Below are 106,842 nucleotides of genomic sequence, written 5' to 3' on the forward strand. Positions count from 1 at the left end.
TGAGCCCAGAAGGTTGAGGCTGCAGTGAACCATGATTGTGTCGCTGCACTCCAGCCTGGGTGACAGAGTGAAACTCTGTATCAAAAAAAAACAAAAACAAAAACAAAAAACAACAATAAAACTATATTGATTATGTATTAGGATAATATTTTAGATATATTTGGTGAAATAAAATATATTAATAACATTAATTTTATCAGTTTTTAAATTTCTTAATGTGGCTACTAGAAAATTTTAAATTATATGTGTGGCTCTCATTACATTCCTACGGAATGGCACTGTTACAGATTATAAGAACTGAGGAATCTCTAAGGCCTTGTACTCAATAAATATGCATTAAGTGAATAAATAAATTGTAATCAGCCAGGGCACATTCAATTTCTGACTACAGATATACATTAATGATATCTTTTCACGTCAATGTTGCTATTTTCATAAAACAGAATGTACTTTCTGTACCAACTAGACTCAAACATTCGCCAAAATCTGGCCAAAAATTTTAGAATACTTCCACAATTTATCTACAAATGTCTCTACAGGGATATTTGTCTTCTTATAGATGTGGTTCACTTTAGGCTAAGTTACTTGCTCTAGGAATGAAATGGCATAGATATAGCATGATAACTGAGAACCTTTTTTTTTTTTTTTTTTTTTTTTTTTTGAGACGGAGTCTCGCTCTGTCGCCCAGGCTGGAGTGCAGTGGCGCGATCTCGGCTCACTGCAAGCTCCACCTCCCGGGTTCACGCCATTCTCCCGCCTCAGCCTCCGAGTAGCTGGGACTACAGGCGCCCGCCACCTCGCCCGGCTAGTTTTTTGTATTTTTAGTAGAGACGGGGTTTCACCATGTTAGCCAGGATGGTCTCGATCTCCTGACCTCGTGATCCACCCGCCTCGGCCTCCCAAAGTGCTGGGATTACAGGCTTGAGCCACCGCGCCCGGCCTTTTTTTTTGCCCCCAGGCTGGAGTGCAGTGGCACCATCTCCGCTCACTGCAAGCTCCGCCTCCCGGGTTCACGCCATTCTCCTGTCTCAGCCTCCCAAGTAGCTGGGACTACAGGAGCCCGCCGCCACGCCCGGCTAATTTTTTGCATTTTTAGTAGAGAAGGGGTTTCACCGTGTTAGCCAGGATGGTCTTGATCTCCTGACCTCGTGATCCGCCCACCTCGGCCTCCCAAAGTGCTGGGATTACAGGCGTGAGCCACTGCGCTCGGTGAGAACCATCTTAAGGTGTGCATTTTAAAAGCAATAGCTAAAGCGTGAAACAATACCTACACATCAAAATCAGTGGAGCTCTTCCAAAATTGTGACTTCATTTTCACCAAATAGTTCAGCACCTTGTCAACGTCTGTGCTTCTATTGAGCTCAGGGTGGGTAAGCAAAAGGAAATGAGTCCAGTGCCTGGCTGACTCAGTTGTCACGGCCAGTTCTCATCTCAAGACCTGCATGTCTTAGAATGCATCAGCACTGCTCTTGTATTACTCCCCTGCAGCTTTACATATACTGTGCTCAGCTATCACATCATATCAGTAAGCAAGTACACTCTTATGAGTCAGTAGGGGTCTGGCATGTTGTATCTCTCAGAACCCTGTTAATTAATTCTCTGAAGTCTTCAGTCTAAGGAAACAGCTCAGTAAATCTCTTCAACAAGTTTCCACCATTTAGCCGTCTGACGGCATTAAAATAAACTAGATCTCCATGTTCTGCTTCAGCCTTTTCCAAGCATACTAAAAACTGAATATGGCCCAGGGCAGACACACAAGAAACCCAGTCTCAATGCCTCCATCAAATCATGTGATTTGCAGAGCTTCCAGCACACATTTTCCTAATGAATGATGTAATGGAAGCTGGGGCCCCCTAATCGCTTTTGACGTGAATAACTTGAATAACATGTAGAAATCTTTCTTCCCGTGATCTGTGTCAAATGAGCTTAGCTTTTCCATACTTGGACAAACTTTTCAAGTTCCATCTTGACAAGAGGTTAGGTCCTACTAGCTAATTAGGCACACTTTTTCCCCTGAAAATTTTAAGTGATCCACAATCCAAGGTCAAGGGAGCCTGCATCTGGTAAAAGGGCTGCAGGAGGGACACTTCCACACAAAGCTTCACTGATGAAATGAAATCACTGCGCCGGAGTCCCCATCCTGGTCTTTTCTCTGTGTATACTACAGTATGGGACGTGGCACCTTCATTCATTCAACTAATATTTCTTAGTGTTCACCATGTGCAAAGCCCTTTGGAAGATATCAAGATAAATAATACTAACAGCTATCATTTAATGAGCCTCTTACATCCTAAATCCTTTTAAATGCACAACACCAAAAGGAGATTAACTCCCTTTCACTGAAGAATAAAACGGGGTCCCTATATTTAAGGAGTTTATATTGACAAAGATTTCTGGTATATAGCACGGTACAGACTATATGTATATGAAATCCTAACTGCCGTTTGTAATGAAATTAACAAGTACATCAGATTGTTTAATTTGTTGTACTCAACAGCATTCTGAGCTAAGCACTTCCCAAATGTTTGTTGACAGGGCCAACTAGGAGACAGCGAGAGGTTGTTTTCTATCTACGCTAAGAACACAGCAAAAAAATACTTAAAATGCAAGTTCAATAAGGCAAAATTTCCAAAATCTTAATAAAGAGAAGCTCGTAAATTACTTTCCACTGACATTTTTAAATAATATGAATTAAACCTGGGCTGAGCTAAGTATAATTTTACCCACTTGAAGCAGGGACATGTATTAGAATGAAATAAAACGACTCCAAGTCATCACCTACAGAAATGTTCATCACTCATCAGGGTGATGTCTTGGGGAGTAGGCCTCCATTTGGCAAAATTACCAGCACACCAAAATCTTATTCTGGAGTCAAGTGAGACCAGAAGCCAGAGCCTGGGAGCCTGATCTTGGGCCCTGTTAAAATGTTATTTACATCTAAACTGATTTGAGAGAGAAAAAGGAAGTAGGAAAAACTATATTTTAAACATCACTAAATATTTTTATTATCATTAAATATTATTAAATATATATAAAATAATATCATTAAATATTATCATTAAATATTAACATCATTAAATATTTTTCCCTCCAGGTCACTTCATTTTCTGCACTCCTACTATGGCTCCCTTAACTCCGTCTGAGGCCAAGAGATCATGATGACAAAGAGAAATGGTCAATAAGAAAAGGCGGCTCCTGAAAACCCAAGCCCACTCGAGGGTTCAGGAGACCTCGAATCCCACCCTACAGAGCCTCGCCTCTCCCTCCCGGGTTGCCGGCGGCAGCAGAGGAGCGCAGGGCGGACACTGCCCTTTTCTGGTCCGGTGCTCTTCACCCTCGCTTCCCAGTGCCTCCTGCCGCCCCGCGGCCTCCACACCGACGCGCCGCGGGCCCCGGTGCGTTCGCGGCTTCAGCTGTCCCTTCCCGGTATACCCACCCACCCGCACGTCCAACGCCCTTTTTCCTGAAAAGTTTCTAGACGGTAGGGACTATTTTCTTCTAATGTAACCTTCCACCAAACTGGAGGGAAAAGTTACCCAAGGCCAGAGAAGGGCTGGGGACGTGGGAGGGACCCAGGAGAGCCCTGGTTCTAAAAACAGAGGTCTCTTTCCTTGAAAATTAGTAACTGGGCCCCCAAGCCAGAGTTTTGTTTGTTGGATTAATTGGTCAAGGTGCACGTTGAAGCTAAATATCTTAAATGGAGATTTTTAAAAAACTGGATATAAAATAGACTCCACTAGACAAATGGTGCTTGTCTTCAGACCTTGCAGTTCTTTCTATTGATTCTCATGTTATCTATCCCTCCCTACCCCGGGCTCCCACGTCATGAGGTGCACGTGTAGGGAAATCCAGGTCACCTGAGAATGACTTCATAAACCCTAGAGGCAGAAGTCAAATCTAGAAACTGCTCTTTGAGGCAGTTTGCTGAATTCTATTCTGTATTCTGGAAAGGTAAGCTAACCCACAGAAATAGTTAATGATTGGGATAATCCACTAGACCTTCTTTTTCAAATCGTGGGTGGCAAAATCAGTTTGACAAGCAGTATTAGGAAAGAAGGAGAGGACGGAATGAAGGAAGGAAGGACTGGGCACAGTGGCCCAAGCTGTAATCCCTGCACTTTGGGAGGCCGAGGCAAGGGGATCACTTGAGGCCCCAGGTTGGAGACCAGACTGGGCAACATAGGGAGATTCCGTCTCTACAAATAAAACTAAAATTAGCCGGGTGTTGTGGTGCACTTCTGTGGTCCCAGAGCTACTCCAGAGGCTGAGGCAGGAGGATTGCTTGAGGAGTTCGAGGCTGCAATGAGCCATGTTTTAAGCCACTGCACTCCAGCCTGGGCAGTGGAGCAAGACACTGTCTCAAAAAAAAAAAAAAAAAAAGGTGTAATAAAATAAAAAGCTATCACATAGTGAGTATCAGTAGTCTTTCATGAAATCTGAATCATGAAAAAGTACTGTGTGTTTGTGTGTAACCAGTCAAGATGTAGAATATACTTTTTACTGTGGGTGGCTGTCAAAAAATGTTTAAAAACCACTGTGCTAGATAGTGGAAATTTTTAAGGCTGCTTAGATTGGAAAGGTTGAAAAGTCATTTAATTTATTCATCTGTACTTAGTATTTCATTTTAAAAATAGTACAGAGTTTAATTACCTTTCTTACTTATCATCTTCCCATCTCAACATTTCCTACTAATAATTTGTGAATAATTTGTCTCTTTCAAAGCTATTGTTTCAGTTAGGAAAGCTATAACTTAAAATACAAAGGCAATTCTGCCAAGTTCCCCTTGTTTTCTATGGCTCTTGTTCTATCCTGTCCCCTGGGCAGTGGACATATTACAAATGTGCCTGAAAGATCTGCCTCCAGTGCAGTCCCGGAGAAATCTGAGTTGCTGGAATATCATGTCATCAGATACCCCCATGGATCTATTTTACTTAATTTTAAAATTTGAATTTTTATTTATCTTTTTTCCCTTATTATTTATTTCTAAAATTTTATTCTCCCCTACAGGTTATATGAAAGCCTGAAGCCTTTGTTTTTTTTTTTTTTTTTTTGAGATGGAGTCTTGCTCTGTCGTCTAGGCTGGAGTGCAGTGGCGCAATCTCAGCCCACTGCAACCTCTGCCTCCCGGGTTCAAGCAATTCTCCTGTCTCAGACTCTTTAGTAGCTGGGATTACAGGCACACGCCACCACACCTGGCTAATTTTTGTATTTTCAGTAGAGACAGGGTTTCACCATATTGGTCAAGCTGGTCTCAAACTCCTGACCTCAGGTGATCCACCCGCCTTGGCCTCCCAAAGTGCTGAGATTACAGGCATGAGCCACCACATCCAGCCAGAAAGCCCAAAGGTCTTGAATTGACTTTGTCCCTTCTCAAGTAGAGGAGCTCTCCGTCGTGCTAACAAGGACTCCAGTTTGTTACTGAAACTTTCTATCTTTACACCCATTCCTTCCCCCCATTACACACACTCCAAGCCAGCCATTTTCATTAGCTTAACATTTGGATTAAAAGGCCCAAATTGGGCCGTTTGCAGTGGCTCATGCCGGTAATCCCAGCACTTTGGGAGGCCGAGGCAGGTGGATCACTTGATGTCAGGAGTTCAAGACCAGCCTGGCCAACATGGCGAAAGGGGTTTAATAGAGATGGGGTCTCTATTAAAAATACAGAAGTTAGCTGGATGTGATGGCGGGCACTTGTAATCCCAGCTGCTGGGTACTCCGGAGGCTGAGGCAGGAGAATCACTTGAACCCGTGAGGCAGAGGTTGCAGTGAGCCAAGAAGGTGCCACTGCACTCCAGCCTGGGTAACAAGAGCGAAACTCCATCTCAAAAAAAAAAAAAAAAAAGAAAGCCTAAGTGTATGTGTGGGTAAGAGTGTTGATGGTTGGGAAACACTCCCCATTGTCAATAGTGACCCACTTGCTCACTCAGGATATTAATAACAACAATAAAAATGATAAAACAATAATAGGCCGGGCGCGGTGGCTCAAGCCTGTAATCCCAGCACTTTGGGAGGCCGAGATGGGCGGATCATGAGGTCAGGAGATCGAGACCATCCTGGCTAATACGGTGAAACCCCGTCTCTACTAAAAAATACAAAAAACTAGCCGGGCGAAGTGGCGGGTGCCTGTAGTCCCAGCTACTCGGGAGGCTGAGGCAGGAGAATGGCGTGAACCCGAGAGGAGGAGCTTGCAGTGAGCTGAGATCCGGCCACTGCACTCCAGCCTGGGTGACAGAGCGAGACTCTGTCTCAAAAAAAAACAAAAAAAACAAAAAACAAACAAACAAACAAAAAAACAATAATAATAATATAACAAAAATAATAATTATTGACAGTTTTTAGTTTTTTGTTTTCTGTTTTTTTGAGACAGAGTTTTGCTCTTGTTGCCCAGGCTGGAGTGCAATGGCGCGATCTCGGCTAACCACAACCTCCACCTCTGTCTTCAAGCAATTCTCCTGCCTCAGCCTCCCGAGTAGCTGGGATTACAGGCATGCGCCACCACGTCAGGCATGCCTTGTACCCTCCTGTGGTGCGGCACATCAGATAAAAGTGTGAGTGAACTACAGTATGGCAGAAGGGGACCCTGAAGTCCCGCTTTCCTGGGGTGCTGTGAGGGAGAGCCACAGTGGCTGAGAAGTTTGCTGAAGGAGGCAGCCTTAGTGGGGCAAGGTGACACTGCAGTGAGGACTGCGGAGTGAACCACTCCAAGTTCAGAACCAAAGGGGCCCCTCAGACAAACTTAGAGGGACCTGTAGAGCCAAAGAGTTGAAAGGAGGTTGAGAGAGAGCCACGAGGCCTGGGCAACCTGAGTGGGGACCCCTCACAAGTTGTATCCACATGGTCTTGAACCACAAATTTCAACCGTGAACACCAGTGGGGCAAGCGGTAGGCAGATGGAGAAGGGGCATTGTCCCAGATGCCAGAAGAGTCAAAGAACATTCCACTTGGGGTCTCTGGATTCTTCTTCTTTGTTTCTTTATTTTTATTTATTTATTTATTTTGAGACGGAATTTCACTCCGTCTCAAATTTCACTCTTGTTGCCCATGCTGGAGTGCAATAGCGGGATCTGGGCTCACTGCAACCTCCACCTCCCAGGTTCAAGCGATTCTCCTGCCTCAGCCTCCCAAATAGCTGGGACTACAGGCACACTCCACCATGCCCAGCTAATTTTGTATTTTGGGTAGAGACGGGGTTTCACCATGTTGGACAGGCTGGTCTCGAACTCCTGACCTCATATGATCCACTGCCTCAACCTCCCAAAGTGCTGGGATTACAGACGTGAGCCACCACACTCGGCCCTCTGGATTCTTCTTTATCATAATGTTGCACAAGCCATGCTTGTCCCCAATACAACTGGACACCACATTGGAGAAAAGCTGGAGAAAAGGATGAATGTCTGAGGATGTTGAGAAAACCAGGTGTTATTTTCCTAATGAGAATAAGCATTACATAAAGAGATTGTTTAAATTATTTGATGAGACTTAACTCTTTTTTTTTTTGCTAATCTTTAAATTATTTTAAAAAGATGATTATGAAATATTTAAAACCACAAGAAAAATTAAGAAGTAATATAAAGAATCTATAAACCTACCACTCAGTATAAAAAATGAAACATGGCCGGGCGCGGTGGCTCAAGCCTGTAATCCCAGCACTTTGGGAGGCCGAGATGGGCGGATCACGAGGTCAGGAGATCAAGACCATCCTGGCTAACATGGTGAAACCCCAACTCTACTAAAAAGTACAAAAAACTAGCCGGGCGAGGTGGCGGGCGCCTGTAGTCCCAGCTACTCGGGAGGCTGAGGCAGGAGAATGGCCTAAACCCGGGAGGCGGAGCTTGCAGTGAGCTGAGATCCGGCCACTGCACTCCAGCCTGGGCGACAGAGCGAGACTCTCTCAAAAAAAAAAAAAAAGAAAAAGAAACATGACCTATACAGTTGAAACTTCCAGAGTATCGTTCCGCAAATGCTGCTTTTATTAGGTCAAATGATATGAAACTGCTGATATTAGATTGTTTTTGACCCACAAAAAAGCCCAGTAATTTTACATGATTCAACCTAACGTTTTAGGTTTTTTGTTTTTGTTTTTGTTTTTTCGGTTTTTTATTTTTATTTTATTTTATTTATTTTTTTTTTTGAGACGGAGTCTCCCTTTGTCGCCCAGGCTGGAGTGCAGTGGCCGGATCTCAGCTCACTGCAAGCTCCGCCTCCCGGGTTTACGCCATTCTCCTGCCTCAGCCTCCCGAGTAGCTGGGACTACAGGCGCCCACCACCTCGCCCGGCTAGTTTTTTGTATTTTTAGTAGAGACGGGGTTTCACCATATTAGCCAGGATGGTCTCGATCTCCTGACCTCGTGATCCGCCCGTCTCGGCCTCCCAGAGTGCTGGGATTACAGGCTTGAGCCACCGCGCCCGGCCTTTATTTTTTTTTGAGACAGAGTCTCTTTCTGTTGTCTAGGCTGGAGTGCAGTGGTACAATCTCGGCTCACTGCATCCTCTGCCTCCCAGGTTCAAGCAATTCTCCTCCCTCAGCCTCCCGAGTAGCTGGGATAACAGATGCACGCCGCTATGCCCAGCTAATTTTTGTATTTTTAGTAGAAACAGGGTTTCACCATGTTGGCCAGGCTGGTCTCTAACTCCTGACCTCGTGATCCGCCCACCTCAGCCTCCCAAAGTGCTGGGATTACAGGCATGAGCCACCACGCCTGGCCTCTTTGTGGGTTTTGATAGTAACTTTACCAATCTGCTGTCCACCTGGAATGCCTTTCTTCTTTTCCCCCATTTATCTACATCCTGCCCCTTCTTTAAGACAAGGTTTGAGTCCACTCCTTTCAAGAATTTTTCCCCGAAGACTTGAGCCTGCACAGATCTTTCCTATCTCTTCCCTGAAGGTACTGTCTGTCTCGTACACTTAACATCATTTTATATGTCATATTCTTTAATTGCCTGGGCCACACAAATTAACACATGGCAATATTACATTACCTATTATGATATTTTGTTAATTAACATGTGGAAGAAATAGTAAGGTTTTACTAAATGCTTGACTGATTAAGAACAATAACTACGTATTTCTTGGAAGTTATTACTTCAAGCAATTTTATAAAAGATGCTCGAGCCCAAGACCCAAAGTATTTAGAAGAGATACCTTAAGGTAAGAAATCTCGGGAAGAATCAGAATAGGGAGCCTGTCATCCATGAGTATAGTCAAATTTTATCATGTCCCATAAAATATTTATATCTTAAGAATTATTAGTAAAAACTACCATTTATGGAGTAACTACTGTAAAGTATTGGCCTAGGCATTTTATATATTATATCTCTAATATAACAACCCTGGAATGTAACTAATATCAGGCTTTATCCAGTTCACCACGTTGTCTCTCATTCTTTCTTGTTGTGTTTTGTTTTGTTTAGAGACAGGTCTCATACTGCCACGCAGGCTGGAGTGCAGTGGCACAATCGTAGCTCACTGCAGCCTCAAAATCCTGGGCTCAAGCAGTCTTCCCACCTCAGCCTCTCCAGTGGCTGGGACTACAGGCATGCACCACGGCACCCAACTAACTTTTTACTTTTTGTACAGATAGGGTTTCATTATGTTGTCCAGGCTGCTTTTGAACTTCTGGACTCAAACAATCCTCCCTCCTTGGCCTCCCAAAGTTCTGGGATTACAGGCATGAGCTAGTGCACCTGGCCTTGTCTCACATTCTTAACCATAAAAGTGTCCTGGGAACTTCGTATTTTTTCAGTCCAACCTTTATACCCATTTATTAGTCAGTATAATTAGGCTATCCTACATTAACTAATTAATCCTGGAATCTCAGAGATTTAGCACAATAAAATTTTTTTGTTGTTATTCTGGTAAAGTCTGCTGTATTCCGGGCAACTCACTAGTTCAACTCTATGGGATGCCTCAGGAATCTAGGATGCTTCCACACTGTGGTTCTACCATCTCATTTCATGGGAAAAGAGAAGGCATATCAACCTTTAAATTGAAGGGCAATTTGTGGATTACCTCTGGCCCAGAACATTCTTGAGGTCAGGAGTTCGAGACCAGCCTGGCCAATATGGCAAAACCCCATCTCTACTAAAAAATACAAAAAAAAAAGGTTAAGAGATCATGAGGTCAGGAGATCGAGACCATCCTGGCTAACATGGTGAAACTCTGTCTCTACTAAAATTACAAAAAAGTAGCCAGGCGTGGTGGCAGGCGCCTGTAGTCCCAGCTACTTGGGAGGCTGAAGCAGGAGAATGGTGTGAACCTGGGAGGCAGAGCTTGCAGTGAGCTGAGATCACACCACTGCACTCCAGCCTGGGGGACAGAGAGAGACTCCGTCACACACACACACACACACACACACACACAGAGGTTAAGATTCACTTTCTAGGCTAAGAATAACATTCTGGGCCAGAAGTAATCCATCAATTGCACTTACATTCCCATTTACAAGGACTCAATCATCTTGGGGCCCTGATACAGCTACAAGAGAGGCTGGGAAATGAGAGTACATGAATATTCAGTGAGCCACAGTCAATGTAGTAAAGGCAGGCATCCCAGGAGAGCCACTATTCTTGCAAGGTTGGAGAATCAAAATAACCTCCTTAATGCCAATTATATCAACTTTACTGGCTGAAGTAGCTAGACTATCTGATCATCTTTGGGGTTCTAGAGGTTCCCGGACTTTCCTAGATGTCGAAGAACATCTTGGGCAAAGATAAAGGAAGAAAAATAATAATAGTAATAGCCAGGTACAGTGGCTCACGCCTGTAATCCCAGCACTTTGGGAGGCTGAGGTGGGTGGATCACAAGGTCAGGGGTTCGAGACCAGCCTGGCCAATATGGTGAAACCCCATCTCTCCTAAAAATACAAAAATTAGCCAGGTGTGGTGGCACGCACCTGTAGTCCCAGCTACTCGGGAGGCTGAGGCAGAAGAATTGCCTGGACCCGGGAGGCAGAGGTTGCAGTGAGCTGAGATCACACCACTGCACTCCAGCTCTGGGTGACGCAGTGAGTCTCCATCTCAATAATAATAATAATAGTAATATAGTAATAGTAATATAATAATAATAAGCCACATGTTAAGAGTGAGAAGAAACTCTAGTTCTTTGGGCACATATGTTCATATAGGATTATTGAGAAATGTATCATTTCTCTAGGAAGACAGGGAATGAAGCATCTCTTTTTTTTTTTTTTTTCTCAAGACAGAGCCTTGCTCTGTCACCCAGGGAGGAATGCAGTGGCACAATCTCAGTTCACTGCAACCTCCGCCTCCCATGCTTCAGCCTCAGGAGTAGCTGGAATTACAGGCTTGAACCCCCATGCCTGGCTAATTTTTGTATTTTTAGTAGAGACGGGATTTCACCATATTGGCCATGCTAGTCTCGAACTTCTGACCTCAAGTGATCCACCCACCTCGGCCTCCCAAAGTGCTGGAATTACAGGTGTGATCCACTGTGCCTGGCCAGAAGCATCTTATCCAATGGGGTTCATGAACACACCCAGAAACAGGATTCAAGTCTGAAAGTGCTTGCAAAATGTTGTGTGTATGTACAAATGTGCATTTTTCTGGGGGAGATAATTCATAGCTTTTATAGAGATTTCTGAGGGGGTCATGATGCAGAAAAGGTTAAGATTCACTTTTCTTTTCTTTTCTTTTTTTTTTTTTTTGTTTGAGACGGAGTCTCACTCTGTCGCCCAGGCTAGAGTATAGTGGCGTAATCTCAGCTCACTGCAAGCTCCGCCTCCTGGGTTCATGCCATTCTCCTGCCTCAGCCTCCTGAGTAGCTGGGACTACAGAGGCCCGCCACCACACCCGGCTAATTTCTTTGTATATTTAGTAGAGATGGGGTTTCACTGTGTTAACCAGGATGGTCTTGATCTATTGACCTCGTGATCCACCCACCTCAGCCTCCCAAAGTGCTGGGATTACAGGCGTGAGCCACCGCGCCTGGCAAGATTCACTTTTCTAGGCTAGGAATAAGATCTCTGAATAGGAGAAACAGAGATCAGAGCCTGCCAGGAAGCAAGGTACATAGGAAAGAGAAAACTCATATTCACACCTGATGTACAGCACTTATACACACAGCTACATTTACGTGAAAACTGAGAAATGAGAATTATTTCCTGGATGAACAAAAGTTAAATCATTATCCTCGTATAAAATGTTTTTAAACTGGTGAATCGTAGCACTCTCACATTGTCAGATTTTATTACCTTTATGTTTCAGGTAACAGAAAAGGCATTAAAAATGGATCTTTTGCTGTCATGGGAGATGGCCCCTTTGCCACCTCTAACTCCTATTGTACATATTCAGTAATAAGAGAAGACCCAAATAGACATGACCACTTATCTACACCAGAAACCTTTAAAAAAAATTTAATCCTGGCCAACATGGTGAAACCCCATCTCTACTAAAAATACAAAAATTAGCTGAGCGTGGTGGCAGGCACCTGTAATCCCAGGCTAAGGCAGGAGAATCACTTGAACTGGGGACGTGGAGGCTGCAGTGAGCCGAGATCATGCCACTGCACTCCAGCCTGGGCAACAAAGCAAGACTCAGTCTCAAAAAAAAAAAAAAAAATTAATTCTGAATGATATCTCAGTCTTCTCATCTGTAAAACAACATTAATCATCATATCCTTCAAAAAAATGAATTGGAAAGCTATTTACTATCCACAGTTGCATTCTGAAAATTATCCATGACTACAATAAAATATAAACACTGCTAAATTTAAAAAGAATGTATGCTAGAGGAAAAGGAACTTTTTATTACATTTTACTCTGTAATTCATTATCAGGAATAAGTCATATATCAAGCATGTCTATAAAATAGTCCAATTTATTTTGCCATGAAGCTTTATGGAGTCAATTTAATTACTTGATAACCATACCTGGTCAACTCCGTAGCAACAACCTAGATTAGACAAGTATAGCTTTGCTTCTGGGTATCTCTTTAAAATATTAATCTAATTCAAAGTTAAACTAAATCATTACCTCCTATGAAACCATGCAGCAATTCACAGTGAGGTCTTGATGATGATAACATTGCTGCTCATGCATTTCTTATGAAATATATTTTGAAGACAGAGATCTTAATTGCTTCTTACTGAAAGCTAATGAAGAATTCTTCCTTTAGAAACCCAGTCTGAGAACTTCCTCAGGCGTTTTCTCACCTCCTGTGTCTCTAGGAAAGTCCCCAACTCTTCTAAACATAAGAAGGTAGCAAATAATATTCCTAAATAAAATCTGGCCATAGCTGTTAACTTCCCCATTTTTTATTTGACATTGGTCAAATGTAGATCTCCACTTGCCCTTTATTTCATGGCAATTTGCCTGTCAAGTTAAGCACCTCAGTGTTTTCCTTTCCACCACACATGCTGACTTACACACATGCTGAATCCCAGGCTCAGTGCAATCAGCTATCCATCTTTTCCATCTGGGAGCTGCTCAGATGGTAAAAATGTCTACTGTTTTTCTCTTACGTTTTCCGAAATGAGTAGTTCTCTTTGAGTTCCCAGCTTTGACAACCCTAAGTGTACATTATAGAGAGTGGGATACCCATTTCTTTTCTTTTCTTTTTTTTTTTTTTGAGACAGAGTCTCACGCTGCGGCCCAGGATGCTATGCAGTGGCGTGATCTCAGCTTGCTGCAACCTTCCCCTCCCAGGTTCAAGCAATTCTCCTGTCTCAGCCTCCCAGGTAGCTGGGATTACAGGTGTGCGCCACCACACCCGGCTAATTTTTTGTATTTTTAGTCGGGATGTGGTTTTACTATTTTGGTCAGACTGGACTCGAACTCCTGACCTTCTAATCCGCTCGCCTTGGGCTCCCAAAGTGTTGGGATTACAGGCGTGAGCCATCGTGTTTGGCTGTTACCCATTTCTTAAAGAAATCTGGCATTATCTCCCACAAAGCTTATTCCTGCCTGGACTAACCTCACCATCTGAGCTTCCCTACTCCCCACCCCAACACATACCAGTCAACCTCACACTGAACCTGAACGATAAGTGATTAGATCTGCATATTAGCAAAATGATGCCACAGAGGGCATCCATGACTCATGCTTTTGAAGACATGCTGAAATCATTTGTCTCTCTTCTTTGATATTCTCCAAGCTACAGGTGGTTCCAGTTTTCTTTTGTGTGTTTTGTTGTTGTTGTTGTTTTGGGTTTTTTGGTTTTTTTGTTTGTTTGTTTTGAGATGGAGTTTCACTCTTCTTGCCCAGGCTGGAGTGCAATGGTGCAATCCTGGCTCACTGCAACCTCCACCTCCTGGGTTCAAGTGATTCTCCTGCCTCAGCCTCTCAAGTAGCTGGGATTACAGGTGTGTGCCACCACACCTGGCTAATTTTTTTTTTATTCTTAGTAGAGATGGGGTTTCACTATCTCCACTAAAGACCTTTGGCCAGGCTAGTCTTGAACTCCTGACCTCAGGTGATCTGCCTGCCTCGGCCTCCCAAAGTGCTGGGATTATAGGCATGAGCCACTGCGCCCAGCCCCAATTTTCAACTCATGGCAGAAACCATAAGCCAAGGAAGCAAATAAGTATTTCCATAAACTGTAGAAAAGAAACACTCTCCAGCTATCTAACTGTGAAAAGCTCAGCTTGGGACATCCATTAACCTTTGACTTCCTTTCTTAGAAAAAGTTTCTAAGTTGGCTACTGAAGACTGGGATAATTTTTAGGAGTACCACTATTAGGATCCAATTTCTTCAACGCATCAGATTGGATTGGCTTTCAGACTCCTCCCCAGTATGTTATAGAGGCACATATGAGTCGATTTCTAAGGATCTGATTCAGGTTATTTGTCCTACTACTTGGGTTTCCCATCAACATCAAGATGGTTCAAGCCATTATCCAGATGGTCCAAAAGAGAGACCAAAGCTATCAGTTCTGTTACTTCACTCCAGAAACCTGTGTTTTAGCTGAAGACAGCAAAATGTTCCAACACTGTCCAAACTAATGTGGGCATTCCCTCTTTAGCACAGGGAATACGTTTCTGGAAATAGAAGTGTTAACTGTATAGTCTCTTTTGAAGTGCTGCACCAGTGTTGTAAGGTGGCAGAGTTTTCTTGAAATCCTCTGAAGGTGTAAAATGTCTTTGCTCATCATTTCCTTTTTTTTTTTTTTTGAGACGGAGTCTCACTCTGTCGCCCAGGCTGAAGTGCAGTGGCATGATCTCGGCTCACTGCAACCTCTGCCTCCCGGGTTCAAGCGATTCTCCTGCCTCAGCCCCCCGAGTAGCTGGGACTACAGGCATGTGCCACCACGCCTGGACAATTTTTGTATTTTTAGTAGAGATGGGGTTTTACTGTGTTGGCCAGGCTGGTCTCAAACTCCTGACTTTGTGATCCACCAGCCTCGGCCTCCCAAAGTGCTGGGATTACAGGCATGAGCCACTACACCCAGTCAGGATACCTTTAACAACGTCAAAAGACACTCCATTCCCTAATTGCCTATTGATCTTTACCCTCTGTTTCCTCACCCATTTCCTCAAAGGTGCCTCCAGATCCTGCAGAACTCCCACTTTTACATTCAGCAGGATAGTCTTTCTCTATTTCTTGGTAGCAGGCATAGCACCATCACTCATTTTGTTGGACATTATGGGTCAAAACTGTCTCCCAGGACACAAACTAAATGACAGAAAAACAGGTTACAGAGGAGTAAATAACACACCACAGAACTCAACCACCTGAAGCAGCAGCTTCACAACTCCCATCCTGGTCCAAGCTACCATCATCTCTCGCATGGATTATTGTAATAGCCTTCTATCTGGTCTCCCTGCATCTGCCCTTGCCTCGACTAGTTATTCTTCACAAGCAGCCACAGTGATCCTTTAAAAACGTGAGTCAGGCCGTGTCACTACTTGGTTTACGATCCTCCAGCAGCTTCATTTTCACTACAGGTAAAACCTAAACTTTGCTTCACTTTCTTCAGGTCTTTGCCCAAATGTCACCTTAATGAGGACTTCTCCAACCACCCCACATAAAATAGCAACTTCTCCACCCCCATGTCTGCACCACACGCCTAATTCCCCTATCCTGCCCTTTACCCTTCATAGCAACTATTACCATTTCATATATTACATATTTATTTACATAATATATAGCAGATTGCATTTTCCAAGATGGCCACAAGATTTCCCTTTCCACACACTTTCTTACAATGTGACAGTTCCACTATTCCCACTGAGAGATGGGGATCTATGCTCTCCATCCTGTAATTGTAATAGAAGTGATATTATATGACCTCTGAGACTAGGTCACCATCTCTGTCTGGTCCTTTTGGGGCACTCAGTCTTGGAACTCAGCCACTATGATATAAAGAAGCCCAGGCTACACGGAGAAGCCACTTGTAAAGGTTCTGCCAACAACCCCAGCTGCAGTCCAAGCCAACAGTCAACCTCAACTTCCAGACATGTAAGGAAGCTTTTGAGATTACTTCAGCCCTAGCCACTGCATAGGAGACTCCAAGTGAGAACTGTTTAGCTGAGCCTAATTACCTCCCAGAACCATGAGAGATAATGAAATTGTTGTTTTAAGCCACTCAGTTTGGGGTCATTTGTTATTTAACAATAGATAATAGAACAATTTGTTTTGTTTATGTGTATATTTTATGTCTCTTTCCCTCTAGAGTGTATATCCCACAAATTAAGGGATTTGTTGTTGTTGCTGCTGCTGTATTCCCAGCACTTAAAACAGTGCCTAGCACATGTACTCAGTAATTTTTTTTTTTTTTTTTTGAGACAGGATCTTGCTCTGTCCCTCCCAGGATGGAGTGCAGTAGTGTCATCATAGCTCACTGCAGTCTCAAACTCCTGGCCTCAAGTGATCCTCCCAAGTCTTCCAAGTATCTAGGAATACCACAACCAGCTAATTAAAATAAAATTTTGAGCTGGGCACAGTGGCTCACGCCTCTAGTTCCAGTGCTTTGGGAGGCCGAGGCGGGCGGATCACGAAGTCAGGAGTTCGAGACCAGCCTGCATGATGAAACCCTATCTCTACTAAAAATACAAAAAATTAGCCAGGCATCGTGGCACACACCTGTAGTCCCAGCTACTTGGGAGGCTAAGGCAGGAGAATTGCTTGAACCCAGCAGCAGAGGTTGCAGTGAGCCGAGATCTCACCACCGCACTCCAGCCTGGGCGACAGAGCAAGACTCTGTTTCAAAACAAAAAATTTTTTTTGTAGAGATGGGATGTTGCAAAGTTGCCCAGGCTGGCCTCAGACTGCTGTGATCCTCCTCCCTTGGCCTTCCAAAGTGTTGGGATTACAGGTGTGAGCCACCATGCCCAGCTCCCAATAAATATTTATTGAATGAATGAATGGATGCATGATCCATTTTCTTTTTTTTTCTTTTTTTGTTTTTGAGACGGCGTCTCGCTCTGTCCCCCAGGCTGGAGTGCAGTGGCCGGATCTCAGCTCACTGCAAGTTCCACCTCCCGGGTTTACGCCATTCTCCTGCCTCAGCCTCCCAAGTAGCTGGGACTACAGGCGCCCGCCACCTCGCCCGGCTAGTTTTTTGTATTTTTTTAGTAGAGACGGGGTTTCACCGTGTTAGCCAGGATGTTCTCGATCTCCTGACCTCGTGATCCGCCCGTCTCGGCCTCCCAAAGTGCTGGGATTACAGGCTTGAGCCACCGCGCCCGGCCTGATCCACTTTCAATAAAGCATGCTAATGGTTATTGGTCAACGGTATATGGCATAGTCTGTGCTAGATCTCATTGGCTGAGAGAATAAATTGACAGAGCATGGGAAAATATGTTGGAATTTTTCAAAGGTTAATAATACGTAATGTAATATACATAATGTAGATATATATAATGAATTAAAGTAATTACACGACAGCATAAAATAGGATTTGAGTTTCATATAGTCTTTTGGTGATTGATCCTATAATCTTAACATGGGCTTGCTTCTCCAGATCAGGTCTGGTAAGTCTCCAGAAGTATTTTCAGAAGGATAGGGATTCTTCTCAGTCAAATAATGAAGTCCTTCCTAAGCATCCCACACTAGTGGAAATCACTCACATGGTTTTGGTATGAAATGTAATGAAGCTAGGTGGTGGCAGCGTGTGTATGTGTGTGTGCACAGTGTGTGTATGTGTGTGTGCACGGGCAGGTGCATACAATTTGGAATGCCTACTTCCACTGCCTATTTTCACAGTCTGGTGGTTCGAATGGAGTGTGTATATAAAGAGAACGAATAAACATAATTCTGGATTTCCCCTTTCTGCACCAAGTACTTGGTTTGAAGCAAACATTTGTGTATTGCTTAAATAGCAAACATTTTCAAATATTCAAGGAAAATATTACATTTTTATAATCTCAGAAAGCAACAAAGGACAAAATTTCTCAGCTACCTGAGAAGAGGTAGTTTTTGTTTGGGGAAGAATAAACAGGTGGATGGTCGTTTGAGTGGACCAAACAATTTCTTTGAGCCAACCCATCTCAGCCTTGATTGCAGCAAAAAGCATAAGGATGTGGAGTGTGTGTGGTTTCTTAGAACTGGGGATCTCTGCTGAATCTAGTCACAATGGAGGCAAAGCAGTTTCCATCACAATAATCGCTTTAACAATCGTGTGCCACTTCTTTCCAGGATCCAGAAGGGCATGAGGATCAAAATGGCTTTTAAAAGTTCTTCACTTAAACAAGGCCACAGCCACAAGGCTACTTGGCCGAGTGTCTCTTGAGAAAGAGTGAGTGCCATTTTGTTCTTTGTTCCAATGACAGTTGTTGGTGCCACTGGGCCTCACCACCTGGCCTGTATCATGAAGTCCTCCTCTTGACTGGGTCTAAGCCTTGAGTGGAAAGTGGGGGAGCCTCCCAACACTTCCTTGGAAACTCTAGGCAAGTAAATTGGGGAATATTTTCTTTGGGAGTCTCATTTTTCTCACCAAAATTTAGATACAGCTTCTGAAACTAATTATTCTTTTTTCATTATAAAAAATATTTTCCTTTATTTATTTATTTGCAGGCCCAGCCAAACTTGACTAGAAAAGAAGCCCGGGCAGGGGTTTGGATGAGCCCATGACGTGCAGCACGCTCCGACCAATTGGGAGGCCGTGAAAAAGGGGAGGGCGGAAGTGACGAGCCGTATCCCTCCGCGGGGCGAGAGGGTCGGTGGGGGGAGTCGGCGTCTCTCTCCCCCGCGCCAGCTCCCGTACACGGAGCCGCATTCCTTGGCCCCCCCACCCCCCTCCCTCGGGGCCCCCCCCGCCCCCCTCGGGAAAAAAATCCACCCCAAATCACTCGAACCCGAGGGAGGCTTCCTTTCACCCTTGGGGAGACGAGCTTTCAACGGTTACCTCTTCTTCGTCTCCCCCCAAGCCCCTGTCCCCTCCCTGCTCCCACCCCCTTCTGGCGCCGGGTGTAAGGTCCCTTTAAGGCGACGGCGCCTTTCTCGGGTCAGACTACCGGCGGCGACGACCACGGGAGGTGAGTGAGCGAGCGAGCCTTCTCTCTCCCCACCCCCTGCTCCCGGGGGTTCCGTTATCTTTTCGCTCGGCGAGGCGTTCCGAGGCGAGACAATGAGAGGGGGATGGGGCCGGTACGCGCGGGGGTGGGGGCGGGGGGCCGGCGGCGCGCGCCCCCGCCCACCGCGAGTGGCGGCGCGGCCCGCGGCAGGGGCGGCCGCAGGGCGCGGTGCGCGAGCGCGAGTGTGTGTGCGTGCGCCCCGGGCCGCGGGAGCTGCGCGAAGGGCCGGCGGCGGAGGCCCCTGCCTGCCGGCTGGCCGGCCACCCCCGCCCCCTGGAGCCCGTCGCGGCGCGCGCGCGCGCACTCGCGCCCCACGGCCCTGCACACAGCCCGACGTCCACACGCATGCCCGGCGCGAGGCGTCTCGGAGGAGTGGGCGGCGCGGGCGCGGGCGGTGGCCCGCTGGGGAAGGGGCGGGGGCGCGGGCGGCGGCGAGACGGCGGAGCGCGGCGGGAGGGGCCGGCGAGGGGGCGAGGCCGGGCGGCGGCGGCGGCGGGGGCGGGCGGCGGCGGAGCGGCCCCTGGGGGTGGGGGTGCGCGGCCCTCCCCGCCCCGTCCCCGCTCGGAGAAGGAGTGGGGCGCTCGTTTTGAGCGGGAGGAGGAAAATGAGTGATTGCTGAGCCGATGCCTTGTTATGTAATCTCTCCTTGGTCTAATAGTACATCCTAAGCCTTAGTGCACTGCAGCTAGTTTACGAACTCTCCTCTCTCGGCCCCCAAATTTCTTTAGGGATGGCGCCGTGATTTATCAAATGGGATGGGGCGGAGAATCTCTATTTTCTGGTGATTATGTCCTGCCGCGGTGGGCGCCATGTTTATCCCGGGGACTATTTTCTTTAGATTTTTGGCAGCTTTTGCAAAGGAGTACTGTCATTAATCTACTTGCTTTCCCTCTTTCTGCGTGTTCTGATTTCCTTCTTCTCCAGATGTGGGATTCTCTCAAACTGCTAGTAGCACTTGTCTTGGACATTCTTAGTTCAGAAAAAGGTAGTGCTGATGAGTCCTCAGAGTCATTTGGTGGCCAGTCTCATTTTCAAAATGGAAATTAAGATGCAGTTGGACTATCTCAGAGCAGCCGCTGTCTTGATGCAGGCGGTGTAGCCCGTCCCTCCAAGCCCGTGGACACCTCTCACCGCAGCTCAAGACTCCACAGAAATGGGGTTTTACTTTTTTTTTTTTTTTTTTGAGACTAAGTTTCACTCTTGTCGTCCAGGCTGGTGTGCAAGTGGCACGATCTCTGCACACTGCAACCACCGCCTCCCGGGTTCAAGTGATTCTCCTGCCTTAGCCTTCCTAGTAGCTGGGATTACAGGCATGTGCCACCACGCCCGGCTAATTTTTGTATTTTTAGTAGAGACGGGTTTTACCACGTTGACCAGGCCGCTCTTGAACGCCTGACCTCAGGTGCTCCGCCCGCCTTGACCTCCCAAAGTGCTGGGATTACAGGCGTGAGCCACCGCTCCCGGCCGGGGTTTTACTTTTGTAGGCATTTACCCAACTAGAGGAAAGGGAAACGGAGGGGGCAGGGAGGGCTGCTCCTTGGCAAACGATTAATTTCGAGACACCATTGCTCAGGGTCTGAGAGCTTAAACTCTGAATTCGAACTGTTAGTACAATCATTCTCAACTTCGGGGTGCATAAAAAGTAACTCGAAGATTGTTAAACGTACAATTTGGGGGAGCCTCATCCCCCAAATTTATTCGAATGGAGCCGAGGGGAGTTGTCATCCCTACAGTTTTAAATGAGCAGTCCTGCGGCTGAGGCTGATTAATGTGACCACTACGTTGAAAATTACTGGTCTAACATAAAAGTGTTCAAGATGTTGAAACAAATGACACCTTGTGCCCTTGATTTCCTTCCCTTTTCCAGAGCTGTGTTGGTGTATCTCAAACTAAGGAGGTACATGGACTCTTGGGACGAACGTGATTTAGAGTTTCCACTCCCATCTTGAACTAGTGGTATAATATAGGAAAGCGGTTCTCGAAGTGTGGGCGGATGACCTGTGGGGATCTGCTCTTACCCTTTCAGGGGAGCCTCAAGGTCATAATTATTTTCAAAATAATAGTAAGATGCTATTTATTGTTTTCACTGATACGCTGATGGTTCAAAAGCAATGCTGGGTAAAACTACTGACGGTACCTTAGCACAAAGCAAGTCAGTGGCACCAAACTGCTTACTTGAGAATGCCCTTGAAGCAGTAAAATTTATTATTGTATTTTTATCTTTTTGAGACGGAGTTTTGCTCTGTCGCCCAGGGTGGAGTGCAGTGGCACTATCTCGGCTCACTGCAATCTCTGCCTCCCGGGTTGTATTTTTAGTAGAGATGGTGTTTCGCCATTTTGGCCAGGCTGGTCTCGAACTCGATGGCAGGCGATCCACCCACGGAGGCCTCCGGAAGTGCTGGGATTACAGGCTTGAGCCACCGTGCCCCGCCTGTTGTTATTAAATCTTAGCTTTTGACTACTTGTCTTTTTAATTTTTAAGAATTTGTGATGAAATAAACATGGATAAAGCATTTATGCTGCCTACGGAGGTGTGATTGTTGTCATGAGGGAAAAGCATTTGTGGGATTGGGTTGTGAGTGGCTTATTTCATGGAGTACCATGCGACTGGCAAACTGTGGTTTTTCACATTTAGTATTTGGCAGGTATTTCTTGAATATGAAGTGAGCTTGTCACTTTTAGGAAAACAATTGACAGTATTTATTACCAGTGATAAAATTTGGGTGAAAATTAGAATTTTTAAAAAGTTGACAGCTGGAGTTTGACAGCTTCCTAGTACTTAAAAAACTTCCTGTATGATATCAGTGGTTAAGGACTGTAATATTTAAAAATGTTGTATAATATGTCATTTGGAAGATGGGCATAACTTAGTAAATCTGTATTTTGCAGATGACCAATGCATGATGTTGCAAAATCAAGCAAAAGTAAAAGAGCCTTTGAAAATACCAGATATAGCAATGGATTTTAACAGTAAAAAAGTGGATTGATGTGGTTTCAGATTCCAAAATGTTGCTATCCTTTAAGAAACTACTATCTGGCCTAGCATGGTGGCTCACTCCTGTAATCCCAGCACTTTGGAAGGCCCAGGTGGAAGGATAGTTTGAGTTGAGCCTAGTTCAACATAGTGAGACCCTGTCTCTATTTATTTAAGAAAAAAAAAAAAAGAAACTACCATTTGTTGAGTTTTAGTGTTTACCAATATCTACAGTTATCTGAAAAGGTTATTAAAATACTTCTCCCTTTTCTGACTAGATTTTCATTATATACTTAACCAAAATGACATATAGCAACAGACTGAATGCAGAAGTAACTGTGAGAATCCAACCATCTTTTATTAAGTTAGACATAAAAGAGATTTGCAAAACGCAAAAAAAACAGTGTTACTTTTCTCACTTTTTGGAGGGAAAGTAATTTTTGTTGAAATGTTATTTATGTTAACTTGTAATGGGCTCGTTTTAAAATATATTAATAAATATTTTAACATTTTGAATGTGGTAAATGTGGAAAGATAAAATTCACATGAAAGATCTTTGGCGTCTTCAATAATTTCAAGAGTCAAAAAAATGAGAATCATTCGGTCAGTCCTGTGTTTCTGCTCTTTAAATCATTCAAATCTAACTCCCTTGGGGAATTTTGGGAGAATTTATAAATAGTTGAAGTTGATGGAAGAGACAGTGACCTGGGGAAGAGTTCTAAAGCAAAAAAAGCTTACTTTGAATACGAACTGGGATATTTACAAACTGTAGCCTTGAGGAAGTTATTTAGTCTCTCTAAACCACTATTTTGACCTTATCTATAAAATACAAACTTTAGAGCTGGTTGATCACAAATCCTAGAGCTGGTTAATGCCTTTGTCATGATACTAATATGGTAACATTCTGATAGATTCCTTGGTATTCTTGTTGGTGATAAGAAGCCATATCCACAGAACTTTTCTTTTCTTTTTTTTTTTGTTTCTTTGAGATGGAGTCTTGCTCCATTACCCAGGCTGGAGTGTAATGGCGCAATCTCGGCTCAGTGCACCCTGCGCCTCCCCGGTTCAAGCGATTCTCCTTCAGCTTCCTGAGTAGCTGGGATTACAGGAGGCACACACCATCACACCCGGGTAATTTTTTTGTATTTTTCCAGAGATGGGGTTTCACCATGTTGGCCAGGCTGGTCTCAAACTCCTGACCTCTTGATCCACCCGCTTTGACTTCCCAAAGTGCTAGGATTACAGGCGTAAAACACCGTGCCCAACTGAAAAACATACTTTTATATGTAACGAAGGGGAGGAAAGCGGAAGAGAGACACTAACCTATTGCTAGGTTTTAGCAGAATTAAAAGAAATTGAAAGCATAGAAATGGAATTTAGGTAACACACAACTGTCATCGAAGAAAAGCTTTCCATCATACTAGATATTTTTCTTGGGAAAGGGACTCCTGAATATTGACCCCTTTAGAAAAGAGAACTCGTTGCTTACTTTACTTGTTTTAGTAAAGAGCACAGAACTAAATATTTGGATATTTCTTGATACAGGATTGGCTACCAGACAAGAGGAAAGTATTTTGAGTTTGGAAATTTTAGGTTATTAAGACTACTTAAAACCCATATGATTCTTATATGTGAGGTACTACAACAGTTAGATGTTGTGAGGGACAAAATGGGCTGTGCAAAAGACAGGATAAATAAAAGCTTATTACATGTTTAACTATAATTAGTTTTATACACATATTAAGTATTCAGCCCTATAGGTTTTCTGGTATTAGTCCTTTATAGAACGAAAAATTGAGGTAACTTGAAAACACAATTACCAGTTATGTTGAGGATTATCATCGTTTATTTTTCACCCTGAAACAAGAAAGTGGTGTTCTTAAAAATGTTTGTTTTCTATAAAATATTTTTCCTGTTCCAAATGTTCTTTTTACGTTGATTTTTGGGCAGGTATGTACTGGCAGTAAATTGAAAATGTTAGATAACCAAATTCTTCATTTCTGGATTCTTCATTCTTCATTTCTGGACTTTACAGCTATGAAAGAACAACACAAAGGAATTCAGAGCTTCAAGAACCAAGTATATCAGGAGAGTTGTAGAAAACAGATCTTTTTCTAATTTTCTTTGAGATGAAGATAGGCAACAGTTGCTGCCCCTTAAATACCTTAAAAGTAGGCAGGTGTATCTGCAGGATTCTGTTTGCTGCTTTTAAATAGTACATTGTTTTAAAAGGTCTGTTTGTAGCTTGCCTTTACAATTATATAGACTATTGACTAGCTCATTATATAGGGCCTTAGTATAAGGTAGACTACCATATTCGCCAGCATTTAAGAAATAATCCCCTTCCCCCCCACCGAGGGTATTTATTGGGTACTCCCATATTATGGATTGAAGGATGAGACAAGAGACTGAGTATTGCTAATGGTTCTGTGTGAGCCTGCAGTGTTAAGTAAAACCTATTGAGTGCACAAAAATCATGTTACAATTACTACAAAATAGAGAAACCACCTAGGTTACCAAGATGTCAAATAATGGATTAATAGAAGAAAGTAATGTACCTCCTTGGTAGCCTACATAATCCACCTTAATTAGTTATTTCTTATTTAACTATTTTTCTGTGTCTTAAGAAACGTATATTAAGTGAAAATGCCTGCATAAAAATAAAAAAAGAGAAATGTATATATACAAGTTATGTGAAAATTGATCGTAGGAATAAATCAAGAAATTCAGCCAACAAGGCTACCAGTTATTTAGTAGATACCAAGGAGATATGGCAGAATGTAGCAGTACAAAATACCACAGCTAAGATATGAGTAGGTAGTTCCACCCCCTCCTACCCCACCTCAGTTTTTATTAAGAAAATTTCACGCATGTGAAAAGGGGAAAGAGGCTGGGCATGGTGACTCGCAACTGTAATCGAAGCACTTTGGGAATCCAAGGCCGGTGGATCGCGAGGTCAGGAGTTGAAGACCAGCCTGACCAACATGGTGGCTGGGTGTCAATGTTAGCACCCAGCTGAACATCGACATTTTTGAGGATATATTAGTTTTATAGAATGTTCCATATTCTGCATTCGATTATTTCCTTCTAGAATGTCCCGCCTTCTGGATTTATCTCATTATTTGTTTGTGGTGATACTTAATTTGTTCTTTTATTGCTGTATTTCTTGTAAATGGAAAGTTAAATTTAAATAATGGATTTGAGCTGGGTGTGGTGCCTCACACCTGTAATCCCAGCACTTTGGGAGGCTGAGGCAGGTGGATCACCTGAGGTCAGGAGTTCAAGACCAGCCCAACCAACATGATGAAACCCCATCTCTACTAAAAATACATAACAAACCAGGCATGGTGACACATGCCTGTAATTACAGTTCCTTGGGAGGCTGAGGCAAGAGAATCGCTTGAACCCAGGAGGTGAAGGTTGCAGTGAGCTGAGATCACCATTGCACTCTAGCCTGGGCAACAAGAGTGAAACTCCTTCTCAAAAAATTTAAAAAATAAAATTAATTAGAATAAATAAATCATTGATTTGATTGAGGTTAAATATTATTGTCAGTAATACTTCATACATTGTTTTTGGCTTTTCTTGTTTATTTGCTTGCCAAAAGATGTCATAAACAAAACAACTGATAACTAATGTGAATTATTAGTCAGTAGTTTGTTGGCTAATGTTTTTCTTTTGTTTCCTTTGAGACAGAGTCTCGCTCTGTTGCCCAGGTTGGAGTACAGTGGTGCGATCTTGGCTCACCACAACCTCCACCTCCAGGTTCAAGTGACTCTCCTGCCTCAGTCTCCCGAGTAGCTGGGATTACAGGCATGTGCCACCACACCTGGCTAATTTTTTTTTTTTTTTAATAGAGATGGGGTTTCACCATGTTGGCCAGGCTGGTTTCGAACTCCTGACCTCAAGTGATCCACCCACCTCGGCCTCCCAAAGTGCTGGGATTATAGGCATGAGCCACTGCACCAGGCTTGGCTGATGTTTTTCTATTTAAACATATTAGGATCATAACCTCTGGCTTTTGAGATACAGAGCTACTGTAACTTTTAAGTTCAACCATACATAAGATTTTTAAGGAAGAACATAGAAATAGGTTTCCATTTTGTCACTTTGATTCACTGCTCTCTGCAAAAATGATTTGGAAGTTGAAGAAGCAAGAAGAGTTTATATGTAGCAAAAGTAACCTGTAGAGGAATTGTTAAGGGGCCACAACTCGAAAAAATTTAGAACTGGGAAGGCTGGGCGCGATTGCTCATGCCTGTAAAACCCAGCACTTTGGGAGGCCAAGACAAGCAGATCCCTTGAGTCCAGAAGTTCAAGAGCAGCCTGGGCAATATGACAAAACTCTATAGAAAATACAAAAATTAACCAGGCATGGTAGCACATTCCTGTAGTCCCAGCTACTTGGGAGGCCGAGACAGGAGGATTGCTTGAGCCCAGGAGGTCAAGGCTGCAGTGAGTTGAGATCGCGCCACTGCACTACAGCCCAGGCAACAAAGATCCTGTTTCAAAAAAAAAAAAAAAGTTTAAACTTAAAACTGGGAATTAGACAAAAGAACCTGAAAATTATTTTCACAAAAATTATTCACCAGCCAATATGGATAGTGGCAAACAACCATAAAACCATAATTTTACAGGGTGAACATCATGATGCTCTTGTTTTATTAGGAGAAAATATGTACTTGAGTAAGAACAAGAGTGGCCTAAAAGTTGTCAGATGAATATGAAGATAAAATCAAGTTTCTGGCTGAGTGCAGTGGCTCATGCCTGTAATCCCAGCACTTTGGGGAGGCCGAGGCGTGTGGATCACCTGAGGTCAGGAGTTCGAGACCAGCCTGGCCAATATGGTGAAAACCCGTCTCTACTAAAAATACAAAAACTAGCCAGCCCTGGTGGCAGGCACCTGTAGTCCCAGCTACTTGGGAGGCTGAAACAGGAGAATTACTTGTACCCGTTAGACGGAGGTTGCAGTGAATCGAGATCATGCCACTGCACTCCAACCTGGGCAACAGAGCAAGACTCCATCTCAAAAAAAAAAAAATCAAGTTTCACAGGTAGGTAATTATAGGATGAAGCAGACTAGGTATATATGGGTTTTATTAAAAATTTTTAACATATATAACCATTTGAATAATTCATAAGAACCTTGTTCTGCTCTGTTGCAGAGTTTTTGAGATGGAGTCTCGCACTGTTGCCCGGGCTGGAGTGCAGTGGCGCAATCTGCAAGCTCCACTTCCCAGGTTCACGCCGTTGTCCTGCCTCAGCCTCCCGATTAGGGGGGATTACAGGCGCCCGCCACCATGCCTGGCTAATTTTTTGTATTTTTAATAGAGATGGGGTTTCCCTGTGTTGGCCAGGATGGTCTTGATCTCCTGACCTCGTGATCTGCCCACCTCGGCCTACCAAAGTGCTGGGATTACAGGCGTGAGCCACCATGCCTGGCCTGAGAGGACAAATATTTTTAAAAAGAAATGATAGTTCTTTATGTATAGAATGTGGGATGATTTTTCTTTAAATTGCCCTCATTTTCAGAATATGTATTCAGTTTGATCAGTGATTTTCAGTCTTGGCATTATTGACATTTAGGGACAGATACTCTCCAGGCTATCCTGTACATTGTAGGATGTTTTGTAGCACTCCTGGCCACTACCCACTGGATAGGTCAGTAACACCTCTCCTCACCCCCACCCTGATTGTGACTACCAAAAATGTCTAGACATTGCCAAATGCCCTCTGGGGGGCAAACTTGACCTCTGATAAAATTCACTGTCACCTATGAGGAGTCCTTAATTATTTATTTATGTCTTTTGTGAACTAGGTTTCCCTTTAAGCTAGGTACAGCTGTTGAATGAATCCCTTCTGCAGATGTAGTGCGTAGCTTGGGCTGTGCCTGATATATGTTGGAGAACGCTGGAATATGATGAACTCTTTCAGCACTACTGGGAATTTTATTGAAGGTTAGAAATGAGCTCTTGTTTTGAAAGTAAAGGTGTAGGCTTTCTGCTGTATCTAAATCTCTGTTTTCCCTGTCTGCTGCCCCCTGCATTCATTTGCTTGAAAAAGATCTCTGTTAGCTTAGGAATAGTTGAGAATTTTGTGTGAAATGTTTGACATGATCTGTCTATATCCTTTGTTCAAGGAAAGATAATTTTGTTTGTTTGCTTGTGTGTTTTGTTTGCTTGTCTGTTTTTGAGAACAGGGTCTTGCTCTGTTGCCCAGGTTGGAGTGCAGTGGCTCAAACACAGCTCACTTCAGTCTCCACCTCCCGGACTCAAGAGATTCTCCCACCTCAGCCTGTTGAGTAGCTGGGACTACAGAGGTGCATGCCACCAACACCCTGCTAGTTTTTCTATTTTTTGTAAAGATGGGATTTCACCAAGTTGCCCAGGCTAGTCTCGAACCTCTGGGCTCAAACAATTAGGGCTTGAGCAGTTCTCCCACCTCAGACTCCTGAAGTGGTGGGATTATAGGCAAAGAAAAGATTGTCTTGAAAAGTTACTTGCTAAAAGGCTTGATTAAACTAAATGTGTCCTCTTTGTTAATCTTTGATCATTTGATTATATTCTTCTTAAAATTTATCTTTTTAAAATAAGTTTTTTAAAATTTTAATAGAGACAAGATGTCTCTATGTTGCGCAGGCCTGTCTCAAACTCCTGAACTCAGGTGATCCTCTCGCCCCGGCCTCCCAGAGTGCTGGGATTACAGGTGTGAGCCCCCACACCCGGCCAGAATTTCTTAACTACATATAAATTCTCCCAATGATCTAAGTATCTTGTTCAGGGAATACATAGTCAGGATAGCATAAGAGGGGAAATAATAAGTAGTTTAATAAATATAAGACTGAAACATTTCAAGTAAAAATTTCAGGAGAAAGAATTTTTTTTAAGTTTTTTTTTTTTTTTTTTTTTTTTGAGACGGAGTCTCGCTCTGTCACCCAGGCTGGAGTGCAGTGACCAGATCTCAGCTCACTGCAAGCTCCGCCTCCCGGGTTCACGCCATTCTCCGGCCTCAGCCTCCCGAGTAGCTGGGACTACAGGCCCCCGCCACTGCGCCCGGCTAATTTTTTTCTATTTTTAGTAGAGACGGGGTTTCACCATGGTCTCGATCTCCTGACCTTGTGATCCGCCCGCCTCGGCCTTCCAAAGTGCTGGGATTACAGGCGTGAGCCACCGCGCCCGGCCCTGAATTTTTTTTTTTTAAGTTTCTAAGAAATGTATTTGTGGATGTGAAATTTTTCCATCAGATGATATAAGAGCAAAGTTGAAGATAGCTAATAGTTGGGGATTCATATGGAGGTAATTTTTTATTTAAAATGAGCAAGAAGGACCCTAGCCTTTTATTGTGGTCTTGGAAACTCATTCCCCACCAGTATAATTCCTTGAAGAAATGGCTGGTTCTAGGTCTGAGACAGGAAATGTATGAGATGAGCTGAAACATCTTGACTATCAGCAAAGATTTTATCAAACGATACTAGGGTGTGTCAGAAGGACTCAGCAGCCAACTGAAGACGTTCCCACTGGCCAAAATAGGACACAATGAGTATCTGTAAAGGTAACTGCATGGTTCAAAACACATCAAAGGCTGGGCACAGTGGCTTATCCCTGTAATCCCAGCACTTTGGGAATCTGAGGCAGGTGGGTTGCTTGAGTCTAGGAGTTTGAGACCAGCCTGGGCAACATGGTAAGACCCCCTCTCTACAAAAAAATACAAAAAATTAGCCAGACATGGTGGCTCTTGGCTATCCCAAAAGTTAGTTAGCTCTGTGTCCCTAGAGCTACTCAAGAGGTTGAGGTGGGAGGATTGCTTGAGCCTGGGAGGCGGAGGTTGCAGTGAGCTGAGATCGTGCCACTGTACTCCAGCCTGGATGAGACCGCATCTCACAAAAAAAAAAAAAGAAAAAAGAAATTTGGATGGTGACTAGATATTTGATATTAAGGGATTATCAATTTTTTAGGCATGTAATGGTAATACAGTATTTTTGTTTTTAAGATGGAGTCTTGCTCTGCTGTTCAAGCTGGAGTGCAGTGGCGCAATCTCGGTTCACTGCAACCTCCGCCTCCTGGGTTCAAGCAGTTCTCCTGTCTCAGCCTCCTGAGTAGCTGGGATTACAGACCTGGCTAATTTTTATATTTTTAGTAGAGACAGGGTTTCACTGTGTTAGCCTGGCTGATCTCAAATTCCTTGCCTCATGTGATCCACCTCTCTTAGGCTCCCAAAGTGCTGGGATTACAGGCTTGAGCCACCACACCCGGCCATACAATTTTTCTAAACTGTAATCTTTTAAAGTCCTTATCTTTCAGAGCTACATACCAAAATATTTGTGAATATGATATTTTAGAGATTTGCTTCAAAATAATATGGAGAAGTGGGGGCATAAATGAAGGAATCCATTTTGAGTTGATAGTTTTTGAAACTGAGTGACAGATACGTATCTGAGTAAACTTTTGTATTCAATTAAAATTTGTATCTCATTAAAAATAGCAGAAAAGGAACCACTACAATATTGATTCGGAGACTCATAGTTGTAGTATGAAAATTTGCCTCTTCACTTGGTTGCAGTATGAGTCCCAAATTTACTGCCCATCCAAGTTTTCCTTTTTTTTTTTTTTGAGATGGAGTCTCGCTCTGTCGCCCAGGCTAGAGTGCAGTGGCACAATCTCAGCTCTCTGCAACCTCCTCCTCACAGGTTCAAGCGATTCTCCTACCTCAGCCTCCTGAGTAGCTGGGATTACAGGCTTGTGCCACCACACCTGGCTAATTTTTGTATTTTTAGTAGAGATAGGGTTTCACTGTGTTGGCCAGGCTAGTCTCGAACTCTTGACCTCAGGTGATGCCCCTGCCTCGGCCTCCCAAAGTGTTGGAATTACAGGCATGAGCCACTGCGCCTGGCCGCTTTCTTCTTGATGTAGCACTGTATTCACCATGGGCTGGCCTTTAATACCTGAAATTCGCATTTCTATTTGGTAGTTTTGAAATAAAAAACGAGCAATTAAACTGCCCCTTAATTAAGGATTACATTTCAGTGTAATTTTTTTTTAGTGTGGTAAGTATCCAGTCCTTCATAGCAAGAAATTAGGGAAGAGGAGGAATAAATGCATTGTGTTTTGTTTTGTTTTGTTTTGTTTTGTTTTTTCCTTTATGGGAAAGATTTGGTATAGAAAGAGGTTAAATGTGTGGAATAATAGTTTGGGAAGATACATTTTTTTTTGGTGGGGGGCCCATTTTCAGAATCTGGATGTACATTGTTAACACTGCATATTTAGTAATTCCTGTCTTCTTTGTTCAAAACTAGTTGAAAGGCTGTCCTTGCCCTGATCGGGGCTTTAAAAAAAAAAAAAAATGTTGAAAGGAGATTGTATGCCATGGATCACTTGAAAGACCACAGAGAATGGTGGTGTTCCCTGAGAATCTTGGTAGAAATATTAAATACTGCATTTTATTATGTTAGTAAAGGTTTCCTTTTAATAACTAGAAAACTAGAAGAAGGATCTAAATTTGCGTTTTCTATTTTTGGTTTGCTAAGTATTTACATTAGGTTGCTATGTCTCTGTTGTATCATGTTTTTGACCCTGAGTTATAGATGTTGAAAGTGAAAGGAATTGATCACATCCTGAGATACCAGAGTATAGGTCAGAATCAAGGACAGTTTTGAAAAACTTGGCTTCAGTGTCTTCAGAGATGCTTTGTACATTTGTGAAATATGTTCAGTCAGCAGACCTAATATTTTCTGAGTTGACAAACCTTATTAACTAACTCCATCTTCTGTGTTGTTAAAAAAAAAAACATGAAAAATATTTCCCCATAAGTTGGATTTCCTTTTTTTCTTTTCTTTTTTTTTTTTTTGAGACGGAGTCTGGCTTCTGTCACCCAGGCTTGAGTGCAGTGGCGCGATCTTGGCTCACTGCAACCTCTGCCTCCTGGGTTCAAGCGATTCTCCTGCCTCAGCTTCCCAAGTTGCTGGGATTACAGGCATGTGCCACCATGTCCGGCTACTTTTTGTATTTTTAGTAGAGGTGGGGTTTCAGTTCACCATGTTGGCCAGGCTGGTCTGGAACTCCTGACATCAAATGATGCACGCTTCTCAGCATCCCAAATTGTTGAGATTACATGTGTGAGCCACCGTGTCCGGCCAAGTTGGATTTTCTTTTCATTTTGAGTCTTTTAATTTACATTGGATATCTTGGCAGTACTCATACCTAAGGAGAAGAGATATTTTTCTCACTTGATTAAAAAGTAGTTAGGACATAAACATCTTTGCCATCTTTTCAGATCTACCCTTTTTGGTTATTCCATTTATTTTTCATTTTTTTATTTTGTAGGGATGGGGTATTGCTCTCCAGCTCTCCAGCCTAGGCTGGAGTACAATGGCACCACTGCAGTTACTGTAACCTTGAGCTCACTGTAACCTCGAACTCCTGGCCTCGAGCGATCCTCCTACCTTGTCCTCCCAAGTAGCTGGGACCACTGGTGTGTGCCGCACACCTGGCTAATTTTTAAAAAAATTTTGTAGAGATGGAGTCTTGCTATGTTACCCAAGCTGGAGTTCTTTCCATTTCTCTCAAGGTCAAATGGAAGAAATTTCAATATTCTTATTGTAATTCATTGCTTTATAAAATAAAGAACTGAAACTCTTAAGGTATTATGAATACTTAAGATAAAAGTACACCCTTTTGGATATGCTACTAAAATAACCACAGGCATGACATTGAAAACCACAATTTGTATTCTGATAGCTCTTCATATTCCAAAACAAAGTTTTTCATATGTGTGGAGAGTTTGCTTGTAACTGGTCAGGACAAAAGTAGGTCCTTGAAAAACATCGGCAGAGGTTATTATCCACAGTTTATATTCATTCTGCTGGGTGTTGGATATTTGTGCATTAATTATCTGTTGACTCTAAGCTGTCAGAAGGTTACACAGCAAAGAACAATGGAATAAAAGTAAGTATTTAAGGAAAAAATTGTTTAAAATATATTTTGTAGTGGAATTAGACTGGAAAACAAAGGCATGTGTTGTCTTTGTCTCAAAGAATACCTATGATATGGATTTGATTTCTTTTTAATTTAGTTTCTGGCTAGTATTGTCTTCATATAATTAAGCCTGAAAATAAGAGAATTTAAGTTGATCTCTTAGATCTTTTTCTTTCCTCACCCGCTTCATGGTTAGAAAGACAGAAATAATTAAAATAGAAGATGAAAGACCAGTTAGAATCCAGTTAAACACTCTACTCATTAAAACTCAAACTCCCCCTGGCTATAGCTAAATCACTGGGGCATTGCAAGATATTTTTAATTTTCAAGGGAAACAATGCCATCTGTTGGGCATTTTGCAAACTGCTACTGTCAAGTTGTATGGCCCTAACCAGTAAACAGAATGGTTAGGTTGGTTGGTTGGTTTTGGTTTTCGCTTATGGATGTAGCAGCAGAATTACTAAGACTCTAAGGACACTTAGAGCTTTTGCAGTAAAGGCTGTGTTTGAACTTTGAACAGCAATAGTATTCGCGTTCCAGCACAAGGAAACTGACCCTTAGTAAACTGTTACTGGAGGGTCGAATAGCAATAACTCTTTGTTTGCATTGCAGAGATACAGACTTTATTTATTTATTTATTTTTATTTTTTTTTTGAGATGGAGTTTCGCTCTTGTTGCCCAGGCTGGAGTGCTATGGCATGAATTGTGGCTCATTGCAACCTCCACTTCCCATGTTCAAGCGATTCTCTAACCTCAGCATCCTGAGTAGCTGGGATTACAGGCATGTGCCACCATTCCCGGCTAATTTTGTATTTTTAGTAGAGGCAGGGTTTCTCCATGATGGTCAGACTGGTCTCAAACTCCGAACCTCAGGTGATCCGCCCACCTCGGCCTCCCAAAGTGCTGGAATTACAGGCTTGAGCGACTGCACCCGGCTCAGACTTTAATTTTTTAAAGGAACATGTAATTTAGGCAGTGTTTTCAAATTAAGGATTGACTCCAAAATCACAGTGGAATATAGCCTCCAGAATTTCCTAGACTAGATGTACAAGGTAGTAGTAGGACTGGGACTAGAGTATGACAAGTGAGGTTCTCATCTTAGGTGCAAAATTTAAAGGAGTACAGAGAGGTTCAGTAATCATAATAAATGCATTTTAATGCATCATTTTTAAAAGATCAGTGTTAATGCAGAACAGTCCATACTGAACAAAATATCTATTTTAAATAAAGACTGAATCCGATCCTGCACTTGCTTGACTCACCTCACTGTCCTCATCCTGACCCTGGCCCTGGGTGTTACACATTAAACTTTTTGTCGTTGTTGTTGTTGTTGTTGTTTTTGAGACGGAGTCTCTATTGCCCAGGCTGGAGTGCAGTGGTGCGATCTTGGCTCATTGCAACTTCTGCCGCCCAGGGTTCAAGCAGTTCTCCTGCCTCAGCCTCCCAAGTAGCTGGGATTACAGGCGACTGCCAGCACGCCCGGCTAATTTTTATATTTTTAGTCGAGATGGGGCTTCACCATCTTGGCCAGGCTGGTCTTGAACTCCTGACCCCGTGATCCACCCGCCTCAGCCTCCCAAGATGCTGGGATTACAAGCATGAGCCACTGTGCCTGGCCTAAACTTTTATAATCCTAATTTTTTTTTTTTTTTTTTTTTTTTTTTGAGATAGAGTCTCACTCCATCCCCCAGGCTGGAGTGCAGTGCTGTGATCTCGACTCCCTGCAACGTCCGCCTCCTGGATTCAAACGATTCTCATGCCTCAGCCTCCCAAGTAGCTGGAATTACAGGCGCGCACTGCCACACCTGGCTAATTTTTGTATTTTGAATAGAGACAGGGTTTTGCCATGTTGGCCAGACTGGTTCTGTAACTCCTAGCCTCAGGTGATCCACCTGCCTCGGCTTCCCAAAGTGCTGGGATTACAGGCAGAGCCACTATGCCTGGCCTGTAGCCCTAATTATTAAATAATTTGCTGTGCAATGGATTCTAATATTCAAGAATAAAAGTTGTAATTCTGAACCCTTGGAAATGGAGAAAGGCTAGAGCAGCGTATGATAAAGCAGCCCAAGGAGGTAGGTTGCCAATGGAGTCAAAGTTCTGATTTCATATTTGGTATAAAGCAGTATCTCCTATTCTTAGGCCCATATCTTATTTGAATATTTTTCTTGTAGCATGGCAGACACCGACCTGTTCATGGAATGTGAGGAGGAGGAGTTGGAGCCATGGCAGAAAATCAGTGATGTCATTGAGGACTCTGTAGTTGAAGATTATAATTCAGTGGATAAAACTACCACAGGTAACAAAAGCTCTTCTGATCTTAGATGATTTAAATTAATTAAATTGAATGGTATTTTGGTTAACAAAGTGTGAGATGAAAAAGGACTTTTAAGAATCCAGGGAGACCTCATTGTGGCACTCACTGGTGCTACCTTTTTTCCCATGCTGTAGTCTGTGAAAACCTCAGTTTCCTCATCCATATAGCTAGAAATTATATATTTATTTCATCAAAAACATTGGAAGGTTGGATTAACCAGTGTTTATCAAATATCTAGCAGTCTTCTTACTAAAAGATGTATGAACAAGAATTCAAAGTGGTGGTGTGTGTGTGTCAGTGCTCATTTATGTACCCAGTCAAAAATAGGTTCCCATAGTCTTTTTTGTTTTGTTTTGTTTTACTTGAACTTGGTTTCCTTTGTGAGCAGAGTAGAAATTGCCTTGTGTCTGCCTTCATGGACAGTTTACAAATTTAGGCTTGTTAGCTTTTCTTTCATAAAGGTGATACTGCTGAGTCAAATTCTAGATTGCCCTGAATTCAGAAAATGGGTGGTAGTTCTTTTGCTCCCCTAAATTGTACCAGTTGCTCTTTATTTTTATCTTTCCTGTCTTGAGACCTGAAGATGGCATTGGTTTAGGCTGAAATAGGGCACAGTTCAAGGTCTTTTTGGATGGCTTAATGTGCATGGTTATGAATACCACTAGTGGTAATAATAAACCTTTGAGTCGTAGAGGTTTGCTAGTGTTATGTAAGCAAAGTATTAAAATCCCAGTTCAGTGGGCTCAGTGATGTAACTTAATTAACCAGGAGATGTGAGACAAAGAAGAAGGGATTGTGTTTAAATGGTGGACTAAGGGTTAAGTAGGAGGAGAAATCACATGAACAGTTGGATTTATGAAACAGGAAACTTTTTGGCTATAGAGATCCACAACAAGATGGAAAGGGAAGATTAGAGCAGTATCCTTTAGTGTCATCTGTCCCTGTCTCCAAGTGACTGTGCCTCCCCTTCCCCACAGTTTCTGTGAGCCAGCAGCCAGTCTCGGCTCCAGTGCCCATCGCTGCCCATGCTTCTGTTGCTGGGCACCTCTCTACATCCACCACCGTTAGTAGCAGCGGGGCACAGAACAGCGACAGTACAAAGAAGACTCTTGTCACACTAATTGCCAACAACAATGGTAAGTGGGATTATTGGGAAATAATAATCCTGGGCTAGAGGGGTGAAAGAATAAAAAAGGTCTCAGGGGCAGCCATACCTGTTTAGTTAGGTATAGATGTGGTTCTACTAGTTGGAAAATGAATTTAGTAATGATTCTCTGATATGGAAGTGATTTCTGTAGATGGTGCTATTCCTTCTAAGTTAGTGCTGACTCGATACTGGTGTTTCAAGTGAGAGAGCAGTAGATTCTTGCTACTGATAATTTCTAGGAGAGAAAATGTCAACCCAAAATTCCTAACTGTTAAAGAGATCTGGGGCTTTTTTTGTTTGTTTGGTTGGTTGTTTTTGTTTCTTTAATTACAAAAATTCCATTAGTTTGGTAAGAATTTTCCCAGGGCAGCTCTGTATTTTCTCTGGCAGATTCATTTGCTTATTGGTTCCTGAGTGTGGAAGATAGGATAGGGTTGTTGTCTACATGAAAGAAATGGTGAAAGACTAGCGTTTTTAGTGTTTTGTTTTTGTTTTTTTACTAGAAAGGCTATATAGTACTCGTTTCTATTTAATTTCTGATGTCTGTTTCTACACTCCGAAGATGAGTTGACCAGTTATATCTCAAGATTCATAACTGAAGTAGGCACTTTCATAGAGTCATTGCATTGCTGCAAAGGACTTTATTTTTTAATTATTTTATTTCCTTTAAAACCGAAACAGCTTTAGTACTACAGAAATAATATATGCTTTGTAGAAAAACTATAAAGTAAAAAAAAATTCAAAAGGAAGAAAAAAAATGTTTAACCATAATCCCACCACCTGGAGATAACTGGTGGTTACTTTTATTCTGTACAATATTTATTTTTATATACATCTGTATGTTATATGTGGTGATTTTCTTTTTACAAAAAAAGATTATACAAGTTGTACATTACTCTGCCTGCCTTTTCCCCTTAATAGTATCTTATTTTAATAAATAGTCATCTATAACATTTTTGATGACTGTATTTCCCATTATTTGATTAACTTATTAACAATGGGTTGTAAGAGGGTATATTGCCATTTTAAGGAGCTTCAGTGAGCATTCCTATCTCTGCATCTTTTCTCGCATCGTTAATTAGTTCTGCAAATATATTTCTGAAACAAACTGTTGGCTCAAAGGTCATCACAGTTTTTAAGAATTGTGATCAGTATTATTCCTGGATTGGCCATCTAGAAATGTTTTATCAGTTTATATTGCTGTTACAAGAGTGTATGGTTTTTAATTTGGGGATATAACCATTTATATATGCATTCCCCTATTGTGGAACATTTGTTAGGGTCGCCATCCTTTGTGATTACAAATGATGCTGTGGTGAACGTTCTCAGGCATGTGTCTTTGCCCGCTGTGTAAAACATATCTGCGATGTAAATAAAGTCTTAGAGGTGAGATTTGCTGGATCAGGTGTTTATAATTTGATAGATGTTGTCAAGTTACCCTAATAGGTTGCTCTAAATAAGTGCCCACCAATAGCTCTTTCCCCATGTTGTTACCAACTTTAGGTATTATCAAACTTTAAAACCTCCATGATTTCCAAAGACTTTCAGTATTTAGGTACTGAAAATATGATTATTTTATGGGAAATCTTTAGACTTCTAAAAACCTTATAAATGGGGACCGTTGTGTATATAAAGATGGGAACCATTTATGTAAAGATTTCTATTATTTTATAGATGTGGAAACTGAGGCCTAGAGCATCTAAATAATTTGCTTTAGTTATAAGTATTAACTTAATGGTTGCTAAGTAACTAAACTGGATTTGAATTCTCTGGACTTCAAAGCTTTTGGGATTTCTACTGTATTATATTGCTTTCCTGTGTATTTCTTTTTTTTTTTTTAAGCCAGTCAAATTTAGCAGTGGGGGAGTTGTATACCAGCTTTAGTGACACTAATGTTTGTAAGTTCTGATAACCCACAGGACTAGTCCTGTGTGTCTCTTAAACTGTTAAAGTTCTGTTAGCAACCAGCTTACCTAACCTTTTCTTTGATCCCAGGGTTCCAAGGCCCATACTGAGATGGCTGTGTATCTTTTTCTCACCACCCCCCCCGAAACGGGATCTTGCTTTGTCACCCAGGCTGGAGTGCAGTGGCATGAACACAGCTCACTGCAGCCTCAGCCTCCCTGGCTCAGCAATCCTCCCACCTCAGCCCTGCAAGTAGCTAGGACTACAGGCACATGCCACTATGCCTGGCTAACTTTTATAATTTTTGTAGAGACAGGGTTTCACCATGTTGCCTGGGCTGGTCTCAAACTCCCAAGCTCAAGCGGTCCTCCCTCCTCGGCCTCCCAAAGTGCTGGGATTACAGGTGTGAGTGAGCCACCGTGCCAGGCCAGCTGAGCATCGTATGACATGCTGAGATGACCTGGTCTCCTTGACTCCTTGAATGTACCCTTGATTCTTGAGCCTGCCTATGGCCAGTGTACTAATTTTTTTTAAAAAATATAAATTGACTTTATTTACTTTAAAAGCCTCTAATGTTTATATTAAAATGTTAACCCATAACCCATGTTCATGAAAAAAAGAAGACAGTGGGTATAGACTGGTAACCACAGTCTTGTATATTCCAAAAAAAATTCATCCATAGATAAGCCTAAATTAATTGCAGTTGTCTAATTTATCTCACTTTATATATCTATATAAAAAATACATACAGTTCTGTAACTTTTTTCATCAGATACTCTTGTTTTTTGTTTTCTTGAGACGGAGTCTCCCTTTGTCACTCAGGCTGGAGTACAGTGGCATGATCTCGGCCCACTGCAACCTCCACTTCCTGGGTTCAAGTAATTCTCTTGCCTCAGCCTCCTGAATAGCTGTGATTACAGGCATGCGCCACCATGCCTAGCTAAGTTTTTTGTGTTTTTAGTAGAGATGGGATTTCACAGTGTTGACCAGGCTGATCTCGAACTCCTGACCTCAGGTAATTTGCCCACCTCGGCCTTCCAAAGTGCTGGGATTACAGGCGTGAGCCACCGCGCCCAGCCTAGGAACTATTGAAATGCTAGTCCAACTTTAAGGATATGGCTTCAGAATAAAGCGAATGAGAAATATTGCCTCTTACAACCCAGTTTCCCTTTAAGCCTTCAGTTTAATTGTATTGGTGTATTATCTGCTTACTACATTAGTAACATAGCAAATAAGAATAACATTTGTTTTTTTTGAGACAGAGTCTCACTCCATCACCCAGGCTAGAGTACAGTGGCACAATCTCGACTCACTGCAACCGCCGTCTTCCAGGTTCAAGCCATTCTCATGCCTCACCCACCCTAGTAGCTGGGATTATAGGCATGCGCCACCATGCTCGGCTAATTTCTGTATTTTTAGTAGAGACAGGGTTTCACTATGTTGGCTAGGCTTGTCTCTAATTTCCTGACCTCAAGTGATCCACCCACCATGGCTTCCCAAAGTTTTGGAATTACAGGCGTGAGACACTGCTCCCAGCCAGCAAATGAGAATAACTTTTAAACAATTCAGTATTGTTTCACTTAGTGTGCTTTAGAAAGTTTAGAAATTTAAAATAAAATAAAAAATGTGTGATCTCAGAAGAGAGAAAGATTTCTTAAACCGAATACAAAAACAGAGCTAACCATAAAGGGTAAAATTGATAAATAGAACTACATTAAAGATGTGATTAAAAAAGCCGGGCGCGGTGGCTCACGCCTGTAATCCCAGCACTTTGGGAGGCCGAGGCGGGCGGATCACAAGGTCAGGAGATCGAGACCATCCTGGCTAACACGGTGAAACCCTGTCTCTACTAAAAATACAAAAAAATTAGCCGGGCGCGATGGCGGGCGCCTGTAGTCCCAGCTACTCAGGAGGCTGAGGCAGGAGAATGGCGGGATCCCAGGAGGCGGAGCTTGCAGTGAGCCGAGATCGTGCCATTGCACTCCAGCCTGGGGGACACAGCGAGACTCCGTCTCAAAAAAAAAAAAAAAAAAAAAAAAAATGTGATTAAAAAAAAAAAAACCCTGAGAAGACAAACCACAAACTGGAAGGTGTTTGTGGCATGTATTTTTTTTTTTTTGAGACGGAGTCTGCACACCAGCCTGCTTTGTTGTTACCCAGGCTGGAGTACAGTGGCGCGATCTCAGCTCACTGCAGCCTCTGCCTCCCAAGTTGAAACGATTCTCATGCCTCAGTCTCCGGAGTAGCTGGGACTACAGGTGCCTGCCACCACACCCGGCTAACTTTTGTATTTTTAGCAGAGACAGTATGTCACCATGTTGGCTAGGCTGGTCTCAAACTCCTGACCTCAAGTAATCTGCCTGTCTTGGCCTCCCAAAGTGCTAAGATTACAGATATGAGCCACCTCACTTGGCCCTCGAAAAGTTACACATAGAGTTACCATGTGACCCAGCAGTTCTACTCCTAGCTGTATACCCAAGAGAATGGAAAATGTATGTTCACATAAAAACTTGTGCACTAATATTCATAGCAGTATCATTTGTTATAGCTAAAAGTAAAAACAACCTGTGTCCATCAATTAATGGATAAACAAAATGTATATATACACAATGGAATATTATTGGCTCATAAAAAGGAATGAAATACTGATACATTCTATAACATAGATGAACCTTGAAAACATAATGCTGAGAAAGAAGCTAGACATACAAAATTAGCCAGGTGTGGTGGCACATGCCTGCAATCCCAGCTATTAGGGAAGCTAAGGCAGGAGAATCCTTTGAACCTGGGAGGCAGAGGTTGCAGGGAGCTGAGATTGCACCATTCCAGCCTGGGTGACAGAGCAAAACTCCTTGTGAAGAAAAAAAAAAAAAATGAAGGAAAAAAATCAAGAGAGAGCAAACTTAGAGAAAGTTAGTTGCATAATTCTTTGATTTTTTTTTTTTTTTTAAATTAATAATGTGCAAGGCAGGCAGATCACAAGGTCAGGAGATTGAGACCATCCTGGCCAACATGGTGAAACCCCATCTCTACTAAAATACAAAAAGTTAGCTGGGCCTGTAGTCCCAGCTACTCGGGAGGCTGAGGCAGGGGAATCGTTTGAACCCGGGAGATGGAGCTTACAGTGAGCTGAGATCGCGCCACTGCACTCCAGCCTGGTGACAGAGTGAGACTCCCATCTCAAAAAATAATGTGCTTGATACCATATGACGTCTGAAGTACAGAAGAAAACTCTTGGAATTCATTGTCAGCGAGGTGGATTGTTTTGTTTCATTTGTTTGTTAGGTTTTCTTTGTTTTGTTCGAGATAGGGTCTCACTTTGTCACCCAGGCTAGAGTACAGTAGTGGCACGAACATGGCTGGCTCATTGCACCCTCCAACTCCCAGTATCAAACGATCCTCCCACCTCGGCCCCCCAAGTAGCTGGGACTACAGGTGCACACCACCACGCCTGGCTATTTTTCATTTTTTATTTTTGAGACTGAGACTCACACTGTTGCCCAGATTGGAGTGCAATGGCACAATCTTGGCTCACTGAAGCCTCCACCGCCTGGGTTCAAGCAATTGCCATGCCTCAGTCACTCAAGTAGCTGGGATTACAGGCATGTGCCACCATGCCCAACTAACTTTTGTATTTTTAGTAGAGATGGGGTTTCACCATGATGGCCAGGCTGGTCACAAACTCTTGACCTCAAGTGATCCGCCTGCCTTGGCCTCCCGAAGTGCTGACATTGTAGGTGTGAGCCACCACGCCTGGCCTTGTTTTGTTTTTGAGATGGGAGTCTCACTGTGTTGTCCAGGCCGGACTCAAAACTCCTGGGCTCAAGTGTTCCACCTGCTTCAGTCTCTCGAATAGCTGGACTACAGGTGCTTACCACTGCTCTAGGCTGGATAATCCTTTTAAAGGCTTTTTTTTTTTTTTTTTTTTTTAAAGCACCAGAATTCTGATAGCCTGTTTCATCCTCTGGAAATACAACCTTGTAAGACACTTGAATTGGCAGAATTCCTTTGAGCAAAGATTTAATAAGATTGCAGAAATCATTAAAATGCTTCTAAATAAGTATAATTTACCCAGTGTGACTTTCCATAGACTGGCTTTTGCTTTCCATTGTATTGTGAATCTAATCTGGTCTTAGAAAACCACTTTTTCGTTGTACCATATTTTTGGAAAATTTCTTTTTTTTTTTTTTTTTTTTTGAGATGGAGTTTCACTCTTATTGCTCAGACTGGAGTGCAGTGGCACAATCTCGGCTCAACGCAACCTCTGCCTGCAAGGTTCAAGCAATTCTCCTGCCTCAGCCTCCTGAGTAGCTGGGATTACAGGCATGCGCCACTACTCCTGGCTAATTTTGTTATTTTTAGTAGAGACAGGGTTTCTCCATGTTGGTCAGGCTGGTCTCAAACTCCTGACCTCAGGTGATCCACCCACCTCATCCTCCCAAAGTGCTGGGATTACAGGCGTGAGCCACCTTGCCCGGCCTTTTTGGAAAAATTCTAACAATCCACCAAAATTTAAACTTGACTCTGATACAAGAGAAAATATTTGCAGAAAATGCTGTTAAAATCCTTTATAATGGTATTTACAGGTTTGGTAGAAACCTCATCTGTCTTTAAGAGACTTGCTAATGCTGATTGATTTCACAGAAATGAAAAAAACCTCCATCTTTCCCTTCTTGTATTTAATTGGGATGTTCAGCTAGTAATTACCTTGAGAATTTAGAATTAGGATAAATAAGAGATAATTTATTTTCTTTTGTCCTAGCAGTTAAAATAATGACTAGAAAATATAGACTTTTGCTTAGTCAGTATTTTTCAACCATAAATTTCAAAAGGATAGAAACAGATGGTTGGGGAACCTGTAGATTAAAAGACTTGACTTATGTTCATCAGTTGCACTTTGCAAACATTTTGTAACTGGATTCAGACAAATTCTTTAAAAAATACAAACAAGTAAATTTGAATTTTGACTGGGTATTTGATATTGAATAATTATTATAATGTTCAGGAGTTATGTTAGTATGATTCTTTTATCTTTTTTTGAAGTTCTTATGTAGGAGGTACATTTTGAAATACTTAGAGATGATATGATCTAGAACTTGTTTTAAAGTGATATGGGAACTATTAAGTATGTAGAAGGTATAGAAGAAATAAGACTTGCCATACATTGATAATTATTGAAGCAGGGTGGTGGTTACGTCGGTGTTCACTGTAGTGTTCTCTTTTTATGTATGTTTTGACTTCTCCATAATAAAACATTTAAAAAATTAACCCACCATCGATAACTTGCCAGTATAGTTTAACATGGATAGAACTTGCTGGAATTTTCTGTTTTATTTATCTATCTGCCTCTACAATCACTAGTCTTCTGGCTCAGTAACTGAGGGTCTAGTCTACTGATGAGCTCTCAGTTTCTGAGAGAGTATGAGATAAGCCACTGTTGGCCCATTAGTAGCCACCTACATGCCTATTCCTTTGGTGGTCTAGCTTTGTAGTTAACTGTGGTGATATAACCTGCCAGGTAGAACATACATTTCAGAGGGGCCCATACCATTCTGGTGATTTTGGGTAAAAAGTTGAGGCCATATTTTGCTTGACTCTTTTGTTTTTTGTTTCTTGTTGTTGTTGTTGTTTTGAAACAAAGCCTTGCTCTGTCGCCCAGGCTGGAGTGCAGTGGCACTATGTTGGCTCACTGCAACCTCCGCCTCCCTGGTTCAAGCAATTCTCCTGCCTCAGCTTCCCAAGTAGATGGAATTACAGGTATATGCCACCATGCCTGGCTAATTTTTAGTAGAGACGGAGTTTTGCCATGTTGGCCAGGCTGGTCTTGAGCTCCTGACCTCAAGTGATTGCCTGCCTTGGCCTCCCAAAGTGCTGAGATTACAGGCGTGAGCCACCATGCCTGGCCTGCTTGACTCTTTAGCTTAGGTATATTGGTGCTCTGAAATTTTCTATCTGGTTTTGAGTATTCTTTGTAAATCAGGAAACTTAGTATTGGCTTTTTCACCAAATGTCATGCAATAGGGGACTTAAAAATATTTATAAAATTGTCTCGCAAATGAAAGGAATTTAAGATATTTCAATAATAAATAGCCCAGTTTATTAATATTTATTCATGAATGAATCATTATCTTCTGAAATCATGTCATTTTTACTTGGTGTGGGTTAGTTTTTGTCCAGGTCTTCTGTTTATCAGCCCTGATAACATAAAGAGAAAGGCTACAGTAGGTAGCCTGTCAGTCTCTGGGTTCCCAGTGGTTGCTTAAAGAATCTTGCATTTCTCAGATTTAACTCACTAGGAAGAGAAACCATTCTTTAGATTCTGTGTACTTGCTGAATTAATGTTTGTTGATGAATATTCTTTTTTAAAAATTAAGGGGGATTAGCTAACAAATTATATTCTAATAAAACAGGCTTTACCTAGTTAAAATATGGAAAAAAGACTTAACATATTTTATTCTGCTGCTTTGGTGGAGGAGATTATATGTGGTCACTTAAATCATGAGAGTCAGGGTACTAGCCACATAGAACTCTAATGTGTCTTTCATCCCCAGTTAAGACATATGGGTAAAGTGTTAGTGAACCTCCCCTACCCATCTGTTTTTCTGTTAGTTGTAGATTTGGGTGAAGCTTAATTTTTTGGTGAATTTGGTCACATTAAACCTGAGATGAGTGGCAGTCTTGAATATTTTGGCATATAGGACACCATTTCTGTTTCTAATAAAATATGGATTTGTACTTGGGAGGTTGAAGTGGAAGAATCGCCTGAGCCCAGGAAGTTGAGGCTGCAGTGAGCCATGACTGTGCCACTGCACTCCAGCGTGGGTGACAGAGTGAGACCCTGTATCAGATAAAATAAAATAAAGTAAATCAGATAAAATAAAATAAAGTGGGTTTAACATTGTTTCTAACGTTCCTTTTTTTTTTTTTTCTTCCTTTGCCCTTTAGCTGGCAATCCTTTGGTCCAGCAAGGTGGACAGCCACTCATCCTGACCCAGAATCCAGCCCCAGGTCTGGGCACAATGGTTACTCAACCGGTATTGAGGCCTGTTCAGGTCATGCAGAATGCCAATCATGTGACTAGTTCCCCTGTGGCCTCACAACCAATATTTATCACTACACAGGTGAGTAGGACTCTGAATTCCAAGGTTGCTAGAGGAGAGAAAGACTATGAACCTCTGAAAGCTCTGACTTAGGGTCTTTGGCATCATTAGAAGTGTTTAAGTCTTGTCTCTTGACCTGGCTTTCTCATTTACTGTTCTGCAATTTGATGTTGATTGTGGAAAGCCCAGCTTAGATAGCATGGCTGGGTAATATCTTCTTTAAACCCCTTAGAAGTTTATTAAGTGATTTGATTAAAATCTAGAGAGAAATTAGTGGGAAAGCTTGGATTAGGAAGCCTTAATGCTTGGCTCTTGCGGCTTTTCACCCTTTGCTTGGACTGCTCCTCTTCCCATGGGATGAGTTAGTTAACTTTTGAGATGTATATATGTAATTGGTGGAGTTCATGGAGACCTTTGGGAGACAAGGAAGATGACTTATTTGATATATAATGTGTTGAATTGAAGTTGAAAGCCTAATTCTGAAAGCCTGATTCTAAAGGCAAATGCTTCTCTGCCTGTGGCTTCCTGAGTTGTAAATTCTTATGAATTTGCCAAAGGTTTGTGGCCTTTGAAGTAGACTTTGGGAACAATTTCTTAGGATTGTTGGTATGTTGAATCACTCCAGTGAACATTGCTCTTCCCCCCGCTCCCCCACCCCCGCTTCTCTTCATTTAGCACTTCAGGGAGCCAATGTGTTGTTGAGGTTTTTTAAACCGATGCTCTCTTAAGTCAGGGAATAGGTTTTCATTTTTGCTCATGTGTACCAAAGCTTGTTCTCTAGTTTTGATATTTTGTTACTCAAAAGTTTGCCAGAATTTCCTAAACTTTTCCATCTCAGTCGTTTAAAAGCTATAATTCTAGAGAGAGAACCATTAAGTAAGAGTATGGGAATTTTTTTGGATATAGGTCATACTGCAATGTTTGTTAGTGTTAGTTGGTCTCCATGTTAAAGATCATTTTGCTTTTTAATACAGGGATTTCCTGTAAGGAATGTCCGGCCTGTACAAAATGCAATGAATCAGGTTGGGATTGTGCTGAACGTACAGCAAGGCCAAACGGTTAGACCAATTACACTAGTTCCAGGTAAGGAAAAATGTCTATCCATTTGGAGTAAACCGGCATCCAGAAGATTTGTTTTTGTTGTTCTACATATCCTAAGTCATTTAGTAAGTATATTTAAAGAAAATATAAAAATCTTAATGATTTAAGCCCAATTTTTTAAAATCTGTTTGGCCAGGGTGGTGGTTTTATTTATTTCTGTTTAGCTTTTCACCACCCTTCATGAAGTAGTAAAACAGAGTTTATAGTCATTTTTCTGTAACTGGTATTTAGTCAGCTATTAAGTTTGTTATCCTGGAGAAATGTTATTAATGCAAACTCACAAATTCATTCCTTACACATCTCCTCATTTGCACGGTGGGATTATAAACTTTGTTTTAATTTTATAGCATGGATTTTAGATATAAACAAATGACCATTCCCTTTATGGATAAATACTGTCAATGACTAGATAGTTTTTTTGTGTTTTTTTTTAAGATTCTGCTAGATAGTTTTTTTGTTTTTTAAGATTCTGAGAAGGATAATTTTTTAAAATCTTAGAATTTTCCATTGCTCTATTTAGCATGTATAAGTTTACTACAATTCAGACCAAAAAAGAATATCTTAATTTAGCTATTTGTAAGGGTACCTCTGTAGCTTGTCTCCCTAAGGTTTTATTTTTTGTTCTCATAGCCCACAGGGGTTTTTAGCCCTCAGTTTGACCAGCTTACCCTGATATTTCTTTATTTTTCTCAGTGGAATCGTCTACAGTTGAGCCAGTAGACATTCTCCTTTGGGACATCCTAGTAGAATGACATAGTCTGTCTTCTGAGTTGATAGGAAAGGATGGAAGACTCCTTTAGTACTCTGAGAAAGACTGATTTCTTTTTTCAGGACCAGGTTTGCCATTTGGCCTATACACACCCATATTGCCAGTACCGAGGTCGAGCTACTAATTGTATTCTTAGAATTAATAAAAAGGCAGTGTGGTAAGGTGTTTCAGGAGGAGTTGATGGGAGTCTTAACTAAATGTTTTTAGGCTACCCAGGCTAATTTATTTTGTCAATATGGACACCTTGTGCTTTCTTAGTCTTTAGAATCTATACTACTCTTGGAAACTTCTGATGATCATCCATCAGTTTGGGGAAATAATCTTTCCAGTAAAGGCAGGGAGAATGTTTTATAGGTGAGCTCACTGACCAAGATCTGGTACTTTATCTCTCTTTTAAAGCCCCAGGTACCCAGTTTGTTAAGCCGACAGTTGGAGTTCCACAAGTGTTCTCCCAGATGACCCCTGTGAGGCCAGGCTCCACAATGCCTGTGAGGCCCACCACCAACACCTTCACCACCGTCATCCCGGCCACTCTTACCATTCGAAGCACCGTCCCACAGTCCCAGTCCCAGCAGACCAAGTCCACTCCCAGCACTTCCACCACTCCCACTGCCACACAGCCAACCTCACTGGGGCAACTAGCTGTTCAGTCTCCTGGCCAGTCAAACCAGACCACGAATCCCAAGCTAGGTAAGGCTTGGGAAGAGGAGATGGCAGAGCTAGGATGGGATGGTGGGTGGAGAACAGATGATTATCACTTGGTCACCGTAGCTCCCTCCTTCCCCTCTCCACCTGCAGTGAGCATTGCCAGCTTTGTCACTGTGAAGCGACCTGGCGTTACAGGTGAAAATAGCAATGAAGTGGCCAAATTGGTGAATACCCTTAACACAATCCCTTCCCTGGGCCAGAGTGCTGGGCCAGTGGTGGTGTCCAACAACAGCTCTGCTCATGGCTCTCAAAGAACCAGCGGACCTGAGTCATCAATGAAAGGTACAATAACCTGAAAGACCCTGAGCAGCCAGTCATTCAAAAACATTAATAAAGTGTTTGTTGTATCAGAGTTCTATACTCAGAAATACAGAAATAAAATAAAATATAGCTGCTGTAGTTTGTTCTTACAGAAACTTTAGTAAGGAGAAAGTCACTTATAAAAAGTGTAACTGAATCAGCTCTAAGAAATTCTATGTGTAATTGTGCTTTGGGGATTAGTGAAATTGATCAAGAGATTGGTGAGATAATGAAAGATAACTTCATGGAAGAGATGGATTTCTAAACAAGGTTTTGAAGTTGGGATTTGGTAGAGAGATCTTCAGGTTGAGAATATGAGCATGAGGGTTTTCGATGGTCTAGAGCAGGGGTCGGCAAATGTTTTCTGTAAAGGGTCTAGTAGTAAATTTGGAGGCTTTGTGCACGATATGTAGCCTCTGTTGCAGCTGTTAGCTGTGCTGTTGTGGTGTGGAAGCAGCCACAGGTACATAAACGAATGAGCATGGCTGTGCTCCACTAAAAACTATTTATGGACTGAAATTTAAGTTTCATAAAATTTTCATGTGTCGAAAAATTTTATTCTTTTATTTCAACCTTTTAAAAATAAAAGCCGCAAGATGCAGTGGCTCACATCTAATCCCAGCATTATGGGAGGCCAAGGCGGGAGGATCACTTGAGCCTAGGAGTTTGAGACCAGCCTGGGCAACATGGTGAGATCCCTTCTCTACAAAAAAAAGAGAAAAATTAGCCAGGTGTGGTGGTGTATGTCTGCAGTCCTCGCTACTCAGGAGTCTGAGGTGAGAGGATGGCTTGAACCCAGAAGGTTGAGCCTGCAGTGAGCCGTGATCATGCCACTGCAACAGAATGAGACCCTGTCTCAAAAAAAGGTAAAAACCTTTAAAAAAAAAAGTTGTTGGGAAAACTAGATATCCGTGTCCAAAAAAATGAAGTTGAACCTTACCTTACTCTTAATACAAAAATTAACTCAAAATGGATCAAAGACCTAAATGAACTAAAACTATAAGACTCTTAGAAAAATCATAGGACAAAAAGCTTCATGATACTGGATTTGACAATGATTACTATTTCTTGGATATGACACCAAAAGCATAGGCAAGAAAAGAAAAAAATGGGTAAATTAAATTATATCAAAATTTAAAGCTTTTGCGCATCAAAGGACATTATCAACGCAGTGAAAAGGGAAGCCACAGAATGGGAGAAAATATTTGCGAATTATGTATCTAATAAGGGGTTAACATCCAGAATATATAGAGAATTCCTACAGTTCAGTATCAAAAAAACTCCCAAACAACCTTTTTTAAAAATAGGCAAAGGAGGCCGGGCGCTGTGGCTCACGCCTGTAATCCCAGCACTTTGGGAGGCCAAGGTGGGCAGATCGCGAGGTTAGGAGATCGAGACCATCCCGGTGAAACCCCAGCTCTACTAAAAATACAAAAAAATGGCCGGGCGCGGTGGCTCAAGCCTGTAATCCCAGCACTTTGGGAGGCCGAGACGGGCAGATCATGAGGTCAGGAGATCGAGACCATCCTGGCTAACACAGTGAAACCCCGCCTCTACTAAAAATACAAAAACTTAGCCGGGCGAGGTGGCAGGCGCCTGTAGTCCCAGCTACTCGGGAGGCTGAGGCAGGAGAATGGCGTGAACCCGGGAGGCGGAGCTTGCAGTGAGCTGAGATCCGGTCACTGCACTCCAGCCTGGGTGACAGAGCGAGACTCTGTCTCAAAAAAAAAAAAAAAAAAAAAAAATACAAAAAAATAGCCGGGCGTGGTGGCGGGCGCCTGTGGTCCCAGCTACTCGGAAGGCTGAGGCAGGAGAATGGCATGAACCCAGGAGGTGGAGCTTGCAGTGAGCCGAGATGGCGCCACTGCACTCCAGCCTGGGTGAGAGCGAGACTCCGTCTCAAAAAAACAAACAAACAAAATAGGCAAAGGATTGGCTGGGCGCAGTGGTTTATGCCTGTAATCCCAGCACTTTGAGAGGCCGAGGCAAGTGGATCACGAGGTCAGGAGTTCAAGACCAGCCTGACCAATATGGTGAAACCCTGTCTCTACTAAAAATACAAAAATTAGCCAGGCACAGTGTTGTGTGCCTGTATTCCCAGCTACTCAGGAGGCTGAAATGGGAGAATTGCTTGAACCTGGAAGACAGAGGTTGTGGTGAGCGAGATCGTGCCACTGCACTGCAGCCTGGGCGACAGAGCAAGACCCCATCTCAAAAAAAAAAAAAAAAAAAAGGTAGGCAAAGGACTGAACAGAGCTTTCTCCAAAGAAAGTTATAGCTAATAAGCTCATGAAAAGGTGCTCGGCGTTATTAATCATTACGGAAATGCAAATCAAAACCACAATGAGGTACCGTCTCACCCCCATTAGGATGGCTATTAGCAAAGAACCGGAAAATAACAAATATTGTTGAGGATGTGGAGAAAGCAGAACCCTTACGCACTGTTGGTGGAAATGTAAAATGATACAGCCACTTTGGAAACAGTGTGATGATTCCTCAAAAAGTTAAAAATGATAGAATTGTATGCTCCAGGAATTCCACTTCTGGTTCTATACCCAAAAGAATTGAAAGCAGGGTTTAGAACAGGTATTTGTACGCCTATGCTCATTGCAACATTATTCACAATAGCTGAAAGGTGAAAGCAACACAGAGGTCCATCAACTGATAAAGGCATGAATAAAATGTGGTATTCACATACAATGGTATATTGTTCAGGCTTAAGAAAGGAAATTCTGAGGCCAGGCGGGGTGGCTCAAGCCTGTAATCCCAGCACTTTGGGAGGCCGAGACGGGCGGATCGTGAGGTCAGGAGATCGAGACCATCCTGGCTAACACGATGAAACCCCAACTCTACTAAAAAATACGAAAAAAAAACTAGCCGGGTGAGGTGGCGGGCCCCTGTAGTCCCAGCTACTCGGGAGGCTGAGGCAGGAGAATGGCGTAAATCCGGGAGGCGGAGCTTGCAGTGAGCCAAGATCACGCCACTGCACTCCAGCCTGGGCGACAGAGTGAGACTCCCTCTAAAAAAAAAAAAAAAAAAAAAAAAAAAAAAAAAAACACAAAAAAACACAAAAATTAGCCGAGCGTGGTGGCACGTGCCTGTAATCCCAGCTACTCGGGAAGTTGAGGCAGGAGAATCACTTGAACCCGAGAGTTGCAGGTTGCAGTGAACCGAGATCGTGCCACTGCACTCCAGCCTGGGCAACAAAGCGAGAATCCCTCTCAAAAAAAAAAAAAAAAAAGGAAATTCTGCTACAACAGTGCTACAACATGGTTGAACCTTGAAGACATTATACTAAAGTGAAATAGGCTAGTCACAAAAGGACAATTACTATATGATTCCACTTACTTGAGGTACCTAGAGTAGTCAGATTCATAGAGACAAAGTTGAATGGTGGTTGCCGGGTTGGAGGCGAGGGGAGAGTTTTTTATTGGGTATAACTTCAGTTCTGCAAGATTGAAAAAACAAAAACAAAAACCTTAACAAAAAAATCACATACAAATTATTCTTAGGTTATGGGCCAAACAGAAACTGGCAGCTGGGCTGGATTTGATCTGCGAGCTGTGGTTTGCTGACCCCTGGCCTAGAGTTAGAACAGTAAAAGGAACGTGCCTCAAACATAGTGATCTTGAGCCCAGGGAGGTCAAGGCTGCAGTGAGCTGTGGTCGTGCCACTGCACTCCAGCCTGGGCAGCAGACTGAGAGACCCTGTCTCAAAAAAAAAAAAAAAACAAACAAAAAACCATAGTGATCTCTCATGCTTGCTTATCGTTTTATATATTTCTCAGGGAGTGTTTGACCTTTTCCCAAAAGGTTAGTAATCTTTTTCCGGTGTCATTGTATTAATCTTACCAATTCTTCTCACTTCTTTCAGTGACCTCTTCCATCCCAGTATTTGACCTCCAGGATGGTGGACGGAAAATATGTCCACGGTGTAATGCTCAATTTCGTGTTACTGAAGCTTTGAGAGGTCACATGTGTGTAAGTGATATCACCTGTGATCCAGCTTAAGTGGCTTCTGCCATTTACCTTCATTAATATTGGAAGCTTGTGAAGTAGGGGCTCTAAAATGACTGAAGCTTTTTAGAGGGTTACTGTTTCTCTTGGTCTGTTTTTAAAAGAGCTATGTACTTTGGAATGTGATGGGATACATTTAAAGACCCTCAAATAGATCAGAACATATGTGATCTTTCTTAGCATGGTAGATTTTGAAACCACACAGAAGAACAGGTTTATAGGTAATAAGGACTCAAACCATATTGGCCTCAGTTCATTTTCTGTTAATTGTATCATTGGATGAATCAGGAGCTCTTATTTCTATTTTTTAGCTTTTCATTTTTTGGTATTAGTCCAGACAAAAAGGTTGGAAAATGTTTTTTGCCAGGGAGCTCAGAGCCGAGTTACACTAATGATTAAGGGACCTAAGACAGGCAGGAGGGAGAAGTACAAAGTATGGTGTTTGGGTGGCGTACGGCTGTGGATATACTCTAGAAAAGGAGTGAAACTTGGAAACACTAAAAGACTGAAGGGTGAAAGCTGAATGAGAATACCTGAAACCAAACCGTTAACAAGGAATGGTAGTGAAGTTAAGGAGTTAGCACATTCTAGCCCCCAGGATAACCAGAATGATCAGATGTCTTTCTTTATAGTACTGTTGCCCAGAAATGGTTGAATACCAGAAGAAAGGAAAGTCCCTGGATTCAGAACCCAGTGTCCCATCAGCAGCAAAGCCCCCATCCCCTGAGAAAACAGCTCCTGTTGCTTCCACACCTTCTTCTACACCTATTCCTGCTCTGTCACCACCTACCAAAGTACCAGAGCCAAATGAGAACGTGGGTGATGCCGTCCAGACCAAACTCATTATGCTTGTAGATGACTTCTACTATGGACGGGATGGTGGCAAAGTAGCCCAGCTCACAAATTTCCCTAAGGTCGCCACATCTTTCCGATGCCCACATTGTACCAAAAGACTAAAAAACAATATTCGGTAAGTGTTGAAGAGCCTTGGAGGTTACTTTGGACAAGAGAAGACTTACATTTTCTTATATATTTTAAGTCTTTCTCTTTGGAGAATGGACCTAACTACTATACAATCTTGCTGGGGTTATCTTTAAATCAGTAACTAGGACTATAGAAGGAGATATTGTGGTATTAAACAAAAGGTCACTGGATCGAGTAAAGGAAACCAGTACATCTCCTTTCACAGAACTCTCTTAGTTTCAAGAACTCACTATTTTTCTGGGCTCAGAAAAGGATATCCCAAACAGGAAGTTTGGGGAATGGAGGGGAGTAGATAATGTTTGTTCTGTGATTTTACCATTATATTTCTAAAAGGCTACTGATTTTTTATGTTTTCTGTACTTTCTCTTTGTACTTTATTACAGATTCATGAACCATATGAAACACCATGTAGAACTTGATCAGCAGAACGGTGAGGTAGATGGTCATACTATCTGTCAGCACTGTTACCGCCAGTTTTCCACTCCCTTCCAGCTTCAGTGCCACTTGGAAAATGTTCATAGTCCCTATGAATCTACTAGTAAGTTTGGAAACTCTTAAACTCTAGGGGAATATACCTTGCCGTTCACTCATTGAATGGCGCTGGGGGGAGCCCATTATATTTATTTACATGTGGGTAACAGTGTAGAGGAAGTACTTTTCATATTTGTGGCCAGTTCTTTTTTTTTTTTTTTTTTTTTTTTTTTTCAGACAGAGTCTGGCTCTGTCGCCCAGGCTGGAGTGCAGTGGCCGCATCTCAGCTCACTGCAAGCTCCGCCTCCCGGGTCTACGCCATTCTCCTGCCTCAGCCTCCCGAGTAGCTGGGACTATAGGCGCCCGCCACCTCACCCGGCTAGTTTTTTGTATTTTTTTAGTAGAGACGGGGTTTCACCGTATTAGCCAGGCTGGTCTCGATCTCCTGACCTTGTGATCCGCCCGTCTCGGCCTCCCAAAGTGCTGGGACTACAGGCTTGAGCCACCGCGCCCGGCCTTGTGGCCAGTTCTTTACTTCATTCACCTTGTTTTTTTTTTACAAGCCTGACTTTTATTTTGTTCGAGCATGGATAGAGTTCAGTCTTAGATCCTGAATTATTAGGGGCCTTGATTCAGAACCACTGTAGAAAAACAAACGTAATGAATTTATTTCTTAGGTCTCTTTATAGAAGGAACAGTCATCTATTTGCTCATCCACTTTAGTTAATACCCTGATAGGTTTTATGTAGGATAGAAGATAATATTATGAAGTACTTTATCATGAAGACATTGCTTTCAATGAAATATAAGATGAGCTGTAGTGTTTTTACACTGTACATTTTATAGATGTAGGCTGGACATAAGCTCAAAGAAATTAAGTAGGATAAAAGATAATATGGGCCGGGCGCAGTGGCTCACGCCTGTAATCCCAACACTTTGGGAGGCCGAGGCAGGCGGATAACGAGGACAGGAGATCGAGACCATCCTGACTAACACGGTGAAACCCCGTCTCTACTAAAAATGTAAAAAATTAGCCGGGCATGGCGGCAGGCACCTGTAGTCCCAGCTACTTGGGAGGCTGAGGCAGGAGAATGGCATGAACCCGGGAGGCGGAGCTTGCAGTGAGCTGAGATTGCGCCACTGCTTTCTAGCCTGGGCGACTGAGCAAGACTCCATCTCAAAAAAAAAAAAAAAGAAAAAAAGAAATATGTCCAGGCACGGTGGCTAACACCTGTAATCCCAACACTTCGGTAGGCTGAGGTGGGCGGATCACCTGAGGTCAGGAATTCAGCCCAGCCAACATGGCGAAACCCCATCTCTACTAAAAATATAAAAATTAGCTGGGCATGGTGGTGGGCGCTTCTGTAATCCCAGCTCCTCGGGAAGCAGAGGCAGGAGAATCGCTTGAACCCAGGAGGCAGAGGTTGCAGAGAGCTGAGATCATGCCATTGCACTCCAGTCTGGGCAACGAGCAAAACTCCATCTCCCAAAAAAAAAAAAAAAAAAAAAAAAAAAGATTAATATTATTAAGTACTTTATCATTAAGACAGTACTTTCAAAAAAAAAAAGAAAAAAAAAAAAGACAGTGCTTTCAATGAAATATAAGTTGAGCTGGAATGTTTTCTACACTGTACATTTTATAGATAGATGTAGGCTGAACATAAGCTCAAAGAAATTAAGTCACTTGCTTATGAGCACACACCTCTAAATACACCTCTACTAAGGAGACATTGTGAGGATTTAAGCCCAGTGTTGAGAATACTTCTGATGTCCTTTACGAGATTTCCAGTTTTGTTGTAAAGACAAAAATTATGTAAATATAGGAAAATGTGAGAACAAGTTAGTATATTATAAACATAGACATTTTTAAGATATCATTGATAGGCAAAATAGTTCAGAGAAGGGAGAAAATCCTTGTGGTTAGGTTCCAAGAAAGTTGTGCTTAAATTTAAGAAAGGTTTAGACGGATGGAAAGTAGTAAGAAAAGCTTTTAGGTGATTGAAAACAGCATGATCAAAAGCATAAAAGACATATGCATATTATCTGGAAGCATTTGCTGCAAATGAAAATCCTTAACTAAAAATGAATTAAACAACAAAGACTGGGTGTGGTGGCCCACACCTGTAATCCCAGCACTTTGGGAGGATTAGGTGGGTGGATCAGTTGAGGCCAGGGGAGACCAGCATGGCCAACATGGCAAAAGCCCATCTCTACTAAAAATACAAAAATTCGCTGGGTGTGGTGGTGCACGCCGATAATCCCAACTACTCAGGAGGCTGAGGCACGAGAATCACTTGATCCCAGGAGATGGAGGTTGCAGTGAGCTGAGATTACACCACTGCACTCCATCCTGGATGAAAGAGCGAGTCTCTATCTCAAAACAAAAGAAAATAATTAGAATATATTTTGTATCATTTAACTGAGAGATACAGAAACGGTTGCTTCAGCCTAGAACTTGACTGCTCTGCTGTTTTTCACTAATTCTCTTGTCTCTGGCTCATAGCAGGGTGACTGTGTAAGTGTCAGGCACTACGTCCAGACAAAAAATTGTTAGACAAAGAAGAGACCTTATCTTTGCATCTTTCTTTCTTGAATCTGTTTTCTTATGAATGAGAATTGCTTTCCTTCTATATCTCTTTGACTATTTATTGGCAAGGGAAATGGAATTGACATTAATGGCTTACACTAACACTAGGCAGTAGAAATATGCAAGCTTCATGGGTAATTTTAATTTTTTTCACTTTAAATACAGTAGTGCTCCCTTATCCTCAATTTTAGTTAGTCTCAGTCAATCACAGTCCAGAACTAGGTGAGTGCAGTACAGTAAGATTATTGAGAGACTACGTTCACATAACTTTTATTACAGTGTATTGTTATAATTGTCCTTTTATATATAATATATTTTTTATTGTTAATCTCTTTGCCTAATTTATAAATTAAACTTTATCATAGGTGTGTATATATATATGTATATATGAAAAAACGTGGTATGTATAGGGTTCACTACTATCTGAGGTTTCGTGTATGCACTGGAGGTCTTGGAACATATATTTCCCATTGGCAAAGGGGGTCTACTGTAAAGTTTAAAAAAATAGGCAAAATTAATTTTAACAGCATATTTTATTCAGTATATTAAAAATATTTCAACATGAACTCAAAATTTAAAATTAATGAGATATTTGTCATTCTTTTTTCAAATACAAATCTAAATTGGATTCGAGCTTACCACGTTAAGTGTTCACTAGATACATGTTGCTGGTGCCACCATATTAGACAGTGGAACTTTGGACTAATCATTTGGGAGTAGAATGTATATTAGAATCAACCGGGCCAGGTGCAGTGGTTCAGGCCTGTAATCTCAGCGCTTTGAGAGGCCGAGGCAGGCAGATTGAGCTTAGGAGTTCAAAACTAGCCTGGGCAGCATGGAGAAACCCCGGTTCTACAAAAAAAAAAAAAAAATACAAAACTTAGCTGGGTGTGGTGGCGCATGCCTGTGGTCCTAGCTACTCAGGAGGTAGAGGTGGGAGGATTGCTTGAACCCAGTAGGTCAAGGCTAGAGTGAGCCATGATCATGCCACTGCACTCCACCTTGGATAACAGAGCAAGACTGTCTCAAAAAAAAAAAGAATCAGTGGTGATACTGCAGTGTAGTGCCAGGGTAGCCAGCTTGGTCTAGAATAGGACTCAAGATTCTTCACTGTCAGTTGTGTGAAGCCAGAGTAACTCATCCATACCTCTCAGCGAAAACACCAGTTTTTTGAGACAATAGGGTTTTGCTCTGCCACCCAGGCTGGGGTGCAGTGATGCAATCATAGCTCACTGCAGCCTCAAACCCCTGGACTCAAGCAATCCTCCCACCTCAGCCTCCTTAGTAGCTGGGACTGTAGGTGTGTGCCCCCACACCCAGCTAATTTATTCCTTTTCTTGGAGGTAGAGACAGGGTCTTGCTGTGTTACCCAGGCTGGGTACCTAACTCATTTTTACGCATATTATGGTGGGTGGGTTTTGTTACTCCGAAATTCCACAAATAATAAAATTCCACAGAGGGAAGATAAGCTTTTCCTTCTGGAAAAGAAACAATGTAGACCCTCATTGATCTTTTTTCTGTTGGTTTCCGTGACTAAATTTTTGAGTCTCTTATGACAAAATTTTATACTTAGCAAAATCACCTTTCCTTAGTGATTTCAATTTTATTATTGCAGTCTTTTGTCACTTCCTTTTTTGCACCCTTGACAGATCTGGCATGAAAGTAGTTTTTTTGTTTGTTTGTTTGTTTGTTTTTTGAGACAGGGTCTCACTCTGTTAGCCAAGCTGGAGTGCAGTGGCACAGTCTTGGCTCACTGCAACCTCCACTTCCCAGGCTAAGATGATCCTCCCAACTCAGCCTCCTCAATAGCTGGTACTACAGGCACATGCCACCATGCCCAGCTAATTTTGGGGTTTTTTTGGGGGGGCGGTGAGGGGGGTTGTAGAGATGGAGTTTTGCCATGCTGCCCAGGCTGGTCTCAATTTATTGAGCTCAAGCTCGGCCTCTCAAAGCTGTCATTACTGGCGTGAGCCACCGAGCCCAGCCTTTTTGTTTTTTTGTTTGTTTGTCTTTTGTTTTTTGAGACAGTTGCTCTGTCACCTAGGCTGGAGTGCAGTGGTGCGATCTTGGCTCACTGTAACCTGCACCTTCCAGATTCAAGCAATTATTGTGCCTCACTCTCCCAAGTTTCTGGGATTACATGCATGTGACACCATGCCCAGTTAATTTTTTTTTTGTTTATTTTTAGTAGAAATGGGGTTTTGCCATGTTGTTCAGGCTGGTCTCAAACTCCTAGACTTAAATAATATACCTGCGTCAGCCTCCCAAAGTGCTGGGATTTTGTATTTTTAGTAGAGACGGGGTTTTACCATGTTGGCCAGGCTGGTCTCAAACTCCTGACCTCGTGATCCACCCGCCTCAGCCTCCCAAAGTGCTGGGATTACAGGCATGAGCCACCGTGCCCAGCCCAAAAGTAGCTTTAAAAAAAGAAAAAATTTGATGCATAATTAGGTGTACATGGTTTAGGGATGCATGTGATAATCTAATACATTCATATAATCTGTAAAAATTAAATCTATGTACTTGGAATATTTATCATTCTAAATATGTGTTTCTTTATGCTGGAAACATTCAAATTATTCTCTTCTAGCTATTTTGAAATGTACAACAGGTTATCGTAAACTATAGTCACCCTACTGATCTGTCTAGCCCTAAGTCTTATTTCTTCTTTCAGACCATGTATTTGTACCCATTGGTCAGCTTCTCTTCAACTCCCTGCTCCCCTGCTCTTCCCAGCCTCTGGAACCACCATTCTACTCTCTCTTCATGAGATCTCCTTTCTTTTATCTCCCACATATGAGTGGGAACATGTGATATTTGTCTTTTTATGCTTGGCTTACTTCACTTAACGTTAATGATCTCCAGTTCTAACCATGTTCCTGCATGACAGAATTTCTTTCTTTCTTACGTCTATAATATTCCACTGAGTATATATACCACACCCTTTTTTTTTTTTTTTTTTGAGAAGGAGTCTTGCTGTGTTGCCCAGGCTGAAGGTTGGTGGCGCAATCTCAGCTCACCACAACCTCCGCCTCCCGGGTTAAAGAGATTCTTCTGCCTCAGCCTCCCGAGTAGCTGGGATTACAGGCACGCGCCACCACGCCCGGTTAATTTTTTTGTATTTTTTAGTAGAGACGGGGTTTCACCATGTTGGTCAGGCTGGTCTCAAACTCCTGACCTCATGAGCCACTGTGCCGAGCCACCACATCTTCTTTATTCATTAATCTGTTGATGGTCACTTACATTGATTCCATGTTTTGCCTATTGTGTACTGTGCAGCAATAAACATGGGAGTGCAGATACCTTATCAAAAAGGAGCTTATTTTTACATGCTAATATTTTGGGGGATTTTTTTCCTTTTATTTTCTGAATTGTTTATTAATTGTAGACATCATGATATTTTTCCCCTAAATATTTTAATGTATAGCTCTAAAAAATAAGACTTTTTTTTTTTTTTTTTTTTAATGGCCATAGTACCTTTGTTAAGATCTAATAGGCCAGGTGCAGTGGCTCACGCCTGTAATCCCAGCACATTGGGAGACTGAGGTGGGCGGATCACCTAAGGTCAGGAGTTCAAGACCAGCCTGGCCAATGTGGTGAAACCCTGTCTCTACTAAAAATACAAAAAATTAGTCGGTCATGGTTGTGCGGACTTGTAATCCCAGCTACTTGGGAGGCTGAGGCAGGAGAATCACTTGAACCTGGGAGGCGGAGGTTGCAGTGAGCTGAGATAGCACCATTGCAGTCCAGCTTGGGCAGCAAGAATGAAACAGTGTCTCAAAAAAAAAAAAAAAAGAGGGACGGGCGCAGTGCCACACGCCTGTAAATCCCAGCACTTTGGGAGGCCGAGGTGGGTGGATCACGAGGTCAGGAGTTTGAGACCATCCCAGACAACATGGTGAAACCCCGTCTCTACTAAAATACAAAAAGTTAGCCAGGTGTGGTGGTACACGCCTATAATCCCAGCTACTTGGGAGGCTTAGGCAGGAGAATTACTTGAACCTGAGAGACGGAGGTTGCAGTGAGCTGAGATCCCACCATTGTACTCCACCCTGGTGAGAGAGCAAGACTCCATCTCGGGAGGGGGGCGGGGGGACTAACAATTAATTAGAAATCCTTAATATCATTCAATACCTAGTTTATTTTAAAATTTTCTGAGTTGTCCCCAGAATATCAGTGGATCATTATATTTAATTGTGGTAACAGTATCATCTTAACAACATTACAGGCCAAGGCATGGTGACTCATGCCACTAATCCTAGCACTTTGGGAGGCCAAGGCATGAGGATTGCTTGAGCCCAGGAGTTTGAGAACAGCCTGGGGAACATAGTGAGACCCTATCTCTATCTCTGTTTGTTTGTTTGTTTGTTTTTAATTAGCCAGGTGCGGTGGCATGTGCCTGTAGCCCCAGCTGCTCAGGAGGCTGAGGTGGGATTTGAGCCCAGCAAGTCAAGCCTGCAGTGAGATATGATCACACCACTGGTTTCTAGTGTGGTTGATAGAGTGAGACCCTATCTCAAAAAAAAAAAAAAAATAGCGTTACATTTTTATTCACACTTGTTTCAGAGCAGTGCAGTGACTTGAAGGAGCTTGTATGGCCCTAGGGTTCTTTTCATAAGTTTGTCTAATGCTGATTCATAGTCTTTTTTTTTTTTGAGACTGAGTCTCACTCTGTCACCCAGGCTGGAATGCAGTGACACAATCACAGCTCACTGCAACTTCTACCTCCCGGGTTCGGGCAGTTCTCCTGCCTCATCCTTCCAAGTAGCTGGGACTACAGGCGTACGCCATCCCACCCAGATAATTTTTGTATTTTTAGTAGAGACTTGAGTTTCACCACGTTGGCCAGGCTGGTCTTGAACTCCTAGCCTCAAGTGATCCACCCACTTTGGCCTCCCAGAGTGCTGGGATTACAGGTGTGAGCCTCCCACACTCTGTCTGATTCATAGTCTTTTTTTTCTTTTTTTTTTTGCGATGGAATTTCGCTCTTGTCACCCAGGCTGGAGTGCAGTGGCGTGATCTCAGCTCACTGCAACCTCCACCTCCCAGATTCAAGCAATTCTGCTGCCTCAGCCTCCTGAGTAGCCGGGATTACAGGCGTGCACCACCACACCCAGCTAATTTTTGTATTTTTAGTAGAAATAGGGTTTCACCATGTTGTCCAGGCTGGTCTTGAACTCCTGACTTCAGATGATCCACCCGCCTCTGCCTCCCAAAGCGCTCAGATTACAGGTGTGAGCCATTGCACCTGGCCCTGATTAATAGTCTTTTAATATTTATGTCTAATACAGAAATATTAACCTGCTTGGTGGTGAGGTGTCCTGTGAACCCCTTGAAATTACGTGGAAACCTTTCCTGTGTGTGTGCATTTTTCAGGAGAGAGGCTGCATACCTTTTGTTACTCTCAGATTTGGGACTAAAAAATGGTTAAGACTATTAGTTTTTATTCCTGTTTTCCATAGTGGCTATCTTAAGGTACATTTCTTCAAATGTTCCTTTTTTTTTCTTTTTAATTTTTTTTTTTTTTTTGAGACAGAGTCTCGATCTTTCGCCCAGCCTGGAGTTCAGTGGCGTGATCTCAGCTCACTGCAAACTCCGCCTCCTGGGTTCACACTATTCTCCTGCCTTCAGCCTCCTGAGTAGCTGGGACTACAGGCGCCCGCCACCACTCCCGGCTAATTTTTTTGCATTTTTAGTAGAGATGGGGTTTCACCATGTTAGCCAGGATAGAATGGTCTTGATCTCCCGACCTCATGATCCACCCACCTCGGCCTCCCAAAGTGCTGGGATTACAGGTATGAGCCACCACGCCCATTTCTTCAAATGTTCTAACATTTTTCCTCCTGGCATCGTTACCTCCACCTCCTGAGCATCTCATTAAAGGTAACAGATGTAGGTTATTCTAATCTTTCAAAAAATCTTGCATTAGCGGAAAGGAGAAATAATAGACTGAGGAAGAAGTAGGATTGAGGGAAGGATGCTTTAGGGAGCTTAACCATGTTTGGGAGTTGGAAACTGTCGGGGGTGGGGAAGATTCAAGACAGGGAAAACAAATTGACAGAATCTTGGAATACATGGCATGATGAGGTTGGATGAGCCTTAGGAAGATATAAGAGATCTATCCTTCCATAGTTTGCAAAACAAGCAGCAAAAGTTATAGTTATTCATGCCTAAATCCTCAAAGTAGGAGACTGTGTTAAGTGTTAAGGAGGGAATGAGGGTGATGGTGCTCAGAGGGACAGTGTTAGGATAGCCACTATGGAGAATCAATTCATTCTCTCTCTTGAATCTTTTTCTGTATTAGCGCCTTCTCCTGTAGAACTGATGTGTCAAAGGTTACCAGAGATCTCCTAAATCCACTTATATTTGAGTTCCTACCTCATTAGTTTTCTTGAGATAACACATGTAAATCTTTTTTTTTTTTTTCTTTTTTTTGAGGGAGTTTTGCTCTTGTTGCCCAGGCTGGAGTGCAGTGGTGCCATCTTGGCTCACTGCAGCCTCTGCCTCCCGGGGTTCAAGCGATTCTCTTGCCTCAGCCTCCCAAGTAGCTGGGACTATAGGCATGCATTACCATTCCCGGCTAATTTTGTATTTTTAGTAGAGACGGAGTTTCTCCATGTTGGTCAGGCTGGTCTTGAACTCCCAACTTCAGGTGATCTGCCTGTCTCGGTCCCCCAAAGTGTTGGGATTACAGGCGTGAGCCACTGTGCCCAGCCAACACATGTAAATCTTAACATGATGCTTGTACATTAGAAATTGCTTAATAAGTGTTTTTATTATTGATGTTGCGTGACAGCTGTGAAAATAGAGCTGATAAATAGGTTATAGGAGAAAGATTGAATGAGATTGCCCAGGGAAAACAGAGTAAGAAAGGCCTGGACAAAAGATTGCTTAAAGGTGTTCTGGAAGAGAAAAAAAAACTGAAAGAGGTAAACAAATCAGGGGGTGGGTGGAAAAGAGATAATATTGTCATGTTGCTAGTTAACTGTTTCCCAAACATGTGGTTAACTTTCATACCTACTTGCCTTTCCTCCTGCTTTTCTCTTGGTCCTCTCTCTGGGTGGCTGAGCCCCATTCTTCTTTGACAATTCAGCTTTTTATGTTATTATAGCTTTTTCTCATTCCTTTATGCAGAATTTCTTATTTATCCATGTCCTCATAGCACCTAATGTACCTCTATACAGTGTTTCTAAGTGGAGTTGCAGACCCCTTTGAGAAAAAATATGAAATGTGTGAATCCTCTTCCTAAAAAAATCTACATTTTAGTCTTTTGCAAATAATTTCAGAGAATACCTGGGTTCCTAGAGGCCTGTTCCATAGACCCCAGATTAAGAACCCCTGGCTTTTGTTTGTTTGTTTTACTTTTAAAAAGTACCTGGCTAGGCACAGTGGCTCATACCTGTAATTCTGGCACTTTGGGAGGCTGAGATGGGAGGATTGCTTGAGCTTGGGAGGTCAGGGTTGCAGTGAGCCATGATTGAGCCACTACAGTCTAGCCTGGGAGACAGAACGAGACTCTGTCTCAAAACAAAAACAAAAATCCAGGGTGCTAGGTAGTTAAAAAAAAAAAAAAAAAAAAAAAAAGATTTCAACTCTTTTCATATTTCTTTGGCTGGGGTGTAGGGAGCTGGCAGGGGGAGGTTAGACATTGTCCAGTAAATGCCCAAGGCTTTAAGCTTCCAGTTTTCTTATTTGCAAAAATTTGAAACTAATTCCAATTAAAGTGAGAAAAATGTAAATAATATCTTTTTGCTATACTGTATAATTCAAAATATGTAGCAGTTAAAAATCTTACCAAAATTGACTGGTATACTGGCTCACACCTGTAATTCTAGCACTTTGGGAAGCTGAAGTGGATTGACAGAAGGATTGCTTGAGGCCAGGAGTTTCAGACCAGCCTGGGCAACATGGCAAGACCCTGTACCTAAAAAAAAAAAAAATGTTTTAATTAGTCGGGCATGGTGGTGCACCAGTGTAGTCCTAGCTACTTGGGAGGCTGATACAGGAGGCTCACTTGAGCTCAAAGGATAGTCCTAGCTACTCAGGAGGCTGCGGTGAGCTGTGATCATGCTCCAGCCTGGGCAACAGAGTGAGGTTCTGTCTCTTAAAAAAAAAAAAAAAAAAAAAAATGGGGAGTGCCAAGCACAGTGGCTCACACTTGTAATCCCAGGACTTTGGGAGGCTGAGACAGGTTGATCACCTGAGATCAGGAGTTCGAGACCAGCCTGGCCAACATGAAATTACTCTGATAAGTTGACAAAATTGTTAATTTGTGTCATAAAATTTTGTCAAAATTTTTTCTCATAAGCTTGACAAAATGGACAATTTCAAAGAGAGTAGGAAGTATTGGAGGCCAGCGGATTAGCAGTGGGAAATCATATGAGCCACTACCAAGTTTTTGCCTATAAGAATAGAGAAGTGACAGCTCCTACATGCAGTTTGAAATAATGGTGACAGAATACAGGGTTTGAAGTCCGAGATAGTGCCTAAATTTTGAGCTCAGGAAGAAATGGGGAAAAGAAAAAGGGAAACACTGGTAAGCCAGAAGGATGCTGAATTAGGTTAGAGTTGATGATAGAATAACCAATTTAAAATGTCTTCTAGATAAAATCTAGAACGAAGCTTTGGTAAGAAGTCTGAGCTACATACATAAGATTATCAGCAACACAAATGTTAAGGTGGAGCCATTTAAAGAAAGAACAGAAGGGACCTGTGATTTACTGATTGTTGAAAATGAAAATAAAGGAGTCAGAAAATAAAGATTGTGAGTCAGCAGGACTTTTGTCTTATTTTCAAGTGGATTTATTGATTACTTTTCTTCTTACAGCCAAGTGCAAGATCTGTGAGTGGGCGTTTGAAAGTGAGCCACTATTTCTCCAGCATATGAAGGATACTCATAAGCCTGGAGAGATGCCTTATGTTTGCCAGGTATTGCCTTTTTCTCCAGGGAGTTTTAGCAGTTTTGCTCTCAGGCAGAACACAAAGAATCTGCTAATGAATATTGCTGAATACCTACTGCATACACTCAGTTTAGGAACTCTGAGTAGGTACAGAAGAAATAGTAAACACAGTTTATCTTCAGGGTTTCCACGCAGGAGGAAAACATAAAAGAACATGTCCACAAGTAGACTAGCCAGGGAACATGTGCATATTCTAAGGGATTGTCTGTCTCCTGAACGTGCCCTTTGGAAATTAACAGAAAAGGCTTTATTTTTCTTAGTTACAGAACATGGATTGTTCTTAGACTTTCCTGTCCCTTCCTGTTTTTAAAGTAATAGCTAAATCTATCACAGACATAGCCCAGCATTACAAAGTCAGAAAAATAATTCGATTTCTATGCATTTGGGAAAACTTTTTTTTTTTATTTAAAAGTTTTTATTGCTACCTTTTTTTTTTTTTTTTAAGGCCTCTCAGTTGTTCACTTCATTCTTAGCCTTATTTTCCCTCTTATGTGACTCAGGTGTGTCAATATCGCTCCTCACTCTACTCTGAGGTAGATGTCCATTTTCGGATGATCCATGAGGATACCCGGCATCTGCTCTGCCCTTATTGCCTGAAGGTCTTCAAAAATGGCAATGCATTCCAACAGCATTACATGAGGCACCAGGTACTAGGCACCAAGCAATTCCCATATTCTCTTTATTTTTTTTTTTTAAACATGGATACTGGGGCCAGGGCTGAGCTAGGCAAATAATTTGGGCAGAGATTATAATATGCATATGTTTGCAGAAATTGATTGAATTCATTTATGTGCCATGTACCAGTCTAGATGCTAGAGATTTAGTGGTAAACAAGGCAAACAATACAATAAAGCATGAAGAGTACTGCGTTGGGGAAAGTATAGGATATAGAAAATCACATAGCTATTCTGGGTGCCTAGTAAGGCTTCCAGAAAGAAGTGTTGTTCAATACCTGAGGGATGAATAAGATTGAGCCAGATGAAATAAGATGAAGAACAGTGTGTCCAAGGCACAAAGCAAGATTATGGAGGTTCAAGAAATTGAGAGAGATTCAGTGTAGGATGTAAGAGACAGAGGAGTTGGAAGTTAGGCAGGGACAGATCATGGAGGGTCTTTTAAGCCATGAAAAGAAGTCATTGCGAAGCCATTAAAGGGGTTTTAAGCCCTGGAGTGATGTGTTCAGATTTAGTTAAGATTTTATACTGCTTGCACTGCAGAGAATGGATTAAAGGAGATTGAGACTACAGTTAGGGAAACTAGGTAGAAGGCTTTTTTCAGTAGTTCAGGTGAGAGATGATACTGGCTATTGGCTTTTGAAATGAAGAAAAAGAGGGTAGAGTTGAGAGATATTCAGAAGATTTGTGATATTCGTGATGTAGAGATGGATTAGGTGAAGGTAGCAATGCAGTAGTTAAGAATAGTGCCTAAGATTCTGTCTTGGGCAACTGGGTGAATGAGGGAACTATTTGCTGAGATAGAAACAATAAAGAAAGTATATTTGTGAGGGGGGAGATCATGAGTTTGGATATTGTAAGTTAGCAGTATCTGTGGATGTCAAGTGTAGCTGTTGGATAATAGATCTGAAGCCTGGGAGAGAACTCTGGGTTGCAGAAAAGATATTTAGGAATCAGCGTTAAATAAATCCTGTAGATTTTAAACTTAAATGCCATGGGCCCCCCAACCCTGTTGAGAATAAGAGAAGGCTTAGGATATTTGAAGTCTCTTATCTGTAGAGCAACCACCATAGTACTAGGAAGAAAGCCAGAAGAGTCTTGACATTAAGGAAACTGGGGAGAAGAAAGTATTTTAAAGAAAAGGGTGTGATCAAAATGTCGTATGTTACAGGAAGGTGTCAAGCAACGTAAGGACTTAGAAACAGGCCTTTAATTTAGCAACATTGATGAGAGCCATTTTGTTGGTTGGTAGGGTGGAAGTTAGATTTCAGCAGAACAAATGAATGAGAGGTAAGGAAATGAAGATGATGTATTTAAAGATGTTTATTTATAAAAAGGGAGGACCCCCAGGGTAGGTAAATCCAGAGGAAGAAGTGGCAAAGAAGAATTTCTTGTTGCTTTTGTCTTTATAAGATGAAAAGCTATGACTTCGTTTTAAAATACTACAAGAAGAGAGCCACTAGAGGAGAGTGAAAGGTATATAAGAGAGGATTCAAAATGGAGAATGTGTGCTTAATAGTCACATACATATGCACACAAACACATGCACCCTATTACGCTCGTAGTCTCCTTTGCACAGTAGTGACTGCTGATCATCTACCACAACTGTATTTCCAAATAGGGGGGTGGAAATTGTCTCTCAGCCTAAACTTGTTACCCTGCTAAAGAAAATCATAGACATGGGTTCTATTTTTGAAGGACTTCAATACTAAGCAGACTGAATCCTCAAAATGGTCTCACCAGGAGACGTATCTGTATATACTGATGTGTTAAGTGGGAAAACAGCAAGATAAGTGCTATCATTTGTATTAAAAGGAGAAAAAGAAGAGGGCTGAGGTGGGAGGATCACTTGAGCCCAGGAGGTGGAGTCCAGCCTGGGCAACATGGTGAGACAACATTTCTACAAAAAGGAAAGGGAAAAAAGTGGGGGCCAGGCACAGTGGTGCACGCCTATAATCCCAACACTTTGGGAGGCCAAGGCGGGTAGATCACTTGAGCCCAAGAGTTGAAGACCAGCCTGGGCAACATGGTGACACCCAGTCTCTACAAAAAATACAAAAAGTAGCCGGGCATGGTGGCGCGTGCCTGTAGTCCCAGCTACTTGGGACGTGCAGTGAGCTGTGAACATGCCACTGCATTCCAGCCTGGGCAACAGAGACCCTGTCTCAAAAAAAGGGGAGTGGGGCAGGTGATGATTGGATATGAATGTGTTTGTGATACAGTTACATGTGTAGACTGTCCACGAAAGCATACTCAGGAAACTGGTAATAAGTCGTTTGTATGGAAGGGAACTGAGTGTTGGAGTTGAAAGCAAAGTTAGAAGAGTACAGAAAAAAAAGTATGGCTTTTCTTTACTATGTACATTGTCCTTTTTAAAAAAAAATGTCCAGGAGAATGTCCAGTTGTCAGCAATGTAAAGATACAATACAAATAAAGGTTACATCACTCATTCAAATTGTTAAACAAGTCAGGAACGGATGATTTGAGAACTTAGTCATCCTGGACTAGAATCTACCATCTTTCTTTGAGATCATGGGAAGTGATGATTCTCAATGGTAGGTTTTGTGGTCATGTCGCATATTTCTTTCTTACTCTCTTAAATTATCAACAGAAAGGTGGGAAGAATGATATGGTTGACATTGATCTGCTTTCTCCTCAAAGAAGAAAATTTATTAGGAACCTTTAAGGGATTTTGTCTCTTTTTTTCCCTCCCCCACTTCAGAAGAGAAATGTTTATCACTGCAACAAATGCCGGCTACAGTTTCTCTTTGCCAAGGACAAAATTGAACACAAGCTTCAACACCATAAAACCTTCCGTAAACCCAAGCAGCTGGAGGGCTTGAAACCAGGCACCAAGGTAAAGAGTTTGCCAGTGTCTTATAGGCTCAGGGAGGGAGGAATAGAGATTTTCAGTATTCTGAAATTCAGCGTGGGTTATGTCTCATTGTTACTTCCCTTGTTTCTCAGGTGACAATCCGGGCTTCCCGAGGGCAGCCACGAACTGTTCCTGTATCCTCTAATGATACACCTCCCAGCGCCTTGCAGGAGGCAGCACCGCTGACCTCCTCCATGGACCCTCTGCCTGTCTTCCTTTATCCCCCTGTCCAGCGCAGCATCCAGAAGAGAGCTGTTAGGAAAATGTCAGCACCTTCTTCTAAGTGCTGGGCGGGTGGGGACTGGGTGGGCAGGATTATTCCTGATACACAGTGCGATCTGGTAGCTTTTTAGCAGGGTTTGTTGTCTGAAAATCCTACATTTTGGGGACCCCTGAGGCAGTAATGAGAATTCTTTCTTTTTTCCCACAGGAGTGTCATGGGCCGGCAGACATGCCTGGAGTGCAGCTTCGAGATCCCAGACTTCCCTAATCATTTCCCTACTTACGTACACTGCTCTCTGTGTCGCTATAGCACCTGCTGCTCTCGAGCTTATGCCAACCACATGATCAAGTAAGTTGTTTTTTAACCAGTATTTTAGCTTGAGAGTTCAGATTCTTTCTTTTTTTTTTGGAGACAGGGTCTTGCTCTGTCCTCCAGGCTGGAGTACAATGGCACAATCTTGGCTCACTGCAACCTCTGCCTCCTGGGTTCAAGTGATTCTCCTGTCTCAGCCTCCCAAGTAGCTGGGATTACAGGTGTGCACCACCACACCTGGCTAATTTTTTTGTATTTTTAGTGGAGATGGGGCTTCACCATGTTAGCCAGGCTGGTCTCAAACTCCTGAGCTCAGGTGATTCACCCGCCTCGGCCTCGTAAAGTGCTGGGATTATGGGCGTGAGCCACTGCACCTGGTCCCAGCCAGATTCTTGAGCAATCATTTCATTTTCTCCCCTGCTCCTAATATGTTTCCTCCTTCAACTCTTAGAGCTATTTGTTCTTCTCTCCTAGCAGAGTGAGAGGCTTTGTTTTTTCAGTTTTGATGGTCTGTGCTACTAGGGCCAAGTAGCAGTAGTATTAGGAGGGAGGTGGTTAGAAATGCTGGCTCTCAGCCCCACCCTAGGCCTCCTGAATCAGAATGTGAATTTTAATAGATCCTCAGGGGACTCGTATGCATATTAAAGTTTAAGAAGCATGGTGACAGGAAAACTGGCTTAGGTTGAGATTAGGATGCACTGAAGAAGCGTCTCTTTTGTTGGGGGATTGTCACTGGCTGGTGATCTGTAGCTTAGCCAGCAGAACTCCATAACTCATACCACTTCTTTGTCTTTCTCAGCAATCATGTTCCACGGAAGAGCCCCAAGTATTTGGCTTTGTTTAAAAATTCTGTGAGGTAAGAAAAAACTTACTGGCAGCATCTTAATTTTTCAGGTTTTTACATTAATTTTCAGGTTTTTCATTATTTGGAGAGGTGGTTATGTGAATTAATTTCGGAGAAAGTGGGAGGGCATTCCTTTTCTTTCTTAAGCCTCAAAGCTTAATGGTCTCAAGTGTCACTGCTGTATTTCTCTTAGATATTCTCGATTCTCTTTTTTAGTGGAATCAAGCTGGCCTGCACTTCATGTACCTTTGTTACCTCTGTGGGAGATGCTATGGCCAAGCATTTGGTATTCAACCCCTCTCACAGATCCAGCAGCATCCTGCCACGGGGTAAGTAGGAGAGATGGGGATTAGTTGAGCAAGGGGAGGAAAAAAGATCCAGGTTCGTACTGTATGCATCAGGAGCATGCCCACCTGGCCTCACTCATTCACCGTTGAGATGTACTGTACCAAATTAGAAACCTTCCGACCTAAAGTTTATAGAAAACTGGGAAAGCTGGTCACTGTGAACAGCGTATTTTTATGTAGTAAGTTGAAATCCCAGGGCACTGTCTTTGGAGGGCTTATTTCTTCACTGAGCTAACTTTTTTTATTGTTTCATTTTCCATAGGACTCACTTGGATAGCTCACTCAAGGTAACAACTCACTCACCTCACAATTTAATTTTTGATTTGCAGTGTGTTTATTCTTTATTATTATTAATTATCTTATTATTTCAATTTTCTAGTTGAACTGAGATTTTTCCTCCTCTCTTTGCTCCTCACCCCTGTAGGCATGGCCAGACTCGTGACCGAGTGCATGACCGGAACGTGAAGAATATGTACCCTCCTCCTTCCTTCCCCACTAACAAAGCTGCCACTGTGAAATCTGCGGGGGCCACCCCAGCTGAGCCTGAAGAGCTACCAACTCCCTTAGCCCCAGCACTCCCATCACCAGCCTCAACTGCAACCCCACCACCAACCCCCACTCACCCACAGCCTTTAGCCCTTCCACCATTGGCTACGGAGGGAGCTGAATGTCTGAATGTTGATGATCAGGATGAAGGGAGCCCGGTCACCCAGGAACCTGAGCCAGCATCAGGTGGTGGTGGTAGTGGGGTTGGCAAAAAGGAGCAGCTGTCTGTGAAGAAGCTTCGAGTAGTACTGTTTGCTCTATGCTGCAATACAGAACAGGCAGCTGAACACTTCCGAAATCCCCAGCGACGTATTCGGCGTTGGCTTCGACGTTTCCAGGCCTCCCAGGGGGAGAATCTAGAGGGCAAATATCTAAGCTTTGAGGCAGAAGAGAAACTGGCTGAGTGGGTGCTAACCCAGCGTGAACAACAGCTACCTGTAAATGAGGAGACCTTGTTCCAGAAGGCCACCAAAATAGGACGTTCTTTGGAAGGGGGATTTAAGATCTCCTATGAGTGGGCTGTGCGTTTCATGCTGCGGCACCACCTGACTCCCCATGCCCGGCGAGCTGTGGCCCACACCCTACCTAAGGATGTGGCAGAGAATGCAGGACTCTTCATTGAATTTGTACAACGGCAGATTCACAACCAGGACTTACCCTTGTCTATGATTGTGGCTATTGACGAGATATCCTTGTTCCTGGATACAGAGGTGCTGAGCAGTGATGACCGAAAGGAGAATGCCCTGCAGACAGTGGGCACAGGGGAACCTTGGTGTGATGTAGTCCTGGCCATTCTGGCAGATGGCACTGTCCTTCCCACCCTGGTTTTCTACAGAGGGCAGATGGATCAGCCTGCTAACATGCCAGATTCCATATTGCTAGAGGCAAAGGAGAGTGGCTACAGTGATGATGAGATAATGGAGCTGTGGTCAACTCGAGTGTGGCAGAAGCACACAGCTTGCCAGCGCAGCAAAGGTATGCTTGTGATGGACTGTCATCGCACTCACTTGTCAGAAGAGGTACTGGCTATGCTTAGTGCCTCTAGCACTTTGCCTGCAGTGGTCCCAGCAGGCTGTAGCTCCAAAATTCAGCCATTAGATGTATGCATCAAAAGAACTGTCAAGAACTTCCTGCATAAAAAGTGGAAGGAACAGGCTCGGGAAATGGCAGATACTGCATGTGATTCTGATGTCCTCCTTCAGCTGGTGCTTGTCTGGCTGGGTGAAGTGCTAGGTGTCATTGGGGACTGTCCAGAGCTAGTTCAGCGCTCCTTCCTGGTGGCTAGTGTTCTGCCTGGCCCTGATGGCAACATTAACTCACCTACAAGAAATGCTGACATGCAGGAGGAGCTAATTGCCTCCCTAGAGGAGCAACTGAAGCTGAGTGGGGAACATTCTGAGTCTTCCACTCCACGACCCAGATCATCTCCTGAAGAGACAATTGAGCCTGAAAGCCTTCACCAGCTATTTGAGGGTGAAAGTGAGACCGAGTCTTTCTATGGCTTTGAAGAAGCTGACCTAGATCTGATGGAGATTTGAGTGGGGTCATGAGGGGGTGTGGAGTGGGGGTGGGAACATGTGAGGGAGGGTAAAGGGGCTTAGGGAAAAGGGGGCATACCAGGTGGGGTATTTGGTTTATATTTTTTAATTTTACACCACCACTCCCCCCTGAAGTTGACTTACACTTCCCTGTGGATTTGTGGATTAATTAGGAAAACCAATAGTAATCACGTCTGAGCCAAGGAGCTGGCCCATTGGTCATTCACTTCTGCTAAAAACAGGTTTTTGTGACTTTTTTTTTTTTTTTTTAAATTTAAATCACTGTGTTTGGTATTTTTCTGACAAAATTAAGAAAAAGAAAAAAAAATTGTGGGCGAATGTTAAATTTTGTTTCCCCTTTTACCTCGATTGTATCATAGTACTTCTGGTTTTTTTGTTTTATTGTGTGGCCAATGTCTTTGGGCATGATGCTATCTAATCATTGTCAATGTGAGAACATTTCTGAAGATGGGAAAGACAAATTATGTAGCTCACAAACTGGTTTATTATATATATGGATAAAAAACTTTTTTCATTGTGGTCTTAACACTTTTATATAAAAATGAAAATGGAAAAAAAAGTCCCACTGAACTCTCTCTTCCTTCTCCTTTTCTTGCCTTCCCTCTCCAGAGATGTTGGTTTCTACAGCAACCCTAGATATAAAATTGTGGCTTTAAAAATGCATGAAACCACCTTTAATTATCCAGAATGAATAGATTTGTCTTTTCCTCACCACCTTCCCTCCAAAACATGACATAAACAATATTTTTTGCACTTGTGATCCTTGGCCCCTTTCCCCATTCTCACACCATCCATCACTCTGGACAAAGGATGATACAGGTGTTATTAGCAAGCAAGAGGTACTGAGGTGATCAAACAGTTTTAGGGTGGAAGCCATTCCCAGTTTGAGTCTTCATCCTGTAAGCCCCCAGGGGCAGTCCCTACTTTATTGAACTTCATCCTGTTAAATGGCGAACATGCCTGTTTAAGGGATTGCTGGTCCTATAGTCAGGAGCTAATTGTTCAAGAAGTGTTGAACTTCAAAAAGACAAGACAGACTACTTGTTGAAATCCAGCGTACTCTGTGGCTTTCCCCTATTTCTCTTAATACTTAGGGAAGAATCTGATAGGAAGAAGCGCACAGGGGTGTGCACAAAGAAAATGACATGAATCTTTATTTTTCACTGCCAGCTTCAAGGAAAAAATTTTTTCTACAATTTGCATGAGGGATTTTTTTAATTGTATGTACTCATGGTTTTAAACCAAAACGTACTGTACCGTACAGAGAAAAGGAGCAAAAAACCAAGTCTTCTGTTTATCCTGAGACTTTCAACAATGTTCCCCTCCTGTGAGCCAAGGAGGCAACCTGCACAAGCTTGTAAATGGTTCGTCTTTAAAATGTACATAAGTGGAACATTTAATAAAATGAGGGGAAATGGATTTATAAACTTGTTTTTTTTCTAGGTGACCTTGTTTAATAGGCTTTCACAGACTGGGAAATGCTCAAGATGTGATGGGCCTGGTGGTACAGGTGTGACATTTGTTACCACCCATTTCTCCCACCCCACCCCGCTTTTTTGTTTGTTTGTTTTTTCATCCCCCAGCACACTATAATATAGTGAACTGGAAAAGTCCCTTCCAGAAACAGCTTGGCCAGCTTTGTGAACCCTTGACATCTGAAAACAACTAAGGATCCATCTGGGCTTCTCTTCCCCAGCTTTTTGCCTGATGCCATTTTATTGACTATGGACTTTGAAATCAGCCTTTGCCTTTGAGAAAGTTCAAGAACTGATTGGTCACTTCTGTCTACAACAACTTAATCCTACTCTTTGGTAGTTTCTGCAGCAGCCACAGCCTTAGCAGAGCTGGGGTTCCTGTCCTCTGCACATGATTGACTTTCTTGATGGGTAATTTTTTTTAAGATCGTAATACCAACAGTGGATCAGCTGGGTTTTGGCCAGGAAGTTGTCTTTGTGGACTCTGCCTGCATGGCTTAGTAGTAGAAGGAAATTTTTTTTTGGTTTTGTTTTTTATAATTCAGTTTAATCAATAAACATGTATTTATTGACTATTTTCTGTGTTGAGACTGAATATGTGGAGGTTTCAGGTTGAAAGCTCATTGTTTTCTTTTGCCTTACAAGTTTGTTGTTACGGACAATGCAAGTGGAGGGATGGTTTGATTTTTCCTTCAGTTCTCACTGAATTTCTATACTTTGAATTTGCTGCCTATATTTTCTTTCTCAAGAAGTTTGAAGAGGATATGTGTCAGAGTCACCTACAGTGTTCATTTTAAAAATTCAGGCTGGGCATGATGGCTCATGCCAGTAATCCCAGCACTTGGGAGGCTGAGGCAGGAGGTTGCTTGAGCCCAGAAATTCAAGGCTGCAGTAAGCTATGATCATGCTGCTGCACTCCAGTCTGGGCAACAGAATGAGAATTTTGTCTCTAAAATATTCAGGTTTAGAACCATTCCAGGGATGGCTGATGTCCCAGCTGACTTGAGGGCAACCTGAGGCAGAACAGCTCTACTAGATTATCTTTCAAGTGGTATTTTAATGAAAATCACAGCCAACATTAAGAAATCTGTATCCTTTGATAATCCAGTGTAGTGGGGGAAGATTTGGGAGAAGAATTTGAACACAAAAAGCCAGTTAGCACACAAAAATTAAGTCGCTTCTACAGGAAGCTCTGCTTCTAATACAGCTCCAAATGACGCTAGTGTGTCTTTCTGTATCGTGCAGAGAATTCTGTATGTGCTGCAAGACCCTAAGGGTTCTCCAACCAAGGAGGGAGATGGCACATAGCAGTACTCAGCAGTTTTGCACTTGGTGTGACCCAGTCAGACAAAAACCACTCAGCAAGCATTTTGAAGAATTTATTTACTTTACAAAAGAAGAGTCTTATCTTTGAACCAGCCAAGTTCAAAGTTAAAAGTAGGGTATAACTTCAGTTCTGGATAATGCATCTGTATTTCATTCAAAGCCACTAAAAAAGGAAGAAAGAACAATAAAAGTGTAAAGCATAAAGGGATCAATTCCTAAAAATAGCTGTACCGTCCAACCAAAATCCTCTCCACCCATTTTCCTGGGTGAGTCTCCCAGAAAAGCTCAGCTTAGTGTAAGCCAAAGACCTCCCCAATCTGTCACCAATTTTTTTCCTATTACTAACCTGATCATGTGGGCAATATCCCAGTTGGTCTCTGCAGACAATGGTCCCTCTATTTCAACACCTTTTTCAGTTACAGTGGCGATTTGAAACTGGAAAAAAGCAGAGCATTCAATAATGCCTACCCCTTAAGTCCTTAAATGAAAGGTCAAGTGGAGGTCTTCCCCAGGGTAAAAATAGGAGTTACACAAGTGAGGCAATCTGTTCTTCAAGGCATAGAGACCCAGGGATTGCAAGGATTCAGAGCCCACCAATTAGGTTCCCAGCACATCCCTCACCCGGTTGTAAGAACGGGCATCTCGGTAGTACAGCACTCGCATGCAGCGTTCTACTAGGTTACGGGCCTCGGTCTGGCTTAGCACTGGCTGCTTCTCCAGAACTTCTCGCAGCAGAGGCTAGGGAGATTGGGGGAAACCATGGTAGATATTGGGCTGAATAACAGGCTAGTTGTCTCAAATCTATGGTATAAAAAGCATGAGAGTGAAAAGATGACATTCTACCTCATGCCTCACCAGAATGAACTCTGCTTACTAATAAGCTAAGAGCCACTTCAAGCGGAAGTTCTAGGGTGTCCTCTCTTTGCATGTCTACTGACTCCCAGACATGCCATTTTGTCACTGGAAATCAGTGTCAACACCTACAGCCCCCAGACTACAAAGAAAACCATCTGCCCAGTAATAGGGATCCCAGCCCATCCCTCGTATCAGAATTTCAGGAGAAAAGGAGACAACCACTAATCCATTTCCTGTCTTCCCTTTTCCCCACCTCTAGACTCACTACTTACCTGAGCCAAGTAGGCACCATAACCAGTGGCCAGCGAAGGGGCTTCATAGGCTACACCAAGCATGTCCACATAACCGAGGAAGCTAACAGGGCACAATGGATCAAAACTCATTTCACCTTAGGTTCATCTTAGCTGAAGAAGGGGACCATGGGGTCTGAGTTAAAGTGGGATTCACTTGGGGAGAAGAGACAGAAGAGATACTACACAGGTACTAGGTTGGGTGGTAAAGGAAATAAGTTATTTGTATTCATATGAACCTCTCTCCATCAGCATAGCCTCCGATGACCATGGTATTCCACAAAGGGTTCATCTTTGAGCGCCGGCTGTACATGGCCCTGGTCAGCCATGAATGAATAGCTCTAGGACTATAACTATGTCCATCTCCCAGAAGCTCCTCATCAATCCTTAAAAGGAATTGGTTGTGAGAAAAGGGAGAGAATTAAGTCGGGGTCTCCACCCATCCCCAAAAGAAGTTACCACACTTTCCCCATCTTACACCTAATGCCAAAAACTTTACTGCAAACACTCTTAGATCTCCGACCTCCAACAACTGTCCCAGTCCCCCGCCGCAACATCAAGTCCCCCCATTCCATCGAAGGGAATAAAAAACAGGGGACTCCCCTCTCTACTTGGGAACCACTCTCCTGTTCTATGGATGACTTACACCATCTGGCCGAGAACTTGCTTCAAATACTGGAAATCAGCATAGTCCCCAGAGGCACCCAGCATGGTACTGTTGTTGACTCGCATGATGCGAGATATGTTGCGGAAACGAGCCAAGGAGCCGTAGGATCCCAGCATGTCTGCGGCAATCACCACTCCGCCCTCGAACTTAACGCCGAGGACTGAGGTCCCGGTCACCATGGGGTTCCTAAAGAGTGAGAACGGTGGGAGCTGAGCAGGGGGATGGCCTGCGCCCTCTTTCGCGCACTGAGCTCCGCTTCTGATTTTCTACAATTCCTTCCAATTATTCTGCATTCTCCAGGACTCGGCGCCCCAAGCTCCCCTGCCGTTCGCGCCCCCGGGGGCCCCGCCTCACCTTCCTGGGCTCTCAAAACCGGCCGGCAGCACCAGGCCCCATGGTCCCTCCCCCTACGCAAGCGAAAGCGCCGAGAACTTACTGGGTCCGTGTGATTGGACCTCTGTAAAGTGCAGACGCTGGATCCATGAAGGAATCGGGAGTGGATGGAATGCGGTAAAACTGTCCTGGGGCCGGACCCCCCGCCCAAAGTCCGGACCGCGACCCCAAAAACGCTTCCATCTTAGTCACGGTAGCAGAAAAAATGAAAGCGCTTGCGCCAACGGAAGCGGAAGTGATCCTTCAGTGTCACTTCTTTCTTTTTCCTGTAGGCGAGTTCCAGCAGCCATGTTGATGAGGTCGCAGCTGACCTTGCAGTAATCCTAGGTGGCGACCGAGACAGGGAGTTGAAATTGCCCAACATCGCTTCACATCGCATCTCCGTGGAGTTTGGACCAGATCACAGCGTTCTAACACACGATTCAAGGAGGAGGGAGGCATGAAGGTGGGGTGGGGAGGTGGCCACTTAAAAGATGCTGATCACAAATTTTTTTTTTTTTTTTTTTGAGACGGAGTCTCGCTCTGTCCCCCAGGCTGGCGTGCAGTGGCGCGATCTCGGCTCACTGCAACCTCCGCCTCCCAGGTTCAAGCGATTCTCGTGCCTTAGCCTCCCGAGTAGCTGGGATTGCAGGCATGAGCCACCACGCCCGGCTAATTTTTTGTATTGTTAGTAGAGAGGGGATTTCACCATGTTGGCCAGGCTGGTCTCGAACTCCGGATCTCAGGTGATCCGCCTGCCTCGGACTCCCAAAGTGCTGGGATTACAGGAGTAAGCCGCCTCGCCTGGCCGAGAAATCACAGTTCTCATGTTCCTTTTGGATCATTATCAAAAAGCCCACATGAAAATTTCAGTGGACACAGGATCTCTTACATCTGTACTCCTCAGAGCAGCCCCACGTGGCAGGCATTATTCGACCCATTTCGTAAATAGGAAACCGAGGCTTGCGGTGTAGTGATTTATCCAGTCACACAGCCGATAACGGTAGAACTGAATCTTGAAGCCAGAATAAAAAAGGAATCAGGGCCCCCTGCGGTGGCTCATGCCTGTAATCCCAGAACTTTGGGAGGCCAAGACGGGAGAATCACTTGAACCCAGGAATTCAAGACCAGCCTTGGCAACATGGTGAGACCTTATCTCTACAAAAACCAAAAACAAACAAAAAAAATTACCCAGGCGTGGTGGTGCATGCCTGTAATTCCAGCTATTTGGGAGGGTGAGGTGGGAGAATTGCCTGAACCCAAGGGAGGTTGCAGTGAGCTGAGGTTGCCCCACTGCACTCCAGCCTGGGCAACAGAGTGAGACCCTGTCTCCAAAAAAAAAAAAAAGTATTAATGTATACTCTTGTGTATACCCTGTGGGATGTGATAGCTCGGGTGGATCAAGCAGTCTCTGTGGGACCTTGGACAAGTCTGAAAGTTTCCTTATTGTCAAGGGCCCTTGCGCACCTCTAAAGAAGCAGAAAAATTCCACTGAAAGTGTAGGGGTGAAACTAAATTCCAGGGGTTTCCTTCTCAATGTAACTCCATCGCAGGGGCTGGAAACAGTGTCTTGAAATTGGTGAACTTTGTCAAAGATAAACAAAGCCAGACAATAAAGTGGAAAGGACAGATTTCAATCAGTAGTAACTACTGCAATAAGGAAAAAGAGTTCAGCATGAACTGAACTCGACTGCAATTTGTATACAAGTAATGGGTATTTTATAGGGAAAACGAGGTTAGGGGACGGTGAGACAGAGGGTCATTAGAGTCAGGGAAGTGAACATTTACAGAATTAGTCAATGTAAATGTGCTTAGCTCAGTGATGTCTGCTAGCTGGCAGTTATGGAAGTTAGGATTCCATCCTCCCACAGAGACTAGTGAGGATACTGTCCTCAACACTGTCCTTACGTGTCTTTTGTTTGTTTTTTGAGACAAGTTCTGGCTCTGTCACCCAGGCTGGAGTGCAGTGGCGTGATCTCGGCTCACTGCAACCTATGCCTCCGCGGCTCCGGTGATCTTGCATCTGCAACCTCTCGAGTAGCTGGGGACTACAGGCACTACAACCGGCTAAATTTTGTTGTTGTTGTTGTTGTTGTTTCTTTTTTTGAGAGGGAGTCTCACTCTGTTGCCCAGGCTGGAGTGCAGTGGCACGATCTCAACTCACAGCAACTTCCACCTCCCTGGTTCAAGCGATTCTCCAGCCTCAGCCTCATCAGTAGCTGGGGTTACAGGTGTGCACAACCGTGCCCAGCTAATTTTTTGGGGTTTTTTTTTTATTTTTAATAGAGACAGGGTTTCATCACATTGGCCAGGTTGGTCTCAAACTCCTGACCTCAGGTAATCCTATCACCCCAACCTCCCAAAGTGCTGGGATTACAGGCGTGAGACACCACAACCAGCCTAATTTTTGTATTTTTTTTTTTTTTGTAGAGATTGGGGGGGATCTCACCATGTTGCCCAGGCTGGTTTCAAACTCCTGAGCTCAAGAAATCTGCCCACCTCAGGCTGGGCGCGGTAGTTCATGCCTGTAATCCCAGGACTTTGGGAGGCTTAGATGGGCGGATCACCTGAGGTCAGGAGTTCGAGACCAGCATGGCCAACGTGGTGAAACCCCGTCTCTACAAAAAATACAAAAATTAGCCGGGTGTGGTGGCACACGCCTGTAATCCCAGCTACTCGGGAGACTGAGGCAAGAGATTTGTTTGAACCCAGGAAACAGAGGTTGCAGTGAGACAAGATTGCGCCACTGCACTCCAGCCTGAGCAACAGAGCTAACGAAACACCATCTCAAAAAAAGAAAAGAAAGGAAAGAGAGAAAAAAAGGAAGAAAGGAGAAAAAAGGAGAGAGAAAGGAAAGAATGAAAGGAAGAAGGAAGGGAGGGAGGGAAGGAGGAAGGGAGGGAGGGAGGGAGGGAGGGAGGGAAAGGAAAGGAAGGAGGGAAATAAGGAAGGAAGCTGCCCTTATTTTGGCAACCTTGAGTTTTCTCAGGCAGACACTTTAAGGCGGGAGAGGGTCACCTCAGGGATGTGACCCTGAGCTTTTAGAAGCTATGTTACCGGTGGGGTAATATAGCTATATATTTTATCTATACATAAAATACTTATTTAAATGAGAGGATCCAGAGCCATCCAGCCTGAGAGTAGGATGTCAGAGAAAGCAAACTGCTAACTACTGATGATGCAATATTCAAAAGGTAAGAACAAGACACAAGACATCTTGGCTCACTGCAACCTCCACCGCCCAGGTTCAAGCAATTGTCCTCCCTCCGCCTCCTGAGTAGCTGGGACTATAGGCGCCCACTACCATGCCTGGCTAATTTTTGTATTTTTGGTAGAGATGGAGCTTCACCATGTTGGCCAAGCTGGTCTCGAACTCCTGACTTCAGGTGGTCTGCCCACCTCAGGTCCCAAAGTGCTGGGATCACAGGCGCACAGGCGTGAGCCAACACGCTCAGCCCGCTACTCCACTTCTTAAGAGAATGGGATTTGAACTTTCAACTCCAATACAGTTAAGGATTTTTTCTTGACCTACTCAAGGTCTGTCCCAAGGGACTAGAACAGAAAGATGAGAAAGAAAACATACACAATATATCCATGGCTACACTAGTATGTGAGTCTGCCTTGAGTATACCCTGAGGATTTTTGAAGTTTTATATCCTCTGTAATTCAATTCTATAACACCTCTCATAGCATTCGTCATAACTTGGAAGACTGTCTGCCTTACTAAGCTAAAAGTTCCATAAAGGCTGGAACTGAGTCTGTCTTGCAAAGTGTCCTTTGATGCACAAAAGCTTTTAATTTTGATGTAGTCCTATTTATTTTCTTTTCTTGTCTTGAATTTGGTATTATTTCCAGAAATCATTGCCAAATGCAATGTCATGAAGCTTTTCCCCTGTTCTGAGTTCAGTTTTAGCTCTTAGTTTAAATCTTTGATTCATTTTGAATTAATGTTTGTAGTGCTGTAACTCCATTCTTTTGCACATGTATATCCAGTTTTCCCACTACTGTTTGTTGAAAAGACTCTACTTTCCCCATTGAATGGTCTTGGCACCCTTGCCAAAACTCATTTGAGGCTGGGTGTGGTGGTTCACATCTGTAATTCTAGCACTTTGGGAGGCCAAGGTAGGAGGATTTCTTGGGCTCAAGAGTTCAAGACCAGCCTGAGCAATATAATGAGATCCTATATCTACAAAAACATTAAAAATTAGCCGGGTGTGGTGGCATGTGCCTATAGTCCCAGCTACTTGGGAAGCTGAGGCAGGAGGATTGCATGAGCCCAGGAGTTCAAGGCCACAATAAGCTATGATTGCACCACTGCACTCCAGCCTGGGCAACAGAGTGAGACCCTGTCTCAAAAAAAAAGCCCAAAACTCATTTGATCATGTATGTGAATGTTTATTTCTGGGCTCTCTATTCTATTCTTTGTCTGTCTTTTTTTTTTTTTTTTTTTTTGAGACTGAGTCTGGCTCTGTCACCCAGGCTTGAGTGCAGTGGCACGATCTCAGCTCACTGCAAGCTCTGCCTCCCAGGGTTCACACCATTCTGCTGCCTCTGCCTCCTGAGTAGCTGGCACTACAGGCACCCGCCACCACGCCCAGCTAATTTCTTGTATTTTTTAGTAGAGATGGAGTTTCACCGTGTTAGCCAGGATGGTCTTGATCTCCTGATCTCATGATCTGCCCACCTCGGCCTCCCAGAGTGCTGTGATTACAGACGTGAACCACCGTACCTGGCCAGTATGTCTATCTTTATGACAGTACCACACTGTTTTGATTAATGTAGCTTTGTCATAAGTTTTGAAATCAGGAAATGTGAGACCTATAACTTTGTTCCTCTTCAAGATTGTTTTGGTAAAAGTGTTTTTCTTAAACTTTTATTTTTGTAGCATTTATCCTTTGGCACAGGTTGATAGTTACTTTCTTTTGGAACTTTAAATGTGTTATTTCATCATCTCCTGGCTGTCACTGGTTTTTTGTTTGTTTCTTTGTTTTTTGGTTTTTTGTTTTGTTTTGTTTTTTGAGACAAAATCTTACTCTGTTGCCCAGGCTGGAGTGCAGTGGTGCAATCTCAGCTCACTGCAACCTGTACCTCCTGAGTTCAAGTGATTCTCCTGCCTCAGCCTCCCAAGTAGCTGGGTTTACAGGTATGCGCCACCACGCCCAGATGATTTTTGTATTTTTAGTAGAGATGGGTTTTCATAATATTGGCCAGACTGGTCTCAAACTCCTGATCTCAGGTGATCTGCCTGCCTCAATCTCCCAAAGTACTAGGACTACAGGTGTGAGCCACTACACCCAGCCAACTTCCATTGTTTTTGTTGAAAATTTACCTGTTAGTCATATTGTTGTTTCTTTGAAGGTAATGTGGCTTTTCTCCCTCTGACTTCAAGATGTTTAATAGTTTTTTGTTTGTTAGTTTTTTTGTGTTTGTTTTGAGATGGAGTTCTGCTCTGTTGCCCAGGCTGGAGTGCAATGACATGATTTTGGCTCACTGCAACCTCTGCCTCCCAGATTCAAGCAAACTTGCAAAGAGATTCTCCTGCCTCAGTCTCCCCAGGTAGCTGGGATTACAGGCTCACATGCCACCATGACTGACTGATTTTTGTATTTTTAGTAGAGATGGGGTTTCACCATGTTGGCCAGGCTTGTCTTGAACTCCTGGCCTCAGGTAATCCACCTGCCTCAGCCTCCCAAAGTGCTGGGATTATGAGCGTGAGCCACCATGCCTGGCCAGTGATTAATAGTATTACTAGTATATTCTTACGAATGGTTTTGTTTGTATCTGCCCTGCTTGGGTTTGCTGAGCTTCTTGACTCTGTGAGTTGATATCTTTCATCAGTTTGGAAAATTATCTGGCCTCAGCGGCTATAAAAGGAAGATAAGAAAGAAAACATGTCCAGCTTATCCATGGCTGCACTACTGTTTTTATCTCTTCCAATATTGCTTTTGCCCAATATTCTCTCTGCTCTCCTTTTGAGACTCCAGTTGTATGTATGCTAGATAATTTAGCTTACCCCAGTTTTCCTTCTTTCTTTTTCTTTTTTATTCTTTTTTTAAATCTCTGTCCTTCAGTTTGAGTATTTTCTACTGATCTGTCTTCAAGTTCACTAATCCTATGTTCTGCTGTACCAATCTGCTGTTAAACCTGTACACTGAGTTCTTAATTTCAGATTTTTTTCAGTTTTAATACGTTCATTTGACTTTTTTATAGATTCCATTTCTCTGTTTAAATGATCCATATTTTCATCTATATATTCATCATTTTCTCTATTTTCCTTACATGTTAATAGTAGTTATTTTACATTCTTGAATGCTAACTCTAATATCTGGATCATCTGTTGGTCTGCTTCTATTATCTTTTTTTATTATTATTATTTTGGTCATGTTTGGTCACATTTACTTTTCTCTTTACAAGTTTTACAATTTTGTATTGTTTGCCAGAAATTATGAGTAAATGTAGAGGAGTCATATCATATTATCTTCTACCAGGGAGAGTTTTCCCTTTTTTCTATTAGGCAGATGGAGCAAGGATTTGATCACTTCAATTAAATCTGGGATTAGACTGTGTCAGGACTGGGTTGCTGTTTCAGCCTGGTTCACCCCTCTTCTCACAACCTTTTATTGTTGTTTTGCTCTGTTACCCAGACTAGAGTGCAGTGGTGCAATCATGGCTCACTGAAACCTCTACCTCCTGGGCTCAGGTGATCCTCCCACCTCAGCCTCCCGAGTAGCTGGGACCACAGGTGCGTGCCACCATGCCTGGCTAATTTTTCTTTTCTTTTTCTTTTTTTTTTTTTTAAGAGGTGGGGGGGTCTTACTATGTTGCCCAGGCTGGTTTCGAACTCCTGAACTCATGCCATCCATCCACCTCAGCCTCCTGAAGTGCTGGGATTACAGGTGTGAGCTACTGCACCCGGCCTCTCACAACCTTTGATTGAAAACTGGGCCGGGTGCGGTGGCTCAAGCCTGTAATCCCAGCACTTTGGGAGGCCGAGAGGGGCGGATCATGAGGTCGGGAGATGGAGACCATCCTGGCTAACACGATGAAACCCTGTCTCTACTAAAAAATACAAAAACTAGCCGGGCGATGTGGCGGGCGCCTGTAGTCCCAGCTACTTGGGAGGCTGAGGCAGGAGAATGGCGTAAACCCGGGAGGCGGAGCTTGCAGTGAGCTGAGATCCGGCCACTGCACTCCAACCTGGGTGACAGAGCGAGACTCCGTCTCAGAAAAAAAAAAAAAAAGAAAAAAAAAAAAAGAAAACTGGACAGGTATTCATCCTCTCTGCCCTGAAATACGGAATGATATTGAGCTAGCTCTCCAGGCTTCTACTTCATGCAGACTCAGAATCTGGCAAATATCTTGAGGAGGAGAAGACCAGTTGAGTAATTGAGGCTCTTCTCCCTGCCCTGCCTCAGCAGATCTACTTTTTAAAATCAGTAATTACAGACCATAGGAGATTCAGTCTGCCTTTTAGGAGTTTTTAGCCTGACTCTCCAGGCTCCTGCACATTCCCAGTGTTCAGCAAATATTCCATAGGTAAAACTGGCCATAATTAGAGGCCCCCTAAGTTTCCAAGTTGCTTTGCATGACCACCAGAAACTTTTGGTGGTCTTCCCAAGGAGAGGCATTCTGTCTAGGTTAAACTCAATCCTAAACATATACTCAACTCACCTCAGAAAAATTCTCCCCTCTCTGAAATTTTAGTTCATCTAGTCCTCATTCCTTCCTCAGCCCTTTGGTGACATTCTTTAAAATAAGGTCAGGCACAGCACTTTCTGATATAATCACCCTTATAATCCCAGCACTTTCTGAGGCCAAGGCTGGCAGTTCACTTGATCCCAGCAGTTCAAGTTCAAGGCCAACATAATGGGACCCTATCTCTACAAAAAAAAATTTAAATTAGCCAGACCTGGTGGTGTGCGCCTGCAGTCACAGCTACTCAGGAGACTGAGGTGAGAGGATGGCCTGCACTCAGGATGCCGAGGCTGCAGTGAGCCATGATGGTGCCATTGCATTCCAGCCTGGGTGGCAGAGCGAGACTCTGGCTCAAAAATAAGGAACAAAAATAAGGCCAGACGTGGTGACTCACACCTCTAATCCCAGCACTTTGGGAGGCCAAGGAGGGCATATCACGAGGTCAAAAGATCGAGACCATCCTGGCCAACATGGTGCAAACACGTCTCTATTAAAAATACAAAAATTAGCCGGGCATGGTGGTGGGCGCTTGTAATCCCAGCAACTGAGGAGGCTAAGGCAGGAGAATCGCTGGAACCCGAGAGGTGGAGGTTGCAGTGAGCGGAGATCATGCCACTGCACTCCAATCTGGCAACAGAGTGAAACTCTGTCTCAAAATAAAAAAATAAATAAATAAAAATAATAAAGTTGAAAAGAATAAACACACGTTCAGAACACATGTTATTCCCCTGAACCACTAGGCCCGGCCCACGCCGTGCTGAGCACCTCTCACACTGGGAAAGCTCACAACCAGGAATGCCTGGAAGATCAACAGTTTACACATCCAGTTCTGTGCCCTCTGTTCCTCTGATGTTCCACCTTCAAGGGTTCACTGAACTGTGTAACTCCCAAGTTCTGGAATAGGGAGAGGAAATTTTGTGCTCAACCTCCACACCTTTCTCTGACCAGTGAACCTGTCTGATGATGGATATTCAGATTTCTCACTAATCTGTGCTAAATTGAACAAAATCAGAGACTGGCAATTAGAAGGGCAGTTCTAACATGCTTCCGGCCAAGATTATGCTCCAGAGTCATTGTTCTTTGGTCAGGGTAGATTAGAGTCAAGCTTTACACCTCTAGGCAAAGGTCACTGAGGTCTGAAGCAATGTTTAAGGCCTTGCGCACTGGCTCATGCCTATAATCTCAGCACTTTGGGAGGCCAACACGGGCAGATCACCTGAGGTCAGGAGTTCAAAACCAGCCTGGCCAACATGATGAAATCTCGTCTCTACTAAAAATACAAAAATTAGCCGGGCTTGATGGTGGGTGCCTGTAATCCCAGCTACTTAGGAGGCTGAGGCAGGAGAACCACTTGAACCTGGGAGGCGGAGGTTGCAGTGAGCCGAGATTGTGCCATTGCACTCCACCCTGGGCACTGAGAGTGAAACTCTGTCTCAAAAAAAAAAAAAAAAAGAAAAGGAAAACAACTTGATAACACCTAATAAAACTGAAAACTATACATGCTAAATTACCCAATAAACCTATAACATAGAGACACTCACATGTACACGTTAGGAAATAGATTCCAGAATTTTCATTAGAGCATTGTTTGTAATAGCAAAAAAATAGAAACAGTCTAAATGCTCATCAAGGGGGGGAGTAGATAAAATGCAATATATTATTACAAAAGAGTACTGCAAGGTAGCTTAAAGGAAGGAGCCTAATATATCAAACACATTGTTGAGTGAACCAGATAAACCACAGAATGACATATATGATATGGTACCATTTGTGCTAATTTAAACACACAAATCAACACTAAGGATGTGTGTGTGCGTGTGCGCACAAGCATGTGTGTAAAATTGGCTCATGGTGGCAGTTGAAAATGAGTTTTGTATAGTCTTACTTATGATGACACTCTGGGAAAAAACGAAGGAACTTCTGAAACATTTTCCAGCAATAAAAAATAAATGAAAGTGGCCCAGCGCGGTGGCTCACACCTGTAATCCCAGCACTTTGGGAGGCCAAGGCGGGCAGATCACAAGGTCAGGAGATCGACACCATTCTGGCTAACACGGTGAAACCCCATCTCTACTAAAAATACAAAAAATTAGCCAGGCATAGTGGCGGGCGCCTATAGTCCCAGCTACTTGGGAGGCTGAGGCAGGAGAATGGCATGAACCTGGGAGGCGGAGCTTGCAGTGAGCAGAGATCGTGCCACTGCACTGCAGCCTGGGCGACAGAGCGAGACTCAGTCTCTAAATAAATAAATAAATATGAAATCTGCCAATTATAATGGAATTAAAGCAGGAAGTAGGCTTTCCTGGGGAAAGGGGAGGAAGGGAGTAACTTGGTCCCTGGAGAGGGAAATGGTGGGTTGGGAGAGGTTATAATACGATTTTAGATTTTAGCATTACTGTAAATTTTTTTTTTGACAGATGAGTTCTCACTATGTTGCCCAAGCTGGAGAGCAGTGGCTATTCACAGGCAAGATCATTATGCCACTACACATGGCTTTGAGACTTTGAGAGAGACTTTGTTTGGAAGAAAGTACAGGAGAGAATAGGAATTTCTACCTGGTAATCCAAAGAATTCTTTTGGCTCTTATTCAAGACCACCAAAGTGGTACTCTATGAGGCTGCAGGGACCACAGCATTACTGGGCTTGGGGTGCTGCCTAATGCAGAGACAGCTTAGATGGCAACACCCAAGGCCCTTCAAATACCTGGAAAGCCTTCCCAAGAAGGATAGGTACAGCCAGGTGCAGTAGCTCATGACTGTAATCCCAGTACTTTGGGAGCCTGAAGTGGACAGATCACGAGGTCAGGAGTTCAAGACCACCCTGGCCAACACAGTGAAACCCCATCTCTACTAAAAATACAAAAAAAAAAAAATTAGCCAGGTGTGGTGGCAGGCGCCTGTAGTCCCAGCTACTTGGGAACCTGAGGCAGGAGAATCGCTTGAACCCAGAAAGTGGAGGTTGGTTGCAGTGAGCTGAGATTGCACCACTGCACTCCAGCCTGGGCTACACAGCGAGACTTTGTCTCAAAATAATAATAATAATAATAATAATAATAATAAGCTTGGAGTGGTGGCTCATGCCTGTAATTCCAGTACTTTGGGAGGCCAAGGCAGGCAGATCACCTGAGGTCAGGAGTTCGAGACCAGCCTGGCCAACATGGTGAAATCCCGTCTCTGCTAAAAATACAAAAATTAGCTGGCCATGGTGGCAGGTGCCTGTAATCCCAGCTACTCGGTAGGCTGAGGCAGGAGAATCGCTTGAACCTGGGAGTTAGAGGTTGCAGTGAGCTGAGATAGCGCCATTGCACTCCAGTCTGGGCAACAAGAGCAAAATTCTCTCAAATAAATAAATATACAAAGTAAAAATTACCCAACTTCACTCTTTTCCCAAGCAACCTTCATTTATATCTTATTGTGTCTTTCTAGACTGTTTTTATCCACATGCAAACAGAATTGTTTTATTTTTTGGAATGGAATCGTGTTATATACAGTTTGGCAGCCTGCTTTTTGCTCTCAAATGTCTTGGCCCTCCTTTCCTGTATAGTCTACTTAACTTGTAATTGCTTCACAATATTCCACAGCACAGATATATTATGAACTATTTAACCTTTTTTTTTTTTTTTTTTGGAGACAAGGTTTCGCTCTGTCACCCAGGCTGGAGTGTAGTGGTGCAATCCATGGTTCACTGCAGCCTCAACCTCCTGGGCTGAAGTGATCCTTCTGCCTCAGCCTACCGAGTAGCTGAGACCACAAGCGTGCATCACCACGCCTGGCTAAGTTTTATTTTATTTATTTATTTATTTATTTATTTTTGAGATGCAGTTTTGCTCTTGTTGCCCAGGCTGGAATGCAGTGGCGTGATCTCAGCTCATTGCAAACTTCACCTCAAAAGTTCAAGCAATTCTCCTGCCTCAGCCTCCCAAGTATCTGGGATTACAGGCATGCACCACCATGCTCAGCTAATTTTGTATTTTTTAGTAGAGACGGGGTTTCTTTATGTTGGTCAGGCTGGTCTCAAAATCCTGACTCAGGTGATCCACATGCCTTGGCCTCCCAAAGTGGTGGGATTACAGGCGTGAGCCACTGCGCCTGGCCTATTTTATTTTATTTTTGAGACAGGGTCTGGCTCTGTTGGCCATGCTGCAGTGCAGTGGTGGATCACGGCTCACTGCAATCTCCACCTCCCAGAGGCTCAAGCCATCCTCCCACTTCAGCCTCCCCAGTTGCTGGGACTGCAGGTGCCCACCACCCAGCTAATTTTTATATCTTTTGCAGACATGGGGTCTCACCATTTTTCCCAGGCTGGTCTCAAATTCCTGAGCTCAGGCAATCCGCCTCCCTCGACCTCCCAAGTGCCTTTTTTTTTTTTTTTTTTTTGAGACAGAGTTTTGCTCTGTCACCCAGGCTGGTGTGCAGTGGTGTGATCATAGCTCACTGCAGCTTCAACCTCCTGGGTTCAAGCGATCCTCCTTGCCCCATCCTCCCAAGTAGCTGGGAGTACAGGTGTGCCACCACGCCAGACTAATATTCTTTTTTTTTTTAAGTAGAGACAAGGTCTTATGTTGCCCACACTGGTCTCCAACTCCTGGGCTAAAGCAATCCTCCTGCCTTGGATTCCCAAAATGTTAGGATTATAGGTGTAAGCCACTGGACCTGGCCTAATCATTCTCTTATTAATGAAAAGTCTTCTGTTTCCACTGTTACAAATAATGCTGCAATGACAGTTATTTTTGTATATTTATGCACCTAAGTAGTTCTATAAAATGGAATCCTATAAGAGTTGAATTTTCAGTCAAAAAGTATGACATCTCATATTTTAAAAGTTATGAACAGCATTGCCCTCAAATAAGGGCACTTCAATGCATATGCCATTAATAATGCATGAGGGCCCTTCTCTCTCACCTTTCCAACAGGAGATACTATCAACCTTTCTAACTTGTGCCCAACTAATAGGGCAGAAAAGTTGTGTTGGTCTAAACTGGCTTGTTAATCTTGATTGTGCCTTCCCAATTCCATTTTTTGTGATATCACAATGTTAGCTTACTTAGTATTTACACCACAGAAACTGGCAAATGCTACAAATTAAACACACACACATACAAACACACACAACACAGTAAGGAAGGAAATATAAGTAGAAATTCCTGTTCTCAGCTGAGTGAGGTGGGCCATGCCTGTAATCCCAGCACTTTGGGAAGCCAAGGCAGGTAGATCACCTGAGCTCAGGAGTTTGAGACCAGCCTGGCCAACATGATGAAACCCCGTGTCTACTAAAAATACAAAAAAAATTAACCAGGCATGGTGGCAGGCACTTGTAATCCAAGCTACTTGGGAGGTTGAGCCAGGAGAATTGCTTGAACCCTGAGGCGGAGGTTGCAGTGAGCCTAGATCACGCCCAGGCTGAGATCAGCCTGGGCGACACAGCGAGACTTCCTCTCGAGAGGAAAATAAATAAATAAATAACTGTTCTCATTTTTTTAAATTAAACTTTGTATTTTGAGATAATTATAGGTTCCCATGAAGTTGTAAGAAATAACAGAAAGATTGCCCTTTACACAGCTTCTCTCAACTGAACATCTTGCAAAACTGTAGTACTTTATCACAACCAGGATGTTGACATTGACACAGTCAAGATATAGAACATTTCCATCATCACAAGGATCCCTTTTACAGCCACATGCACTTCCTTCCCAACCCCACACTCCCTTAACTCCTGGCAACCACTGTCTGTTCTTCATCTTTATAATATTATCATTTCAAAAATGTTCTATAGCAATCGTCCCCAACCTTTTTGGCACCAGGGAGGGGTTTCATGGAAGACAATTTTTTCACGGATGTGGGGGGTGGGGTGTGGTTTTGAGATGAAACTGCTCAGATCATCAGGCATTAGATTCTCATAAGGAGTGCACAACAAAGATCCCTTGCATGCACAGTTCACAATACGGTTTGCGTTCCTATGAGAATCTCATGTGGCGGTTGATCTGACAGGAGGCAAAGCTCAGGCTGTAAAGCTTGCCTGCGGCTCACCTCCTGCTATGCAGTCTGGTTCCTAACAGGACACGGCCAGTAGTAGTCTGCAGCCCGAGGGTTAGGGACCCCTGTTCTATAGGCTGGGTGTGGTGGCTCACGTATGTAACCCCAGCACTTTGGGAGGCTGAAGTAGGAGGATCACTTGAGCCCAGAAGTTTGAGACCAGCTTGGGCAACATGGCAAAAACCCAACTCTACCAAAAAAAATCTTTTCTGTGAGACATGGTCTCACTCTGTCACTCAGACTGGAGTGCAATGGAGTGATCTCCACTCAGTGCAACCTCCAACTCCTAGGTTCAAGCGATTCTCCTGCCTCAGCCTCCTGAGTAGCTGGGATTATAGGCATGCGTCACCACGCCTGGCTAATCTTTGTATTTTTAGTAGAGATGGGGTTTCGCCATGTTGGCCAGGCTGGTCTCGAACTCCTGACCTTATGTTATGTGCCGCTTCAGCCTCCCAAAGTGCTGGGATTACAGGCGTGAGCCACCATGCCCAGCCACCATCTCTACAAAAAAAAAATTGTTTAAACATTAGCTGGGTGTGGTGGCACTCATCTGTGGTCCCAGCTACTTGGAAGGCTGAGGCGGGAAGATCCCTTGAGCCCTGGAGGTTGAAGCTGCAGTGAGCCATGATCATGCCACTGCATGCCAGCCTGGACAACAAAGGAAGACTGTCTCAAAAAAAAAAGTTCTTTAGATGGAATCACACAGTATGAAACCTCTTGATTAGCTTTCTTCACTCAGCATGATTCTCTGACAATTCAGCCAGGTCGGCCGGGCGCGGTGGCTCAAGCCTGTAATCCCAGCACTTTGGGAGGCCGAGACGGGCCGATCATGAGGTCAGGAGTTCGAGACCATCCTGGCTAACACGGTGAAACCCCGTCTCTACTAAAAAATACAAAAAACTAGCCTGGCGAGGTGGCGGGCGCCTGTAGTCCCGGCTACTCGGGAGGCTGAGGCAGGAGAATGGCGTAAAAACCCAGGAGGCAGAGCTTGCAGTGAGCTGAGATCCGGCCACTGCACTCCAGCCTGGGCGACACAGCGAGACTCCGTCTCAAAAAAAAAAAAAAAAATTCAGCCAGGTCACTGCATGTATCAATCATTCATTCATTTTTATTGGTGAGTAATACACCATGGCCTGGACTTAACAGTTCATTTAATCATTCACACATTGAAGGGTATCTGAGGTTTTTCTTTCCAGTTTTTGGCTATTACAAATAAAACTGGCATAGACATTTCTGTACAGGGTTTTGTGTGTCCTAGTCTCATTTTCCCAATTGATCTTGAGGCTGTAGCTGGTATTTATGACTTTTCCCTTTTGCTTCTCATTCCTTTGACTTAATAATAGGTAACATTTATAGAGTGTTTATTATATGCCAGAACTTGTTCTAAGTGCTTTACAAGTATTAACTCATTTAATTCTCAAAATTACCATTTGAGATATTAATTATTATCATCTCGATTTTATAGATGTGCAAACTAACGTAAGGAAATGCACACAGCCAGCAGAGTTAGCACACAGATTTGAATCCCAGCCAGTCTGGGACCAGAGCACAACCTCTTAACCACTATGTTAACACAGCCAGGACTGAAGATGGTTGGGATTCTTTCCTCATGGAGTGACCTAAACCTTTGCTCCTAGAGGACCTGAAGTATTGGTTATCTCATACTTTCATCTTCTGTTAACCTGAACCACTGGACATGGTGGTACAAGATATTCCTGGGGGCTTCTCAGGGTTCCACCCATCCTCCTCCCTGGCCCCGCTGTGTAACAGCAACTCTTTTTCCTGTAAATCATCAAGATGTCAAGATTGATCACCACAGCTCACATCTTCTCCTCCTTGTCTGCCTCTTCACTCGGTGGCATAAGGAGCCCAGAAGAGCAAGGTAGCTGTCTCAGGTTCCAGTTCAATGCTTATTTTTGTGGAAGCAAATCTCTGTGGGGCATCAAACCCCCACCTAGCAGAGCTCGGCGTCATGGGACTGCACGTGAAAATGTTGTGAATGAGTCATCAGGTGCAGTAGCGAGAGGCCTCACTTCCGCTTCCACCTCTCTGCTCCCGGGCCCACCATGAATTCCGGCTGAGAGAGAAATGCTGCTGCAGAATGGTTGCAGGTTCAGGACATAAACTGCATTCTGTGGCCAGCACTCCAGCCTCAGAAGGTTTTGCCATACCTGAGTCTTCCCTAAGGTCAGCTGCTTCTGAGGGATGAGGTGCTTGGTAAGATCCATGACTCCCACGGGTTCATAGCATGGACTCTGAGCCATAGTATCTGGGTTCAAACACGGGCCTCACTACTCACTTACAATTGACTTCAGGCAATTTATGAAATGTCTCTGTGACTTAGTTTTCTTTTTTTTTTTTTTTTTTTTTTTTTTGAGACGGAGTCTCGCTCTGTCGCCCAGGCTGGAGTGCAGTGGCGCAATCTCGGCTCACTGCAAGCTCCGCCTCCCGGGTTCACGCCATTCTCCTGCCTCAGCCTCCCGAGTAGCTGGGACTACAGGCGCCCACAACCGCGCCCGGCTAATTTTTTTTGTATTTTTAGTAGAGACGGGGTTTCACCGTGGTCTCGATCTCCTGACCTTGTGACCCGCCCGCCTCGGCCTCCCAAAGTGCTGGGATTACAGGCGTGAGCCACCGCGCCCGGCCAATGACTTAGTTTTCTTATCTGTAGAATGGAGCTGATAATAGTGCCTAGCTCTGTGTTTGCTGTGAAGACGGGTTAACACCTGCAGGGCTCTTCACACGCTGGGTATCATTACCCGTCTTTCACTGTACAGTGAGACCCTTTGTCAGAAGTGGTAACTCAGTGTGCGGCACTGTGATGGTGTATGAGACACCCAGGATGTCTGTAGATGGTGATGGTGGCAGTATCGGGCCAGAGAAAGCAAATCCAAACCTAGAAATATGAAACTGCCTTCGAAAGAGAATGCATTGCTGCTCCCTCCTTGTTGGCAGAGAGTAGCGGAAACAACCCTTCCCCAGGTGGTGGACTGTTGTGGTAGCTTCTGTGTCTTCAGCAGTGGCTCCAGCTGAGTCTGACTCAGAAAGAGGAGGTCCATGCTGGCAAGGCCATGTGCAGCCTCTGCTCTGGCCACCATGACCTCTTTGTTCACGGACTACCTAGTGAGAAAACAATGACATCCACAGAACAGGTTCACCTCACCCTCCATCGTCACAAGCATCCTCCAGGGAGAGGGCCTGCTGGTTGAATGGCCACGCTAGACACAAATACTCTTGCATTCTGGGCTCTTCCTGTGAGGTCTATTCACAGGCCTTCTTCCCACACCCCCTTTCACCAGCCTTTTGATTTTGTTCTATCCAAGTCTGTCCACCCAGCAAAGCATTGGTGCTGCTCATGAGTCAGGGCAGACCCTTAGACTGTGTCTCCTCCAAGGCAACGTGGCCAATACAATGACAGTAACTTCTAAGGCCATCTTTCAAAACGGCTTTATTATTACTTTTTAAATAAAGAGGCATTTCTAATTATCTGCAATTTAATAAAAAGACCACTCATTTTCTTTCCTTTCTTTTTCCAGAGACAGGGTCTTGCTCTGTCACCCAGGCTGATGTGCAGTGGCACCGTCAGCTCACTGTAACCTCAAACTCCTGAGCTCAAGGAATCCCCTGCATCAGCCTCCCAAATAGCTAGGACTACAGGTGTGCCCCACCATGCCTGGCTAATTTTTTTTTTTTTAAGAGATGGGGTCTCTCTATGTTGCCTAGGCTGGTCTCAAACTCCTGACCTCAACTGACCTTGGCATCCCAAAACACCGGAATTACAGGAGTGAGCCACCACACCCAGCCTGAAAGTGAAAAACGTAAAATTCTATGTTTAGGCCGGGCGCGGTGGCTCAAGCCTGTAATCCCAGCACTTTGGGAGGCCGAGACGGGCGGATCACGAGGTCAGGAGATCGAGACCATCCTGGCGAACACTGTGAAACCCCGTCTCTACTAAAAATACAAGAAAATTAGCCGGGCGAGGTGGCGGGCGCCTGTAGTCCCAGCTACTCAGGAGGCTGAGGCAGGAGAATGGCGTGAACCCGGGAGGCGGAGCTTGCAGTGAGCCGAGATCGCGCCACTGCACTCCAGCCTGGGGCACAGAGCAAGACTCCGTCTCAAAAAAAAAAAAAAAAAAAAAAAAAAAAAGGAAATTCTATGTTTAAAAACTTCCATTTTCAGCCAGGCGCAGTGGCTCATGCCTATAATCCCAACACTTTGGGAGGCTGAGGCGGGTGGATCACCTGAGGTCAGGAGTCCAAGAGCCACCTGGCCAACATGGTGAAACCCCATCTTTACTAAAAATACAAAAAAATTAGCCAGGCGTGGTGGCATGAGCCTGTAATCCCAGCTACTTGGGAGGCTGACGCAGGAGAATCACTTGAACCCGGGAGGCGGAGGTTGCGGTGAGCCAAGATTACACCATTGTACCCCAGCCTGGGCAACAAGAACGAAACTCAAAAACCAAAACAAAACAAAACAAAAAAACACAAAACATTAAATTTATCATCTTAACCATTTTTAAATGTATAGCTCAGTAGTGTTAGGTGCTTCATATTGTTGTTCAACAGATCTCTAGAACTTTCTCAGAGGGCTGTATTGCTGCAACAACAATAACACAGCGTATGTTAGGTTCTGGGTGCTTGTCTAAGAGCTTTATGTATATCATCATGCAATTTTCAAAACACCCTATGAGGGGAGTAGATATTTTGTTTTCTGTCTTTTAGAGATGAGGAAACTGAGGTACAGCGAGGTTAAATTACTTGCCCAGATTCATAAAGCTAGTAACTGGTAGAAGTGGGATTCACACAGAGTCTGGTTCTAAAATTCTTGTTGTGTTATTAATCTCTTAATAATAGACCACTTCTGGCTGGTGATGGTATATAGTGGAGAGCCAGACACCTGTAACCCAGCCTAGAATGTTTTTCTTCTCCGTAGCCTTCATGTATAACTTCTGAAGCTCTTGGGGTGGACTGAGGGGAGAGGGTATTGGCAAGACAGGGCTAGCCAGGCGACTCCGCGGCTTCTCTCTGCTGTTGGCAGCTTCGCTCTCAGGGTTCCTTTCAGGCTAAGCCCAGTTCTACTTGAGGATGAGGAGCTCCTGGCCTTGTTCCTGGGCTAGGTGGGTCAGATAAGGAGGCTTGAGTCAAAGGCCACCTGGTGTCCCATCCTCTCGTGTTTGCTTTCTCTTGAGACCCAGAAGCTCAGAAGAGGCTGTTTTTCAAGAGAACTGTTCTTTGCTGAAATGGGCTGGGCTCAATCCTTTGGGGTCACCCTGGGGACTCTACTTCTGGCTCTTGCCTGCCTCATCCCATGGATCACCCCAACTCACCAAGCATCACTGGATCTGCTCGATCATAACGCCCCAGTGGCAGAAGTGGTTGCAGCCAGAGAGCCCTTTCTTGTCCTAGATCCCACTCAAAGGACACTGCCTCTGCCCCTCAAATTCTATGTGCTGCCATGGCACCACGACATGCGGCTGGACCCTGGGAGCTTCTGCAGCATGGTGACCCACCCGCACACCAGCCTTCCCTGCAGCAACCAGAACCCATTCCCTACTTCTTTGTGTCAGAGTCCCCAGTGGGCACACCTGGCTGTGTCCAAGACCAAGTCACATGCTTGCTCCTAGCAGCAAGGAGGCCTGAGGCCTGGAAAGGTGAGTATCTGGCCTTTTGCCTCCCACCCAATATAGAAAGGGCTGAATGTGCTGGCCAGCCACCCAAGCAACAAAACACAAAAGCATTCTGTCTGGGCCGGGCGCGGTGGCTCAAGCCTGTAATCCCAGCACTTTGGGAGGCCGAGACGGGCGGATCACGAGGTCAGGAGATCGAGACCATCCTGGCTAACCTGGTGAAACCCCGTCTCTACTAAAAAATACAAAAAACTAGCCGGGCGAGGTGGCGAGCGCCTGTAGTCCCAGCTACTCGGGAGGCTGAGGTAGGAGAATGGCGTAAACCCTGGAGGCGGAGCTTGCAGTGAGCTGAGATGCGGCCACTGCACTCCAGGCTGGGTGACAGAGTGAGACTCTGTTTCAAAAAAAAAAAAAAAAAAGCATTCTGTCTGAAAGGGCTGCGAACTTCTGTGCATAGAGGTCCCAGGCCAGAGCCTGAAGCTACTGCCTAGCTTCAGATCCTGGGTTCTGCTACTCACTAGCTGTGTAACTTTGCATGAGTTACTTCCTCTTTCTATGCTGTAACTGCCTTATCTGTAAATTGGACATAATGAAAATACCCACTTCATAGGGATGTTTTAAACCTTGTGTAAATAAAGGCAGAACATGCAAAGAGCTCAGAGAAGTACCCGGCACACGGAAAACTTTTATATGCGGTGGATGTGGTTCATTTATCTTTCTTTATCCCTAAGTGCTTTGAACAGTACCACATATTTAATAAATGATAGCTGTTGTTATTTTTTATTATTACAGGTTGGGTATCCCTTATCCGAAATGCTTGAGACCGGAAGTGTTTCAGATTTCAGATTTTTTTCAGATTTTGGAAACTTTTATATATATACATATTATAAGATATCTTGGGGATGGGACCCAAGTCTAAATGCAATTTTTTTTTATGCTACTGTATTATTTCACTGTTTCAATTGTTTATACATGTATTCCAAACTTAATAAAAAGTTTTTAAAATATATGTTTGACACATATGTGAAAAATAAAAATTGCTCCCTATGATCCAATTCTTGAGGTAACCACTGTTAGCTACATTTGGCCTGATAAGGGAAGTTTTATCTCTACAGATTCTTTTCTTTACTCTTTTTTTTTTTTTTTTTTTTTTAGACGGAGTCTCACTGTGTCGCCCAGGCTGGAGTACAGTGGCACGATCTCCGCTCACTGCAAGCTCCACCACCCGGGTTCACGCCATTCTCCTGCCTCAGCCTCCCAAGTAGCTGGGACTACAGGCGCCCGCCACCACGCCTGGCTAATTTTTTTTTTTTTTGTATTTTTAGTAGAGACGGGGTTTCACCTTGTTAGCCAGGATGGTGTCAATCTCCTGACCTTGTGATCTGCCCGCCTTGGCCTCCCCAAGTGCTGGGATGACAAGAGTGAGCCACCGTGCCCGGCCTACTTTTTTTTTTTTGAGACAGGGTCTCACTCTGCCACCTAGACTAGAGTGCAGTGGTGCAGTCACGGCTGACTGCAGCCTCGACCTCCAGGGCTTAAACAATCCTCCCACCTCAGTACACCTTCCCCGCCCCCAAAGTAGCTAGGACTACAGGAGCCTGCCAGGTCTAAATTGTTTTAATTTTTTATAGAGACAGGGTCTCATTATGTTGCCCAGGCTGGTCACAAACCCCTGGGCTCAAGCAATCTGCCTGCCTCAGCCTCCCAAAATACTGGCATCACAAGCCAAATCCTTTTCTATGAACATATAGATGGATGAATAAATAAATAAATATAAATTTAACTTGTCAAAAACTATATAGCTTCATTTTCACATAGTTTTAATTAAAATGAGGCTAGGCACAGTGGCTCACGCCTGTAATCCCAGTACTTTGAGAGGCTGAGGCGGGCAGATCAAGACCGCCTGGCCAACATGGCGAAACCCCGTCTCTACTAAAAATACAAAAAAATTATCCAGGCATGGTGGTACATGCCTATAATCCCAGCTACTTGGGACGCTGAGGCAGGAGAATTGCTTGAACCCAGGAGGCGGAGGTTGCAGTGAGCCAAGATGGCACCACTGCACTCCAGCCTGGGTGACAGAGTGAGACTCTTTGTCTCAAAAAAAAAATTTTTTTTTTAAATGAGATTATGCTTTCTGGTTTCCCCCACCCCTCCACCATATTTCTTGATAGCCTTCTGTGTTGGTATATAGAAAACTACACATTAAGGCGCTTGGTGTTTCCTATTATGGATGTCCCGTAATATATTTCACCATTTCCCTATTGGTTGTTTCCAACCTTTCACTATTACGAACATTGTTGCAATGAACATCCTATATATATACATTTATATACTTATCGATTTCCATAAAGTAGATCACTAGAGGTGGAGTTCCATTTAAAATGTTGCTATGGCCGGGCGCGGTGGCTCAAGCCTGTAATCCCAGCACTTTGGGAGGCCGAGGCGGGTGGATCACGAGGTCAGGAGATCGAGACCATCCTGGCTAACATGGTGAAACCCCGTCTCTACTAAAAATACAAAAAAAAAAAACTAGCCGGGCGTGGTGGCGGGCGCCTGTAGTCCCAGCTACTCGGAGGCTGAGGCGGGAGAATGGCGTGAACCCGGGAGGCGGAGCTTGCAGTGAGCCGAGATCGCGCCACTGCACTCCAGCCTGGGTGACACAGCGAGACTCCGTCTCAAAAAAAAAAAAAAAAAAAAAAAAAAAAAAAAAGATGTTGCTAGATGTTGCTAAATTTCCTTCTAAAAATGTTCCACCATTTTATAGTCTTGTCAGTAGAATACACAAGTGGCCCTTTTCCCCACACTCCTTCTGATCCTGAATATTATCAATCTTTTTACTTTTGAAAATCGTATCTTTTTGTTGCTTTAACCAGCATTTCTCTAATGGCTAATGAGACCAGGTATGTTTTCTTACGGTCATTAGCCATTTGTATTGCATTTTCATATCCTTGGGATGTTTTTCTTTGTGTAATTTATCTTTTTCCCATTGATTTGTTAAAGATCACTGTATATTAGGAACAGCTATTATTTTCAGTTTAAGCCTTTTTTTTTTTTTTTTTTTTTTTTTTGAGGCGGAGTCTTCACTCTGTCGCCCAGGCTGGAGTGCAGTGGCACCATCTCGGCTCACTGCAAGCTCCGCCTCCCGAGTTCGCGCCATTCTCCTGCCTCAGCCTCCCGAGTAGCTGGGACTACAGGCGCCCGCCACCGCGCCCGGCTAATTTTTTGTATTTTAGTAGAGACGGGGTTTCACCGTGTTAGCCAGGATGGTCTCGATCTCCTGACCTCGTGATCCGCCCGCCTCGGCCTCCCAAAGTGCAGGGATTACAGGCGTGAGCCACCGCGCCCGGCCAGTTTAAGCCTTTTTAAACTTTGGTTTCTGAGCAGCCTTTTGAAAAGGTGAGAAAGGAAATCTGGGGCTCCCATATCCCATAGCACTGTTAGCATTCCTGCACATGGACGTGACCCTGGGGAGATTGTAAAGGCAACCAGCCGCGTAGGTATGATGCAGCAAAGACAGCAGATGCAGGATGGGCAGTGAAGCCCTTCCCCAGGCCTCCTCCCGATTCCATGCAGACCTGAGGCCATGTCTCCCGAAGTCTCCGGCCTCCTGTCCTGCTGGGACGCTGGGAGAAGGACCCCCTACCTTCTTCTCAGGCAGGATTCAGGTGCTGAGGTGAGAAAGTGGAGGCCTGGGCTCCCCAAAGAAGGGGATTTGTTTCTGCCCGTCCTGAGCCTCAGCAGAGAAACTGTGACTCAGGGATATGACCCCAGGGACCAACGATCCTTCCCACCCCCAAATGGAAGGGCTTTTATTTTCCTTTGGAAATTTTATTTCAAGTATTGTAACATGTTCAAAATAGAAGCTTTACTAGGGGTTTTGATGGCTTAATTTGGGCCATTAACTAAGACTGATGTAATTCTTTCTTCTCGGGACTCTTAAATGAATGGGTGCTAGCCAAGTGGGCCTCTGTAAAAGTGGAGATTATTGCATGAAAGCCATTTTATGGCTCATGTCTCAGCTCTTCTGGAGCCAGGCTTGGCACAGGAGAAAGGCTGGAGGGGGGGGTTGGTGATGGCAAGCGTCACCTGTGTCCTTGTAACCAAAGTTGCTGCTACCTCTTCTAGTCTGCATAACTGGTTTTCAAATCCATCTCCTCTTTTTTTCTTGTGCATTAAATGTGTAACAAGATGCATAATTTCTGTTCTAGTCAGACCCTTCTTTTTCCTTTCCTTTCCTTTCCTTTTTTTTTTTTTTTTTTTAAGAGACAAGAGTCTTGCTATGTTGTCTAGCCTGGACTCAAACTCCTGGGCTTAAGTGATCCTCCCACCTCAGCCTCCTGAATAGCTGGGACTCAGGGTAATTTTTTTTTTTTTTTTTTCGTAGAGACAGGGTCTCCCTGTGTTGCTCAGACTGGTCTTGAACTCCCTGGCTCAAGCAATCCTCTTGCCTCAGCCTTCCAAAGTGCTGGGATTACAGGAGTGAGTTACCATACCCAATCCAAAATTCTTATTTTTTATTTATTTATTTTTTGAGACAGAGTATCGCTCTGTCGCCCAGGCTGGGGTGCAGTGGCCGGATCTCACCTCACTGCAAGCTCCACCTCCTGGGCTCACGCCATTCTCCTGCCTCAGCCTCCCGAGTAGCTGGGACTACAGGCGCTCGCCACCTCGCCCGGCTAGTTTTTTGTATTTTTTGGTAGAGACGGGGTTTCACCGTGTTAGCTAGGATCGTCTTGATCTCCTGACCTCGTGATCCGCCCGTCTTGGCCTTCCAAAGTGCTGGGATTACAGGCTTGAGCCACCGCTCCCGGCCTGGAATTCCTATTTTAAAGAAATATATTCTGAAACATTAAAGCAATGTTTCAAAAAATTCAGGGTGGAGGGAGACTAGGAGGCATAATTGAAACAAAATGGCTTATAATTTTTTTTTTTTTTTTTTTTTTTTTTAGATGGAGCCGCCTCTGTCACCCAGGCTGGAGTGCAGTGGCATAATCACAGTTTGCTGCAGCCTCCGCCTCCCATGCTCAAGTGATCCTCCGCCTTAGCCTCCCAAGTAGCTGGGACTATAGGTGCACACCACCATACCTGGCTCATTTTTGTAATTTTTGTAGAGAAAGTGTTTCACTGTGTTGCCCAGGCTGGTCTGGAACTCCTGAGCTCAAGGCATCTACCTGCCTCAGCCTCCCAAAGTGCTAGTATTACAGGTGTGAGCCACCTCACTGGTTTATTCTTCCTTCTCTTTAAGCGATAGAGATAAAGTAGTCAAGACGATAACATTTGCTTTTTAAACACCTTCTGTCCCCAACCTTAGCATCTCCCTGGATATGATTAGGCCCCTAGCCACTCTTCAGCGCTATCCACTGGGAGGCATGCTTCTGATAAAACTGAGCGGTGCTGCAGTACTAGGAGCTTAAAGTGTTACCACTCCAGAGACATTCACTGTAGCCAGGAGGTGAGAAGAAGCCATCTCGTAGTAACACAAACAAAGAAACTGCTATTGGTGAAGGTTCAAGCATCGATGGCAGGCCAAAGGGAGGACATTTCTGAGTGGATTGGCGGTGGGGAGAAAGTCCTCCAAGTGGTTCTCAAATCATGCTTTTTATAGACAGCCCTGGCAGAGGGCGTTTAAAAAAAAAATTATTTCAACCAGGTGTGGTGGCTTATGCCTGTAATCCCAGCACTTTGGGAGGCTGAGGCAGGCGGATCACAAGGTCAGGAGATCGAGACCATCCTGGCTAACATGGTGAAACCCCGTCTCTAATAAAAATATGAAAAAGTAGCCAGGCGTGGTGGCAGGCACCTGTAGTCCCAGCTACTCGAGAGGCTGGGGCAGGAGGATGGCGTGAACCTGGGAGGCAGAGCTTGCAGTGAGCCAAGATCGTGCCACTTCACTCCAGCCTGGGTGACAGAGCGAGACTCCATCTCAAAAAAAAAAAAAAATTATTTCTCTTCTCTGAGCCATTATTATCCTGAGCAGCAGGCTTTGAACTCACTGTCATTCAGAGACAGTGCATTAAGTGTGGGCAACGGAGTGAATTGGGAAAACTCTGTTTCCTGAATATAAGACGAAGAAAAAGGCATTTACAGGCTGGGTGTGGTGGCTCATGCCTGTAATCCCAGCACTTTGGGAGGCCAAGGCGGGCAGATCACGAGGACAGGAGTTTGAGACCAGCCTGTCCATATGGTGAAACCCCATCTCTACTAAAAAATACAAAAATTAGTCGGGTGTGGTGGTGGGCGCCTGTAGTCCCAGCCACTCAGGAAGCTGAGGCAGAATTGCTGGAACCTTGGAGGTGGAGGTTGCAGTGAGCCGAGATCATGCCACTGCACTCCAGCCTGGCAACAGAGCGAGACTCCGTCTCAAAAAAAAAAAAAAAAGAAAGAAAGAAAAAGAAAAAGGCATTTAACCTCTCCAGGTGTGCCATGGGCAGAACCTGAGCTAATTGCTAGTGTGTAGGGCCTGGCCTGGCACCAGTCACATCTGGTAGCAGGTTCTCATTAAATGCTACTCCCTTCACATCTCCTACATACCCCTGAGGAATTGGTCTGTTATTATAAGGAGAAATGAGCAGAACAGGGCTCCGAAACTCTACTTAGCTGGTGAAAATCCCAACCTGTCCAGCCAGTCCTGCCTCAGACCTCCACAGGCTGCTACCTTTATGCCTTACAGGCATTTTGCACACCTTTGTGCTTTTTGGTTTGTTTGTTTTAGTTCTTTTATGCTGTTTGTTTGCATATAATTCTGTACCCATGCATACCAGGCAACCCCACCTAATGCTGCATCAGTCACCCCTACGTTACCCTACTTCATAGCACTTATCTGAAGTGATTTTATTTGTTTGTGTATTTGCATGATTATCAGTTATTCCCCCTAAAAAGTCGTCTCTATGAAGGTAGCAACTTTGCTCTGTTCACTACTTTGTCTACCATATCTGGCTCAAAAGAGGTGCTCCAGAAAGGTTTGTAGATTACAAGAATGAATGAATGAATGAATGGCCATGCACATGCGTGTCTTCCAGAGGAAAGGACGGGCAGCTGGGTGGGAGAGCTGTAGCTCAAAAGGGACTGGGGCTAGTCCTTCTCCCCAGCATGGGCCCTCACTGTAGCCCTCACCTGCACTGCATGTGACCTTCCATCCTTCCTTTCATCTTCCCTATAGTTTTTCTTTTAATAGATTTATTTGAGCTTTTAGTTACAAAAGCAGTACTTATTATTTTTTTAAAAATCCAAAATTAACTTTGGGAGACCAAGGCAGATCACTTGAGCCCAAGAGTCTAAGACCAGCCTGGGCAACATAGTGAGACCCCCATCTCTACAAAAAAAAAAATTAAAAATTAGCCAGGTCAGCTGGGCACGGTGTCTCAGGCCTATAATCCTAGCACTTTGCGAGGCTGAGGTGGGTGGATCACCTGAGGTCAAGAGTTCGAGACCAGCCTACCAACATGGTGAAACCCTGTCTCTACTAAAAATACAAAAATGAGCCAGGTGTGGTGGTGGACACCTGTAGTCCTAGCTACTCGGGAGGCTGAGGCAGGAGAATCACCCCTCTACCTTCACTGCCTCCATCTGCAACCCAGATTAGGACAACTTCCCCAACCACCTTGCTGGTTGTAGAGCAAGAGTTCAGGGAGAAATCCACAGGCAGAGGTGAGGGGTGCCATGGAGGAGCTGCAGAGACCAGCCAAGTCAGAGCTCAGGAGCATGAAAGAGGTAGTCAATGACAGACCACAACAAACAAAATAACAGCTTTGTTTTTTTTTTTTAGTTAATGACTGAATAGTTTTTTATGAGAAGGTGGGGATAAGGTTTCTTTCTCTTTCAGATCTTGTGTGGTGGACTACCCCAAGCCAAGAAGCTGGAGAACAGACAGGAGGCAGGAGATGGAGACCTCAGGAAGAAGAAGAAGGGAGGGCCAGAGGGAAGGGTGAAGGTAGGGTGAGTGGAGGTAGCCAGGACAGGAGGAAGCAGGCAAAGACAAGGAAGCAGCCTTTGGAGCCTCCCCTGTGGGGCAGCTGTACACACAAGGCTCTCTGTGATGCCTGGCAGGCTGATGGCACAATGGTGAGGATGATAGACGCAGGATGGAGCCAAGAGGGGTTGAGTGGCGCTGGGGATAAGAGAAGACCCTTGGCCGGGTGCAGTGGCTCAAGCCCGTAATCCCAGCACTTTGGGAGGCCGAGACGGGCAGATCAAGAGGTCAGGAGATCGAGACCATCCTGGCTAACACGGTGAAACCCCGTCTCTACTAAAAATACAAAAAAACTAGCCGGGCGAGGTGGCGGGCGCCTGTAGTCCCAGGTACTCAGGAGGCTGAGGCAGGAGAATGGCGTGAACCTGGGAGGCGGAGCTTGCAGTGAGCTGAAATCTGGCCACTGCACTCCAGCCTGGGCGACAGAGCGAGACTGTGTCTCAAAAAAAAAAAAAAAAAGAAAAGAAAAGAATAAAAGAGAAGACCCTTGCCCTGGGCAGCCATAGGGAGTCTTCCTTGATGGGCACATGATCCCTCACTGATGGGAGCCAGGAAGACAGACACCCAATGCACCAAGGCCCAATTTTGCTCCCCTTCCCTCCACTCTCGTTTGGAAACCTTGTATTCTACTTGCAATCTCAAGCCCAGATTTTACTCTTTTTCCTAACCAATAAAAACTTCACCCCAGAGCTTTTATCCAAAGAGTATGAATATCTGGAATAAGAGGGCAATCTTAGGGAAGAGGTGACCCTGGCTGTGGAGGTAGGAGCAGATGGGCCCACAGTCCCGGGTGTCCCTAAATGCCAAGAGACAGATCCAAATACAAAGATGAGCATTTGGAGACACAGGAGCACATACATGTGCAGGCTTACACAAGCACACACACAGCCACATAGCCACACGCTACACATACACAGGCACTTATGCACATATCCACACAGGCGTAGATACTCTGGCAGGCACATACTCACAGAGGCGCACACACACACACACATACAAATACACACAAGCACACTCACAGGCACATTCGCACAGGTGGAAATTCACACACAGGCATAGATACACACTGATGCAGGCACATGCATGAGCAACACACAGGTATACAGGAACACACACATGCCCAGACACACACATCTACACACACCCAGGCACCCACCCACTGGCCGGGGTCGGCAGCTCACACCTGTAATCCCAGCACTTTTGGAGGCTGACATGGGTGGATCACCTGAGGTCAGGAGTTTGAAACCAGTCTGGCCAACATGGTGCAATCCCTTCTCTGCTAAAAATACAAAATTGCTGGGCCTGGCACACCTGGCGGGTGCCCGTAATCCCAGCTACTCGGGAGGATGAGGCAGGAGAATCGCTTGAACCCAG

The 106,842-nt window shown here is 43.7% G+C and overlaps 2 protein-coding genes across 11 annotated transcripts; one reads left to right on the forward strand and one right to left on the reverse strand.

Moving 5' to 3' along the window:
• The first annotated feature begins 19,087 nt into the window (after nucleotides 1-19,087).
• Nucleotides 19,088-75,207, forward strand: LOC105497852 (pogo transposable element derived with ZNF domain). 10 transcript variants are annotated; one of them, XM_011769333.3, is made up of 19 exons: nucleotides 19,088-19,430; nucleotides 35,585-35,709; nucleotides 36,705-36,863; nucleotides 45,725-45,900; nucleotides 46,854-46,962; nucleotides 48,149-48,439; nucleotides 48,521-48,739; nucleotides 52,631-52,737; nucleotides 53,406-53,743; nucleotides 54,141-54,295; nucleotides 65,643-65,743; nucleotides 66,276-66,422; nucleotides 69,172-69,306; nucleotides 69,417-69,589; nucleotides 69,755-69,895; nucleotides 70,659-70,715; nucleotides 70,920-71,032; nucleotides 71,313-71,337; nucleotides 71,475-75,207. In XM_011769333.3, the coding sequence occupies exons 2-19, from the start codon at nucleotides 35,586-35,588 to the stop codon at nucleotides 73,132-73,134; spliced, it is 4,230 nt and encodes a 1,409-aa protein (XP_011767635.2). In that variant the 5' UTR covers nucleotides 19,088-19,430; nucleotide 35,585; the 3' UTR covers nucleotides 73,135-75,207. The 10 variants fall into 10 exon arrangements, with proteins under 10 accessions (XP_011767635.2, XP_011767639.2, XP_011767643.2 ...); XM_011769337.2 differs by having other exon boundaries at nucleotides 48,548-48,739; XM_071085489.1 differs by lacking the exon at nucleotides 19,088-19,430 and adding an exon at nucleotides 23,058-23,574 and having other exon boundaries at nucleotides 48,548-48,739.
• Nucleotides 75,208-75,996: 789 nt separating this feature from the next.
• LOC105497851 (proteasome 20S subunit beta 4) lies at nucleotides 75,997-78,374 on the reverse strand. The gene is made up of 7 exons (XM_011769332.2): nucleotides 78,205-78,374; nucleotides 77,748-77,954; nucleotides 77,341-77,487; nucleotides 77,084-77,165; nucleotides 76,578-76,694; nucleotides 76,303-76,391; nucleotides 75,997-76,119 (listed from the first exon to the last, which is right to left on the reverse strand). Exons 1-7 carry the CDS (start codon nucleotides 78,342-78,344, stop codon nucleotides 76,107-76,109), a joined length of 795 nt encoding a protein of 264 aa, XP_011767634.1. The 5' UTR covers nucleotides 78,345-78,374; the 3' UTR covers nucleotides 75,997-76,106.
• Between the last annotated feature and the right edge of the window lie 28,468 nt (nucleotides 78,375-106,842).

This window comes from Macaca nemestrina, chromosome 1, assembly GCF_043159975.1.
Source record: "Macaca nemestrina isolate mMacNem1 chromosome 1, mMacNem.hap1, whole genome shotgun sequence".
Classification (NCBI taxonomy): Eukaryota; Metazoa; Chordata; class Mammalia; order Primates; family Cercopithecidae; genus Macaca; species Macaca nemestrina.

Bases quoted from the DNA above. Each gene is read 5' to 3' on its own strand.
- LOC105497852 (XM_011769333.3), top strand. From the start codon at position 35,586: ATGGCAGACACCGACCTGTTCATGGAATGTGAGGAGGAGGAGTTGGAG. The intron at 46,963-48,148 runs GTAAGGAAAAAT...TCTCTTTTAAAG, and splicing joins ACCAATTACACTAGTTCCAG to CCCCAGGTACCCAGTTTGTT. The intron at 71,338-71,474 runs GTAACAACTCAC...TCACCCCTGTAG, and splicing joins ACTTGGATAGCTCACTCAAG to GCATGGCCAGACTCGTGACC.
- LOC105497851 (XM_011769332.2), bottom strand. From the start codon at position 78,344: ATGGAAGCGTTTTTGGGGTCGCGGTCCGGACTTTGGGCGGGGGGTCCG. The intron at 77,488-77,747 runs GTAAGTCATCCA...ATTCCTTTTAAG, and splicing joins CAAGTTCTCGGCCAGATGGT to GATTGATGAGGAGCTTCTGG. The intron at 77,166-77,340 runs GTTCATATGAAT...GTGCCCTGTTAG, and splicing joins GGCTATGCTGATGGAGAGAG to CTTCCTCGGTTATGTGGACA.